Source organism: Pinus tabuliformis, chromosome 6, assembly GCF_031772625.1.
Source record: "Pinus tabuliformis cultivar Carrire ecotype Pingquan chromosome 6, CPIR1, whole genome shotgun sequence".
Taxonomy (NCBI): domain Eukaryota; kingdom Viridiplantae; phylum Streptophyta; class Pinopsida; order Pinales; family Pinaceae; genus Pinus; species Pinus tabuliformis.
In genome coordinates this window covers 920,782,407-920,926,585 of record NC_142292.1, presented here as the reverse complement: position 1 = coordinate 920,926,585, position 144,179 = coordinate 920,782,407, and the positions used below count along the sequence as shown (strand labels likewise).

At 38.5% G+C, this 144,179-nt stretch overlaps 1 pseudogene across 2 annotated transcripts; it reads right to left on the bottom strand.

Moving 5' to 3' along the window:
- Window positions 1-96,602: 96,602 nt before the first annotated feature.
- On the bottom strand, window positions 96,603-141,856 carry LOC149261946 (protein PLANT CADMIUM RESISTANCE 7 pseudogene; annotated as a pseudogene). Of its 2 annotated transcripts, none has more exons than XR_016258648.1 (2): window positions 140,923-141,856; window positions 96,603-96,993 (listed from the first exon to the last, which is right to left on the bottom strand). The product of XR_016258648.1 is annotated as a protein PLANT CADMIUM RESISTANCE 7 pseudogene, transcript variant X2 (transcript). The 2 variants fall into 2 exon arrangements; XR_016258643.1 differs by having other exon boundaries at window positions 96,603-96,977.
- Between the last annotated feature and the right edge of the window lie 2,323 nt (window positions 141,857-144,179).

The following is a 144,179-nucleotide window of genomic DNA, read 5'->3' as shown; positions in this document are numbered from 1 at the left end:
ACAACTTATTTGACACGGTCAAAAGCAAAGGGTTTTTGGTTTCACTCACGAGTTCACTCAATGATGAAAATGTATGGATTATTGATAGTGGAGCATCAAGAAACATGATAGGAGATAGCAAAAAACTTCACACTCTATCAAAGGAACAATCTTCTCATGCAGTGGAATTGGGAGACAACAAAATCTATGTTGTTAAAGGCCTGGAATCAACTTCTTTGAAGTTGGACAATGGAGCAAAGTGACATCTCAACAATATACTTTATGTTCGAGGTTTGAAAAAGAATTTACCTTCAATTTCTTGCTTAGAAGATAAAGGTGATAGAATTTCTTTTGTATATGGAAAAGTTTTGTCTTGGGGTAAAGATTCAAGCATTGATAAAGCTAGGTTATTGGAATTCGAGAAGAAAGTCTATATAGAGTAATAACACCATCTCCTCAAGCCCTAGTTCACATGGAAATTAATCCCATTGAACTATGGCATAAAAGATATGTACTTTTACATTACAAGTTTATTCCCTCTCTCAATGAATTGGTATATGGAATTCCCAATATTAAAGAAGATCGTGAAGGAATATGCAAGGGATGTGCCTTAGGAAATAATACAAGGAAACCATTCACAAGTAGTGAAACAAGGTCTAAATAAATATTGGACCTCATTCATTCAAATGTGTGTGTTTCTATGTCTGACAAATCACTTGGAGGTCATATTTATTATGTAACCTTAATTTATGATCACTCTAAAAAGACATGGCTCTATCTACTCAAAAAAAAGGACGAAGTATTTGAAAAATTCAAGGAATTTAGGTCTGAAGTAGAGACCTGTTAGGATATTCTGACACATAGGAAATAGTTAATTATAACTTGGTCTAGTGTAGAGTTAGGTAAAGTGTGTTTCTTTACTATGTACTTTTGTAACTTACAATCCGACAGTTATGATATGTAGTGATCCGACAGTTCATTCTCTCCTCGGTATTACCGACACTTGATCCGTGGCTTAACACCCGATTGGTCCATGATCTCTATTTAAAGAGCATGCAGCGTCATTTTTAAGGTAACCGTTCATGAGAGAATCTTATGTAAATTTTCATTCTTTTATTAATAAATTGCCTGAAGTGGCCGCGTTGGCTCAGGCCGTGGACTGTTTCCCTCTTTGAGGGTTTTAACCATGTCAACAATATTGTTGTATTGATTTGTGATATGTTTGTGAGCAGTGTCCTTTGGTGTTCTGTCTGAGGAACTTACCCTGTAAATTCCGACATGGTATCAAAGCTATTTGAGGACTGCATCCGTTGGTGATCCAAATCTAAAGCCAGTAAAACTGCATCCGACTGTCGTTTCCTAGATCTACTGTTACTGATTACTTTCGGGCCAAGAGGACTAGTCTATTGTGTTAGGAGCATTTGTTCCAGTGAGGAACCCCTTTCGTTTGACACGAAAATGTTTTTGGTAGCCCTAGCTACGTCATTTTTAAGATCTGGAGTTATATAGTGTTTATTTGTAGTTTTTAGTTATTTTCTCTCTGTTTATTTCGGTTTATTTAACTCTTTGTTTTTTTTATTACCAGATCAATACCTTTCATTTCTATGTATGCTCTTTGCTTCGCGACTGTGTGCGACCTGGGCAAATCAGAAATAGAAAGGAAGGATTTTTCTCATGCGTATGCTCTTTTCCGCTGCGCCTTAGTGTGATCTCGGAAATTGAGAAAAATATTTAGTTTCTGGCTAAAGCTAACTTGAAGCCGTGAGTTTTTTTTTTTTTTTGTATGTCCTTGTTGGGTTTTTTTTTTTTTTTTTTGTAGGAAAAAAGAGGTTTCTCAAGTAAGCACGCACCCCAAAGCTTCAGTGACTAAAACAAAACAAAAAAAAACAAAACCCCCCTTCCTCTTTTCCAAAAATTACTAACCTTTTAATCTAGCTCACTTGGTCCAAACCTATTTTATGAGAATAGAGGTCTTGAGTTCAAGTCTTTCTTTTTGTTTAGCTAATTAGATTAAGTTTGGAAAGGGGGTAGATTTTTTTTTAAATATAACATTATCATTCATTCCTGCACTTCGTCGGCATCTTCAACAACTTTTCTTCAAAAAGCCATAACTTCTTCATCTAGAAGCCGTTTTCAGAGCCATTTTTTTTTTAATTAGCCTAATTTTTTGAGATATTTCCATTGGAACACTTAGTTTCAGCATCTATAGCTTCAGTTTATGTTAAAATGGAAATTCCATGCTAAGTTATTCTTGACAGCACCAACTACTTCTAATGGTGGTCCTACATTGTGGATTTACTTAGAAGTAAAGGTAATTACAAAATAGCCTCAGGCCAAGAAACCAAATCAAAAGATGAAGATAAGGCAGCCAAATGGGGAAATAGGCAAGATCAAGCACGTGGGTTGATAGGGATGTCTATTTCTCCAGACCTTAGATTCCATATCGTAGAACTTGATACTCCTAATGAAGCAATGAAATAGATCACTAAAGTTTTTGGAATTAAAAATGAACTTAGAGCCCATCAACTTGAAAATGAGTTGCTTACATTAGACCCCAATATTTTTTCTTCCATTGAAGATTTTTTGTTCAAGTTCAAGACCCTTAGACTTCTCTTAGAAGATGTTAAGGTTAAGAAAGAAGATGGTAACCTTATCTATTCCATTCTTACTAAGTTGGGACCAACCTACTCTGTGTTTGTTTCCACTTTCCATTCTATAAGAGAAGCCTTCATTTCTCAAGGAAAAGACTACAAGTCCCCTTCCTTTGATGCCTTTTGTGATTCTTTAATAAGAGAACAAGAAAAAATCTTACATCTTAGTCTTCTTAATCTTGGAAACTCTTCTGAGAAAGCCTTAGCCACCCAGCAGCAACCAACTTCAAAGAATCCTAAGAAGTTGTATCCTAAAAAGAATGGTCATAAACCAAACAAGGATCCTAAGCCATTTTTGTCTCAAAATGAAAAATCATTTCAACAAAATGATTAGGAAAATAAAAACAAAAGGAAGAAGACTGATAGACATTGCCACTTTTGTAATCAAGATGGCCACTTAGAATCCAAATGCTTTAAAAAAATGCAAGCCTTGGAAGCAGCAATGAAGAATCATAACATCCATTTGGAGCACTCAACAACTTCAACTTCATCTTCAGGAATAGCACTTTATGCATGTGGTTGTCAAGCATCTCAGTCTGGATATGCACTAAATGTATCTTCTTCTTCTCATTCTCATAAGTGGCTCATTGATTCTAGAGCTTCTTATCACATGGCCAAAAACAAATCCATGTTTTCTTTTTTAAATGATTGTAACACCAAAAATATATATGTTGGTGATGATAGATCTCTTAGTGTTGTAAGGACTAGAACTATTCATATAGACAATGCTCAATTCAATGATGTATTATGTGTTCCAACCTTATCCTGCAACTTTCTATCTGTATATCAGATAACTCATTCAGGTGAAGGTAAAATCGTTGAATTTTCACCTCATGATGTTGTAATTAAGGACCTAAGAGATCCTAGACAGATTTTAGCTACTGAGATTGGTGATGATTCTACAAGGTTGTATAAGTTTAACAACTTTGGGTCATCAAATCATAATGATGAAGTGAGCAAAATTTGGCATGAGCGATTTGGTCACTTAAACTATCGCTCCCTTCAGAATCTATGTAAAGAAAATATGGTGACAGGTCTTCCAATGGTATCTTGTAAAGATGGTGTTTGTTTTGAATGTGTACTCGGAAAACATCATCAGGATAGTTTTGAAAAACGTACCTCTTGGTACGCCTCAGCCCCTTTACAACTTGTGCATAGTGATTTATGTGGTCCACTTCCAGTTGTTTCATTCTCTGGCTACAAGTATTTCTTAACTTTCATTGATGATTTCTCCATACACACTTGGGTATACTTCTTAAAACTCAAGAGTGAAGTATTTAACATGTTCTTGGCCTTTAAGGCCTTCGTTGAAAAACAATCTGGACATCAAATTCTTAAGCTAAGATCCAATAATGGCGGAGAATATGTTAACAACAAATTCATCAACTTTTGCACTGAGAATGGAATTCAAATGCAACATATTGTTCCATATACTCCACAAAAAAATGGTGTAGCTGAAAGGAAGAATCACACCTTAAAGGAAATGGCTAATTGTATGCTTCAATCTATAGGACTTAGTCTTAATTTTTGGGGAGAAGCAATTAACTGTGCAAATTACATAATAAATCGCACTCCTACTAAGGTTTTAAAGAATATCACTCCAGAAGAAGCATGGATCTCAATTAAACCAGATGTAAGTAACTTTTGTGTTTTTGGAAGTGAAGCATGGGCCCATATTCCAAATGAGAAACATAAAGCTTTAGAACCTAAGAGTGGAAAATGTATTTTTGTTGGATATTCTAAAGATGTCAAAGGATACAAACTCATTCCACTTAAGTCCAAAAATGTTATCATTAGAAGAGATTTAAAGTTTGCTGAAAATATATCGGCCTACGAGCCTAATTCCGTAGATGTGCCACCTCTCTCTATCCCTTCTACTTCTAAAAATATTTCTTCTTCAGATGATGACAATGAGGATGACAATCCTCCCTCGAGATCACACTGAGGCGCAGCGGAAAAGAGCATATGCATGAGAAAAATCCTTCCTTTCTATTTCTAATTTGCCCAGATCGCACACAGTCGCGAGGCAAAGAGCATACGCAGAAATGAAAGGTATTGATTCGGTAATAAAAAAAAAAAAAAAAAAAAGATCTAAATAAATCGAAATAAACAGAGAGAAAATAACTAAAAACTGCAAATAAGCATTATATACCTCCAGATCTTAAAAATGACGTAGCTAGGGCTACCGGAAACCTTTTCGCGTCAAATGAAAGGGGTTCCTCACTGGAACAGATGCTCCTAACACAATAGAGTAGTCCTCTCAGCCCGAAAGCAGTCAGTAACAGTAGATCAACCATACAACCTCCTTTCCTACTTCACATATGATTTCAACGCTACTTAAAGCAACGAGATCTTGCTTTCTACTCATCCATGAAATCATCACAAATCCCAAACTAAAACATCCACCACTAGTGCTTATTTTTCCCTAGAATCCTGAAGAGAATGGAGTTGCAGAAAGGAAAAATAGAACACTTGAAGAATATATACAAACAATGATTTTTTATCAGGATATACCAAAATTTATATAGGGAGAAGCAGCAATGACCATTGTATATATACAAAATAGAAGTCCTCATAGAATCCTTGATAATATGACACCTGAAGAAGCATTCACAGGAAGGAATCTATGTGTGGACCATATCCAAATCTTTGGATATCCTACCTATATCCACGTTCCAAAGGACAAACGAAAGAAGCTAGATTCTACAAGATTTAAAGGGATTTTCATTGGCTACAGTCTTTCTTCAAAGACATATAGAATCTACATCAAGGAAGGAAGACATATTGAAGTAAGCAAGGATGTTATATTTGATAAAAATCATGCCTACAAAAGATCCAAAGGTATTCCTATAGATTATGATAATGAAGACATACCACTATTCAAAGAATAAGAGAATCACGACAATCTGTGATCATACCCAACACAAGGAAGAGGCCAAATTAGTTAAAAGCTACTCTTGAAGATGTCGAAGGACAAGGTGTTGTGAAAGGAAATTTTAGAGAAAGAAAAATATCAAAAAGATATTCTGGATATGTTGCATACATGACAAAACTAATAGAAGTTGAACCAACTACATTTTAGGAAGTTTCTCATCAATAAGTATGGAAGAAGGCTATGTAGGAAGAATATCAATCCATCATGAAGAATGGGGTTTGGGAAATCGTTCCTAGACCAAGCGACAAATTATTTGTCACTTCTAAATGGATCTACAAGATTAAGCACATTGTTGATGGAAACAAAGATGAGTACAAAGCTAGATTAGTTGCAATGCGTTACTCTCAAAAGGAAGGCATAAACTATGAAGAAACCTTTGCACCTACCGCAAGATACACTACTATAAGATCTTTGGTTCTGTTGGCTGCAACAATGGGATGGAATATCCATCACATGGATGCAAAAACAACATTTCTGAATAAAACCATCGATGAAGAAGTATACTTTGAAAAACCTAAATGCTTTGAAATAAATGGCAAAGAAACTCATGTTTGTAGACTCAAGAAGGTCGTACATGGTTTGAAGTAAGCTCCTAGGGAATGCTATGCAAGAATGGATGCATACCTTCTAAGAATTGGGTTTGTCAAAAGTTCTATTGATCCAAATCTCTATATCAAGGTTGTGGATAATGAGCCAATCATTATTATACTATATGTGGATGATCTATTTATTTCATGTGTAGAGTGAAGGATACAAGAATATAAGAAGATGTTGGCAGCCAAGTTTGAGATGAAGGATTTGGGACTAATGCATTATTACCTAGGTTTGGAAGTGTGGAAGAAACCTGGGGAGATATATTTGGGGCAAGTAAAGTATATAATTAAGTTGTTGTAGAAATTTGGTATGATGGATTCCAAGCCCATGACTACTCCCATAATCACCAATCTCAAGAGGTTGAGAAGCTCTAACTCAAGTCTCATAGATCCTACCACCTATTGAAAGTTGGTGGGTTCTTTGATGTAACTTGTAAACAATAAAACGGATATATGTTTTGTTGTGAACATTCTTAGTCAATTTCAGTTGGAGCCTCATCATGATCATTGGATAGCTTCCAATAATATATTAATATATCTACGTGGTAATATTTATCACTGCCTAAAGTTTGATAGCAAGGAATTCAAGATGACAGGTTTTACATATTCTGATTAGGGTGATAGTGAGATTGATGGAAGAAGCACTAGTGATGGATGTTTTAGTTTGGGATCTGCGATGATTTCATGGATGAGTAGAAAGCAAGATCTCATTGCTTTAAGCAGCGTTGAAGTTGAGTATGTGATTGTATGTGAAGTAGGAAAGGAGGTTGTATGGTTGATGAAACTTCTATCAAATTTGTTTGAGAAAACTCTAAGTCCTACTGTGATAAATTGTGATAATCAAACCAGCGTTAATATATCTGAAGATCCTGTGTTCCATGAGATGATGAAGCATATCAAAAATAAGTACCACTATATTAGACGTTTGGTACAAGATGGGATCGTGAAGCTACAGTATGTTCCGACCAACGAATAGGTATTTGATGTGTTAACAAAGTCTCTTCCTAATAAGAATTTTGAATATTTGAGAAGAATCTTGGTTTGGTTGATATCAATGATTTCGTTAACAAAAAGTGTTTGGAAGAGACATGAGGATGCATCTTGTGTGATACAAAATGCATGGGAGGACATATGATCGGCATATGTGTTGATTTCTATAGTCCCAAAGTAGGGAGGGTGGCGTTGGTCATAGATATCCGACCTTGCATTATCACCTAGTTCCCTGGGTTGATGGTTAGCAAGTAAGCATAATGGTACCTAGAGAGGTTGAAAACTTTAGTCCATATTAGTCCCACCTGTATAGATTTCCCTGGTCAGGAATCTAGTCTTTGGCACCGTGTGTGCCTAAGTTCTTCATAGTTCTTGTGTTTTGATATCCTCTTTGTACTTGTATATACATGTGTAAATCATGAATACTTCCCTAGTTAAGAGGGAGTGTTGAATGATGTAACTAGGTTCGGTCTTCATATTTATATTTGAGTCAAAGAATGAAAAATATTTTTCGATTATTATTAGAATGACTTATTAAAGCATAGGTTTCATGCTTGAGTCATCATTTTATAAGTCAAAGTCCCCATTGAGGACTTCTATGTTTTATACTGAGTCAGAGAGTCATTGTCCATTTAATGAGACCCTTCTTGGACTTTTGAATCATGTAAAAAGAATTATTATTGAGTCAAAAATCTAATTTGTCACTTCCACACCAAGTCTGACCTAGCCTAATGAAGTTAGCCTACAAGAGGAAAATTCAACTCACATAAGAGGTTATATATACAAGAGTAGTTTGATCTATTTGGACATCAACTCAATAAGTTCGACACACATCAATGAAGTGTAGAAAAAGTGTGAGGTTCAAGGAGAAGAAGGAAGAATTACAAGTCAAAGTTTTTGGGCTATCTCTCTCACTCTTTTATGCAAAGTTACTGGGCTATTTGCTTGGTCGAAGTTTTTTTGTTGGGAAGGTTGAAATTCTGAACGGCTAGGTCAAAGTTCTAATGTTGGGATGGAAGAAATTTTGGATTTGCTAATTCAAAGTGTTGTTGATGCAAGGTCGAAGATCTAGATCGAAGTTGCTGGAAGGAAGGGATGACTTGGTGGTTGGAGGAAGTCTGTGTCTAGGTTGAAGAGTCTTGGATTATCTTGTCTTAACTACTGAAGGAAGAATTTTGACTGGACTTTCCCCTAGAAAGGGTTTTTTCCCGGGCAAAGTGCCTACATCTTGTGTCTCTTGTTCTTGTGATCTTCATACACACATAATTTAGTAATTGCTTGATGAAAGATAATATAATCAAGAAATAAAAGAAACTGGCATAATTCACAAAGTAACTATCAAGGAAGAGAAATCTAACCCTAATTCTACTAGCAATGATTTCTCAATAGAAATAGCTCCAAAGAAGAAGTGTGAATCATCTACATACATCGCAATGCATTCCAAAGAGTCTCCAATAGCCAAAGAAACAAGTGTGATGATTATCAATACAAATGAAGTTATGTCTATTTATATGTCTCCTACTAGGTCAAATTATGCCTACTAGCCCCTTAACATTATAAAAATGGGCAAGATACATCCTTTGGTCACAAGTCGACCAAGTAGCTTTACAAAATTATGAATTAGCCATCCAAATGCAAGCTGAAATGATGATGTCATGTTGGTGTAGGGTTGTTGGAGGGCCACGTTGAGTCCTCTTGGTGCCAAAATGTGTGAGTGGGCTCCATAAATCTCAAACTATGGGATAGCCCCTAACTCTCCAAGTAAATCAACATGTGGGGCCCCAATTTGTATGGGGCACAAAAACTGATCTCATGGGTCTCTAGATGTTAGAATAGCCTATAATGCTCCAATATTGAGGGCTCTAGTGATGAAGCTTTCCCTCCCATGTCTCAAGGGATGATACAAACCTCTTCTAGGCCTTGGATTAGCTGCCACACCATGTGGTAAATGCTAAGCCAGTTGGGGCACATTGGTCCAAGTGCATCATCTCATGAATAATCTGGGGCAATGAGCATATTGTTGAGGGTGCTGAAGGTGCCCATGGTGTGAAATGATGCTCTGCATATGATGGGAGTCCATGGCTATCAACGCTTCACCAGAAGGTGTCAATATGATCCTTTTGTGGACTTAGGCCTTAATTAAATTTCCCAACCCATGATGAAACCACCTGCCAATTACATATAATGTCCAATGTTGCATCCTCACCATTAGGTATAATAATTCATTAATGCATCTAAGTGAACCAATCTTGTTAATCAAGGGAAAATTGAGACTTCATATGGCACTTCCCTTCCAAATTTGGGGCTTTGATCTTGAAGTAGTGTTACCTTCCTAGGTAGGATTGGTTAATAAATAACTCTATTAGGTTTTCCCAGCCCATAAGAGGAAACAGAAGTCCCTGGTACATCCTTCAATTGATAGGTGTCATGTGAATGGTGATGGATGGATAGGGACATGGGGGTTTCAAGTCCAAATGCCATGGGTTCAAGGGTGGCAATGATAAGGTGTAGGGTTCTAAATTCAAGAAATTAGGAAATTAATTCTAACAATACAAACAACAAAATTTAGTAGTATAATTTACCAATTGAATTCACTATGCATACCTGGCTTTTGCTTTTGACATCGATCCCAGGATGTCGTCGCTCCAAATTCGCTCATGATACCAAATGACCGAATTCTCCCTACCAAACTGGGCACAATCCTTGGTACCCAACTCCAAAATACTTCGTAATTGAAGCACTCTGGCCCCCGTGCCCAAAATATTCAAGAACAATTTCTCAAATCTCCAGTTCTAAATTCTAATTTTTTAGTTCTGAATTCCAATTTTTCGGTTTTGAATTCTAATCTTTAGTTCAGAATTTCTCCACTCCCCCCTCCTATTCGATATTTGTCTGCTCGGATAAATACCTCTTCTTAGGAAGTCACCACCCTCATCCGATTTTATATATTATTCATATGATTTACGCGTAGCTTCAAGGTGAGGTACGCATATGTTAATATATTAGTGGTTGATTGTTTATGTTAAATTAATAAGTTTAACTTTTAACTTTTAATTATAATATTTAAATAAAATGAATATTTATACATATTTACATTAACATAATTGAAAGTGTTAATTTTATTTAATAACCTTATAATTACAAAATATTTAATATGTATATTTTGAGAGTGTCAAATTTTAGGTAATACTTCCCTTCTTAATAATTTAGGTACTTAAACATCTTTCATGATTATTTAATAAGTATGTTAGTGCAAGGCATGTGATGTATGCAAATGTAACTATCATATGCATACATCATATACATGCTAATATCTGTTTGCCTATAAATTAAAATGGGTCAATACATACTCCCTTCCTTCAGAAAACTTCGTCCTAAAGTTAGGGTTTATATAATATATCAATAATTGCTTTAGTGACTAGTGTGATCATGTAAGGATTGTGTTCTGTGATTGGGTTTTCATTTATAATTGTGAGGACACTTTAAAATTTATATTTTGAAAAACTATTGGTTTATAATTTTAATAGTCAATCCCTACCCCAGTCAGCTTCCAAGCTATTAGAAAATCATCCTATCCTTCCTAATCTCTTCTGCTCCCATCATATCTTTCCTCTATTGGAATATGCCATGGCGTCAATTATATTGATCTAACCATTCATAAACCTTAAGGGTGTCATTGTCGATTATATCGACCTAATTGTCCAGTAGGCATCTGACAGTCATCATCACACATCTAGGGGAGCGTGATTCACATAGTCCTCCCATGTCTCCAGGTTTTGGAGGATAAACAGTGGGTAATACCTACACCCCTTCTAGTAGGACTAGTATCAATGTTTTATCATGGGATATTATTGAGTCTCAATTGTTCTTGGATTTTTTTTCATCACAGGTTATTTGGTAATGATGTTATCTGCAATGTAAACACTTGTCCATACATTATAACATATGCATTAATATATTCAAAACAAACAATTTCTGTATAATTCATATATGTGGCTATCTACAATATAACATACTTGGCCATATCCAGCCCATATATCAATAAGTTGGCTTTCATATTAAAATGTAGTCAATCTTTTATTTCTATCTCATCAATCATGTCAATATGCAGAAATGAAACAAAATTATAGATATCTTCATCCATAACATAATTCATGATTTAGATTCATATCAAGGTTAATCAAATACTAAACTTCATATTGGTATGTTTATTCCAACAATGTTAATTAAATAACATATTTCATATTGGTATCCATGTACCAACAGAGTTAAGAAAATAGAATATATCAAGTATCAGTAGAGTTAAGTAAACAACATATTCTTAAGGATATCCATGTACCAACAAAATAAAATTCATTTTCACATGTGATAGTTCAAAATGATAGTTTTGAGTATCTAACTAAAATAAGTAGTCATATACAAAATAAGGTTTTAAGTTCGTCAAAATCAACACAAGTTGGGATATCTTCGACATATGGTCTTTGTATCTTCTCAAGTAATCGATCCAAGGATGTGCTTATCCCACTGTACTTTAACTTGATCTACTAGGTGATTCCTCAACTGTTGAACCCTACGTTCCATTATACATAATGGTTTGACCGAAATGGTTCATTCCCCTCATATCTGAAATTCCTTCCATTGAAGGTTATGAGATTTGTCATCTATGTAATTTCTTAATACAAATACATGAAACACATTATAAACTTTATGCAAGGGGGGTGGCAGTGCAAGACGATAGGCAACAGGTCCAACTTTTTCCATAACTTTGAATGTCCCAATAAATCGAGTCAATAACTTTGTTACTTTTCAAAATCGGATGGTGATTTTGTTGGGTCTGATGAGGATGAAAACTTGATCTCCTACTTCATAATTCCATCTGTCCTATGAGCATCAGCATAACTCTTTTGTCTATCGTGTGCCTCTCTCAATCGTTGCCTTTTTTTTTACTTGTTCCTCCATCTCTTGAATTAATTATGGCCCCACTATCACCTAATATTCTAACCTGTCCCAACTTAACTGTGTCTTGCAAGTTTTGTCGTACAATGCTTCAAATGGAGGTATCCTAACTAAACTGTGGTAAATTTTTATTGCATGCAAATTCAACTAAGGAAAATTATTTTTCCCAATGTGTTTTTTGGTCCATAACGTATATCCTTAACATATCTTCTAGTACTTGGTTCACCCTTTCTGTTTTAGCATCAACCTCAAGATGATAAGTCGTGCTTAAATTTAGATGAGTTCCCAAGGTTGATTGCATACAAGTCCGGAATCTTGAAGTGAATTGTGATTCCCTATCCGATGTGATCTTATTGGGTACTCCATGAAATCTAGTAATTTCATTTATAAATATCCAAGCTACATCAACAACTTCATAAGTATCTCTTACGGGAATAAAATGTGCATTTTTTGTTAATTTATCCACCACAACCAGAATGGAATTATGCTTTTTTGGAGTAAGAGGTAGTCCGACGATAAAATCAAAAGAAATTATCTCCCATTTGGTCATAGGAATGAGATGAGGTTGTAAGAGACCTCCTGGATAACAATGGTCACCCTTTACTTGCAGACATTTAGCAACAAATTGGATATATCATGTTTCATGCATGTCCAAAAGAAAATTTTCTTTGTATCAGCATACATTTTCTATACACCAGGATGTGCACAATACAATGCTTTGTGGGCTTCCTTAAGGATGATGTTTCGGACATCCCCACTATCAAGAATGTACATCCTTCCATGGAATCGCAAAATTCCATCGTCTTCTAGTTCATATCCTTCAAACTTAGGTTCTTTTGAATTTTTACTATCGAGCTCGGATCTCACCTTTAAATACCTTCTATCCCTTAAGAAATGTTCTAATACTTGCTTCCTCAAATATGCCTTGATAGGCATGAGAGAAAATATGTGTGGTCTTCTACTTAAAACATCTGCTACTACATTTTATTTTCCTTTAATGTATGAAATTCCAAAGTCATACTCACTTAAGAATTCACTCCATCGTCTTTGTTTAGCATTCAAGTCCCATTGGGTAAACAAATATTGTAAAAGTTGATGGTCTCTTTTGAGCATAAAGATTCTCCCTACTAGATAGTGTCTCCATATCTTTAAAGCTAACACGACAACACCTAACTCTAAATCATGCGTGGCATAGAGTTCTTCATGGGGATTTAACTTCCTAGAGGCATACACTATTACACCTTTAACCTACATTAATATTGCACCTAATCCTTGCTTGGATGAATCAGTACACATAGTAAACTCTTTGTCCATATCAGGTACTCGCAAGATTGGTGCAGTGTCAACAATCTTTTAAGTTCAAAGAATGCTCTATGACATTCCTCATACCATTCATACCTAACTCTTTTATGCTAGAGGGTTGTGATAGGCTTTGCAATTTTGGAGAATCCTTCTACAAATCTTCGATAGTAGCCAGCGAAATCCATAAAGCTTTGCACTTCATGTGCATTTTTCGGTATCAACCATTCCATGATTGCCTTTACCTTCTTAAGATGTACTGAGATTCCTTCACCCAATATGATGTGACCCAAGTAATGAATCTTCTTCTAAAAGAAATAACACTTTGATAACTTTCCATATAAATGGTGTTCTCTAAGGCAAGATAATACTATCTGCAAATGTTCTTCATGCTCTTTCTCATTTTCGGAGTATATGAGAATATCATCTAAGAATACTTGTACAAAGTGATTGATATATTTGCAGAAAATGTTGTTCATGAGGTTCATGAATAATGTTGGTGCATTGGTCAACCCAAATGGTACAACAATGAACTCATAGTGCCTAAAATGTGTTCAGAATGCAACCTTAGAGATATCACTTTCCTTAATTCTTAGTTGATGATAACCTAACCATAGATCGATCTTTGAAAAGACTGCAACTCCTTTCATTTGGTCAAAGAGCTCATCAATTCGAGGCATTGGATATCGATTCTTTATTGTAGCTTGACTTAAGTCTCGATAACCTATGCATAACTGCAAGGAACCATCCTTCTTCTTGACAAAAATTACAGGAGCACCCCAAGGTGAAATACTGGGTCGAATGTGTCATATATCCAATAATTCCTTCAACTAAATTTGTAATTCTTGAAGTTCTAGAGCTGTCATTTTGTAAGGTGTTTTAGAGATTGGTTATGTACGAGGTTTCAATTCTATTGTGAAATCTAGCTCTCTTTCAGGAGGTAATCATGGTAGTTCCTTTGGAAAAACATCCGGAATTTTAGATAACACTGAATATTGTTCTAAGGACGGTCCTTTCTCTTTGCTTACTTCTTGAACTGCATATACCTGACAACCTTTTCTTCATGCAACTCTTTAGTTGCATTGCTGATATGAAGCATAAAGATACTTTCCTCTTAATACCTTAGATTTGGATCGTCTCCCCTTCATCATTTATACAAAGAATGTTTTTCATGTAACAATCTACCCATGCTTGATGAGGTTATAACCAATCCATCATATGATGAGTTCGTAAGTTCCTAGGGTTGTGACATAAACTTGTAACTTAGTCGAGCAGATCCCTAGATCAACTCTGCATTCCTCAACACTTAAATCTACGGATTGAAGTTCTCCTGAAACCATTTCTACCTATCTAAAATCGTTTGCTTGCGCGCTACCAACCCACATTTATTTAATACATATGATGAAATAAAACTATCAGTTGCACTAGTATCAAATAAGATTTTGATTTTTATGCCATTAATAGTACCTGAGGATTCCACTACAATGGACTGATGTTCTGCTTGATTATTGTTGACTACTGCATGGATTCTATGATTGCCTTGGGTATTTGATGATGGTTATTTTCCTACTCGATGCATTACATTTGATGAGGCTTCTGGACAATCACGCTGAAAGTGCGGTCCTCCACATCTCCAACAATTCACCTAGGATGGTCCCCTTGAGTCAAATTGTGAGTTTCTAGACAAAGAACTTCATCCTCTTGTGCTACTTCCTCTCGCGTTTCTTCCTCTATTAGTAGCTCCTCGAGATTTCCATGGATTTGTGTTTGATGATTCCAGCAGCTATAGTATTAACGGTAATGGGAGCTCTTTCTCCTACTACTCTTGGGGTAAAACTATTACCATAAGGAGGTGGTCTCGAGCTACTTCCCTTAAGAAGTTTTGGGGAGCCTTCCCTGGAAATCATGGATGTGAGGGTCTTGTCTGTCTGACATCCCTTTTTAACCCCAGATGCTCTTTTGCATAACGTCCACATTCAACTGCCTCGGCTACTAGTTATGGTTTCCACATCCTAACCATAGCCTCGATTTGAGGGTTTAATCCATATATGAAGCGCTCAACTTGATGTTCATTAGTATCTAGATAAGGAACATATTTCACAAGCACCATAAACCTTATCTCATGTTCCTCCACTATTTTGTTACCTTAGACTAGCATATGAAAGGCCTCGACTTGTTGCTCTTGAAATTAAGGTGGCAAGTATTTAGCATGGTATCATTTCTCGAACAACTCCTAGGGAACATTATTTGTTGTGAGTTGTAATTTTTTTTCTATATTTCCCCACCAAATCAAGGCACTTTCCCTTAACTAAAATATGTAATTCTTCGTCTTGGAGATAGAAGAGTACTCTCTTAGCGCGAAACATCTGTCCATTCCTTCCAGCCATGCTTTGGCATGTTCTCTAGCTTGTCCTTCTGAAAATTCTGGGAGTTTGATATTTTGCAGCTCCCTAGAAATATCTTCCTTTGGTTGTCTATAATCAAAACCCTCAAGCTCCCCTGGGTTTCTTTCCTCAAGTTGAGGTTTCTCTTCCTTGTTATTAGTTATTTGTGTCCCTTTTAATGTTTCCAAGATGGCTTCCAATGAGCGCATTATAACGATTAACGCATGTGCTAAAGCGGTTGTCATTGATGATGGTCTCAATGGTGGCCATGGTGATGATGGCAGTGGTGGTGTTAGCGATGGAAATGCTACCCGAAGGCATCATCGTCATTGGTATGTATTTACCATCACATCTTTTCCTAGAGATATATTAAGATTATGCAAATCTAAGGTATAATTTAGATTTAATATATATAATTTCGTGAATTCAAGCTCACATACGGGTATAGTTTTTTTTGCTATTATTACCTGCAGGCAAGTCTTACTGGTACTGAGGTCAAGGAGGGTGGTATTGCTACCTCCTTGTCCTAATGCATGGTGATCTATCTTGATGTGTAATAATTTTTAGTCAAATGCATGCGTCTTCATAAACCATAGTATTAATATTTTCCTAGCATTTCTTGTCCTAATATGCAGTTATGGAAGGGGTTACTGACCTTTTTAGTTTTAATTTATTGGGTGACTAGATGTCTAGATAAATTTAATTAAATTTATTTATTTATTTATTTTTACTTTTTTTTTATTACTTAACTTTAAGAAAAATTATTCATAACCCATAACATAAAATTATTTGGTTGATATATATATATATATATATATAGATACTCTCTTACAAACCCATAATAAAGTATTTTAAATAAATATGATTGAAAATTATATATATCTAACCATATAATAAAGTATTTAAAGTATCCAATATTTTAAATAAATGTCATTGAACATTATATATATCAAAGTATTTAAAGCTTGGTTGCGCGAAGTGTCAAAACCAATACAATTCATTCTTGATGTAGCAGTAAGGGGATTTGGACCATGAGGAGCTATGTGTTAGGGTAAGAGTTGAATAGATTACATTAACACAAAACAATTCACCTTCACCAGCTTTTAGTCAATTCTTGAGCATAAAATAAAATGACTATGCACAAGTTGTCTCTAGGAATGAAGTCAAGTCGGCCCTCTTGAGGAGAAATTTGCATGCCCAAAACTTGTATAAAGACACACTCCACCACCTCATTCTTGGAACCAACTCGGTGATCTAAGGAAGAAATTAGTGAAGCAAGGAACACAAGAGAACTCGACCAAATTAATTATAAAAAAAGTGGCGTGCAACATAAATTTAAAGTATCCAATAATAAAATATTTTAAATAAATATCATTGAACATTATATATATCTAACCATATATATATTTAAATTTATCTAAGATTTATGTAGTATGTACACTATTAACCATGATCCAACAATCTAAAAAGTGCACAGTTAAATTGAGCTTTTCCTAAAGTCGCGCCCTCTACTTCCATTCGATTTTTCTGATGCAAAGCACACACCTACTAACTATAGGAGAATAGCAATAATACGTCATACTAAATACCAAACCCTAATCATGCATATAAGATAAAATTATAAATAGTTATCTATTACAAAATGAATAGATAATAATGATGGCACGAAGGTTCAAGGCACAATACAATTCATTCTTGACGTAGCAGTAAGGGGGTTTGGACCATGAGGAGCTATGCGGCAGGGTAAGAGGTAAATAGATTACATTAACACAAAACAATTCACCAGCTTTTAGTCAATTCCTAAGAGTAAAATAAAATGACTATGCACAAGTTGGCTCCGGGAATGAAGTCAAGTCGGCCCTCTTGAGGAGAAATTCGCATGCCCAAAACTTGTATAAATACACACTCCACCACCTCAATCTAGGAACCAGCTCGGTGATCTTCGGAAGAAAATTGGCGAAGCAAGGAACACAAGAGAAATCGACCACATTAATTAAAAAAAAACTCAGAGATAACTGAAGATGACCGAGGAAAAGGCTACAGGAAATTTGAGCTGACTAAGGTGGAAACGAAACTTCTGAAGTGAAACATCGGAAATGATATGATTATTTAAGGTAGAGAGTGATGGTTCTATTTTATTTGGCGTTGCTGAATTAATCTATGAATGGGCTAATGACACACCTCTGATCGAAGGCTCAATAGTACACACCATATTTTACCTTGTTGAGACCAACAATCGAACATCGGATCTAGCGTGCACACATCGATAATTTCTCTCTTGAATTCATCAAGAATTAACAGGAATATATATATAAAAAATAAAGAATTAAATATTATATGGCTACCATCTCCTAAATTTTTAATCTCTACTCTTTAAAAAATTATCTCGGCTTTATAAGAAAAATAATATAATATATGGAAAAAAATTTATATAAAACTCAATAAATTTAAAATCAAGTTTACCAGAGATTTTTCGTCGTAAATCACGAAATCTATCATTTGTTGATGCGTTTCAAACCAACTAGTGTGGTTCATCTTCAGGACAAGTTGAAGAATCAGATCCAGCGTTGCATGTTAAATAGTTTGAGCAGAGTCTCCAACGGCTAAATTTGACTAGACACCAGGGTCAAAAAAACCAGTTATTTAATAATTAAAAGAAAGTTAATTAAAATAAAGGACATTACCTCTAAATAAATAAATAAATTATATGTATAAAAAAAATTAATTTAATTGGTTGTTAATTTAATAGTTAGTTAAAAGGTATTAAATATCAATACATAGAAAATATAAATATTAGAATAAATCGTATAACTAACTATTTATAGAGTTATAACTAACCAATTATAAATATATATAAAAATTATAAAATTGGTTGTTAAGTTAAAAAAAAAAAAATATATATATATATATATATATAATCAAATAAATAAATAAAAATAAAACAACTTAACAAAAAAAAAAAATATATATATATATATAATCAAATAAATAAATAAAAATAAAACAACAACATATATATATTAGAATAAAAAAAATAAAAATAAAAAATACAACTATATATATTAGAATAAAATAATATTAAAAAAAATAGATAAATAAATAAATAAATATTAGAAAAAATACTATTAAGTTAAAAAATAAATAAATAAATATTAGAAAAAATACTATTAAAATAAATAAATAAATTTTAATTATCCAGATTTAAATTAACTGTATAAATGAATATACATGCCTTATAAAATCAAATTTATATATATATGTATATATATAAAATAAATTAATTAAGCTAGATATAAGGGCATTAATAGTAAAAATATTAATAACCAAGGGGGGACAGAATAAAATATTTTAACTAATCAGATAAAATAATTGTAAATATTAACTTATTATTATAATCATTTAAGAAATCAAAAAAAAAAATGAGACAAGAAACGAGGGGAGGGGGAGCGACAGAACGGAAGAAAGCGACTAGGAAGAGAGAGCTGGGACCCAACACCTACTGATTTTCCAGCCATCCTCTCTATTGAGATTGCTCGGCCTCTTTTCAATCTCAAGAGCTTCCCTATATTTCCGATGATGGAACTGCGAAACTCTAGCAATGAAACTAGCATCCTCAATGCAAACATGAGGATTGGTTTTTTCTGCATGCTCAGCTAAAGCAGAAGACTTTGATCTCCTATGCTTAAGGTCAACTGCGTGTTCACTAATCCTTTGATTGATGGAGCGCCCCGTCTCACCAATATAGGGGTTCCCATAGGAACAAGGGATAATATATACCCCTTTCATATCGTTAGGGTCAATAGGATCCTTTGCTGATCTGAGGGACATACAAATGGTGTTAAGGGGCCTAAAAGTTATAGGGACACTATGCATCTTGAGAATCCTTGCAATCTTATCAGTGGTCCCCTAAACAAACGAAAGATGGACACCTGGAATCTGCTCCTTCGGTTCCCTTTTAGCAAGAGAATTCTTGGCAGCTTTTAGGAAAGCCTTCTATCCCATGTATCTACTATAACCATTCTCAACAAAGACATCAAGGAGATGGGATTTTTCTTTCTCAAAAATCTTTTCATTTGAGATCCTTAGGGCACGAGTAGCAAGGGTATTAAGAACCCCCATCTTCTGAGTTGGGAAATGGTGGGAACTGGCATGAAGATACTGCTCTGTATGCATTTTCTTTCGAAAAACTTGGTGGGAGAGGGAACCATCACTATTCTTAGAAATAAAAATATCAAGGAAAGGGAGGCATCCATCAACTTCCTGCTATTTATTGAAACTTAATGGCCGAGGATTGATTGTTGAGATGATCGAAGAAGAGATTTAATTCCTCTTGGCCATGAGACCAGATAACATTGGTGTCATCCACATACCTTTTCCAAATCTTGGGCAGGAGACGGGATGAGTTAAGAGCCTTGGACTCAAAATCTTCCATAAAAAGATTAGCAACGATAGGGGGTAGGGGTGAGCGCGACTTTAGGAAAAGCTCAATTTAACTGTGCACTTTTTAGACTATTGGATCATGGTTAATAGTGTACATACTACATAAATCTTAGATAAATTTATATATATATATATATATATATATATATATATATATATATATGGTTAGATATATATAATGTTCAATGATATTTATTTAAAATATTTTATTATTGGATACTTTAAATTTATGTTGCACGACACTTTTTTTATAATTAATTTGGTCGAGTTCTCTTGTGTTCCTTGCAAGGATTTTCAAGATGCATAGTGTCCCTGTAACCTTTAGGCCCCTTAACACCATTCATATGTCCTCGGATCAACAAAGGATCCTATCAACCCTAAAGATATGAAAGGGGTATATATTATCCCTTGTTCCTGTGGGACCCCCTATATTGGTGAGACAGGGCGCTCCATCAATCAAAGGATTAGTGAACACGCATCTGACCTTAAGCATAGGAGATCAAAGTCTTCTGCTTTAGCTGAGCATGCGGAAAAAACCAATCATCATGTTTGCATTGAGGAGGCTAGTGTCATTGCTAGAGTTTCGCAGTTCCATCATCAGAAATTTAGGGAAGCTCTTGAGATTGAAAAGAGGCCGAGCAATCTCAATAGAGAGGATGGCTGGAAAATCAGTAGGTGTTGGGTCCCAGCTCTCTCTTCCTAGTCGCTTTCTTCCGTTCCGCCCCTCCCCCTCCCCTCGTTTCTTGTCTCATTTTTTTTTTTGATCTGTTAAATGATTATAATAATAAGTTAATATTTACAATTATTTTATCTGATTAGTTAAAATATTTTATTCTGTCCCCCTTGGTTTTTAATATTTTTACTATTAATGCCCTTATATCTAGCTTATATTATATATATATATATATATATATATTTGATTTTATAAGGCAGGTATATTCATTTATACATTTGATTTAAATCTGGATAAATAAAATTTATTTATTTATTTATCTATTTTTATTTTTATTTTTAATATTATTTTATAATTCTTTATATTTATATATACATATAATTTTATATATATTTATAATTAGTTAGTTATACGATTTATTCTAATATTTATATTTTCTATGTATTGATATTTAATACCTTTTAACTAACTATTAAATTAACAACCAATTAAATTAAAAAAATTTATACATATAATTTATTTATTTATTTAGAGGTAAGGTCCCTTATTTTAATTAACTTCCTTTTAATTATTAAATAACTAGTTTTTTTGACCCTGGTCTCTAGTCAAATTTAGCCGTTGGTCTAGTTAGCCATTGGAGGCTCTGCTCAAACTATTTAACATGCAAAGTTGGATCTGATTCTTCAACTTGTCCTGAAGATGAACCACACTAGTTGGTTCGAAACGCGTCAACAAATGATAGATCTTGTGATTTACGCCGAAAAATCTCTCGTAAACCTGATATGGATCACAGAAGCCTCAATTCAATAAATTTAAAATCGTCATCCAGATTTGACACATAATCTTTGGCAGATAAAATGAACATTTAGTAAGGTAGGCGAAAGCTCAAGGTTTTTTTTATATATATTGCCTCTCTAGAGTAGCCAAAAAAAACTTTAACCAAAAGAACGAAATAATAAATCAAAGAAACCCTTCAAACTTCAATCTTTCTCCTTAAGATTTGCTCGATAGAAATTAGACCAAATTTCATAATTATTTAATAGGTACTTAAACATCTTTCATAATTATTTAATAAAATATGCTAGTGCAAGGCATGCGATGTATGCATATGTAGTTATCATATACATACATCATATAATATCATTTTTCCTATAAATTGAAATGGGTCATTGCATAAGGAATGTCCACGTATAGGGTGTATAGATGTAGGGCGTAGTAATCATGGATACATGAGTTACTCCGACCTTTGTTTTTATACCCTTCTTTATTTTCATTTTTCTTTTTCTTGATATTTTTTTTGTATTACTGCTCGTGGCTCCAGGAAATGAGAGTATGTTGTGTATGATGTAAAGTAGTTATTACCCCCTTAAGGTGAGGCAGTTCATTGCCCACCAGGGGTTGGTATGTGCATGGGTTCCTTAATTATGTGGGGGCACTCATGGGCCCTAGGAACCAAGGTGACAACCATAATGATAAGGGGTAGAGCTCATGTTTGGCTTTTTCCCACGTGCTATATTAAATGTCTTGACCATCTTTTGCATTTTATAATATTATTTTTCTTTGTTTCTTGCTTATGTCCATGATATGCTTTTAACTTTCTTTTACTTGCATCAACCTCCAAGGCAATGTTTCCAGGCCCAACCCAAATATATGGACAAGGGGATGGGGTGTGCTAGTGCCTTGTGGACCTAGAAGGAAAATGATGAAATAGGGCATGTAATGTGCGAAGGGGAGTGAAAAATGTGGAATGGGGCTACCAAAATTGAGGTTTCCTAAGTAGTACCCTTCCTAAATCCATAGGCCAATAGGAGAGATCCCACAGGACTAGGATTGAGGATTAGCCCCCAATTTAAGGTGACGGAACAAAACCACAGTTAAAACCCTTCCTTCTTCTAAGTCACCCAATAATCCATGCCCAAGATGTCTAAGAAAAGAAATCATAAGCACCTGATTACACAATGAAAAGAATTACTTTTGGGTTGATTTCCCACCTTCTAGCATATGCTCTCGACAGGTGGGCGAGGGGACATATAACTGATGTAGGGAGTGGAGATCAAATAGCACAATATATAGGCTACATCGTTGGTTCCTGGCTGTTAGTTGAAGAGATATCCAAGAGAAAAATTCTCCTATGGGGTCACCCACTTTTGGTGGGTAACAGGGCCTTATGCAAACTGACAAAAGTATTGGGAACACCTCTTCTCAAAGTCTTGGTTCCAGGAAAGGAGTGATAATAATGGGAGGATATTTGAATTTTACACTTGGCTTCTCTAGGATTTGGAGGCCAATGGCCCATCAAAATTCTCTTTCAAAAGTTAGAGCATATTGGACTGCCATAAAGTGAATCAGCCAAACTCACCCCCACTTGGACTGACCAAAGGACAAGGAAGGCTCAAATAGCCAAACGAATTGACAAATTCCTAGTATTGGAAGATGTTCTAGATGACTCACCCAGAATCAAGCAATGGGTTTCAACAAGAGGGGACTCTAACCACAACCCAATTCTGCTAGAATTGGTCCCTGTTAATGGTAGAACCCCTAGTCCTTTTAATTTAAACCTTGAATGGCTCAAAAATTAGGATTTTATCCAAATTCTCAAGAATGCATAGATCTTGTACAAATATTCACTTCAGGAATCTGCAGCCACTTAATTCTAAGAAAACCTATGAAAAGATAAACAATTGGCTATTAAATAGTCTAAAGATAAATGGGAAAAATATGAAAGGCTTCCTCGAAGAGAAGAGGATTCCAGCAGTTCTAGTCTCTTTAGAAGGATTTGGATTTCTTTCATATGCATAGAAGGAGGAACTTTGCTAGATAGAAAATAAAATAAGGAAGTTATTGATAGACAAAGAAAAGGAATGGTGCCTTAAAAAGAAAAGTGTTATGGCTAGAATTCAGGGATGAAAACATGAAATTCATTCATAGATATGAAAATTGTAGGAAATTTTCCAACTATGTTGGGAAAATACATAGAGGAGATGGGTCATGGACCAAAAATCTTAGGGATGTTGCTTTAAATGGGTCTCCCACTTCCATAACCTTATCAAAGAAGAAAATAGAGCCACAATCAATGTCATACTTAGAATTTTCAATTATTTTTCCATATTAGTTGATCAAGAAGATAATCAATAGCTCATGTCACAGGTGGAGAAAGAGGAGTTGTTGAGAACCCTTCATGACTTCTATAAGGACAAGAACCCAGTGTTGATAAATCAAGTGTAGTGCTTGATTTATCTTCTTGATAATTACTTGTGAATGTAAAGTGTCTTCTTATTATTTTTTATGTCTTCTTCATCAAGAATTATACAAATGCTCAAAACATAAAGATCACAATGAGACAAAGGACATCAGAAATTAGGCCAAAGGCCAAGGCAAAACGCAACAATCCTTCTCTTATAGAATAAAATCAAAATGAGAGATATCCAAGACCAAGATCTAGACCAAACTACCACAAAGAGTCCAAGTCAAACCCTCCTCCAAGTCTCCTCCACCAATTCAAAGTCAACATTGGTCAAATTCCTTCAAATTTGGTCAAACTTAGAATTTCAGCCTCACAGTAAAGGTCAAATTTCAGCCCTACAATTACCTCAAAAATGCCTCAGAAATTTTACACGTGCAAGCTAAAATAGGATGGAAAACTTTGATTTCCTCTTATCCTTTGACTTCCTTCTCTCACCTTTGACATTGGCCTTTCTTCTTCTTGTCTAAGTGCAGAAAATGATAGGTGATGTGATGAATTTGTTGGTTCTCCATGAGGTCGAATTGTCTCTTATATATAGTTGTCTAGGAGGGTTGGATAGGTGCCACTAGGAAGACTTGTCCAAGGAGGGTCGACTTGGCCTTCTTGTGGGTTTATGGCTCAAGAATAAAATTCAAATCCTTTTTCTTACAAAAGTCCAAATGCGACATGACTCAAATAAATTTTCTTTTGACTCATAATAAATTTCTTTTTACTATTTTTTACACTCTAATCATGAAGAACATGCTTTGACAAAAATATAATAAATATAAATATGATAAATACATCAATGATAAATGTATATTATGAAGACTGAATTTAGTTGCAACTTCAACACTCCCTCTTAACTAGGGAGGTATTCATAATGACTCAACATGATAATATCAAGTTGAAATATTCATATAAGAAAGAATCTAGATTGATAAGCATCAATGATGATAGCATCATCATAACCAACATTGTCAAAATACCAAGGCCTTGACAAGTAATCTCTATCTCTCCACTAGATCAGAGCACAATGCTAGGAGGCATTTAATAGGAAACCACCGCCTCTTGAGGCACATACCCCACCGAGGTTCACTAAGGTATGTCTTCCCAGAACCATTTCCTCTTAATCCCAAGGAAAATTTTGTCCACTGGACCATTCTTTAACCAAGTCCTTGTACTTGACTTACAGTTCTTAATCTCAATCATAGTACATGACTCAAGAATGTATGTCCATGATGCTTATTTAATCCACCATTCTCCATATTCATGTTCATGTATTAGAGTTGTGGTTGTTAGTCTTGGCCATAGTACATGACATATGGAGAACATGTTGTCCATTATCACTCCCTCTCAATTTGGCAGGAGATATCCACAATCCCAATCTTATCTTGAAAATACTTATGCTTCCTATTAGGAAGTGACTTTGTCAATACACCAGACACTTGTTCATCAGTGGATATATATTGTAGCTTCACGGCTCCATCCTGCACCAATATTTGAATGTAGCGACACTTATTCATGATGTTCTTTGACCTTACATGAAATACTGGGTTCTCTACTTTATGCAGCTTTTATTATCACAAAATATTATGGTCGAATCCAATAATCCTTCAAGCAGATCACTAAGAAATTTACGAAGCCAAAATACTTCACGACTAACTTTATTGGCTGCCATATATTCAACTTCAGCAGTACTTAGTGCAATTGAATCTTGTTTTCTTCTCATCTAAGAAACCATAGTAGATCCCAAACAAAAACAACCACCATTAGCACTTTTCCCATCATCAGTATTGCTTGCCCAATCAGATTCTATACAGCCTAATAATTGAATCTCATTTCCTACAACATATCTTAAACAATGATATATGGTTCCAAGAAGATATCTCAAGATGTGTTTTGTTGCTATCTAATGATCATGTCTAGGCTCCATTTGAAACTGGCTTAGAGTATTCGTAGAAAATCATATATTTGGTGAGGTGTTCACTAGATACATCAAAGAAACAATCAGTTGCATGTATAATGATGAATCACCGAAATTCAAATCTGAACTTCTACACTTCTTCAAATTGGTTATCATTGGTGCTGACATGTGTTTACTATCCATCATCCCAAATTTTTGTAGAATCTTGATCACATATTTTCCTTAACCAAGAAAAATTTCACCAAATTTCTGCCAAACTTCATGTCCTAGGTAATAGTGCATTAGACCAAGATCCTTCATATCAAATTTAGCTGCTAGTTCATTCTTGCATTGACAAATAAGATGCTCGACACTTTTTATCAATAATTCATAAACAAATATCAATATGATCATGGGATCGTTCTTTACTACCTTGATGTAGAGGTTCAAATCTGCAATACTTTCGATGAAACCAAGCCTTATTAAATAAGCATCCATTCGGGCATACCATGCTCTAAGGGCTTGTTTTAAGCCATATAGAGTGTTTGTTAACCTGCAAACATGGGTTTCCTTCCCATGGACTTCAAAGCCTTAAGGTTGTTCAATGTAAACTTCTTCATCAATTGTGCCATTAAGAAAATTTGTCTTCATATCCATTTGATGTATATTCCATCCCATAGTTACAGCCGCAATAGAAATGAGGGTTCTAATTGTTGTGTACCTGGTTGTAGGAGAAAAAGTTTCATCATAATCAATTCCTTCTTGTTGAGAAAATCCTCTCGCCACAAATCTTGCCTTATATTTGTTGATGCTCTCATCAGTTGCATGCTTGATCTTATACACCCATTTGGAAGTCACAACATATTTATCCTTTGGTCTAGGAACGATATCCAAAACATTATTCTTCATTATTGATTGGTATTTTTCCATCATTGCATTCTTCCATACTTGATGTCCAACTAATTTTTCGTAAGTATAAGATTTTTCTTCAATGAATTTGGTCATATATGTTACATAACCGTAATATCTTTTGGATCTCTTGCACTCTCTGAATTCTCCTCTTGTGGTTGCATGTCCTTTAGCTTCTTCTTAAGTTGTTCTAACTCAAGCATGTCTCTTTTTGTTTTATGGAATGATGACATGTTCTATAGGTTTGACTGCTCCTACTGGTTCTTCATGATGATCAACTTCGGGTTTTGGGGAAAGGGTTTGTCTTGGACTATCTTCATTAGGAAAGACAAGTCCTTTTTCTTCATCAGAGTTAATGGAGATATCTTTGGACTTCTTGTATGCAACACCTTCATTAAAGGTGACATCTCTACTTACTTCAATACATCATTTTTCTTTGATGTAGATTCTATATGCTTTGGATGAGTTGTTATAGCCAACGAAAATTCTTCAAATACCTACAGGATCCAACTTCTTTCTCTTGTCCTTGGGAATATGAAAGTAGATTGAACATCCAAAGATTCTGATATGATCAACATTAGGCTTCTTTCCAGTAAAGGCTTCTTCCAAATTTATGTTGCCAAGAATTATGTGAGGGCTTCTATTTTGAATTTAGACTGCAGTCATAGAGACTTCTCGCCATGAGAATTTGGGAAGATCTTGATCATGTAACTGTTAGAAAATCAGAAAGGCAGAAAGATTCTCTTGTACTGATAATTACTTGTGATATTCTTGTAGTCTTATTAACTTTCTTTAGGTTTTTCATTTATCTTATTTTCATCAATCAATCATCAAATCAAACATGAAGATCAACGACACCAGATATAGGCACTCAGCCAGGGCTAAAACCCCTCTATAGGGGAAAACCCAGTCAAACTCTTCCACTGATAGATTCAAATCAAATTGAGACCAACCAAGACCTTAGACCAAACCAAAGGACCTTCGTCCACCAAATCTAATTTCCAAGATGATTCTACAAACTTCAGTGGTCTCCTCTTGCCTCCCAGCTTCAACCCAGCAATAACATAGAATTTTCAGGCCCCAGCTTTCGGAATTTTGGCCCTACTACAGATTTGAAATTTCAACCTTCCTAGCAGCTTCATAATTTCACATGTGTGAGACAAAGAGAGATAAAAAGGTCTCCAAACTTCTTTGCTAGGATTTCTTCTTTTTCACTAGGGTTTTCTCCTTCTTCCTTGAATTTTGCACCATTTTTCGTTCACCAGCAACTGCAAATCGAACTTGCTTTTGTTGTGCTCCAAATGAGGTCAAGTTGTTGCCTTTATATGGTGTATTATGCCTCTTAATTAGGCTGATTTGTCCAAGTTGAGGCCAACTTGGTGGAGGAGACCTAAAAGACCTAGTTTACATCAAAATAAATTTCTTCTTTAATAGATAAAGACCAAGAAGGGTATTTTACATTATAGCAAGGACAAGGACTCTTGACACAAACCCTAGAAGCCTACAATGGAGTATTTGACCTAAAAATCATTGACCCAAACATGAAACCCATGCTTTAATAAGTCAATTTATTTTACAATAAAATTTCTTTTTCTTTCTTTTGAAAAATACATGACATTATAACTCTGTTGATGGTTTAACATGTCAGGGGATCTACCTAATAAGAAGCCCCAACTAGACCTCAGACCGTTTGGAGTAGGAGTCCCAACAATGGGTAGTAAAGATATTCCTTGACTGCGATAGCGTGCAGAGGTAAGCGTGATATCTTTGTCGAAAGAAAATGTGTGACCTTGCAACGAGTCAAGAGAGATGCATGGGGAGGTTATGACACACGAAGGGGAAAAGGAAGTGTGTCCCTTAGAAGCATGTAATAGTACATAGCCTGAAAGGAACACACGAGCAGAATTACATCAGGCAATGGGAGAGGAATAGTCCACAATCCAAGGTGACAAGGTAAACCAAAAACATGATTCCAACAAGATACATACAATCATATACAAAGTAGTTCATACATGAATGTGTAAGTTAAATAACATACATTGTTAAAGCAACCAGAATATTCCAAATACAATAAAACATATGCATGAAAATGTTTCGACTCTATTATATTATATAAAGTGAAAGTCCCATCCATACATACAACCATGACAACTACTAGCCCCAATAGTGGAATGTTACAATCAACACCTCTTTCTCCTCCAAAGAGATGTACTTGCTCTACATTTCGGAGAATCCAAGGCTCATCACAATACTCTCCAAGCCCTCTCTGAGCAATGCCTAGCAAAAGCTTGGCTCCCAAAATCATGTTCTATGAGTTATGAGGTTCTATTTATAACAAAGGGTGGGGTGACCCTTGACATTCCCCATTGTGACTCTTGGACTACAACTCTTCAACTTCATTACATAACCCGTTACATTATATACGATTGTTTGGATTTCACTAATGACACTTGGAATTTCACTTTACATCATGTTTACAAAATAAATTTTCCACATATACCCATGTGGGACAAAAATAGGCTTGAGTCAGCTAGACAATACAACACTAAGACTTGGAAAACTATGAAAATACCAGCTCATCAACATCCTCTCTGTGATCCTCGATGACAAACTAATGCCATGCTTGGTAGTGTGCAATGGTGTCTACATAATCTTTGATGATGTTTTCTTGGGAACGAACTCTTGCCTCCATTGCTTCCGGGTATACTGATTTGGAACCTATGTCCAACTCATCATGTAACATGCGCAGCTTAGTCCTGAACAAGGTTGGACTAGTGATATAAATCCGCATGCTATTTGCGCTGACTTGCAAATATGCATTTGTGGCCATGAGCATCAACTGATCAAAGTACGCATCGAGCTCCAGTCAGACTTGGTTCTTCTCTTTGGCCTCAGTGATCATTCCAATTGATAGGGTGATATACTTTCTCACCACGACATCCAAACTCTTGTACAACCATGGATACGAAGCCTCAATATTGGTGATGAGCAGTGGGAGTTCCTCATAATTCTGGATTAGGCTTCGGATGCATGCTTTGTCCAACTCTACCTACAGTGTCATCATCTTGTGCAAGTAAAGCAAGGCTCCTTTGTACCTCATTGTCCATGTATGTACATAATCAACAGTGACATGTATATCTGTGAGTGTTCGTGCTATCTTGGTGCAGCGCTGCTAATGACCATGTAGATGGACAACCACCTTGTGCATGGTGACGAACCTATCATACAGTCTCCACATGACTGTCTCAAGAGATGATACTTCAGCCAGTATTGCTTTCTTCATCTATGCTCTGGTGAATCCGTTTGATTTTTCCTCTCTCTTCTTGGCTACCTGCAATTCCTTAGCCATGCGCTTGTTTTCTGCTATCAATAACTTAACACTCGAGCTCGTGGCTTCGACATAAGCCTTTGTAGCATCATCCAACACAGTTGGATTTCTTCACACATCTGACACAATCACCCGTTCTTCAAAGTGCGTAGATGATGCATGCTCATCCCGAGAGTGCGCTCTACATGCTTGTACAACTCTGTGCTGTGACTCATCAAAGGATATGTTGTACACATTTGTTCCCGGATTATCCTCAAGGATAACAGTATCCCCCTGCTCACTTGGGACTTGATCTGTTGATGGAGATGGTGAAGCATGTGGGGTGACATCAGTTTCTTTTGCCACTAGATCGTTGTCCTGATCCTATTCTGACTGCTCCACGTTTGTGTCCATCTGTTCTACTATCAGTTCATCCTACTAAGCAAGTTTCTTTTCCTACAGATTCTCACCCCGTTCCTCATCTATTGTTGGTTATGAGTCTTCAACTTGTATCGGTGTAGTTTGTGTTGTCTATGCGCCTTACACTTCCCCCTGTTCTTGTTCATGTTGCACTTCCTTCTCTCTTCTGCGTAGCTCTTATTCTTCTTTGAGCCTTTGCTCTACTTCCTTCAACTTCCTCTCCATCTCTTCTAGCCTTTTCTTATCTCTCATTTTTTGTGCTCATCTCCTGTCAGAATGTCACCTCTTTGCTTCTATCTCCAATGCTACCCTCTCGACAAGTGGATCTTCCTTGAACTTGTATCTTTGCTCCGTCTTAGTGCTTTCGGCAATCTTCCTCTTGCCTTTGTCTTGTGTAGGTTTGTTGCTTGTTGTTGTTGTTGTTGTTACTCCTTGTGGTGCTACTACCTTGAGTGCTGCTAGCCACTTTACTGATATGTTGATCGGTTCATTGAGCCTGGAGGAATTATAGAAATATCTCCATGGCTCTTCCTCTAGCCAATGACACGCCCCGTGGATCAAAGAATAGTACACTCTCACTCAATGGTCCCTGCAAAATCCATGTGGATCATACAGATTGAAACTCTTGGTGCCGAAATTAAACTTCTTGAAGTCCTTGACCTTGGCATCCACTTCTTTCAAACTCTAGATCACGTACAATCCAATTCGCAAAGGAAGCATAGGCCATGGTACCTTCTTCTTCCTATGAAATCTAGCTAATAACCCTGTCGAGATGTGGTATGCAACCTCCTGCATGACCATCTTATCCGTGGAAAACCTCAGAAACACATGTGGATCCTTCTTCGCATTGTACATCCTGATGAAGGTGCCATCTGGTGAGGCGTACCAATTTTCAATGTTCAGCAACGCCTCCATTACTGCCTGGGACATGAAAGGCGGATCTTGTTAAAAGATCATCGTGTACAGAGGGGAAATGAAGTGTTCAGATAGTCTAGCCATGACCCCTCGATAGATGCATTCTGAGAGTGACTTGCAATATGCGTTCACAATATTCTCTAAAGGTATCCATGCCTAATCCATGCTAGGAACTGTTGACGAGCACAGATTGCATCAAGCAGATAGGCAGACATGAATAATCTTGCTTATTGATCGTTGGGTAGACTCCAAGCATTGGATATATGCACTTTCAGCTGGAGAGCCAACATGTCGGACCAATTGAAGGGTTTTCCTTCACTTTTCAGCTGATCCAACAAAACAACCCAACTCCGTGGGAAGGTCTCTATACTACCTTGGCCATAAAAGAAACATGCAAAGATGACCAAGAATTGGTAAGTCTTCTTGAGTTTCTTCGTCTTGTATATCTGGTTGGGTGTCATCCTAAACTTTGATGGCCCCCATACCCAATGTTTCAAGATGTCTCTTGCGTTCACATTGTTGTTCGGAGTGTATAATGGTGCATCCATCATGTTCACCAGTTGTGGCAAATGGTACATTTGCTAATAATATTTTGTCCTGAAGGAATAAATCTCTACTCAACTTACACTGCTCAGTATCATCGTCTCAGGATCAGTGTGTGAGACAATCCAGTGGATCACATTCGCACATTGGAAGGTGGGATGTCTGTATGCAACATTTAATAATCTTGATTTATGAATATTTACATAGACTTGTCAATCCTCCAGATTCTCATCAAAGTTGCCTATGAAAATAGTGTTGATGTCTTGCCATGTGATCTTGATGTCTTTCTTAATGAACAGGTGTGTGTCTGTGTACATGGGCAAGCTCGTAGACCCCTGCTCAACCACACCTCCAGTAACGTTTTCAACTGTGTCTTTTGATCCATCTCTCTTGGAAGCCATGATACATGTACTGCTAAGAAGCTGCTCAAAAACCTGTGGTACCTAGAGACAGAGAATATATTCACGGAAATACAATGTCATCTAAAAAACATAAAGCAACTCGAGAATCAATTGAGCAACAAAATGGTGACTGTTGGGAAAGATTGTGCAACATTGACTCTGGGAGGCTAGGAGACTGTCAACTGGAACTGCACATTACTTAGTCTCAGTTGCCATTAAGGCTCACTGCTGACTGGAACTGTGCAATGCGCAGTCCAGAGAGGCTAACTGCTGACTGAAACTACACAGTCCAGAGAGGCTGACTGCTAACCAAAACTGTGCAATGCACAAATCAGTTAGGCTAGGTTACTGGCTGGAACTGCGTATTGCACAATTCCAGTGGAAGGACTGGGGAACTTCCTCCCAGGATTGTGTAGAGCACAACTAGGAGCGAGTCTGGGCAGCCTCTTCGTAATTCCTAGAGGCAAGGAAGAGCCTTGACTACCAGGAATGCGCAATGCATGCTGGGAGAAGCAAAATCTGAGCCAAGGCAGCCTAGATCTGCCCAAGGGCAACCTGAAAATGTGAAGGACTGAATGTGTGTGCAAATCTGGTACATATCTGAGTGAATAGACATGCATGCAGTTAAGGTAAGCGCAGAAATCAATCTCATGAAGAGAGTCGTCGCAACAATGACCATCAGTGCAGAAACAGTATTATGTGTGCAACACTAAGGGAATGCAATGAAACACTCAAAACAAAAATTCTGCAAAAACACATTAAACTATTAGTGATTGTTCAATAAAATAAGGAAAACATCACTCATACAAGCTAAGAAATAAAAAGCAACAGAAAAAGCAGAACAAGACATGAAAAGCAAAACTTACCCGGAAAAGTTATGCCGACTGTGTCGATGGTTCGTAGATGCCTCAGGAATACCAGAGCTCTGAGATCGAATGTGAAGAATGAGCTATGAGGCATCGTTTAAATAGATTTAGTGAACTTAGGGCTTATGATGTGCATGCCACAAATTTATGAAAAAGCGACACTTGGCGAGAAGTTTCTAAATTCGACTTTGCCTGTAACTCCCTCTGCTAAAAATAGATCCATAAAATCTAGGGATGATTTTTTGCTTTTTGCTTTTCACTTTTTTCAGGAAAAGTTGTCTGGAATGTAAGGAAGGATTGTGTTGTTCTGGAGGGAACCAGGCAACCTACCGGCACATGCAATGGACATTCACTGTGGAAAAATCTTTTGCGTTGTTTCTGGATTGAATAGCCTTGGCTGGATGGACATCTCTGCATAAATTTCCAAAGCAATGTTGCTAGCATGCTTTGTTCATTTCCAGAGAGTAGTACCGACTAGCCTGCTCTACATATTTCTAGAGACCAGTGTCGGCTAGCCTGCTCTGTGGAATTTTCCACAGCAAGGCTGGCTGGCCTGCTTTGCACAATTTCTGAGTGCAGGGTAGCTGCTAGGCTGCTCAACACAATTCTTGAGGGGAAGACAGACTGCCCTCCAGGATTGCGTAATTTTGTCTGATATCCCAATGACCTTATGTGAATCGAGTGCTAGATTAGCTTGTGGTTAGTCGATGGGTCAAGTAAGTGGATGCAAGATGTTAAGGGACAGATAAAATCAAATAAACACAAGTACCTAATCAGTGCAGGATAGTTGCTATGATTTTAGGAAGGTGTAGGAATTTACAGGGTAAGTTCCCTAGACAGAACACCAAAGGACACCACTCACAAACAGATCACAGATCAATACACCAGTATTCTTGATGTGGTTAAAACCCTCGAAGAGGGAAACAGTCCACGGTCTAAGCTAATGCGGCCACTTCAAGCAATTTATTAATAAAAGAATGAAAATTTACATAAGCTTCTCTCATGAACGGTTACCCTACAAATGGCCCTCCATGCTCTTTAAATAGAGATCATGGACCAATTGGGTGTTAAGCCACAGATCAAGTGTTGGTAATACCGAGAGAATGAATCGTCGGATCACTACATATCATGACCATCGGATTGTAAGTTACAAAAGTACATAGTAAAGAAACACACTTTACCTAACTATACACTAGACCAAGTTATACTTAACTATTTCCTATGTGTCGGAATATCCTAACATCCCCCCTTAAGAAAAACTTGGGATAGGATTGAAGGATGTACAAATATGACACAATAAGAGAAGGAAGGAGGCATTAGAGCCTATCCCCCCTTAGTGACAACTTCCTGAACTCCAACCATAAATCGAAGTTTAGTAAACTTCGCCTCTGTGAGAGCCTTTGTAAAGATGTTTGCAACTTGATCATCTGTTGAACAATATTGCACTTCAAGAACATGGTTGTGAATGAGCTTTCTAATGAAGTGCATGTGCAGTTCAATGTGTTTTCTGCCCTAATGTTGGACTGGATCTTTGCATAGTTGAATGGCACTTTGATTATCACACCAAAGTGTAGTCGGATGCTGCTGCTGAAAGCCAAACTCTGACAGGATCTGACGAAGCCATAGGGCTTCCTTACTAGCTTCTACAGCACCACGATACTCTACTTCTACTGAAGAAAGTGAAATGGCACTTTGTTTCTTGCAAGCCCATGTGATAGGTCCTGAACCAAGAGTGAACACATAACCTACAGTGGACTTCCGATCATCAGGGTCACCAACCAAATCAAAATCAGTGAAACCAACCAATAGAGGAGATGCTTCTACACTGTAATGAATCCCAAATTGAACTGTACCTCAAACATAACGAAGTATTCTTTTAGCTACTTTCCAATGACTTTCATGTGGGTTTTGCATAAACCGAGCAATAAGGCCAACAGCAAAGGAAAGGTTAAGACGAGTATGGGTCAGATACAAAAGTTTTCCTACAAGTTGACGGTATAAGGTAGCATCAACCTCAGGGGAAGTACAAGTGACTGAAAGTTTGGTTGCAAACTGAAAGGGAGAAGGGGCTAGCTTACAGTCTTCCATGTGAAAATGGCATAGAAGATCACATGCATATTGGGAAAGGGAAATACCTTCCTTGGATTGCAAGACTTGAAGACCAAGAAAATAATGCAAGTGTCCTAAGTCTATCATTTCAAACTTCTTTTTAAGGTTGGACTTCACATGGTTTATAAGGTTGGGATCACTACCAGTAAGGATAAGATCATCAACATAAAGAACAAGAATGATAAGACACTTGCCCACTTTCTTGGTGTAGACAGTATTGTCAGAATGACACCTAGAAAATCCAGTTTCTAAAAGAAAGCTATCCATTTTGGCATACCAAGCCTAAGGGGCTTGCTTGAGACCATAAAAGGATTTCTTAAGCCGACATACAAGGTTGGAGTCTGTTTGTATAAAGCCAGTATCTTGATCCATATAGATTTCTTCATGCAAGTCCCCATGCAAGAAGGCAGATTTAACATCCATCTGATGGACTTCCCATTTGAAAGAGGCAGCAAGGGAAAGAACAAGGTGGATAGAGTTAATTTTGGCAACATGGGAGAAGGTTTCAGAATAGTCAATGCCTTCAACTTGTGAAAAAGACCTTAGCAACAAGACGAGCTTTATGTTTATCAACTTTTACATCTGGTCCATACTTGGTTCTGTAAACCCATTTGTATCTAACAAGTTTTCATCCCTTTGGAAGGGGAACAAGATCCCATGTATCATTTGCCAATAATTAATGATATTCTTCATTCATAGTTGCATCCCAATCTGGATGGCTTGAAGCTTCTACAAAGGTGTCAGGATCATAATTAGCTGAAGCTTGAGCTAGTAAAGAAGAGGCTCTATCAAACTGAGAACGTGTACGTCACTGATCTGTAGGATCACTGGCAAAAGTGCCTGCTGCATCCCGAGTAGCATGGGCCCATTTTAGAAGCTGAGGAGATGAAGGAGGATCCTGAGAAGGTGGGGGAGGATTGTCATCCTCGCTGTCATCATCTAAAGAAGAAATATTTTTAGAAGTAGAAGGGATAGAGAGAGGTGGCATATCCTCTGAACTAGGCTTGTAGGCCAATATATTTTTAGAAAACTTTACATCTCTTCTAATGATAACATTTTTGGACTTAAGTGGAATAAGTCTGTATCCTTTGACATCTTCAGAATATCCAACACAAATACATTTTTCACTCTTAGGTTCTAAAGCTTTATGTTTCTCATCTAGAATATGGGCCCATGCTTCACTTCCAAAAACATGAAAGTGACTTACATCTGGTTTAATTGAGCTCCATGCTTCTTCTGGAGTGATATTCTTTAAAACCTTAGTAGGAGTGCGATTTATTATGTAATTTGCACAGTTAATTGCTTCTACCCAAAAATTAAGACTAAGTCATTTAGATTAAAGCATACAATTAGCCATTTCCTTTAAGGTGTGATTCTTCCTTTCAGCTACACCATTTTGTTGTGGAGTATATGGAATAGTATGTTGCATTTGAATTCCATTCTCAGTGCAAAAGTTGATGAATTTGTTGTTAACATATTCTCCGCCATTATTGGATCTTAGCTTAAGAATTTGATGTCCAGATTTTTTTTCAACAAAGGCCTTAAAGGCCAAGAACATGTTAAATACTTCAATCTTGAGTTTTAAGAAGTATACCCAAGTGCATCTGGAGAAATCATCAATGAAAGTTAAGAAATACTTGTAGCCAGAGAATGAAACAACTGGGAGTGGACCACATAAATCACTATGCACAAGCTATAAAGGGGCTGAGGCGTGCCAACAGGCACGTTTTTCAAAACTATCCCAATGATTTTTTCCGAGTACACATCCAGAACAAACACCATCTCTGCAAGATACCATTGGAAGACCTGTCACCATATTTTCTTTACATAGAATCTGAAGGGAGCGATAGTTTAAGTGACCAAATCGCTCATGCCAAATTTTTCTCATTTCATCATTATGAGCAACAAATACCGAGGGAAGATTTGATGACCCAAAGTTGTTAAACTTATACAACCTTGTAGAATTATCAGCAATGCCAATAGCTAAAATCTGTCTAGGATCTCTTAGGTCCTTAATTACAATATCGTGAGGTGAAAATTCAACGATTTTACCTTCACCTAAATGAGTTGTTTGATATACAGATAGAAGGTTGCGGGATAAGGTTGGAACACATAATGCATCATTAAATTGACCATTGTCGATATGAATAGTTCCAGTCCCTACAACACTAAGAGATCTATCATCACCAACATATATATTTTTGGTGTTACAATCATTTAAAGAAGAAAACATGGCTTTGTTTTTTGCCATGTGATAAAAAGCTCCAGAATCAATGAGCCACTCATGAGAATTAGAAGAAGAAGATACATTTAGTGCATATCCAGACCGAGATGTTTGACAACCACATGCAGAAAGTGCTATTCCTGAAGATGAAGTTGAAGTTGAAGAGTGCTCCAAATGGATGTTATGCTTCTTCATTGTTGCTTCCAAGGCTTCCATATTCTTAATGCATTTGGATTCTAAGTGGCCATCTCAATTACAAAAGTGGCAATTTCGATCAGTATTCTTCCCTTTGTTTTTATTTGCCTTATCATTTTGTTGAAATGATTTTTCATTTTGAGATTGAAATTGCTTAGGACCCTTGTTTGGTTTAGGACCATTCTTTTTAGGATACGGCTTCTTAGGATTCTTTGAATTTGGTTGTTGCTGGGTGGCTAAGGCTTTCTTAGAAGAGTTTCCAATATTAAGAAGACCAAGGTGTAAGAGTTTTTCTTATTCTCTTATTAAAGAATCACAAAAGGCATCAAAGGAAGGGGACTTGTAGTCTTTTCCTTGAGAAATGAAGGCTTCTCTTATAGAATGGAAGGTGGAAACGAACACAGAGTAGGTTGGTCCCAACTTAGTAAGAATGGAATAAATAAGGTTACCATCTTCTTTCTTAACCTTAACAACTTCCAAGAGAAGTCTAAGGGTCTTGAACTTGGACAAAAAATCTTCAATGGAAGAAAAATTATTGGGGTCTAATGTAAGCAACTCATTTTTGAGTTGATGGGATCTAAGTTCATTTTTAATTCCAAAAACTTTAGTGATCTATTTCATTGCTTCATTAGGAGTATCAAGTTCTACGATATGGAATCTAAGGTCTAGAGAAATAGACATCCCTATCAACCCACATGCTTGATCTTGCCTATTTTCCCATTTGGATGCCTTATCTTCATCTTTCGGTTTGGTTTTTTGGCCTGAGGCTATTCTGTAAAGACCTTTACTTCTAAGTAAATCCACAATGTAGGACCACCATTGGAAGTAGTTGGTGTTGTCAAGAATAACTTGGCATGGACTTTCCATTTTAACAGAAACTAAAGCTATAGATGCTGAAACTAAGTGTTACAATGGAAAGATCTCAAAAAATTAGGCTGATTCAAAAAAAATGGCTTCCGGATAAAGAAGTTATGGCTTTTTGAAGAAAAGTTGTTGAAGATGCCGACGAAGTGCAGGAATGTGTGGAAATGAATGATTATGTTATAGTTGAAAAAAAAAAAAATCTGCCCCCTTTCCAAACTTAATCTAATTATCTCACTTTTAAAAAAAAATTATATGACTCACTTTTATAAATAAGTGAGAGTCACTTTTATAAATAAGTGAAAGTCACTTTTACAATGGTACTTTATGAGCTACCCACTAAATTGTAACTTAAATAAAAGATAAAGAGACTTTAGAATTATAAGTGACTAACTTTTTATAATGGGTGAGAACACTTTTACATAAAGTAACTTTAAAACATAAATTACATGTTCTTTTTGAAAAAGTAACTCAATAAAAAGAAAGACTTGAACTCAAGACATCTATTCTCATAAAATAACTTTGGACCAAGTGAGCTAGCTTAAAAGGTTAATAATTTTTTGAAAAGAGGAAGGGGTTTGTTTGTTTGGGTTTTTTTTTTTTGGTCACCGAAGCTTTGGGGTGCGTGCTTACTTGAGAAAGCTCTTTTTTTCCTACAAAACAAAAACCACAAAACCCAAAATGGACATACAAAAAAAAACAAATGTTATGGTTTGAAGTTAGCTTTACCCGGAAACCAACAATTTTCGTCAATGTTTCTGATTTTCCGAGATCACACTAAGGCGTGGTGGAAAAGAGCATACACGTGAGAAAAAGAACTTCCTTTCTATTTCTGATTTGACCAGATCGCACAGAGTCGTGGGGCAAAGAGCATACACAGAAATGAAAGGTGTAGATCCGGTAATAAAAAACAAAGAGATAAATAAACTGAAATAAACAGAGAGAAAATAACTAGAAACTGCAAATAAACATTGTATACCTCCAGATCTTAAAAATGATGTAGCTAGGGCTACCGGAAACCTTTTCACGTGAAACGAAAGGGGTTCCTCATTGGAACAGATGCTCCTAACACAACAGAGTAGTCCTCTCAGCCCGAAAGTAGTCAAAAACAGTAGATCTAGGAAATGATAGTCGGATGCAATTCTACCGGCTTCAGATTTGGATCACCAACGGATGCAGCCCTCAACTTGGCTCTAATACCATGTAGGAATTTACAGGGTAAGTTCCTCAGATAGAACACCAAAGGACACCGCTCACAAATAGATCATAGATCAATACACCAGTATTCTTGACGTGGTTAAAACCCTCAAAGAGGGAAACAGTCCATGGCCTGAGCCAACGCGGCCACTTCAGACAATTTATTAATAAAAGAATGAAAATTTACATAAGCTTCTCTCATGAACGGTTACCCTACAAATGACCCTCCATGCTCTTTAAATAGAGATCATGGACCAATCAGGTGTTAAGCCACGGATCAAGTGTCGGTAATACCGAGGAGAGAATGAACTGTCGGATCACTACATATCGTGACCGTCGGATTGTAAGTTACAAAAGTACATAGTAAAGAAACACACTTTACCTAACTCTACACTAGACCAAGTTATACTTAACTATTTCCTATGTGTCAGAACATCCTAACAGGAGAGAGACTCCAAAATGAAGCGAAGGCAAAATTTTGGAAGGTGGTTGTAACCGCTACAATGTTGGCGACACACTGATAGAACTCCAACTCTCTATATGGACCTTGTTCATGAAAAGCGAGTCTAACTCCTCCAGAAGTATTATCTAATTCTTTGATCGTCATGGATTTAACACTAAGCTTGAGTTAAAGATATAGACCCTACCATTCTCTTGATCGATGAGCACACATACCAAGCCAAGTCAACTGAGTTTTTTCAATTGGGGGATGAGGGGTATATTTGTGCACAAGTAATATAGATGTTAGAGTCTTAGTTTCATCTCTGGTGTTGCTCTGCTGTCAGCAAGCCTAGACAGTACCTTGGCGGAGTCACATAAGAACATAAGCATCACTTCGTTACCAATGAGCCTAGTCAGTAGCCTAGCGGATTTACTTGCATCATCTCTCTGCATAGGAAACCTTTCTCTTCTTTCACCTTATTTAGTTTTTCATTTTTCAATTTTTTCATTTTTTTCAATTTTTTCATTTTTCAAAGAACTATGCATAGGCACTTATTTATTTTAGAGGCAAAAGAGGGATCCTGACTTATTGAGAGCAGAAGAGGTTGTCCCTTAAGAGAAGTATGTTATATATACCTATGACAATACTTGTTAAGGCTTTCCCCCTCACCTTACTCTACTTGACTGAGCTCACAAGGGTTAACCCAAAAGAACCGAATAGAGTAGGCAGTACTAATTAAAGTGCAAGCGTTGTGTTTGTTACATAGTATTTTATCATGTCTCTTGTTCACTTCCCTTGCCATACCTCAGAGTGCCAAAACATTGACTACTATGAACAATATCCATCATGATATAAAGACCAAAACCTCCCTGAAGAATCAAAGGAAACCTGCCCTGAAACCATTCTAGAGAAAGTTACCTTAAAACCTAATTTTTGGCATCATCGCGTTTTGCTCCACTACATGCCCATGCTGATGGAAGGTTACTTAGTTAGACACTCGCGCTACCAGTGCAGATTTTCATAGGAAAACTTGTGCTGAACTCCTTATGGCAAGCTTTCCCAAACTGGAGAAGCTTCACTCGCTAGAACTGTCAAGAACAATGACATGGATATTGGTTGTTGTTGATATGGTCGAGCTCTCTCATTTGGGCCTCTTGATCTTATCATCATGGGCTTTCCCCTTTAGATGTCGACCTTCCTCCCTCTTCTGTGGATCCCTAACTCCCTCTCCCTTCCTATAGATTCACCCCCTTCCATTCCCAAATGGTTGGTCATTGATTGTTGCATCCCTATGCTGAGATTATGCTTACATGCTTCCCATTCTAGCTTGGAGGAGTGCTTAAAGAGTTTTTTCTTGGACTTGGACATCCACCCAAAGGAAGGCCTCAACATCAAGCCATAGGTTGTATGCTTCCCTTTTAGTTTCTTCGTATATACATTTGATGTTCACTTTCCATAATTGTATAAATATTTATGTCATTAGCTTAATGTTCCTTGATCTGTTGAGTAGTTAATGCTTGATACATGTTATATATTCTCTCATGTCTTGTATAGTACTTTGATCTTCCTTGAAGGTTTCCGGATGTGAAGAAAGAATTAGGAGCGAGGCCTGGAGAAAAAGATTCAAATCCATCTCTGAAGAACGAGAAATTAGCATCAGAATGAGGTGAATTTTTCAAGCATAATCTAGGAAAGTGAGTATTAGATTGTTTGGTTTGTTGATAGACCGTCTCATTGGGCTAGAGGGATCACATATGTCCACAGAGGGGATTTTCCTTCACAACAAAATGGTGACTCCGTCGGGGAAGCTATAGCATGTTCATCCTCCTTTCTCAACTGATCTCTTGGTAAGTTTGACCGACCATTGTGTTCTTAGTTAGTTTGGGTTGATATAGGTCTGCACAACCACTATTTAATGTCTTGGAGTGCTCAGTCTAGAAACGTTTGTGAAATTATTTTTATTTTTTGCTTGTTTCCTTGACCAGTGCGCTTTTTTTAAAACAGTTGCGTGTATCCCCTATTTAGCGCCTGTTTGGCCTTGAAAGTCGCGTTGATCCCTAAGATTGGAAAATTTTAGGGTTTCTCTGTCAACCCCTAGTGTGTCTGAGCCCCTGAGATCTTATTCGTTCCTATGTGACTGTTGTTTCTTGATGTTTTAGTTGATTACCTTGTTTTATTAGCAAATCCTTACTACTTTGGAATTTCAAGTATATGAGTGCAATTTGATTGATTTTAGGGTTTGTAGGTCGATTGGTTGCCTCTTGTCACTTGTAAGGGTTTTTGGGTCTCTAATTTGCTGATGATTAAGTCTGTTCATTTGGTAAAATCGCTTGAAACATTGACTTGCATTGATTTCGGTTTGTCTTGTGCAAACTTGTTTTTCATGTGTATTAGGTCATCTTGTATTTGAAATCCATATTTGTTGCTTATCAAGCATATATTACATTGTTTGGTTTACAAATTGGAATGAACATATTTGATTATCTATTTGAAAAAAAAAAGTGAAAGACATTTTTGTTGGCATTATGAGACAAGTGTTGTCCTTGATGGCAAATCACACTGATGACAAATCATAGTGCAGAAGCATAGCAGCAAGGAATTGATGATCAGTCTACAAGTATGAAGAAAAACATACACGCTGGTTCACTATATACCAAGTCGTGTATACAAGCAGGTTCACTATATACCAAGTCGCGTATACGCAGGTTCGCTATATACCAAGTCGCGTGTACACACTGGTTGGCTTCAGTAAAAGCGCGTGTATGTGGAAAACTTATCGTTGGTCCATGGCGGTTATTCCTTGGAAGTTGTGCCTATGGTTTTGGACCTTGGTGTCTCGACGGACGTGTTGATCCCTAGTTTTGAAGATGATGGTATTGGATTTCTATGGTTTTGGCCCTTGGTATTGAACAAGGCCTAAGGCTATATAAGGAGAAGGAAATCATTAGGCAATTGTATCTGAAATGTCTTGAATATCTGAAGAAGTATGAGATCCAGTATGCAGGTTATGGGTTGATGATGCATTGCTTGATTTGAGCTAAGGAGGGATCTCATCGGCTGATTGAGAACAAGATCTAAGGAGAGATCGGGATCAAATGGTTTGAAATGAACTATCTTTATGATGCTCATTCTAGATCTACATACTGACGCATGTATTGTTCTATAAGTGTTATGAGTATGACTGATGTCTGGTACAGCTGAAAGTTATGAGAAATTATTTTTAGATCTGTACGCGGGTTGTCTTTGGCAAAAGCGCGTATACACGCGGGTTTGATTCATCGAAGTAGCGTATACATTGTAAAGCTTGATATTTGAAGTTGCAGATGGGTCTGATGGTTATTACAGAGTTCTGTGTCTGCTCTGTGTTCTGGTAACGGTGTTGTTAACAGGGTTTCAGTGATTCAGAGTTTGATGATTGTTTTGAGCTTCAATGATAGTTATGGGTCCAGTATGAAAATTGGATGAAAAGTGGCCTTTCAGATTATGTGTTGTGCTTCAGTGTATCCAGTCTGAAAATTGATGAAACGTGGTACCTGGAGGAGAGAAGATTGTAGGCAAGCACCTATGTATTAGTATCTAAGCTAGTACAAAAGCTAAGGGAGATCTTTGGAGCATTGTAGCAGGTAGCAGCCTGTGTACTAGTAAATGGATCGGCTAGTACAAGAACAAAAGGGGTTGTAGCTCCCGACTGGTATAAGACTGCATCAATACAAATATTGTAAAAGGATTTTCTTATTAAGAAGAAGATTGAGATGACTTGCAGCAGGTGGTTTTCACCCACATTGGGTTTCCACCTTATATCTTGGTGTTCATGTGTGTGGCTTTTGTGTGATGATCTGTTCTGTTATACTGCACCTGTTTACTGTTAATATGGTTAATAATGTTCTGATGCATTTACTAAAGATAAGCTAACTAAATCATAAGATCTCTGGATATACGCTAGTTGCTTTAGACACAGTAGCGTGTACACGCGGGTTCACTTAACTGAAGTAGCATATATGTTTCTGAGTATGAAATTGGAAAGTTTTTACTGATCTAATAATACTGATTCACCCCCCCCTCTCAGTGTTATTTCCAATAATTGGTATCAGCGCAGGTCCTTTGGTAGAAGCTTGATCGCTTGAAGGAGATCCGTGGAACAATGGGAAAGAAGCTTAAGAAGAAAGCTCATAAGAAGAAGAAGACATCTCAGAAGATCTATGACAGTGGGAGAGTCGATTGGGGATTAGGTATAAAAAGCTCTTCAGATTCAGAATCAGATTCAGAATCATTATCAGGTATGAATGTGTTATCCTCTGATGTTCCAGCTATATTTCCTTGTGAAAGAGATGAAAGTGATAGTGAGACTACTGAACTTGCTCTTATGGGTGAGCAAGAAAGATGTCAAATAGAGGCAGAATTTAACAAGCTGACAAACAAAATTATTGAACAAGAAAAACGTTTTGACGTAAAGAGTGGTGCCCTCAAGTTATGCAAGGAAAGGTATCAAAAGTTGCAGGATGAAGCAACATCTCTAAGAAATGAAGTCATTGAAAAGAATACAACAATCAAGGAGCTCAGAGATCGATCCAGTTATTATGAAAGTCTTGAAGCCACAATCCTCTCACTAAAGGAAGAACTTGAAGAATCAAAGAAGCAGAATGAAGATCTACATCAAGCAATTGAAAAACAAGAAAATGAAGTCATCAGCTTAAAATCCCAGCTGGAATGCGCCTTCCGAGTTCGTCAAATGCAGCAGGATCTGAATGAAGAACAAGAAAAGGAGATTCTCAAACTAAGGGAACAAATGGAAGAAGGAAGGAAAGATGGAGAAGACATGAAGAAGCAATGTCTAGAAAAGGAGGAACAATTTCAAGTTGAGGTAAATATCTTGAAAGGTAAATTAGAAGAAAAGGATAAACTTTTGAGATTTCAAGATAGTACTAAAGCCTTGGATGATATTCTTAGTAGTCAAAGGTCTCCTGCTATCAAGACTGGTCTTGGTTTTCATGAATCTGTTGAAGGTGAATCTAGTTCACAAGGTGAGGCAAGGAACTCTAAAGAGAAATCTAAAATGATCAACAAGGAGATGAAAGGTCAACCCCATCAACAATCAAGGAAAGAGACTCCTCAAAGAAGATCTTTTACTCCTCCTATGAATAATGTTGAATGTTATGTATGTCATAATCTTGGACATGTTGCAGCTAGATGTAGAAGAAGAAGGGTTCAAGACCATCATGCAGAAAGATCATCACACTCAAGGTACTTTAATGGATATTGCTTTGCTTGCAATATGTTTGGTCACAAAGCTGTTGATTGCTACAGGAGGAATATGAAACATGTAAGATGTTGTGCATGTAACAAGCTTGGACATATAGCAAAGGAATGCAGGAACAAATGATGGACATCACACCAAAAGGAGAAAACCTCATCACACTTGAAGATATGGAGGAAGAAGGAAGTACAGTCAGCACAATGTACTGAGAAACAGCACAGCACAGACATATCAGACTCAGGGGAAGCTGAAAGTGTAAAACTTCAGCGTTCTGAATCTCATACGCAAGTTTCTTAAAGGGAAGTCGCGTACATACGCGAGTTAGACACTACACAGTCGTGTATATGTCAGTCTGAGGAAAAGCAGTGGGGATAGGATCAGAAAAAGGATCTGATATGATTCAGTCTATTATTTGCTCTATTGGTTACAGTCTGCTGAGGATGTGTGGAAATGTTTTGTTACTTGTATGATGTCTAGAAGTGTTTTGATCCTAACTTGAGGATGATGATGTTTTGATGCTTATTGCTGATATATGCATGATCAGATCTAACAGATGGCACTGGTTGAGGGGGAGCATATGCCTTTAGTAATTCATTGTTGGCATTATGGTCAATAATCCTTGGTGATGATTCTTATATGGCTAAATGATATATCTTGCTATGATGTTGTGAGTTGTCTATGATAAACTCTCATATGATTCTTGAAGTTACATAGTAGATGTTCAGATCAGATTTATGGTTGATCCTTTGATGATGCTTACATGGTGATCTTCATAAGGGCACTCTTGTGGATAAGGATTGTTGGTTTGAGCTCAAGTGCTGATACATGGATGACTGCTCAAAGTTGCTTTGTTGGAGACATGGTGATGAGTTCTTATCTATATGATGATAGGTTGATACTTACATATGTTGATTGATGCAGATGTTCCCAAGTAATGATACTTGGATCATGTAGATCTTGACGTTGATGTAATGGCTATGGTGGTTTCACATGTAATGTGAATGATTTCATGATGATGTTTAAAAGGAGTAGTTGACATCTATGTTCAGACATACCTTGCTGCAAGACATTTACAGGTTGCTGATATGAAAATGGTTATACGCGAGTTTCATAAGACCTATCCGCGTATATACGCTTGTTTATGTGGATGCAGACGCGTATATGGAGTTTTTGAAGGAAATCAGCAGGGACAGATGTTTGTTGCAGAAAGTCTGATATGGGTCCGACAGAGATCATCTGGCACAGGTTCAGGGGGAGCAGATAATCTTCCAATGATGCATTGTTGGCATTATCTTAAAGCTTTTGGTTCTAGTTCACATTTGTTGTTGGTTTCAAGTGGAAAAAAGGCGAAAGGAGAACAGAAGGATCTCTTGGTTGCTGATCTGAATGGTGATTATCGGATGTTATTGGTGACTTTCATAAGTCTTGGTCTAGATTTGTTGTCTCTATGTCATGTATCTCTTTTATCTCTTTTATGGTGTCAAGGTCATGTAACGGCCTATGTTGGTTTTCCCACTATGCCTGGGATGAAAATGTAATGCTCTTGCCTTATCATGTGTAAACTTTTGATGTATCCCCACTTGGTTGGGTGGATGAGTCAATTCTAGTATGTCCCCACATGGTTGGGAAATGGATGTATGTATGAGTCTTTGGTGATAGGAAGGTCTTTTATGATGTATAGAGTCATGTTCTTCTTGAAGAACATCTTTTGCAGATCTTGCCTACAGTCAGGAAGAGCATGAACAGCACACTTCAGCAGTACAGAGATTCAGCATGTACTCAGAGGGAGCATGGACAGATTGGTACACCTTGGCATATACAAAGGGGGAGATTATTCAGAGATTTCAGCAGGTACTCAGGGGGAGTATGGACAGTGGAATGTTTCAGCAAAGGAAGAGAATATCTTGGTCCACCCTTTGTCCTTGATGTCAAAGGGGGAGAGTGATTTGGTGTTGTTGCCATCAAGTCCAAAGGGGGAGATTGTTGGCATTATGATGCATATGTTGTACTTGATGGCAACCCACTCATAGAAGAACATCTCACTTACATACAACTAGATCAATCTACAGATGTGACTAAATGCATGGGATGTAGGACAGCTCAAAGGAACAAGAAGACCAAGTTCTAAGTGTGACAAGTTAGCTTTGCCATCAAGTCCAAAGGGGGAGATTGTTGGCATTATGAGACAAGTGTTGTCCTTGATGGCAAATCACACTGATGACAAATCATAGTGCAGAAGGATAGCAGCAAGGAATTGATGATCAGTCTACAAGTATGAAGAAAAATATACACGCTGATTCACTATATACCAAGTCGTGTATACAAGCAGGTTCACTATATACCAAGTCGCGTATACGCAGGTTCGCTATATACCAAGTCGCATGTACACGCTGGTTGGCTTCAGTAAAAGCGCGTGTATGTGGAAAACTTATCTTTCGTCCATGGCGGTTATTCCTTGGAAGTTGTGTCTATGGTTTTGGACCTTGGTGTCTCGACGGACGTGTTGATCCCTAGTTTTGAAGATGATGGTATTGGATTTCTATGGTTTTGGCCCTTGGTATTGAACAAGGCCTAAGGCTATATAAGGAGAAGGAAATCATTAGGGAATTGTATCTGAAATGTCTTGAATATCTGAAGAAGTATGAGATCCAGTATGCAGGTTATGGGTTGATGATGCATTGCTTGATTTGAGCTAAGGAGGGATCTCACCGGCTGATTGAGAACAAGATCTAAGGAGAGATCGGGATCAAATGGTTTGAAATGAACTATCTTTATGATGCTCATTCTAGATCTACATACTGACGCATGTATTGTTTTATAAGTGTTATGAGTATGACTGATGTCTGGTACAGCTGCAAGTTATGAGAAATTATTTTTAGATCTGTACGCGGGTTGTCTTTGGCAAAAGCGCGTATACACGCGGGTTTGATTCATCGAAGTAGCGTATACATTGTAAAGCTTGATATTTGAAGTTGCAGATGGGTCTGATGGTTATTACAGAGTTCTGTGTCTGCTCTGTGTTCTGGTAACGGTGTTGTTAACAGGGTTTCAGTGATTCAGAGTTTGATGATTGTTTTGAGCTTCAATGATAGTTATGGGTCCAGTATGAAAATTGGATGAAAAGTGGCCTTTCAGATTATGTGTTGTGCTTCAGTGTATCCAGTCTGAAAATTGATGAAACGTGGTACCTGGAGGAGAGAAGATTGTAGGCAAGCACCTACGTACTAGTATCTAAGCTAGTACAAAAGCTAAGGGAGATCTTTGGAGCATTGTAGCAGGTAGCAGCCTGTGTACTAGTAAATGGATCGGCTAGTACAAGAGCAAAGGGGGTTGTAGCTCCCATACTGGTATAAGACTGCACCAGTACAAATATTGTAAAAGGATTTTCTTATTAAGAAGAAGATTGAGATGACTTGCAGCAGGTGGTTTTCGCCCACATTGGGTTTCCACCTTATATCTTGGTGTTCATGTGTGTGGCTTTTGTGTGATGATCTGTTCTGTTATACTGCACCTGTTTACTGTTAATATGGTTAATAATGTTCTGATGCATTTACTGAAGATAAGCTAACTAAATCATAAGATCTCTAGATATACGCTAGTTGCTTTAGACACAGTAGCGTGTACACGCGGGTTCACTTAACTGAAGTAGCGTATATGTTTCTGAGTATGAAATTGGAAAGTTTTTACTGATCTGATAATACTGATTCACCCCCCCCCTCTCAGTATTATTTCCAACAATTGGTATCAGAGCAGGTCCTTTGGTAGAAGCTTGATCGCTTGAAGGAGATCCGTGGAACAATGGGAAAGAAGCTTAAGAAGAAAGCTCATAAGAAGAAGAAGACATCTCAGAAGATCTATGACAGTGGGAGAGTCGATTGGGGATTAGGTATAAGAAGCTCTTCAGATTCAGAATCAGATTCAGAATCATTATTAGGTATGAATGTGTTATCCTCTGATGTTCCAGCTATATTTCCTTGTGAAAGAGATGAAAGTGATAGTGAGACTACTGAACTTGCTCTTATGGGTGAGCAAGAAAGATGTCAAATAGAGGCAGAATTTAACAAGCTGACAAACAAAATTATTGAACAAGAAAAACGTTTTGACGTAAAGAGTGGTGCCCTCAAGTTATGCAAGGAAAGGTATCAAAAGTTGCAGGATGAAGCAACATCTCTAAGAAATGAAGTCATTGAAAAGAATACAACAATCAAGGAGCTCAGAGATCGATCCAGTTATTATGAAAGTCTTGAAGCCACAATCCTCTCACTAAAGGAAGAACTTGAAGAATCAAAGAAGCAGAATGAAGATCTACATCAAGCAATTGAAAAACAAGAAAATGAAGTCATCAGCTTAAAATCCCAGCTGGAATGTGCCTTCCGAGTTCGTCAAATGCAGCAGGATCTGAATGAAGAACAAGAAAAGGAGATTCTCAAACTAAGGGAACAAATGGAAGAAGGAAGGAAAGATGGAGAAGACATGAAGAAGCAATGTCTAGAAAAGGAGGAACAACTTCAAGTTGAGGTAAATATCTTGAAAGGTAAATTAGAAGAAAAGGATAAACTTTTGAGATTTCAAGATAGTACTAAAGCCTTGGATGATATTCTTAGTAGTCAAAGGTCTCCTGCTATCAAGACTGGTCTTGGTTTTCATGAATCTGTTGAAGGTGAATCTAGTTCACAAGGTGAGGCAAGGAACTCTAAAGAGAAATCTAAAATGATCAACAAGGAGATGAAAGGTCAACCCCATCAACAATCAAGGAAAGAGACTCCTCAAAGAAGATCTTTTACTCCTCCTATGAATAATGTTGAATGTTATGTATGTCATAATCTTGGACATGTTGCAGCTAGATGTAGAAGAAGAAGGGTTCAAGACCATCATGCAGAAAGATCATCACACTCAAGGTACTTTAATGGATATTGCTTTGCTTGCAATATGTTTGGTCACAAAGCTGCTAATTGCTACAGGAGGAATATGAAACATGTAAGATGTTATGCATGTAACAAGCTTGGACATATAGCAAAGGAATGCAGGAACAAAGGATGGACATCACACCAAAAGGAGAAAACCTCATCACACTTGAAGATATGGAGGAAGAAGGAAGTACAGTCAGCACAATGTACTGAGAAACAGCACAGCACAGACATATCAGACTCAGGGGGAGCTGAAAGTGTAAAACTTCAGCGTTCTGAATCTCATACGCAAGTTTCTTAAAGGGAAGTCGCGTACATACGCGAGTTAGACACTGCAAAGTCGCGTATATGTCAGTCTGAGGAAAAGCAGTGGGGACAGGATCAGAAAAAGGATCTGATATGATTCAGTCTATTATTTGCTCTATTGGTTACAGTCTGCTGAGGATGTGTGGAAATGTTTTGTTACTTGTATGATGTCTAGAAGTGTTTTGATCCTAACTTGAGGATGATGATGTTTTGATGCTTATTGCTGATATATGCATGATCAGATCTAACAGATGGCACTGGTTGAGGGGGAGCATATGCCTTTAGTAATTCATTGTTGGCATTATGGTCAATAATCCTTGGTGATGATTCTTATATGGCTAAATGATATATCTTGCTATGATGTTGTGAGTTGTCTAAGATAAACTCTCATATGATTCTTGAAGTTACATAGTAGATGTTCAGATCAAATTTATGGTTGATCCTTTGATGATGCTTACATGGTGATCTTCATAAGGGCACTCTTGTGGATAAGGATTGTTGCTTTGAGCTCGAGTGCTGATACATGGATAACTGCTCAAAGTTGCTTTGTTGGAGACATGGTGATGAGTTCTTATCTATATGATGATAGGTTGATACTTACATATGTTGATTGATGCAGATGTTCCCAAGTAATGATACTTGGATCATGTAGATCTTGACATTGATGTAATGGCTATGGTGGTTTCACATGTAATGTGAATGATTTCATGATGATGTTTAAAAGGAGGAGTTGACATCTATGTTCAGACATACCTTGCTGTAAGACATTTACAGGTTGCTGATATGAAAATGGTTATACGCGAGTTTCATAAGACCTATCCGCGTATATACGCTTGTTTATGTGGATGCAGACGCGTATATGGAGTTTTTGAAGGAAATCAGTAGGGACAGATGTTTGTTGCAGAAAGTCTGATATGGGTCCGACAGAGATCATCTGGCACAGGTTCAGGGGGAGCAGATAATCTTCCAATGATGCATTGTTGGCATTATCTTAAAGCTTTTGGTTCTAGTTCACATTTGTTGTTGGTTTCAAGTGGAACAAAGGCGAAAGGAGAACAGAAGGATCTCTTGGTTGCTAATCTGAATGGTGATTATCAGATGTTATTGGTGACTTTCATAAGTCTTGGTCTAGATTTGTTGTCTCTATGTCATGTATCTCTTTTATCTCTTTTATGGTGTCAAGGTCATGTAACGTCCTATGTTGGTTTCCCACTATGCCTGGGATGAAAATGTAATGCTCTTGCCTTATCATGTGTAAACTTTTGATGTATCCCCACTTGGTTGGGTGGATGAGTCAATACTAGTATGTCCCCACATGGTTGGGAAATGGATGTATGTATGAGTCTTTGGTGATAGGAAGGTCTTTTATGATGTATAGAGTCATGTTCTTCTTGAAGAACATCTTTTGCAGATCTTGCCTACAGTCAGGAAGAGCATGAAAAGCACACTTCAGCAGTACAGAGATTCAGCATGTACTCAGAGGGAGCATGGACAGATTGGTACACCTTGGCATATACAAAGGGGGAGATTATTCAGAGATTTCAGCAGGTACTCAGGGGGAGTATGGACAGTGGAATGTTTCAGCAAAGGAAGAGAATATCTTGGTCCACCCTTTGTCCTTGATGTCAAAGGGGGAGAGTGATTTGGTGTTGTTGCCATCAAGTCCAAAGGGGGAGATTGTTGGCATTATGATGCATATGTTGTACTTGATGGCAACCCACTCATAGAAGAACATCTCACTTACATACAACTAGATCAATCTACAGATGTGACTAAATGCATGGGATGTAGGACAGCTCAAAGGAACAAGAAGACCAAGTTCTAAGTGTGACAAGTTAGCTTTGCCATCAAGTCCAAAGGGGGAGATTGTTGGCATTATGAGACAAGTGTTGTCCTTGATGGCAAATCACACTGATGACAAATCATAGTGCAGAAGGATAGCAGCAAGGAATTGATGATCAGTCTACAAGTATGAAGAAAAATATACACGCTGGTTCACTATATACCAAGTCGTGTATACAAGCAGGTTCACTATATACCAAGTCGCGTATACGCAGGTTCGCTATATACCAAGTCGCATGTACACACTGGTTGGCTTCAGTAAAAGCGCGTGTATGTGGAAAACTTATCTTTGGTCCATGGCGGTTATTCCTTGGAAGTTGTGCCTATGGTTTTGGACCTTGGTGTCTCGACGGACGTGTTGATCCCTAGTTTTGAAAATGATGGTATTGGATTTCTATGGTTTTGGCCCTTGGTATTGAACAAGGCCTAAGGCTATATAAGGAGAAGGAAATCATTAGGCAATTGTATCTGAAATCTCTTGAATATCTGAAGAAGTATGAGATCCAGTATGCAGGTTATGGGTTGATGATGCATTGCTTGATTTGAGCTAAGGAGGGATCTCACCGGCTGATTGAGAACAAGATCTAAGGAGAGATCGGGATCAAATGGTTTGAAATGAACTATCTTTATGATGCTCATTCTAGATCTACATACTGACGCATGTATTGTTCTATAAGTGTTATGAGTATGACTGATGTCTGGTACAGCTGCAAGTTATGAGAAATTATTTTTAGATCTGTACGCGGGTTGTCTTTGGCAAAAGCGCGTATACACGCGGGTTTGATTCATCGAAGTAGCGTATACATTGTAAAGCTTGATATTTGAAGTTGCAGATGGGTCTGATGGTTATTACAGAGTTCTGTGTCTGCTCTGTGTTCTGGTAACGGTGTTGTTAACAGGGTTTCAGTGATTCAGAGTTTGATGATTGTTTTGAGCTTCAATGATAGTTATGGGTCCAGTATGAAAATTGGATGAAAAGTGGCCTTTCAGATTATGTGTTGTGCTTCAGTGTATCCAGTCTGAAAATTGATGAAACGTGGTACCTGGAGGAGAGAAGATTGTAGGCAAGCACCTACGTACTAGTATCTAAGCTAGTACAAAAGCTAAGGGAGATCTTTGGAGCATTGTAGCAGGTAGCAGCCTGTGTACTAGTAAATGGATCGGCTAGTACAAGAGCAAAGGGGGTTGTAGCTCCCGTATTGGTATAAGACTGCACCAGTACAAATATTGTAAAAGGATTTTCTTATTAAGAAGAAGATTGAGATGACTTGCAGCAGGTGGTTTTCACCCACATTGGGTTTCCACCTTATATCTTGGTGTTCATGTGTGTGGCTTTTGTGTGATGATCTGTTCTGTTATACTGCACCTATTTACTGTTAATATGGTTAATAATGTTCTGATGCATTTACTGAAGATAAGCTAACTAAATCATAAGATCTCTAGATATACGCTAGTTGCTTTAGACACAGTAGCGGGTTCACTTAACTGAAGTAGCGTATATGTTTCTGAGTATGAAATTGGAAAGTTTTTACTGATCTGATAATACTGATTCACCCCCCCCCCCTCTCAGTGTTATTTCCAACAATTGGTATCAGAGCAGGTCCTTTGGTAGAAGCTTGATCGCTTGAAGGAGATCCGTGGAACAATGAGAAAGAAGCTTAAGAAGAAAGCTCATAAGAAGAAGAAGACATCTCAGAAGATCTATGACAGTGGGAGAGTCGATTGGGGATTAGGTATAAGAAGCTCTTCAGATTCAGAATCATTATCAGGTATGAATGTGTTATCCTCTGATGTTCCAGCTATATTTCCTTGTGAAAGAGATGAAAGTGATAGTGAGACTACTGAACTTGCTCTTATGGGTGAGCAAGAAAGATGTCAAATAGAGGCAGAATTTAACAAGCTGACAAACAAAATTATTGAACAAGAAAAACGTTTTGACGTAAAGAGTGGTGCCCTCAAGTTATGCAAGGAAAGGTATCAAAAGTTGCAGGATGAAGCAACATCTCTAAGAAATGAAGTCATTGAAAAGAATACAACAATCAAGGAGCTCAGAGATCGATCCAGTTATTATGAAAGTCTTGAAGCCACAATCCTCTCACTAAAGGAAGAACTTGAAGATTTAAAGAAGCAGAATGAAGATCTACATCAAGCAATTGAAAAACAAGAAAATGAAGTCATCAGCTTAAAATCCCAGCTGGAATGTGCCTTCCGAGTTCGTCAAATGCAGCAGGATCTGAATGAAGAACAAGAAAAGGAGATTCTCAAACTAAGGGAACAAATGGAAGAAGGAAGGAAAGATGGAGAAGACATGAAGAAGCAATGTCTAGAAAAGGAGGAACAACTTCAAGTTGAGGTAAATATCTTGAAAGGTAAATTAGAAGAAAAGGATAAACTTTTGAGATTTCAAGATAGTACTAAAGCCTTGGATGATATTCTTAGTAGTCAAAGGTCTCCTGCTATCAAGACTGGTCTTGGTTTTCATGAATCTGTTGAAGGTGAATCTAGTTCACAAGGTGAGGCAAGGAACTCTAAAGAGAAATCTAAAATGATCAACAAGGAGATGAAAGGTCAACCCCATCAACAATCAAGGAAAGAGACTCCTCAAAGAAGATCTTTTACTCCTCCTATGAATAATGTTGAATGTTATGTATGTCATAATCTTGGACATGTTGCAGCTAGATGTAGAAGAAGAAGGGTTCAAGACCATCATGCAGAAAGATCATCACACTCAAGGTACTTTAATGGATATTGCTTTGCTTGCAATATGTTTGGTCACAAAGCTGCTGATTGCTACAGGAGGAATATGAAACATGTAAGATGTTATGCATGTAACAAGCTTGGACATATAGCAAAGGAATGCAGGAACAAAGGATGGACATCACACCAAAAGGAGAAAACCTCATCACACTTGAAGATATGGAGGAAGAAGGAAGTACAGTCAGCACAATGTACTGAGAAACAGCACAGCACAGAGATATCAGACTCAGGGGGAGCTGAAAGTGTAAAACTTCAGCGTTCTGAATCTCATACGCAAGTTTCTTAAAGGGAAGTCGCGTACATACGCGAGTTAGACACTGCAAAGTCGCGTATATGTCAGTCTGAGGAAAAGCAGTGGGGACAGGATCACAAAAAGGATCTGATATGATTCAGTCTATTATTTGCTCTATTGGTTACAGTCTGCTGAGGATGTGTGGAAATGTTTTGTTACTTGTATGATGTCTAGAAGTGTTTTGATCTTAACTTGAGGATGATGATGTTTTGATGCTTATTGCTGATATATGCATGATCAGATCTTATAGATGGCACTGGTTGAGGGGGAGCATATGCCTTTAGTAATTCATTGTTGGCATTATGGTCAATAATCCTTGGTGATGATTCTTATATGGCTAAATGATATATCTTGCTATGATGTTGTGAGTTGTCTATGATAAACTCTCATATGATTCTTGAAGTTACATAGTAGATGTTCAGATCAGATTTATGGTTGATCCTTTGATGATGCTTACATGGTGATCTTCATAAGGGCACTCTTGTGGATAAGGATTGTTGCTTTGAGCTCAAGTACTGATACATGGATGACTGCTCAAAGTTGCTTTGTTGGAGACATGGTGATGAGTTCTTATCTATATGATGATAGGTTGATACTTACATATGTTGATTGATGCAGATGTTCCCAAGTAATGATACTTGGATCATGTAGATCTTGACGTTGATGTAATGGCTATGGTGGTTTCACATGTAATGTGAATGATTTCATGATGATGTTTAAAAGGAGGAGTTGACATCTATGTTCAGACATACCTTGCTGCAAGACATTTACAGGTCGCTGATATGAAAATGGTTATACGCGAGTTTCATAAGACCTATCCGCGTATATACGCTTGTTTATGTGGATGCAGACGCGTATATGGAGTTTTTGAAGGAAATCAGCAGGGACAGATGTTTGTTGCAGAAAGTTTGATATGGGTCCGACAGAGATCATCTGGCACAAGTTCAAGGGGAGCAGATAATCTTCCAATGATGCATTGTTGGCATTATCTTAAAGCTTTTGGTTCTAGTTCACATTTGTTGTTGGTTTCAAGTGGAACAAAGGCGAAAAGAGAACAGAAGGATCTCTTGGTTGCTGATCTGAATGGTGATTATCGGATGTTATTGGTGACTTTCATAAGTCTTGGTCTAGATTTGTTGTCTCTATGTCATGTATCTCTTTTATCTCTTTTATGGTGTCAAGGTCATGTAACGGCCTATGTTGGTTTTCCCACTATGCCTGGGATGAAAATGTAATGCTCTTGCCTTATCATGTGTAAACTTTTGATGTATCCCCACTTGGTTGGGTGGATGAGTCAATACTAGTATGTCCCCACATGGTTGGGAAATGGATGTATGTATGAGTCTTTGGTGATAGGAAGGTCTTTTATGATGTATAGAGTCATGTTCTTCTTGAAGAACATCTTTTGCAGATCTTGCCTACAGTCAGGAAGAGCATGAAAAGCACACTTCAGCAGTACAGAGATTCAGCATGTACTCAGAGGGAGCATGGACAGATTGGTACACCTTGGCATATACAAAGGGGGAGATTATTCAGAGATTTCAGCAGGTACTCAGGGGGAGTATGGACAGTGGAATGTTTCAGCAAAGGAAGAGAATATCTTGGTCCACCCTTTGTCCTTGATGTCAAAGGGGGAGAGTGATTTGGTGTTGTTGCCATCAAGTCCAAAGGGGGAGATTGTTGGCATTATGATGCATATGTTGTACTTGATGGCAACCCACTCATAAAAGAACATCTCACTTACATACAACTAGATCAATCTACAGATGTGACTAAATGCATGGGATGTAGGACAGCTCAAAGGAACAAGAAGACCAAGTTCTAAGTGTGACAAGTTAGCTTTGCCATCAAGTCCAAAGGGGGAGATTGTTGGCATTATGAAACAAGTGTTGTCCTTGATGGCAAATCACACTGATGACAAATCATAGTGCAGAAGGATAGCAGCAAGGAATTGATGATCAGTCTACAAGTATGAAGAAAAATATACACGCTGGTTCACTATATACCAAGTCGTGTATACAAGCAGGTTCACTATATACCAAGTCGCGTATACGCAGGTTCGCTATATACCAAGTTGCGTGTACACGCTGGTTGGCTTCAGTAAAAGCGCGTGTATGTGGAAAACTTATCTTTGGTCCATGGCGGTTATTCCTTGGAAGTTGTGCCTATGGTTTTGGACCTTGGTGTCTCGACGGACGTGTTGATCCCTAGTTTTGAAGATGATGGTATTGGATTTCTATGGTTTTGGCCCTTGGTATTGAACAAGGCCTAAGGCTATATAAGGAGAAGGAAATCATTAGGCAATTGTATCTGAAATCTCTTGAATATCTGAAGAAGTATGAGATCCAGTATGCAGGTTATGGGTTGATGATGCATTGCTTGATTTGAGCTAAGGAGGGATCTCACCGGCTGATTGAGAATAAGATCTAAGGAGAGATCGGGATCAAATGGTTTGAAATGAACTATCTTTATGATGCTCATTCTAGATCTACATACTGACGCATGTATTGTTCTATAAGTGTTATGAGTATGACTGATGTCTGGTACAGCTGCAAGTTATGAGAAATTATTTTTAGATCTGTACGCGGGTTGTCTTTGGCAAAAGCGCGTATACACGCGGGTTTGATTCATCGAAGTAGCGTATACATTGTAAAGCTTGATATTTGAAGTTGCAGATGGGTCTGATGGTTATTACAGAGTTCTGTGTCTGCTCTGTGTTCTGGTAACGGTGTTGTTAACAGGGTTTCAGTGATTCAGAGTTTGATGATTGTTTTGAGCTTCAATGATAGTTATGGGTCCAGTATGAAAATTGGATGAAAAGTGGCCTTTCAGATTATGTGTTGTGCTTCAGTGTATCCAGTCTGAAAATTGATGAAACGTGGTACCTGGAGGAGAGAAGATTGTAGGCAAGCACCTACGTACTAGTATCTAAGCTAGTACAAAAGCTAAAGGAGATCTTTGGAGCATTGTAGCAGGTAGCAGCCTGTGTACTAGTAAATGGATCGGCTAGTACAAGAGCAAAGAGGGTTGTAGCTCCCGTACTGGTATAAGACTGCACCAGTACAAATATTGTAAAATGATTTTCTTATTAAGAAGAAGATTGAGATGACTTGCAGCAGGTGGTTTTCACCCACATTGGGTTTCCACCTTATATCTTGGTGTTCATGTGTGTGGCTTTTGTGTGATGATCTGTTCTGTTATACTGCACCTGTTTACTGTTAATATGGTTAATAATGTTCTGATGCATTTACTGAAGATAAGCTAACTAAATCATAAGATCTCTGGATATACGCTAGTTGCTTTAGACACAGTAGCGTGTACACGCGGGTTCACTTAACTGAAGTAGCGTATATGTTTCTGAGTATGAAATTGGAAAGTTTTTACTGATCTGATAATACTGATTCACCCCCCCCTCTCAGTATTATTTCCAACAATTTTTTTTGAAGTGCTTTGAGTTTGATGTTATTTTGATTGATGCCGTATTGCATTTAGAAGCATTTTGGAATAAAATCTTCATTTTTGCTTTAGTTGAAACTTAGTTGCATATAGACATCTGAAAATCAAAGAGCATCATATAAGTAAAAGTGCATCTTAGTGAAATGCATATCATTTTTTCTTTCAATAGATTGCATTTTCATTAGTGAAAGTGAAGTTTAGTTTCGCTATTGCATTTTGCATTTGGAAAGTTAGTGGAGGCATATTTTTTTGTGCATTATCTTGTTTGATGCATTAATTTCTCGTACTCTCTTCCCTCACTAGCATAGAATTCATTGAAATAAAAGGTTTCCTTTTTGTCATATAGTTGCATACTAGGATTTAGGTGACATCGTTTGAGCCCAAAATTGAAACCTAATTCAATAAAAACTTCAAAATTTACTGTATTAAGCTAAATAGAATTTGGAACTTAATGCAAATATTTAGAAGTCTCGGCTAGAGATGTGTTCCAGCGTCTATAAACCTAGTAGTTGTCATTAACTACCTACATTGTATCTCGGGGGTGAAATCTCATTCCAGTACGGAAGTATATCGGAGGTTCTCCGATACTCTATGGTATATCGGAGGCACTCTAGTATGGAAAGTATATGGGAATGCTCTCACTGAACTGTTATGCATTAGACATTGCTAACACAAACTTGTGCTCCCTGTACCGTCGAGTATATATTGGGAGACCCCATTAGGTTGTTATCCTTTAGCCACAGGGAATCAAGTCAGATGCCTTGTAAATGTGATACACCGAACACAGCATTCGGGGAGATCGATCATCATACGTTAAGTCCTTGGTTTCGGCTAAGGTGTATATAATGATTCAAGGATACTTGGTAAACCCTCTTTCCTAATAGACATTTTTTAATTTATTTCTTGTTTTAAGTTCTAAAATTTAACTACCCACGATAACATGACTTACCCATGCAGTTATCCTTGGCCTCATATTGCCTAATTAATAGTAAATTTTAAATTGTAGGCTCAAATCAACCACCCCTTTTATTGTTTTTCAAAAAAGGTCATCGTGGTTGAACCACTGGGTTCACCTTACATTTCCCCCTCATCATCTAACACTGAAGGGTCATCACAAGGAGTTCAGCCTAAGTTGAGTTCTCACAGTCAATTGAAGCCCAAGGTCATGAACTTGGAATTATCCCAAGCATCCAACCCCTTGCTTCTCGTCCTCCACCTTGAGACTCATCATCATCTCAGGAATCTGATCCAGAAACTCCTAAGAGTCCACAGAGGTTTGTTTTATTTCCTCTAAATCTGCTTTTTGATATGTTGGTTATATCTCCTCAACAACCTTATAGTCCATACAAAAATCCTGATGTTCCTTTGGAGTTATCTCCACGACCATCTTGGATTCCTCCTCGCCAATTGTTTCCACTCATGGCTTCAGAAGGTGAGTTTCCAGCCTCTTCTCAAGGTCCTCCATAAGTCTCAGCTACTCACTGTTATAGAAATATTTGGGCACTACAACCCCAAACACATATGTCCATAAAACCAAGGGCTTCCAAGTCCCTAAACGTGTTGTTTCATACCCTAAAGGAGCAAGGTCAGCTGATTACATCATCTCCCAGAAGTTCTCCATGAAAAACTACTCAGAACTGGTCAAAACTAGACCATACAGACTGCTCAGTGCTAAGGGTGCGATGCATCTCACCTACCACATGCAAAAAGTGCAATGAATACTGGAAAGCCCTTCTGTAGGGTGCGATGAGCGAGAGCAGACAAATGACAGAAGCAGTTTGCTAGGTGGAAACCCAGAGAATCTTCTAGACGCTGCTCATTCGACACTTGCCTCTCTGAATTCGCCCAGGGATGAGTAAGAGATCATGAAATCTCCAAGTGGAACCAAGAACTATCAAAGAGATGACACTAATAAAAATCCCAGAAGCTGACTCACCCCCCCGCAAACATCTATATATGGATCCCTCATCCTAGAGATCCAAAGGTTGGAATCTTGTATTTTGTAAGGAAGTTGTTTAGTCAATTTAGTGTTGTCTAAATTGCTATCATAAATTGTCAACCAGGGGCTCGTAAGCTGATGAAGTGAAGGTGTACTATATTTCCTTAAGCAACCTCTTAGATCTTTTTGTCGTTTGGGGGTGTTGTTTGTGGTCAATTTAACTTCCTAAGATGGAATGATGATTTTATAAACAGATGAGTGATAGTGTGTGTAAGGTGATTTCTAAATGAGTGAGTGTGTGCAACTGGTGTTTTCTAACTACCTTCTAAACTTTGCAAAGAAAGAGATTGAAAGAAATAAACTTGAAATGAAACTGAAAGCAAAGAACCACTTTCTAATGGCACTAGTCACTACTCATGCTGCTGCAAATAAAAAGGTAAGAAAAACCACTTTAAAGACCAATGATAATGTTCATCTCTTCCTAACACTCTGCTTCCAACATATAGTACTATGTAAAACACGATTAAGAAGTAGTTAGAGATAAGTTTAAAAAGTGATAAAGCTCTAAATGACAAATTATAACACCACTGTGCCTTTCTCCAGCATTCTTCTTCCAACATACATTGTTATGTGTAACAAGTGAAGAAAGAGTTAGTGATATAAGTCAAAACTACTCAAAGCAAGCTGTAATTTATTAGTATTCTGATCTCTTAAAGATGAACAACTTATGATAAGGAGACCATCAATATGTTAGCATACAGCTTGAGAAACTAAACTAGAAATTAAGCTAGAAAAACAGAGTAAAGGCAGCAACTATGAATATGACAACTGAAAATACCATCAGAGATAAAGCAAATACACAAAGACACACAATCCCGAGCTAACACCTGCAGAAAACAATCCTGATCAGTCAAAGTAAATGCTGGAAATGAAATGACAGCGAAAATAAGTCAAAACTGTACATGTTTTAAAGAAAAGGAAAATTGTTGAATTCGAAAGAAGGAAATGGCAAGAACATGAAGATAGAGTTACTGTACAAATGCTGTTATGAATGGGGGCCCTCCATCCACAAAACCCAAGGAAAGATCAGCTACTTGAAGTCAAAACAGCACAGTCTTCTATTAACTCATATGCAGAAATTACAGTAAAAAGTGCTGAAACAGCAGCTTCAAAACAGAGTTTCTGGATACGCTAAAATTGCAGCAATTACATAAACAAAGTAACTAAAAAGACTAATCCTTAAGCGTACGCAGATGCTGGATTTATAGGCGTATGAACAACTGCCTACTGCGTAAAACATGAAACGAGAAATTAACTAACAGTCATGCTGATTAAATGGTTCGGCAACACGTAAACAGGTCCGTGTGCGTTCTGGAGGGTACGGTCGTCATGGAGGTTGAATCCAAGGTTGGATCCTGTCTCCCATAACCTGCGTAGCGTGGAGGAATCGCCATCTGGAATGACGTGACCTTTCAGCTTACGCAGCACCGTTTGAGCTGGCTCTGTTGACCGAAGTTTGATCCACGTTGACCGGAGGTATGCGTGGCGTTGCTGACTGAACCAATAGCATAGGGACCTTTAACACCTTCATTCCCACGTGCCCATGTGATTCGTTTTGCAAAATGACACGTGGAACATAGAGATCAATGAAAAGGCTGCGGAATGACCAGATAGCTGCGGAATTGCTGAATGGCTGCGGAATTGCCAGACAGCTGCGGAATCTCTGTGCATATGTCAAAAATCTAGACAAACAGCCAAACATTAGCAAAGTTAACCAATCATGCTTAAAGACATCAAATGTAATGATCTGGGTAGGTTTATGAGGAAAATAGGGCAAAAGAGAGGGATAAGTGAGGAAAAGCTGTAGGTAATGATGGATAATTAGCTGCAAGTTAGAGGCTCTACATACCCCCACTACGAGGGTGTTGCATGTCCTCATGCAACGAAAACATTGTTTAATCTACCTGCTGAGATGCCTCTGCTAAGACATCTAGTCTTCTCCTCTTCCTCTGTGTAGCCACATTGACTCTTGGTTTCCTCACCAAGCATCTGAATTTTAGATTGACCAAAGCTCCGCTTAGCTTCCTGCATTTCTTCTTTAGCTTTCTGTTTTTCCTTTGCCAAAGGCCTAGATGAAGCATGGTATTATCGTGGATCATCTTGTCCACTTTAGTTTGCTCCTTCAATTTTTCATTCTCTTGTATGATGTGGCGATTTAAAACTTCAAGCTCAAAAATTTCTTGTTTGAGTGAGTGAACTTGCTGCTCAAGAGGTAGAACAGTGCTTGGACCAGCAGCAGCTTGTTCTAACGTCTCCAGGTAGTTATAAACTTTTTGCTGATCTGGGTCAATCTCTGGTGACCTCTTTGGACTAGGCTCATGCTCAAATTCAGGTTCATGCTCAAACGGACTTTCCTCACGTGGAGGACTAGTCTCAACATGCTCAACATGTGGAGGGCTTTTCTCAAAGTCAAGTCTTGTAGCAACCTTTTCAGGTGTGCTCAAGTCAATAATGAGTGACTCTTTATCCTTTGTGGCCCCCACTTTGTTTTGTATCCTGCTGCTCCTCCTCACGGTGGTGATGCTCTGTTTTTCCTTTTGTTGCTTTTGCTTTTGTTTTTGCATCTTCTTGGAAAGGGCAGCCTCATGAAGTTGGGCCAATCTATGTGCCAATGGCTGAGTGTCCTCTTCACTGAAATTTTCAGGAGTAAGGTAGGTTTCTTGGGCTATAGCTTTTCCTTTATCTTTCTTTTGTCTCTTCCTACTCTCCTCTTTCTTTTGAGCAGCCTCTTGGACAATTTCTTGCAGGGTTTCTGTAATGATTTCTTGGGCTGTTTGGTCAATGTCTACAGCAGGCTCAGGGTCATTTTCTTCTTCAGAATGATGTGCAGCAATTTCTTCTTCAACAAAGTCTTGGACAGTTTCTTCTTGGACAACAGTTTCTGGGATAATTTCCTCTGTTCTTTTCCTTCTACTCTTTTTAGGCACTTGAGGTGAACTACCAGAGGCTTCCCCTATCTCTTGGAAATGATTCCTTACAAGAAACCTTTCCCATGTGTCTCTTTTTGCTTTCAATTGTTCTTCAACCAGTATCTTGACAAGCCCATGATGGTACAAATGTGGCTCAATGTTTCTTGGGTTTCTTTGGACTATTGAGCACATTTTTCTAAGGCTTGAGAGTAAAAAGTATGGAAGGTTAATGTCATGCTCTCCTAAGAAATGCATCATAACTTTGGCATGATAGACATACAAAACTCCAAATCTTCCTTCACATGTAAAGAATTTTTGTATTAACAGAAGCAAAGTTGTCCATTCTTCTTTGACAAGACTAACAGGGATTCCCTTTGTAAAAATGCTAGTGTCCATACCTGGATTTTTCAGAATTTGCTTCCATTGCTGGTCTTGTACTGATCGGTTTTTGAACCATCTCTCCCCAGTTTGTGGTAGTGAAGTGGCCTGTGCCAAACTGCTTTCAGTGACTGTAAATTTCAGATCTCCTATCTCCACTTGGTTGTCTTTGTCTCTAAAAGAACGTGCAAAAGCCTTCGTGACCTCTCTATGATAACCCTTGAATTTTTGGATGCACTGGAGCCAATTTTCCTTCTGCAAAGCGTCTTTGACTTGGGGATATCCTTCCAGAAATTTAGAGCCCTCTGGCTCTGCCCTCAAAAGTTTACCCATCAGCTCTCTCACAGCTCTGTTTTAATTCTTTTGGAAAAAGGGTTATACGGCTTCAATAGTGGCTTCAACACAATAGATTTACGGCTTCAACACAACAGCCGTAATGCACTCACAACAGTGGTCAAAGTTTAGCAGAGGGGAAAACAGAGTTTGGTTACGGTGGCAGAGTAGTGAATAAGGCAGAGCAGTGGAAAACAAGGGAAATGCGGAAGTGAATCAACAGCGTGAATGAGACTATGCGTAGGAGGGTTATGAATAATGGGAAGAAACGGTTAAGTCCCTTAGACATCGGTCATGAGTGTACATTTGGCTGCGGAATCATAACGCAGAGAGCCGTAGTACAATTGTCTACGTCACTCAGGTACAAGAATTTAAATGGAAGAGCAGTCGTGCTTGAGTTTTAAAAATCGTGATGAATAGGGACTATCAAGGTTGAGGGATACGTGGATTTCCGGTCGAGTAATGGAAAGGACTGGTAATCATTACATTAAATGGCTGAAAACACAATCCGTAAACCATGCAAAATGTTATAACCGTAAGTTTAGAAATTAGCTCATACCTCATGTATCCGCGCTTTGATTCCTTTTGCTCATCTGTGCTAACCTTTCATTGCTTATTGCTGCTACATGACCTTTTTTCAATTTTTGCTGATGACTTTTGGACTGCAGATTCCTTCCTAAACAGACTGTGTTTTTTTTTATACAGGTGCAGAAAGTGTATCAGCTGCGGAATTGGGATGTTGGCTGCGGAATTGCTCCTCAGCTGCGGAAACTGCAGTGATACCCTTCTGTCTGCACAAAACAACTTTAGCTGTGTGAAATAAATATGACAATGACTTTATTGGTGAGATGGAATGTAATGGATGGATGGATGGAAAGAAATGAGGTGGAGTGAGAATGATTGGATGAATGAGATGGTGAATGAAATGGATGAAATAATGAAATGAGATGGAACAAGGAAAAGAGGGATTTTTTTTTTTTTGGAAAATGTGAGGTGTCAGGTGACCCAGATTTTCACCTCAGATTTTCTGCATAGGACTGCCAATCAGAGACTGGTTTTCAGGCCTATACTTTTATTTATTTTTTTTCTCTTTTTTTTTCTTTTTTTTTTTTTTTTTTTCAAAAACCAAAGATTAGGCTGATGGAGGAGAAGAATCCTTCTCCACCAACCTGATTGCAGAATCTTCTTTAAACAACTTGACAAATTCCTCTTTTGAGAGTGGCTTCTGGTAGATCTTCAAGCAATGGCCATTTACAATAAGAGGAGTATGAAATTCATCAATAGTTTTCACTCGAACTGCTCCATTACTAAAGACTTCATCAACCTCATATGGCCCAAGCCAATGAGTTTGAAATTTTCCTTTGAAGTCTTTAAACTTTGAATCAAACAATAGAGCCCAATCTCCTTTCTGAAACTTTCTTTCTTTGATGTGACGATCATGCCATTTAGTTCTTTGGTGCTGAACTAGATCGGTCCTTAGAATTGCATCTTGTCTTATTTCATCTAGCTCATTTAGCTGGTCCATTCTGTGTTTTTGGGCTTCCGAGAGGCTCATCCCCAATTGGACTGCCATCTTGAAGGTCTTGATTTGGAACTCAATGGGGAGCAGGACTTCCTTCCCATAAACAAGTTCATAGGGAGAATGTCCTGTTGTGTTCCTCCATGTAGTTCTATAGGCCCATAAGGCTTCAGGAAGCCTTTCCGCCCAATCTCTTCTATGAAGATGAACAGTCTTGGTGATAATGCCTTCAAGAACTTTATTGGTAGATTCCACTTGGCCATTTGATTGCGGATGGTATGGAGTAGATGTTCTGTGCTTGATCTTATATTCCTCCATCAGCTTCTCCATCAATTTAGATGTAAATTGGCTTCCCTGATATATCACAATTTCCCTTGGGACACCAAAACGAGTAAAAATATCCTCAAAAAGAAATTGAACAACTGAATTTTCGGTGGCAGAAGGCAAAGATTTGGCTTCTACCCACTTAGTAACATAATCAGTACAAACCAGTATATACTTCTTTTGCTTTGATGGTGGATTAATTGGTCCAACGAAATCTAGAGCCCATTTCTCAAAGGGTTCGATGCATACCTGAGGCTATAGTGGCATTTCATTTGAAGGAGTTGGTCTCCCAACTCTTTGGCAGCTGTCACACCTTCTAACATACTGCTTTGCATCTTTAAAGAGAGAAGGCCAATAATATCCTAGAGAAAGGATTTTATAGGCTGTCCTCTTGTCAGCAAAGTGCCCGCCGCATGGTTCATCATGACATGCCTTAAGGATGTCAGGCATTTCATCTTCCCGAACACACCTTCTGATTATACAATCTGGCCCTGTTTTGAACAATTCATTAGAAATCCAAGAATAATGTGAACTCTCCTGAATGATTTTCCTTTTCTCATTAGGAAATAAGTGTAGAGGTAGCTTCCCCGTAACTAGATAATTAGCCATATCTGCATACCAAGGAGTCTTGGTAGTTACTGCAAACAAGTATTCATCTGGAAACTTATCTTCTACTGGAGAATCTTCATTAGTGTTTTGGATTCTAGACAAGAAATCAGCTACTGTGTTTTGTTTTCCAGGTCTATCTAACACAGTAATGTTGAATTCTTGTAAAAGTAAAAGCCATCTTGTAACTCTGCCATTAGTAACAGGTTTGTTCATTAAATATCTTATGGCAGAGTGATCAGTATGGACAAAGGTTTCATAGCCGGTTATGTAGTGTCTAAACTTGTTGATCGCATGTACTACAGCTAAGAACTCTTTTTCTGTAACAGTATAATTTAACTCAATGGGAGTCAAATTTTTACTGGTATAATAAATGGCGTAAGGGATCAAATCCTTTTGTCCTAAAACAGCTCCTAGAGCTGTATCTGAAGCATCAGTAGAAATGTGGAAAGGGAGTTTCCAATTTGGTCCCCTTAAGATGGGTGCTTCAGATATTCTAGTCTTTAAAGCTTCAAAGGCAGATTGACATTCAGGATCCCACTTGAACTCACAGTCTTTGGTAAGCAATTTGAAAAGAGGAGATGCTATCTTAGTGAAGTTTTCAATAAACCTTCTGTAATATCCAGTAAACCCAAGAAAACTTCTAACATCTTTCTGGCAATTTGGAACAGGTAACTTAGAGATGACTTCAACTTTGGATCTATCAACCTTAATCCCATCTCCTGAAATATGATGTCCTAAAACAATCCCTTCAGTAAACATCATAAAACACTTTTCATGACTTAAAGAAAGATTTGTTTCCTTACATCTTATCAGTACTTTTTCCAAATTTTCCAAAGCTTCTTCAAATGTATTACCGTAAACTGTAAAATCATCCATATAGACCTCTACACAATCATGGATTAGATCTGAAAAGATACCTAATACAGCCCTTTGGAAAGTAGCAGTGCATTGCATAATCCAAAAGGGAGTACTCGGTAGGCAAAAGTTCCCCATGGACAGGTGAATGTGGTCTTATCTTGATCTTCAGGTGCTACCTGAATTTGATTATACCCACTAAAACCATCCAAGAATGAGAAATACTTTTTACCTGCTAAAGTGTCTAGTACCTGATCAATAAAAGGTAGAGGGAAATGATCCTTTAAGGTTGCCTTGTTCAATTCTCGATAATCAATGCAAACTCTCCATTTACCATTCTTTTTGGGTACTATAACCAAGGGAGAAACCCATTGGCTATCTGAAATGGGGTAAATGAAGTTTACCTTGAGTAATTTCTGGAGTTCTTCTTTCACGATTTCCCTAAGGTTTGGATTCATCCTTCTCTGTGGTTGCCTAATAGGTCTGCTGTTTTCTTCAATATAGATGTGATGAATACAAGTCTTAGGATCGATTCCTTTCATGTCAGTGTATTCCCATGCAAATGCAGTGGAATGTTTTTGCAAAAGTTTGATTAATTCTTCTTGTTGTGGTCTTTCCAAGTTTCTGTTAATGTTCAATGTTTTTCCTGGAAGGATTTCAACTGTAGAACTACCAAACTCTTCCATTGAGAAGAGAGACATCTGTCTAGAGGAGAGATATTCAATGTCTGCATCTAACTGAAACTGTGTAGAGTCATATTCTAAAGGTATTTCAAAATTTTCTAATGTATTTAGAATTTGACTGTCTTCACTGATCTCAGAGATGGTTAGAACAGGTTGTATAGTATCCTCATCATCGACCCACTCATCTTCTCCTATTTCTGTTATTGCCTTTGCTGGAGGATACAAGTTGAATTTCTTGGTGGAATTACTATCTGATATATACATGTCTCCAGACCTACAACTGATAAAAGCATCAGCTGTTGCTAGCCAAGGTCTTCCTAAGATAAGAGGATGTCCTCCTAGATTATTCTTGGGAGTTAAAATCATAAAATCAACTGGATATTCCCAAGAGTCTAGGGAGACTGGAATGTCTTCCAATACACCATCAGGTTTGATGATTGATCGATCTGCAAGTTGCAATAAAGTAGGTGTAAAGAGAAGGTTAGGAAGCTTTAACTGATCCATGGTCTGTCTACTCATGATGTTGATAGCGGCCCCTAAGTCAATCAAAGTATTTGGGATTTCAACCCCATTAATATGAGTTTTGACAATAGGGCTACCGGGATCCACATACTTTTGCATGGTAATCTTACCCATCATAATGTCTGCAATTTTTCCAACTAGATGTATCCTTTTGGTATCTCTGGTTCTCTTTCCTGTTTTCTTCAAACTCAACTCCTTTATTGTCTTTGCTAGAATGGGAATTTCCTTAATGGCTTGTAACAAGGGGATCTTGATACAGACATTCTTCAATTCATCTAGAAAACTATAGTCAGGCACCCAAATTTGCTTTTCCACTCCTTTGTCAATTTGTAATCTTTCAGGAAAAGGAGGTGTAGCTAAAGATGTAGGTTGCTCAACTATGGGAGTTGTGGGGGTTGATTCTTTTTCTTTTTCTTTTTGGATATTTTGGTTTTGAAGTGATACTTCAGAACCCTTATTGACTTTGAGAGATTCTTCCTCAGAAATGCTTGGTTGTTGAACACTTGTAGAAGGTTGATCTAGGATTCTACCTGATCTGAGTTGTACTTCATTGAGAGGAACAACCATATAGGTAGGGAATGGTTGACCTTCCATCATGTAAGCATTTTGAGGGTTCTTATTATTTGGATTTGGTAATGGCTGAGAGGGAAGTTGATTTGACTTCTGTTGGGATTGAAGCAAGAGTTGAGAATTTTGATTTTGTGGAGGAGGTTGTTGTTGTTGAGGGTATGGCAATGATAATTGTTGACCTTGATTTGGAAGTTGTGGAGCTTGCTGATTCTGAAAAGATGGAGGATATTGATAGAATTGAGCAAATCTCCCAGAAGGATTTTGCATGCTTTGCATCCATGCTTGAAAAGCATTTTGAGGTTGAGGCCAAGGTTGTTGCCAAGGATTCCAATTTGGTTGGGATTGAAAATTCATAGAGTTGTTAAACCCTTGATTCTGTTGCCCTTGCCAAGGTCTCCTTGCAACAAAACAGAGAGATTCAAGTGTATTTGGATCCTCTTGAAAGACTGCTTTGAGGCCAGGTATTGAAGGACAATCCTTAGTCTCATGAGTTTCTGAGCAAATTACGCATGTTTCTACAACGTGTGCATCCAAGGGACATTCCCTTAAAGCATGTTTCTTTCTACATTTCGGGCAAAAAATGGCCAAAGCCTCAGCTTCTGCTTTTTGTTTATTGTGAATCTTAAGGGTATCTAATTGTTCACTAAGACTCCCTAAGATGTCAGTTTTGAATTCATCAAGCATATTGCCGATTTCAGCCCTACTTACTGATCCTGTTGCAGATTTATTTGCTCTAAGGAGAGAAGGATCTCTAGGCCCTTTTTGAGTTTTTGATTTGCCCCTTGAGAGATGGATACATAGTTCTGCTATATCATTGAGTGAAAGTTGAGATATATCCCCTTTCCCCATCATATTCAAGATATCTATCCATTCATCCCTAATGGCTTTTAATAGGAGGGCTTTTAAGGTCTCTTCATCCAAATTACTCATTTTTGCTCGTTTCAAGTTATATTGAAATCTTTCAAGTAAATCTTCTAAGCTCTCATCTTCTCTTTGTATCATTTTAAATACCTCGTCCTTGTGATTAGTAGGCATACAATAGTCCAAATACCTATCCAAAAATGTTTGTTTCATTTCATCCCAAGACCTAATGGATTGAGTGAGTAACCCCATGAACCATTTCAAAGCTTGATCTTTCAGTGTTGAAGGGAACAATTTGAGTTTCTGAGAGTCATCCAGATAGTCATAAGTTCGACACACAACTTCAAACTCAAATAAAAATGTTTCAGGGTCCTCAATCCTTAACCCATGGAAATTTGGGAGGACAGATGGCGATATGTTTTTCATAGTGGCTCGGGAATCCTCATTAACAATGGGAAACCCAAATGAATTATCCCCATCTCTATTTCCTCCTCCAAGGGGACCTCTACCTCCTCCATTATTGTTGTTGTTTCCTCCTCCTCCTCTACCTCTACCTCTACCACCTCCTTCTTCCTCTGCCATGATGGTTCTCCTATGGATTTCAAAATCTTCTTGTTCCTCTACAAAGGGTGAATGAGAAGAGATTTCTCCTTCTTCAGGTGATTCTACTTCCTCAATTACAATTGGTCTTTCTGTAGGAGAAAGAGAAGAGTCTCTTCCTGGTTCAAATTCAATAGAAGGTGTGGGAGAGTCAATTCTTGGCTCTTGAATTCCAGGAATTCTAGGGCTAGGAGTGTCGGTTGGAGATAAGGGAGGTGTCTCTTGTCTATCTCTTGAAGCAGATGGACTTGTAAAAATTGAACTTCGAGCTCTAGCTAAAAACCTTCCCCTAGAATCTCTAGCTCTATGCATGTCATTTTTTTTTTTTTTCTTCAAGTCAAGTTAATAGTTCTTTTTCTGATCTTCCAGGTCACTCTAGGTGCAAGAAGAGAGCATACTCAAGAAACTACTAAATCAATAACTTTCTCTTTTTTGATCCTCCAGATCACTTTGAAGTGCAAGAGGAGAGCATACTTTAATAGGTTATCAACTTCTTTCCTTGAAATTTTATGTTTTTTTTTCTCTAAGAATATGGCTACTTAATTTCACTTCCCCGGCAACGGCGCCAAAATGTTTAGTCAATTTAGTGTTGTCTAAATTGCTATCATAAATTGTCAACCAGGGTCTCGTAAGCTGATGAAGTGAAGGTGTACTATATGTACTTAAGCAACCTCTTAGATCTTTTTGTCGTTTGGGGGTGTTGTTTGTGGTCAATTTAACTTCCTAAGATGGAGTGATGATTTTATAAACAGATGAGTGATAGTGTGTGTAAAGTGATTTCTAAATGAGTGAGTGTGTGCAACTGGTGTTTTCTAACTACCTTCTAAACTTTGCAAAGAAAGAGATTGAAAGAAATAAACTTGAAATGAAACTGAAAGCAAAGAACCACTTTCTAATGGCACTAGTCACTACTCATGCTGCTGCAAATAAAAAGGTAAGAAAAACCACTTTAAAGACCAATGATAATGTTCATCTATTCCTAACACTCTGCTTCCAACATATAGTACTATGTAAAACACGATTAAGAAGTAGTTAGAGATAAGTCTAAAAAGTGATAAAGCTCTAAATGACAAATTATAACACCACTGTGCCTTTCTCCAGCATTCTGCTTCCAACATACATTGTTATGTGTAACAAGTGAAGAAAGAGTTAGTGATATAAGTCAAAACTACTCAAAGCAAGCTGTAATTTATTAGTATTCTGATCTCTTAAAGATGAACAACTTATGATAAGGAGACCATCAATATGTTAGCATACAGCTTGAGAAACTAAACTAGAAATTAAGCTAGAAAAACAGAGTAAAGGCAGCAACTATGAATATGACAACTGAAAATACCATCAGAGATAAAGCAAATACACAAAGACACACAATCCTGGGCTAACACCTGCAGAAAACAATCCTTATCAGTCAAAGTAAATGCTGGAAATGAAATGACAGCGAAAATAAGTCAAAACTGTACATGTTTTAAAGAAAAGGAAAATTGCTGAATTCGAAAGAAGGAAATGGCAAGAACATGAAGATAGAGTTACTGTACAAAGGCTATTATGAATGGGGGCCCTCCATCCACAAAACCCAAGGAAAGATCAGCTACTTGAAGTCAAAACAGCACAGTCTTCTATTAACTCATATGCAGAAATTACAGTAAAAAGTGCTGAAACAGCAGCTTCAAAACAGAGTTTCTGGATACGCTAAAATTGCAGCAATTACATAAACAAAGTAACTAAAAAGACTAATCCTTAAGCGTACGCAAACGCTGGATTTATAGGCGTATGAACAACTGCCTACTGCGTAAAACATGAAACGAGAAATTAACTAACAGTCATGCTGATTAAATGGTTCAGCAACACGTAAACAGGTCCGTGTGCGTTCTGGAGGGTACGGTCGTCATGGAGGTTGAATCCAAGGTTGGATCCTGTCTCCCATAACCTGCGTAGCGTGGAGGAATCGCCATCTGGAGTGACGTGACCTTTCAGCTTACGCAGCACCGTTTGAGCTGGCTCTGTTGACCGAAGTTTGATCCACGTTGACCGGAGGTATGCGTGGCGTTGCTGACCGAACCAATAGCATAGGGACCTTTAACACCTTCATTCCCACGTGCCCATGTGATTCGTTTTGCAAAATGACACGTGGAACATAGAGATCAATGAAAAGGCTGCGGAATGACCAGATAGCTGCGGAATTGCTGAATGGCTGCGGAATTGCCAGACAGCTGCGGAATCTATGTGCATATGTCAAAAATCTAGGCAAACCGCCAAACATTAGCAAAGTTAACCAATCATGCTTAAAGACATCAAATGTAATAATCTGGGTAGGTTTATGAGGAAAATAGGGCAAAAGAGAGGGATAAGTGAGGAAAAGCTGTAGGTAATGATGGATAATTAGCTGCAAGTTAGAGGCTCTACAGAAGTGCTGTTGGTTTCTCTGTGCAACATTGTATTGTTGGGTGATCTAAGATTTTCATGAGGTGAAGAGGGCTTTCATGCTGGGAGGATGGCACTGGGTTAGACCAATGGGTTGTAATCCTCTCTTCTACTACATCTATCAATAAAGCTATTTGAGTTTTCCTCCATATTCTTCTATATCTCTGAATCTTGTATTGATATATGCATTTGTATGGTTAATATACATCTGATCCTATATTGTTTATGGTTATAGATCTCTATGATTTGATGGTATTATGCTGCTTTGACTTTACAGGTGCTCTTTGAAGCAGGACAAATAAGGAAGGAATGGCGAAGTTCTGTCAAAGGGAAAGGAAACAAGCAAGGAGCCAAGCGAAAGACTGAGGTTGGTACTCTCTGCTTCTTTCTCATCTATCTCTCATAAAGGAAAACATAAGTGACTTTAGTTTGTTTGTTTCTAAGATAGCTACCCGTCTTAGTGGGACTAATAGCTCTGAATGGACACTAGTTTTCCCGATAACAAAATGGCGACTCCGCTGGGGAGCAAATAGTTTGATTGCTTGTTTATATTTGTTTGCTTTATAAACTATAGATGGAGCCTGAAGTTAAGCCAGCTAGCCTTCGAACTGCATTTGCTATGCAAGTGCAAAGTAGATCAATGCTGCTTCAGTCCATCTCCAGGTTTTGTTTATAAACTAAACAACTGACTTGCAAACATCCTAAGTGCCCTGGTGGTAGCTCAAGTAACCTCATTAGATCAGCCCCTATACTTTGTGTTTACTGCCTATCATTAGCTCAGCCTAAATCCCTGAACTAAGCTGCAAACTGTGACCAAAGACCAAGTGAAAGTCTTGTCCCTGGATCATCGCACTGTCTCCTTTTGACATTCTGGATGCATCGCACCTCCCGTGTGCAGTAGGTGGGATGCATCCCTGTTTCCCTATGTTACAGGTGCGATGATTAGATAACACTGTTTTTGCCTCCAGATTTTGGTTTTTTTCTTCATTGTCTTCAGCTTTCTTCAGGAGTTTTGTTGTCTGTGATCAGTATACCACTATTGAAACTCCCTTCCTTTGCATTATTCAGCCTCCATTGTACAAAGAATTGGGAATTTTTTTATGTATTTTTCACCATTTACAATTCTCCTTTACAAAAAAGTAGCTTAATCGAACTGTCTTCTTTTGATTTGAAAGTGTCGCAAGTGTCGTTTTCAGTCAAAGAAAAGAATCCTACTCTTTTTTATGGTCGATTACACTGTTACTCTTGTATTTGATTTGAATTAATAGTATTTCAAGTGTCGAAAGAAATTTTCAAATTTAAGTTGAAAGTGTCGCTCTTAGCCTTCCTTTCGGTTTTTAAATTCGAAATCGCAAAGAGTCGTCTTAGCCTTCCTTTTGTTTTTTGAATTCGAAATCGCAAAGTAGTCTTTCTTTCATTTTTTGAATTCGAAATCGCAAAGTGTTGTCTTAGTCTTCCTTTCATTTTTTGAATTTGAAATCACAAAGTGTCGTTTTGTCTTCCTTTCATCTTTTGAAGAGAAAACTGTTAGTACTGTCGCTTTTAGAGAAAAGATAGTTTAGATTTGTACTTAGCATTCTTTTTTTCACTCACACATTAAGAAAGCGGAAAACAAATACATGCATGTGCATTTTCTTTTAGACTGCTTGTTGATTGTGATTTAGGATAGTGCATCTAGTGTGTTCTCTCTACTCTATGTTGAAAGAATTTAGCTTCTCTTTCCTTAGTAGCTAGGATTTTCATTGCCAAAAGAAGAGTAAACGACTGTTTATCATCTTAGATTGCATATTTAGGAATTGTATATCTACATCACGCGGTGAACTTTAAAGGCAAACTTCTTAATAAAGATCAATTGTAAAATAAATTCAATGAACATAAAAACACTTTGGAACCTAACGCACAACATTTAGAAGTCTAGGATAGAGACGTATTCCAGCGTCGTAAAGCCTGGTAACTATCATTTTCATCGTAGGTTGGGTGATTCCTCCTCTTTGAGACGACAAGTGCCATAACAGACTTGTGCTCCCACATACCATCGAGTATATATTGGGAGACCACAATAGGCTATATCCTTTATCCTTAGGAAGCCATGTCTGCCGCCCTATCGATCGCAATGCACTAAACACAGCATTCGGGAAGATTGACTATCGTACCATAAAAAGTATTATGTAGTTTTGCGATTGGTTTGGTAATCCCTCTGTCTAGATTTCCAGAGTAGTCTCTTTCGTTATTTTTCAGACTCCTTAAAACAAAAGGTCCATCTGAGAACTTTTCACTTCAGGCTCATTAAAAATCGAAGGCGACTAGAGTCATCTTTAGCTTTTTCTCGACTCTTAAAAATTGAAAAAGCAAGTTGTGTCAAAGCGTCATAAAATTTATTTTAATCGAAATAACGTCACTGTTCCCTCGTTGATCATAGGTAGAGAAAATGGAGTCCACCAACCAAGGATTTCCCCTTGGGGGAAATCCTAGTCCTTTCTCCTCTTGGGGAGAAGTTGGTGCACCTCATATGGCCACATTGTTACTTCAAGGACTGACAATTGGCCTGCCAGTGTGGCTCTTCTCGACCTCTGTCGTTCAAAGCATCATGATTCCTGAGCAATCAAATCAGCAACTAGATGATACTAAAGTTACCCCCCAACCTTCTACTTCATTTGTTTCTCCCTCTCCTTCTTCCTCTTCGCTTGGTGAAGCTAGTAAAACTAAAAACCAAGTAATTGAGAAGAAGAAGAAAGGGAAGGAGAAGAAGAAGAAGGAGCCAACAGCAAAAAGGGGCAACCATACATCGTCTAGCGAAAATCCACACACTGCACCATCCAAACCTAAATCTCCATGTGTCATCTGCAAAGGGGACCACTATCATCGAGATTGTCCTTGCATCCCACGGATCTTAAGGGACTGGTCTCCTCGTTTGCACAATCCGGTGTTGTCAACCTCTGACGATCATGTTGAGAGTACACCGTCAACTAGTGAAAACGAAGTCAATGGACAGAAAGGAAGATATAAATTTCCTTGTAGACTGTGTGAAGGCGATCATGCCATCCACCGTTGTCCCTTCCTAGACGAAGCTAAAAGAGTCTTGGATAACCGTCGTGCTTCACTGCTACGGCTTCCTCTTGGATACAAGAAACTCTTGCCGAGTCCGTCACTAGTTGAAAATCCGACTGACACACCTTTGTGGTCGGTCAAAGCATCTATCACTGAAGAAAAACCTCTGAGTCCACACCGGACCAAAGTCAATAGGTCGAGACAGTAGTTGACTCAGTGTTGTCTTCAGAAGGTTTACCTTCAAATGATACAGTCACCAAAGAGAATGAGAACGACACCATTCAAATTATTTTCGTAAACACAGACTCCGATGAACATGGGGGAAATCTACCCGTTCCTTTACCGCAGGAAGGAAGTTCATCGGAGATGTATCCGACCGTTTTTATGGTCAGAATTCCTCTCAATGGGGGCAATATAAAGCTCCTTATGGTCAAAATCCACCACTTTGGGGGAAAAACCCATACCAACAAAGATGGAATATGCAAGTTGGGCCTTATCAAAGACCTTCCATGCCTTTCAACCCGCAATTTTCGTTTCTAGAAATGTTGGAACTTTTGGATGTGTCAAGGCTCACTAATGATCCCATACTTCATTCACCTTATTGGCCTCCAGTTCCCACTAAGATTCTTGGCAATCGTCCGAAGTTCGAAAGAAATTCTGGAGAAGACCCCCGGGCCCATGTTATGACTTACCACTTGTGGTGTTCATCTAATTCCTGGGTTGAAGACTTTGTTCATCTACGTCTTTTTCAGTGAACCTTGATAGGTGCTACCATGAAATGGTACATCGAGTTACCTCGAGGTTCCTATCAAGATTTCAATTCTTTAGTAACAGTCTTACTTACTTCCAGTCACTGGTTCATTATGAAACTGTTACCCATCTGCTTACGTCTCTGAAACATAATACTGCTACCCATATCTCCGATCACATCCATGAATGCAGACATCGGAATCGCCTTATCATAGTAGACTCAAATGGTAGAACGACCACAATCTTCTGCATCTTCAAGTTCTCAGGTTTACATGAGTGGAACAGTACTTATTTTTGTTGCCACCGAATCAAAATATTATGAAACTCCTCAAAAGAAGACAGTGGAGAAAGAATCTACTAATACACCTTCTACTTCTACTCCACCCAGTTCTAGTCCTCTTCATAAATTTGAGAAACTCAGTTATAACTTTGTTATCCAACCACTTCCCAAAGGTGTTCTTCAAAAATCATCTTACAATCCGAATACGCGAGCTGCCCAGTATTACAATATTGTTGAAGACTTGGCTCAAGAATCTTCGGTGATGTCTGCCTTGGAAGTTATTCAAACTTGTCCAATCCAGCGGAAAGCAATACTATCTACTATAGGAGGGATTGACCCTATAGATTCGAATTTTATCACTTTTGACCTGGAAAATCATGTTCCTTGTCTTCCCCATCAAATTGTGTTTTTAATCCAAGTCATTATTAAAGGAAAGATGATTCATCGGATTGTGATTGATGAGGGTGTCTCCACTTGCATCATGTTTGTTTCATGTAGGAAATCCATCATCTCTCCGCCCCTCAACCAATCTCCAAACACCTTAGAAGCCTTTGACGGCAGAGGATCTCGTCCTTATGGTATTCTCACGAGTTTGTCCATCACGTTGTGAGGGAAAACTGTGGAATTGGAAGTAGAAGTCCTGGATGTGAATTTGAATTATAACCTTGTGCTTGGACGAAGTGGACTCATGCTATGTTTTGTGTGGTTTCTTCTTTATTCTGCATGCTTTGTTTTCCTCATGAAGGGAAAATAGTTATTGTTGATCAATTGGCCTTTTTCTCTTCCGATTCTTTGAATGGAAACGTACCATATGTGGGAAATACTGACATTCCTTATGAGAGCGTCGAGGTGGGTATTTTTAAATATTCTACTCTTATAGGAACTTTTTCCATCCCACCTCCTCATATCACTTCTATCAACATGATATCTACTACTTATGATCCTTGGATTGTTCCATCTCCCGATCAGGTTGATTCTTTTGGCAATGTTATGCCTCTCAGCCCTATAGAACAAGCTTACCAAGATGTTGTTTTGGCTTCCACTTATGAAAGTCATACTACTCTTAGTATGCATCTAGATGTGTATTCACAGTCTCCTTGGCTTGGTTCTTGGGATTGCTCAAATCCTTTGAACGAGACATTTCCTACTGACAAGAGTATCATCGAAGTTATCTCTCATGAGGAAACGCATTGGAATGATGCACATCATCGTTCCTCGTTTCTTCCAAGTCTTGGTGAGATTTCATCGTATCTGGATACCTTTGTTTCCTGCACACTTACCCATCCACTTCAAACTCCCATCTTGGTGCATGAACTTTTGTCTGAGGGAAACATGGGAAACAGCACTGCTACCATGCCTATCAACATTTTTGTTAAGCAAGGAATTGTCGAGAACATTCATGTCGGGGTTTCTTGTTCTCCTGATGAGATCAAGATTTACACTGCCCTTTTTAAGGAATTTCATGATGTCTTTTCCTATTCATATGAAGAAATTCCTGACATTGATCAGAGTATAGTTGTACACAAAATTCCTATTTATCCAGATGTGGAGCATGTTCGTCAATGACTTCATCCAGTGCACCCTAGAAAGTCAGTCGTTATTAAGGGAGAGGTTGAAAAACTTCTTAAGTCTGGTTTCATCTACCCCATTCCATTGACAGATTAGGTTTCAAACATTGTCTCAGTGACTAAAAAACAAGGGACTGTCTGCGTTTGTGTTGATTACTGTGATATCAATCGGGCGTGTCCCAAATACAATTATCCAACTCCTTTTATCGATCAAATCATTGATGAATGTGTTGGGAGTGAGATCTTTTCGTTTATGGACGATTTTTCTGGCTAAAACCAAATTAAAATTCTTCTCGTTGATCAACATAAAACTGCCTTTATTTGTCCATGGGGGACCTTTGCCTTTAAAAAACTCCCTTTCGGTCTTAAAAACGTTGGTGCTACCTTCCAACGAGTGATGTCTTATGCTTTTCATGACATCAAACACATCATTCAACCATATCTTGATGACTTTCTAACTCATTCTGCTAAGCATCAAGATCATCCTGACCACCTACGAGTGATTTTTCTTCGTTGCAGACATTACAATATAAATTTAAATCCGCATAAGTGTGTATTTTGCGTTGAATGTAGTCATCTCCTAGGGTTTGTAGTATCAAAGGAAGGAATCTGAATTGATCCCCTCAAAGTTGAGGCCATTGTAAACTTACCCCCTCCGTCATCTTTGCATTAGTTGCAAAGTTTGCAAGGGAAAGCTAATTTCCTTCGTCGTTTTGTACCTAATTACGCTAAGTTTGCCAAGGGATTTAATAGTTTATTAAAAAAGGGGATCCCATTTATTTGGGATGAAATTAATCAAAAATCCTTTGATGCATTAAACACTCTCATTAGTGCTCCTTTGTTGCATCCCCCCGACTATCACCGTGATTACTTCTTGTACTTGGCCGCAACCGATAGTACTATTGCCATGGTACTAGTGCAAGACGATAATGATGGAAATGAACACGTGATCTACTACTTAAGCCAAAATCTGATTGATACCGAGACTTGATATGCCCATGTTGAGAAGCTTTCTTTAGCTTTCATTCACGTTGTTCAGCGCTTTCACCACTATATTATTTTACGAAAAGCCATTGTGATTTCTGATTGCAACCCTATGACCTACATTCTGACTCGTCAGTTGCTGGGGGGAAAATACTCTAGGTGGATCTTTATCCTTCAAGATTTTGATTTGGAGTTTGTTATAGCCAAATCAAAGAAATCGTTGGTTTTCACTTAATTGATTTGTGACCTTCCCTCTGCAACCATGTCTACTGATTTGATGAGTACATTCCTGACGAGACTCTCTTTCTCATCAGCACTCTTGACCCATGGTACGGGGATATTATCGTCTATCTCCAGACCCAAATTTTTCGATCAGATCTATCTAATTCTGACCGTCTTCACATTCGACATCATTCCCAACCCTATTGAATCATAGGCGATATTATGTACCCTGTTGGTGTCGATTCTATGCTTCATCTATGTTTGACACTCGAAGAAGCTGAGACAGTTCTCAATGATAGCCACTCTAGGGCTTGTGGTGGTCATATGTCCACTTATGTTATTTCTCATAAAATCCTTCGTGTTGGTTATTTCTGGTCATTCATATTTAAAGATTGCATCTTAGCAGTACAAAAATGTCACGTTTGCCAGATTTACAATCGTAAACAGCGCGCCCCACCCACACCCCTCTACCCAACTATTATCGTCAGCCCCTTTTCTAAATGGGGGATTGATTTCATGACATGTACCCCTCGCTCGGCCGAGGGGCATGGTTATATCATCATCGTTGTTGACTATTTTACTAAATGGGCCAAGGTAATTCCCACACGTGACGCTGACGGTAAAACTACTGCTCAATTTCTTTTTAACCATGTCATAGCTCGATTGGGTGTCCCTCAAGCCAATGTTACTGATCATGGATCTCATTTTTGAAACCACATGATGGCAGAGCTTACTGCTCGGTTAGGTTTGCGTCAAGACAACTCAACCCCTTATTATCCACAGGCCAATGGCCATGTTGAGGAAGTCAACAAATTCCTGGTTATTATGCTTCAATGCACCATTGGGATGCATAAATCGAATTGGAATCTTATTTTATTTTCAGCTCTTTGGGATTACCAAACTCTAGCTAAGATTTCCATTAGATTCACACCCTTTCAGTTAGTGCATGATCTGGAGGCATCTCTTCCAATTGAGTGTGAAATTCCTTCATTGAAACTAGTAGTCGAATTACTCTCGGATACCTCAACTGAAGAGGAATGTTTACCTTACCTCGAAAGGCTCGATGAAACCCACCACTTCGCAACATTAGTAATTGAAGCCCAGAAAAAATGACTTAAGGCTCAATACGATAAAACCGTTTCTCCTTGTGTTTTTGCTGAAGGTGACTTGGTCTTACTTTATGATCAAGCCAATGACAAATTGGGAGTTGGGAAATTCAAACCAATGTGGCATGGGCCTTACATTGTCAAGCGAGTTCTACAAAAATGTGCATACGAGTTAGTGGATTATGAAGGAAATTCTTTGGTTGAGCCCCAAAACAAGCTTTACCTAAAGAAGTATTATGCGTGATTATCCGTGTAAATACTTATGTACATTAGTGTGTGTTTTCATTAGTGTGCAGTGTGATTTTGGTGTGTTAGTTTTCTTTTTCAAACCTTTTCCTCTGCTTACCTCATGTTCTACTTGGTTTGCAGATTTCATCCAACTATTACGTCGGTTTTGTTGATCGTGCTTTTCGTAGTACATGGAATCTATCTTCCGCTGCATGGGCAATCTATGACCCTAATGGTGAGTTAGTGAATTTGTAAGGTATATGTTTAGGTCGGACAACTAATAACATTTCCAAATATAGTGCAGTCATCAAACTTTTGTTAGAAGCCATCACTCTTGGCATTAGAGAGTTAATCGTAAAACTTGATTCACAACTCATTGTACTACATCTTAATGGACAATATTCAGTTAGAAACCCTCAAATTTTGAGAATGTATTTGTGAGTTCGTTTATTGGAACACATTAACAGATGCATTGGCTAACTATGTGTTAGATAGACATTTGTGAAACTTGTAAATCATAAAACATCATACATCAAATATGGTAAACAAGAAAACATGTATATATATATATATATATATAGCGAGTGTTTGCAAAAGAGTTTGCTACATCAAAATAACAAAATTTGTGTTCTGAGACACATGGCTTTACAAGCCTACATAGTGAAGAAAGTAAACTAGAAGTTGGCTATTCGCCCAAATGGTGCTCATGATAGCACGAGACAACCCTAATCACTCAGCCCAGTAGTCAATGCAATCTGGAGGATACTCCTACTGTGTGCCTCTGATAGTGCAATGGCACCTCATTGATTGAGGCATACTCTAGAATCCCCTTGGTTAAGCTTTCTAGGTTTCACTCTACCTCGACGATGGGATCTGCTGCCTCTACATATAGGAGAGCATCCTTGATTTGGAATGCCACTCATCTAGCTATTGGAGAAACCCCTGGTGGTCTCTCTAGTCCCATATATGTACAGCATTATAAATCGAATCTCAACACACATAAAAAAAAAATATAAACTTCAAAAAACTTCAAAAATAGTTTTTCACTAAATCAGTCCACTCTTCCCCTAGAGGAAGTGGAAGATCTGTATCTCCTTGGAAATCCATCCCTGCATATTCCAAATCATCGACCATGATTAGTTGTTGATGCAGCCATTTGAAGAATGCTGGAGGGAATGGCATATGTTGACTGCCTCCATGTCGTGGCATCAACTCTCCCCATATGAGCAAACATGGATCTCTGGGTGTTTCCGGATCCACTTCTAGGGACTAATAACGAAATAATGACACACATTCCAAGATGAACATCCCTAGAATAGATTAGAAACCAAATTGTTTCAGATTTCCCCTTTTGCAGTTGGTTAATTGGTGCTTCATGCGTGCCAATAAACCTTCACACTAGTTGAATACCATGGGATTTAGGCATTCAATCACGTATTGGAAGTGAGACTTTGACGCCTCATGCAATTCTTGCACCCCTATTATTCGGGCCATAGCGTCTAGTATGGTTCACAGTGTAATATTGGTGATTGTTTTTATGTCAATCTTCCCACTATTACCCTTTTTGGTTCCCGGACAATGCCTCGCAATGAGCATGTCTGTGCTCTCTCCTCTAGAATGTGATCTGGATAACTGCACTATTATCCCTTTTTGGACAACCCAGTAATGAAGTAGATGTCAGTGACCTCTATTTCAAGCTTTTTATCCCCAAACATCAACAGTTTGTGATCTACATCCACCAGCTAATTAAATGCTGCAATAATTCGAGTTTTTCTCTGATCCTGGAAATCATGAATAATTTGAGCAGTCCACATGCTCGAAGGGAATCAATATAGTCTTCATCCTGCATTGCTTGATGGTCTTTGGCTTCATGACCCCTCTCCTTCCATTTGATCACCATTTTGGACTGGTTTTTCTGCAAAACAAACCAACATTTTATCAGCATACATGGAGAGAAAAATCAAGATTAACTATTTTTCATGGAAGATTTCACTTCAATTTTTTTACCTCGACGACAGCACATCTGTTTTGCCAACACAAGTACCTAACTGGCCTCAGGGTGAGCAGCACGACCCCGATGGGTGAAACCTGCGCTGGTCACCCACGATGTAATTTTTTGAAAAATATTCCTACCCTATGGATGAAAATGCTTTAAATGACTACTAAACTGAAGAGGAATGACAGATCTATTACCTGTAACAAGTGGCTCGACAAATGGTGTCTCGGATTTCTCGTGCTCCTTGCCTGAAAATCGTGTTAAAATGAGGTAAAAACGCTCCCACAGTTGCAAATTGGTAAAATGGTAGGAATGACTTACTTTTTGCCTTATTTATAGTTTTTAAATAATATTTTTACCAAATTAAGGGCATATTTCACTCATTTTTTAATATTTTTCCTCGAAATTGATAATGTGTGTTTCCTTGTGTAGCAACATGTCATATCTTCTTGATAACGATGGTTTACTTTGACTGATTCAACGATTTTTATTTTATCACTTTTTCGGACTCATCAAAAATAAACAAAAAAGCGACCCCCTGGAGTCATCTCTAAGCTCTTTTCTAACTCTCAAAAAATGGAAATATTGTCGAGTACTTGTCATTTCGAACTCGTAAAAGTAAATGAAATGATGTCTACTTAGTATAAGTTTAACCATTTTTCTAGACTAAGATAGACTATTGTACAAAAAAAGAACACTGTAGTCGAACATGGCTAGGAGGTTCTCTTGAATATTGTTTTCTACCTTTTCAGGTTGAAGAGACGATTTACGAAAAGGGACCTTTTGAGTTTTCTTTTCCTCTTCTTTTTCAAACTCTCTAAACATGAAAAAGATGTTAAGTTTCACCATCGTCGGACTCATAAAAATTAAACGACGCAAGACTTGTCACCATGATGAGACCAAGTTCCTCCTTCCTAGGGCTCGTAAAACTTACTAGGATGGATTCATCCGAAGGGTGAACTTATATGGCAAGCATATGCTATCCCCTTCAAGCTTGCGATAAAAATATATGGGGTACTCGCCAGAAATGGTGGGGGAAAAGTGAAAGTGTCCATCTTTTGTATCTTGTAAAGGTAGCATGTCGTTCTTGATCATGACACTCATATGTTATCTGTGTCGGGTTTGGGATATCCTCACTTCATCACTTGCCTTCCTAGGTTTGGGAAATCCATTTTGTCTCTCATCCAATCATACCACTCTGTCATCATGACCTATGATACTATGTTGATTTCAATGCTACCAAAATTCGGAGTCGTGTCCCCGATATGTTCAAGAGAAGTCTTATCTGCAGTTCTTTTCTGCCTGTACAATGTCTGACTTTCTGCCACAGTCTTGAATCATACTTGTTCACTCTACTAAATCCTTTGTTTCATGTCGATGATGTGGGATTCATTATGGCCCTCCTTCGACGAATCACTTCCTGTCGACTTCAGCTCATTATTCGAGAAGATGATCTAGAAACTCCCTTATAGTACCTTAGAGCTTGCATGCCTCAATGGCATGTTCTTCGCATTCGACGACAATTTTACATCATTAACCTTCGATCGGATGACTTCACAAGTGTTCGACTTCAGTTCTATTATTCACATTCATGGATTGTATTGATTGTACCTTGAGAGCCATTGTCATTACTGGTGGTTTCTCTCGTGCCTGTTAATGGTTTACATCATTGACTAGTAATCAGGTGGTTTCCTATCATGTTCGACTTCAACACATCTATTCACATGCTAGAATTCATACATTGATCGGGTCGAGACGGAACGCAAAACCCTAAATTTTGTCTCATAGAATCCAGGTTGCGTGGAGTTATGAGTCATTCATGATTGTATACATGTTTCCTCTTGATGGATGGCTGCAACCATACTGTGGGTCCATATTCATGATCCTTTTCATTCAGATGGTTGCGGCCATATAGAGGATCTTTGCACATGATCCCTCCTATTCGGATTGTTGTGTCCATACCGCAGATTCATGTATTGTTAGATGCTTATTCCTGTATTGTTAGGCATGAGCATCAGATATTTCATATATGTATATGTATATGCTTGATTTGCAGGTCTCCTGATGGTGTTGTTATCGTCCTTTCACTGATTTGTAAAACATCTCAACCATCACTCCCTATTTTGTCTTCATGCTTTAGGGGGCATCTGTTACATAGTATTTTGTCATGTCTCGTGTTCACTTCCCGTGCCATATCCCGAGGTGCCAAAACCTCCCTGAAGAATCAAAGGAAAGCTGCCCTAAAATCATTCTAGAGAAAGTTGCCATAAAACCTAATTTTTGGCATTAGCACATTTTGCTCCACTGCCTGCCCATGCTGATGGAAGGTTGCTCAGCTAGACAGTCATGTTGCCAGCATGGGTTTTCATAGGAAAACCCATGTAGAACTCTTTCTGGAAGGCTTTCCCAAACTGGAGGAGAAGCTTCGCCCACTAGAACCTTTGAGAACAGTGAGATGGATATTGGTTGTTTTGATATGGTCGAGATCTCTCATTTGGGCCTCTTGATCTTATCATCATGGGATTTCCCCTTGATATGTGGACCTTCCTCCCTCTTCTGTTGATCCCCAACTCCCTCTCACATCCTATAAATTCACCCCCTTCCATTCCTAAATGGTTGGTCATTGATTACCGCATCCCTATGCCGAGATTATGCTTACATGCTTCCCATTCTAGCTTGGATAAGGAGTGCTTGAAGAGTCTTTGCTTGGACTTGGACATCCACCCAAAGGAACGCCTCAACATTAAGGAATAGGTTTTATGCTTCCTTTTTAGTTTCTTAATATATACATCTAATGTTCACTTTCCATAATTGTATAAATATTTATGTGATTATCTTAATGTTCCTTGATATGTTGAGTAGTTAATTCTTGATACATGTTATATATGCTCTTGTGTCTTGTATAGTACTTTGATCTTCCTTTCAGGTTTCTAGACGTGAAGAACGACTTAAGAGTGAGGCCTGGAGCAAAAGATTCAAAGTCATCTCTGAAGAACGAGCGATTAGCATCAGAACGAGGTAGGTTCCTCTTTTGTATTGCATTTGTCAAGCATAGGCTAGGAAAGTGAGTATTATATTGTTTGGTTTGTTACTAGACCCACTCATTGAGCTAGAGGGATCACCTCTGTTCGCAGAGGGAATTTGCCTTCACAACAATAGTTTCACCAAGATTCACTTTGAACAGAACATATTTTCCATCAAGGTATCATCGAATGAAAACAACAAGCTCTTCAAAAAGAAAGAGGACAACAGATAACCAGGTGTTGATATATGTACAAGTCTTCTCATACTTTACCTAAATTGTCTCAAGAGCCACACACAATTTCATGCAAAACTAAACCTATGGGTGTAAAAAAAATGAACAACAAGAAAGAAAGGGACAGAAGTAAATGAAAGCAAATCAAGAAAGAAAATAAAACAAACAAGCAACGCAAACAAAGTAAACAAAGCAAGCATGCAAACAAATAAAAAAAAGAAAGCAAACACTACTCCTACTCCTAAACTAAATAGTGCATGGGCCTGCTCATGTAAAGTGATATTTCCAATGCAGCCATTGGTGCATTGGTTGACCCATGTTGGTGAAGATGGGGTTTACGAGAAAGGTAAGTGTGTAAAACAGTAAACAAGAAAAATATAACAGTGAAGACCAACACGCTCTGAGTTTAAAAGCGTCCACGGAAAAGAAAAGAGTAAAAGTGCAAGATAAACATTTTGTGACCTATTATGGTTATGCAACACACTACGCGCAGAGAATAAGCTACACGTACACTCTTTTGACTATGACAAACAAGAAAACATAAGAAAGAAATACAACTCACGTTTGGCAAGAGTTCTCATTGTGTATGATTCCTTCAATGCATGAGCAATAGGATCATGTGATTCAACTGGAGGATGTGAATTCTATGAATTAAACTGATCTTCAATGTAAACAGGAGAGTGATGAGGAGCCTTGGGTGTTTCAACAGATTTCTGATTAGGAGTGGAACTAACCTCAAGACAGCGAGGACATGACATAACCATCAGCTCGGGTTGAAGTGCTTTGACAGCTTGTGGGGTTTCCACTTCATCAACAGATAGATTATTCTATGAATTAAACTGATCTTCAATGTAAACAGGAGAGTGATGAGGAGCCTTGGGTGTTTCAACAGATTTCTGATTAGGAGTGGAACTAACCTCAAGACAGCGAGGACATGACATAACCATCAGCTCGGGTTGAAGTGCTTTGACAGCTTGTGGGGTTTCCACTTCATCAACAGATTGATTATTCAACCTCTTGGGAGGCTTGTTATTTTGTTTATGAGCTAGTTTGTTGGGCTTGTCACCAAAAGATAGTTATTTGCACATTATTTTAGTTGATGGGCTAATGTAGGTTCAAATTAGGTAATTTGAACTCCTGATGAATATATAAATAGGATAGACATGAATTCATTTTGTATCATCACTTGGATTGGATCTTTCTCTCTCTTGAGAATTCCTCATTTCCTTCTTGGTGTACGAAATTGAAGGAGGGATGAATTTTGATGTTTAGATTGCATTTTCTTATCTTGGAGCTTCTTAATTGGAAAATATATTGATGGTTGGATATATTCTCTTACATGTAAGTACAACTTTGATGTCATTTTCTTTTACTTTGTCACATACATTGATCATGGGATTTTCGTTATTTTAGGGGTAATTGTTGCATGCATTTACTGCTTCATTGTGGAATTACTTTTCTATATAGCATATCTCTATGTATGGACCATGTTTGTTGAACAAATTTTCATAGAGAGCAAAGTTATCTTGATAATCCATCTCGATTTGCAAATAAAGTATAAACGCTTTAAGGTTACTCTCTTTCATTTCCCTAACGATAAACGAAGTTGCCCTTAAAGCCTCCTTAAACTAGAAATGAGATACATTCTCACTATTCTTCTTGACTCCTTATCACCAAAGGAATTAGCCACAGATCCACCATAAGTTGATCACCTTAAGACCTCTTTTCTTCACCTTTCTTCTCTTTCATGTCTAGCCACGTTGGGCCACCTAGGGCATCATTTTCCCGACAAAGCAGCCATAAAAAAAGTTCGATCTCCTGGGCTCTACTACGTTGGTGTGTCTTGAAGGTCTCCTCCAAATTTGAAGATATTTCGACAGAGGGATTGCGAAATATCGCAAGCCCTAACCCTGAGACCAAACTTTGCCTTGGTGTTCCCTAAGCTAGTACCTCATAGGATCAATTTGGCACCTCTAAGTGAAAAATTTTGTTTTGATCATTTCCCCTTCCTTGTTTAGGTTAAGATCATCATTGATTGCTAAACTCCCTCCCCTTAACCTAGGGTGGGTCCACTTGGCTCGTGTGGTCCCATTTATCACCAAAGACAATTCATCCAAGACAACTCGGGAATCCAAGTTTTGCAAGGATTTTAGGGATTGGGAAAATCCTTTACAAATCATATTCCCTTAACCTAGCCCTTATATCCTCACATCCTTCTCCTAGAGAGCTTTGAACCTTGCTTGAAGAGCAAGCAAGCTCCATTCTTAACCTCCTTCTAAGAAAAGGATCATCACTTCACATCCATTTGTTGATTCATTCTTCACAAGTGACTTTCTATATATCGAGTCTCCTCCCTCGGTGAAGGTCTGTAAAGAGTAGGGAGTCTTAGCTCAGGTGACAGTGGGCCAAGTCTCCATCGTTTCCCTTTATCTAGCGGTTGTCCCTTTAGGAGTCCCTATTAGGTCCCCTGCTAGTTTGAGCGATAACAAATCCAACAATTGTTAATATTCCAACCATTGTGTCTATTCAATGTATAAGACCACCTCTCAATTTCGATGGCCTCCCTAAATTTATGGTGATGGAAATGGTCGATCTTGGCAAAGACCTGAGACTCTTCTATACATATATGGTGTTTTGTCTTCTCAGCATGCTCAAAACAGGGTCCTTCACTGATCTTAGGGAGCTTTGGATGGTGTTAAAAGCCCTGAAGGTGGAAGAGACCGTGCGCTTCTTAATGTTGAATTTCTACGACCTTGGGTCTAGGTTAGAGTCTTAAAATCACCGACGCTACCAAACCAAGAATATCAACCATAAACTACTTTACATAGCGGAAATATAAAGTAGTAAATCACATGTACACAAGTATATACAATTTTAACAAATATTGTCCAATAATGTACAACCTAATCTTCGTTATATTAAACAAAATCTGAATAATACAACAGTCTATGGTATACAAGATACAATGACAAACTTCGTTGCAACTTTTATGTCGTATCTTGTCCTGTTGGTACTTTGCTTTTGTACTGCTCACTAGCTGCCCCTTAGTCCTTCAAAGGACAACACATCAAGACTCCAGGAGGGTTGCCATCAAATATTGTTGCACATCACTTCTGTAGCATGTACACGAGTTAATCCACTCTACTCTCTGGTTTGGCAAATTCTCGAGCCCCAAACTACCAACCTAGCAGTCACCTTTGTCCATCAACGTGCTGCACTTCGGCACCAATCTTCACCCAACCTTCAACTCCTCTTTGTCACTTCAAGATAGCTCGTCTAGGGCTACTTTGGACTATCGACACACTGCCCTCCACCAGACCAATGATGCCCAATACTACATTGTAGGTTCTGCCCCTAGGATGGACTCTTCACCACCACAAAAGGTCCTCCACATGGCACCAACAAGCTGCTCCAATAAATGATCCAAAACTGACCCAAAAACGCAGATCCAACACACATTCAATGTTGTTGCAATAATGTTGTACAGTTGTCCCTGGTTAGGGTAAGTGCGTGTTGCAACAACCCTTCATAAACCCACACAACAGCCTCCAAATAACCACAGCCCAGTCAAGGTAAAGTGTTGTCTCTATGTGTTGTTGTTTTGGGCATATGGCAGCCCCTCAAGCCTCCACACAACCCTATTTTGGAGTGCCTAGGCCTGCGGCCTACCACAGGTATCTGCAGCACCCTAACAGCGCTCCAAAACATTGATCCTTTACCTCTTTCTGCCCACAAACAGTCCGCAAGAAGACCCTTGAAGCTTCGTCCCTCCAGCAAGGGTAACTCGACCCTCCTTCTAGCTCTCGGATTCATGAACTAGGCTTGAATTGGCCCTCTCCTCCTTCGTTGTCATGCCTCTCCTAATTGCGGCCCAAAACAGAGATATTCACCTCTCTTCTATGAGCTTCTCTCTTGTGTGTGTTGCACAAAATGGATGAGGAAAAAATCCCCCACTTCACCTCTATATATACACATAAATAGGGCTCCACGAATTCATTTGAAGAGACACGTCTCTTAGACCAAGCTTACATGACTTGTCTGTCCATAATTAATTGTCAACTTCAACAATTCATAACTTCGTTTCTAGAGCTCTGATTTGAATGATCTTTGGAGCATTAGAATCGGCACGCCAAGCTCTATCACCTCAAATTTTTTCATGCTCAAATTCTTCATGATTTTGGCCCAAATCATGATGGGTGAAAAACCCCTACCTTGGGTTCAAAACCCGCCCACAAGTGACCCTTGTGGTGCTTTTCCCTCCAAACGCCAAACCCTAGGGCTTGGAGTACCTCCCAAGCTACACAAATCAACACTCCCTCTTAGCGAGAGAGGTACTTCCAAGACTAGGAAGTAACTCATCATCATCATCATTGCTCGCAACACTTGCCCAACTCCTAGCACTCATAATCGCAACAATCCCTGTACAGTGAACTATGCCCTTCTGGGAAGTGTCACTATCACTATTGTAAGCACCTTGCTTCTTCTTCTTATCTTGTAACGTCTTCCACTCTCTCCATGATTCCTTCTTGGTAATTGTAGGAGCACCCTTGCTCCCCATTGACCACGCACTTTTCTTGGACTGCAAAGTCTCCCTCTGAACCTACGGAGTCCCCCTTTCTTCTTGAACTACAGAGTCTCCCTCTCGAACTCGACTCCCTCTGAGTCTCTAGAACCTGGACTTTCTTCTCTGGAAAGTGTACCTTCTTCTCGGGAACCTGTACCTACTCCTCTGAAGCCTACAACTGCACCTACACCTGCTCCACTTGCTTCTTTCCATGATCCAGAGGCTTTCCCATCAACTTGTAGAGATCGTGCTCTCTAACTCCAAGTACAATCCCTTCGAACTTAGAGCCTTTGGGCCTAAGTCTTGCCTTCCCATCCTGGACCAAGACCTCAAACCCTTTCCTCTCAATCATCGAGATGTAAATCATGCTATATCTGAGTCTTAGTACAAACTATACATCTTGGGACCCGCATCACACGTCCTATCTCCATCCTGAATGTCACAGTACCTGATCCTCGGATCTCCAACTGACTCTTGTCGCCCAACACCATGTGCAGCTTCAAGTCCCATCCAGCGACAGTGTCAAAAACCTCATGTGACCCTATCATATGCTTTGTCGCACCATTGTCCACATACCATCCATCTTCATTGACAGTACCTTGCGAGAAATTAGAGATCATAGCAAAGTCCTCCTCTTCCAATCTTCTGGTGAAATCATTTATCTCAGCTGAAGTGGCAACACCGACGACTTGCTTTCCTTTCCTCTTCTTGTCATCTCCCTTCTTCTTCATTGGGCATCTTGACGAATAATGACCCATCTCGCCACAATTGAAACACTTGACCTTACTCAAGTCCTCCTTCTGCTTACCCTTCATTTGAGTTGCAAGTGCCACATCATCATCGAAAGACTTCTTCTTTGGATGAAGATCCTTGTCTCTCAACTCTTCCTGAATGAAGTCATCCCACAGCCTATCCGAGTATGGCAACTTCTCTCAAGCAATGATCCCTTTGATGAAGGGCTTCCATTCCTCGATGAACCCTTTCAAGTCAATCCTTACCATATCTCCATCTGAGATAGCCACACCGATGGCAACAAGCTCATCTTTGCCCTGAGTCAATCTTGTCAGATACAAGGTCACACTTTCACCCTTTATCATCTTGGTGGACTTCAACTTATCCTCCAATACCAATACTTGGTTCTCGTTCTTATTCTGGAACAAATTTTGAAGAGCCATCCACATCTCATGTGCATTGTTCTTCCGGACAAATGAGGTATTAGGGCATCCTTCACACCATCTAGGATGATCAATCTTGCCCTCGCATCCAAATCTTCATATATTTCCAGCTCCTTAAGGTCGGTTGGCTTCTTGATCTCTTTCTCACTCCCAGATCTTGTTGACCTGCAAGACCAACTTGATCCCTTCCTTCCAAGGACTATAGTTGGACAACCCCTCCAACTTGTCCTCATACCGGAGACCTGTCTGCAAATTCAACATTGTAGTGAACCCTTCCCTTACAATGTGACCAACTCCCTCTCACGGTGTACTTCGTTGTGCACAATTTTGATTCACTAACTTCCAAAGTAGCTAAAACACACTCTGAAACCATGTTGAATTTCCATGACCTTGGGTCTAGGTTAGAGTCTTAAAATCATTGACGCTACCAAACCAAGAATATCAACCATAAACTACTTTGCACAATGGAAATATAAAGCAATAAATCACATGTACACAACTATACACAATTTTTAACAAATATTGTACAATAATGTACAACCCAATCTTCGATATAATAAACCAAATCTGAATAATACGACAGTCTATGGTATACAAGATACAATGACAAACTTTGTTGCAGCGTTTATGTCGTATCTTGTCCTACCAGTCCTTCGCTTCCGTACGGCTCACTCGCTGCCCCTTAGTCCTTCGAAGGACAACACATCGAGACTCCAAGAGGGCTACCACCTAACACTATTGCACGTCACTTTTGTAGCATGTACACGGGCTAATCCAATCTGCTCTCTGGGTTGGCCAATTCCCGAGCTCCAAACTCTCAGGCTAGTAGTCACCTTTGTCCATCAAGGTGTTGCACTTTGGCACCAATTTTCACCCAACCTTCAACTCCTCTTCATCACTTCAAGATAGCTCGCTTTGGGCTATCAACACGTTGCCCTCCACCAAACCAATGACGCCCAATACTACACTGTAGGTTCTACTCCTAGGATGGACTCTTCACCACCACGGAAGGTCCTCCACATGGCACCAACAGACTGCTCCAATAAATGATCCAAAACTGACCCAAAAACGCAGATCCAACACACATTCAATGTTGTTGCAATATTGTTGTCCCTAGTTAGAGCAAGTGCATGTTGCGAAAGCCTTTCATAAACCCACACAACAGCCTCCAAATAATTGTGACCTAGTTAAGGTAAAGTGTTGCCTCTATGTGTTGTTGTTCTAGGCATATGGCAACCCCTCAAGCCTCCACGCAGCCCTATTTTGGAGTGGCTAGGCCTACGACACCCTAACAACTCTCCAAAACAATAATCTTGTACCTCTTTTTGCCCACAAACAGCCTGTAAACAGACCCTTGAAACTTCGGCCCTCCTTCCAGCTCTCGGATTCCTGAACTAGCCCTGAATTGGCCCTCTCCTCCTTCGTTGTCCTGCCTCTCCTAATTGTGGCCCAAAACAGAGATATTCGCCTCTCTTCTACAAGCTTCTCTCTTGTGTGTGTTGCACAAAATGGATGAGGAATTAGTCCTCCACTTCACCTCTATATATACACATAAAGAGGGCTCCACGAATTCATTTGAAGAGACATGTCTCTTGGACCAAGCCTACATGACTTGACTGTCCATAATTAATTGTCAACTTCAAAAATTCATAACTTTGTTTCTAGAGCTCTGATTTGAGTGATTTTTGGAGCGTTGGAATTGGCACGCCAAGCTCTATCACCTCAAATTTTCTCATGCTCAAATTCTTCATGGTTTTGGCCCAAATCATAATGGGTGCAAAACCCCTACTTTGGGTTCTAAGCCCACAAGTGACCCTTGTGGTTCTTTGCTCTCCAAACCCTGAACCCTAGGGCTTGAAGTACCTCCCAAGCTACACAAATCAACACTTAAGAATCTGAGCAATCTTATCGGTGGTCCCTTGGATAAAGGGAAGTTGAACACTAGTGACCAAATCACTGGGTTCTTTCCTTATCCTCGGACATTTGCTCACCTTTGAGAAAGCCTTGAGACCTTGATGTTTATTATAGCCATTATTTTTTAACACCTTCTAAAGATGGGATTTCTCCTTATCCAAGTGACTCTCATCCGAAACCCTTAAAGCACAAGTAGCTAAGGTATTGAGAACTCTAAGTAATGATGAGAACTGTCATAATGATATTGCTAAGTGTGAGTCTTCTTACGGAAGGCTTGGTGAGAGAAATAATCATCATCTTTCTTAGAAACAAGAACATCAAGGAATGACAAACTACCATTGACTTTTGACTCCACTGTGAATGGGATGGAGTTGGAAAGGTTGTTAAGGTGCTAAAGAACAGATCTAACTTTTCATGACCATGACGCCAAACGATGAAGGTATCATCAACAAACCTCTCCCAGAGTTTAGGCCGGAATTGAGCTGACACTAATGCCTTGGATTCAAATCCTCCATGAAGAGGTTAGCTACAACAGGGGAAAGGGGAGAACCCATGGAAATCTCTTTAAGTATGTTCATAGGATTCACCTTCAACGCTAAAGAAGGTTGAGGTAAGGCAAATCTCAACCAACCTAGCTGTATCTGGATCAATGATGTGATGGATCACCTCCATCACTTCATTGAAAGGGATATTGGTGTAAAGGAAAACCACGTCAAAGCTAACAAGAATATCATCAGGCTCAAGCTTAATACCCTTTAACTCATTGACAAAAAATGAGGAGTCCATAACAAAGGATTCTATAAGGCCAACAAGTGGCTTGAGTTTAAGGGCTAAATATTTCGCTAGATAGGTTGGCCCACCTATTGTATTGACAATGGGTTTAAGGATCTTGGGAAGCCCATAGATCCTAGTAGTAAGAAGGCTGCTCTCAATAAGCTTATGGCTTATGGAGCTCACTGTGCTACTAGATTTTATAGTTACAGCCACAACATTCAAAATTTTCTTTATAGGATTCATACTCAGTGTCTTGTAATTACATTGTTACAAAGCTGATCCAACATTTTTCTGTGGTAATCATCCCTATCTAAGATAACCACAGCCCCAACTTTGTCGGCTTTGAGAACAACAATGTCATGGTTATTGTTCAAGGCCTTTAGGGCTTTGAATTCACACTCGTTGATGTTGCTCTTAGGAGGCTTAGCTTTCATAAGAATAACCACACAATCTTGCCTAATGATGTCTTTTATCTTATCAGGCAAGTCCCTAAAACCATATTCAACATCACAAATAATTTCTTCAACCAGAATTTTTCTCAAAGCAAGGGCAAAGTTTAACCCTTTTTCTAAAAGACAATAAATGGAAGGATCAAAAGAAAAGCTAGAAAAATTAACCACCCTCTTAAAAAGAAAGAGTATTAATCTCTATCATAAATCCAATAGAACAGTGTTCATACTTAGCTGATCTTAAAAATACAAGGCAATAATATTGCAAAGTTTTAGTCAGAAGTTTGAACGAATATGAAAGCTCAACTGTCTTGAGGTCAGAGGTAGCAAAAGAACATAAATTTTGTAAATGGAGCTCTATTATAGTGACTGTCAAATATGTATTTGGAGTTAAAGCTTATCTGAGATTAATCTTATGTTTTGCCAAAAATTAGAACAAAATACAGTAATGTATCAAGGACAAGGTATCATCATAAAGCTTTAATCAATTCATGTAACATTCACAAATTAATTATTAAACACAAATCCTTTAAGCAATAGAACCATGTAATAGTAGCAAATGTAGATATCAAATAGCTCTCATCCTAACATTGCACAATCTCCCTATAGATATGAATTACAAAACTCAATACTTACATAAAACCAGCTTAATAGAATATCAACCTAAGCTTATGACCAGAATGACCATCACTCCTCTTAAAGCATCAGCTCCATCAATTCTTTCAATTCTATCCATTCTCAGATGATAGGTGAAGAAACTGTTTATGCCTTCATGAACATCTAGGGCATTGCTGCTCAACTAAATAAATTAGAAAGTCTGAAGATCCCGATCAGATTCTATTATGTTCCTACAATAAGCAGAAACTGTCCACAAAAGTCAGCAATAGAAAACATAGAGAAAGTCCAGCAAAGAAATGGTACTGGAAAGTACAATTTTTGGCTGTCAACCATCATTAGCCATATTTAGTGCCAATGTATTAGTAATGAGCATAATTTCTTTCAGGGAAAAATTATATAACAACTGTGCACTTTACTTTACAGAGATGATTTTATACAACTATGTTTAAAGCCAAGCTGTTGGACTAATTGATCTGTAAACTGCCATGGACACTCCACTGAAAAGTTGGTACAACAGATCTTAAAAGTTACCGCAAAAATTGCTTCAAGGTTGTCCTCTGTTATGCAGTGTTTATTTATGATTAAAAAATTAATATTATAAGAATAGAAATCAAAATACTGAAATAAACTGAGAATATAAAAAGAGAAACTATCACAATAAAATGACCACACTATGAATACATTTCACAATTAACACAAAATGTACCCCATAAAACCCAAGCAAGAACGTGAGAACTATGCAAGATAAAATAAAATGGACATAAACCCTTTTCTTGTCAAACAAAATGCAAGGTAAAAAAGAATGGACTCACTATGGAATTATAACAGATACTATGGCCTAAGTGGCTGCTACAAGGTCTTCTACTTCTGTTCTGCGTAAAATATTTCAATCCTTTTCTCTGCTCATCTAAAGAACCATAAATCAATAGGAAAAGGAAAACCTTCCACTGCTTGAAACTCAATACTAACATGCCCTAGTAGCCATCTAGGGTTAGGGCTAGGGATTTTGCATGCCTCAACTCCCAATTAGAGTTAGGGTTTTGGACCCTCCAAAATCTTCTTGAAATTCTGCTTGTGACATCCACGTGAGACTCAAGAGTAATGGGAGATGGTGCAGAATCCACTTGGTGCTGTCATGGTCAAAGCATAGGTCAACTTATGGGAGTCATAACTTCCTCATATGGACTCCAATTGAGGTGATCTCTGGACTGTTGGAAAGCTCTCAGCAAGTAGAATCTAGGAATCTATTCACTCACTTTTGACCTGAAAAATGGTTGTCTAATACTTGGAATGGGCTCCTAATGTTTCGAGACCCCAAATCACCAAAATAGGATCCACCCTTAAAATGGTTCTACAAGCCCATGGCACCCATTTTCCACTCAAAAAATAACAAAATCACTGAGAAATTATATAGCGATCCATTTTGGATCAATTATTGTCAACTCCAACTAATAAGACGAAAGATATATCACCCTTGAGAACTTCGTGTCATTTTCACTTTCCCAAGGCAGGAAGCCTCAGGGTGTTCAACATGATGGTCCAACAAAGGGTTCTCAGCCACAGATTGAGTTTAGAAGTCAGCAGGAAACAACGGGACCCAGAGTGATAGTGTCTCCACATTATACATATTTTTCAATCATTATTAAAAAGAGATTTTTGAAAATAATCTTACACTATATTACTACCACTATAATTTCTAGCTCGCTGTGTAAAAGTGACTCCTGACCTAAGTCACAAGACACGTCCCCTAGAGTCCCGTATTTTACGTATTGGACACGAAAACGGCCCTAATACGTGTCCAATACGATTTTTAACATGTCATAAAAATCGAATACGTATTCGACGTTTTCCATTCGTGTCATAAATTTTGAATACGCATATTTTGTACATAGCATACGTTGCCCTAACGTATTTCGATGTTTTGAATACGTATTGAAAAAAAAAACATGGTTTATAGCGTAAGCGTTGGTCTATTCCGGCCCCCGAGTTATTTTCGGTTGTCTGGAGTTGTCGTGTGGAGCTGCGGGAGTGTTCGTTCGATGGATTTGGTCATAAGTTTTGACATATTGTTATATAAGGTGATGTGTAGGTCGCATAAATCGGAGCTAAGAACCATATAATTTCGGAGCTCTTTTTAATTGAACCTCCGATATCACTTAACCTCGATGCTTGATCTACCTTGGGATTTCGTTGACCTTGGAACCTTTTTCATAAAAAATACGATTTCTAATCCCTTCAACGGCTCGATGTTTAATATCTAAGATGGTTTAATTTTTTATTCGTTGGTGTAATATCAACATTATTGTATATACGATATTCTATTCATTGTTATAAAAGGTTTGGTATTATATTTTTTGTATTTTATATTGAATGAATTAAATAGAATTTTCTTTTAATATTAAATCATTTTTAATAAATTACATTTAATTAAATTTTAATAAAATAATTATATATATAATTTATTTATTTTAATATGATTTGTTTAATATTTGTTTTAATTCAATTTAATTAAAATCTAATTAATTTCTTTTATATATAATTTAATTTTTTACATAATTTAATTTATTAACTTGTAGTTAGTTAATTATATCTATATCTATCTATCTATATATATATATATATATAATTTTTTAATCAAATTTTTTGAATTTTAGCCTAGGCATGCATTTTACTACAATTCTGTATTTTTGGCACCTCAACTTCGGAGAGGCATATCTCAAATTTCACTCAACCAAATCAATCTTGAAATAACTAGTTGAAAATCTAATTGCTATCAAGTTAAATTATGAGTTCAAATAGATAAGCACGACATACTTGTTAATTATTTATCAAATTCATGTCAAGTTTCTCTTGGTTTTAATAATGATTTTTTATCATGACTAGTTTCTTATGTGCTTGTAAGTTGTAAATTTTGATTCTATTTATTTTTTTAAAGTGAACTATGAACTTTGAGAAGTAATTATATTTTAATTTGATTAGATAAGCTGCAACCTGCAATTTAATATGGATAAAAAACTATATTTCTGTATATATATATATATATATATATATATATATATATATATTTATTAAAAATATATAAAACGTGTCCCCCGTGTCCTGTTTCCAGGTCGCTGCGTTTTGTATTGAATACCTCGTATTTACGTGTCCTCCGTGTCTCGTGTCCTCGTGTCATGTGACTTAGCTCCTGACCAATATCCACTAATGGTTGGATTACAATAGTCAGATTTCGATGAATGCTGACTCTAAGTTGTGTAACAATTATTCGTAAGCTTTTCTTGGCAATTATTTGAACGTGGTGAAAAAGGTTGTCTTTGTACACATATAAGAAAATTATTTTCTGCAAGGACATTATATGAGTTGCTCCAAAACATGTCAAAAGAATCTTCAATTTCAGAGTTCAGAGACTGAAAAAATTGTTCAAGGCTTCAAGCCCCAATCTCAAAAGCAATAACTTTTTGGTAAACTTTATCAAAGACTCAAGACATAATGGAGTGTTTCCTCCAGCAGATCTTATGCCATTGTACTATGCAGACATGCTCTTGGCAAAGCTTTACTTTTCTGAAACATTTGTGAGAAAGCCATTTCAAAATTTTGAATAAGCATACAACCACCTGTGACTTTTACATCATTATAACTCTGATAGAAAATAGATTCCCTTCAAGATATAGAAATCTTCTAACTCATGGTAAACAGATTCTGCACTGTACCACAATTCCTACAGAAAATTAAAAAAGCAAAACTAAGAACCTATCAAAACAGCTCTGTAATAAACACTAGAATTTATATACACATGCTATAGAAAGCAATGCACAGAATTCAATAAATGACTGTCAAAACCTGTCACTGCTTTCTTTTATAGTAATTCTGAAAATGAAAAAAAATCTGCTACAGGAAAATACCCTTAAACTGCTAACTGTTACTCAAGACTCAATGAATGAACCCGTACCTCTGTCCTCTCTCTTATAGATCTCAGAAAGGTGCACAAGGGTTTACAAAAAGAGGTTTGCAGGTGGCTCAAACTCAGAAATAAAATTTTCTTTACCCTAAGTCAAACTCATAAATAGAATTTGCTAAAAACAAAGCCAGACTGAATTTTATTTTTATTTTGACTCCTAGTCTATCTTTAACTGGTGGTGCATGCCTTATCTAAGGCTAGCTGGCAGGCACATGCATGCGAGCATCCTCTCTCTCTATAACTCAAGAGTAATGTGCATCCTCGAGAATTTTGATCTACCCTCAGTAGCCTTTACAGGACACAATTCAGTGAACAGGTGCACAGATCTAGTGTTCTGGAAGGCTGTCCAAGGTACATTCACTAACACTCCCTCTTCCCATGGAAAGAGTTCCCCAATACATCAAGTTTCTCTCCAAACATCTCAAATTTTCCTTTTACAAGTGGCTTAGTCAAGATATTAGTGAATTGTTGATTTGTTGGAAAGTTGGAATGTAAGTATTGAAGGGTTTTCACAGTGCATTATATTAGATATCATTTTTTGGGATTCAACTGCGTTAAGTAAGTCATTCATCTATGACCATTTCCATGAGAGGTAGTCATAACTGACTATTTTCTCATGATTTTTGAATAGTCCACTTAGCACTCATTGCATCGGGTGAAACTTGGAATGTATTACAAAAGCACAGGTCACTTCTGAACACTCTCTCCTGAAGTGGTACCTGATCTCAATATGCTTGGATTGATCATGAAATATCATAATTTTGTAGATTTCGATACAAGTCTGATTATCACAGTAGTGTCCAAAGTTTGATATGACACCTCTTGTAGTAACTTGTGAAGCCAGATGACTTCACAACTAGAGGAACAGCCCGCCATATATTCTGTCTCTACTGCACTAAGTGCTACAAAAGTTTATTTCATGCAGAACCAGGAAACCATACCCAATCCTAAACTGAAACAACACCCTATAGTGCTCAACCTGTCACGAGTACCATCTGCCCAAATAGAATCTGAAGAACCTTGCAGCACAACCTGCCCAATCAGAATTTGAAAAACCTTGCAGCACCACCTCTCCATCACCAACTGTAATATCCCTTATCAAGAATATTCCTCAAACACAAGCAAACTCCAACCAGAGATGAACTGGGAGGGCATTTACCAGATATGTCGCCTCTGAAAAGAGAACGAGATCTGGAGGCTACCTGGCCCTTTCTAGACTCTGTCTAAGAGTATAGGAGAAAACACACAAGTGGTATAGTAGCTAGGAAGCTCAAAGAGATAAAAATAACAATGGTGCAACATATAACAATATAACCATAAGCAGATACTCAAGAAATGCAGAGAAAAATGCTAAGCCATTTTATTATACTGAGTAATAGAATGAGTACAGGAGGTGATCAGAAAGATGGCACCTCAACTTGCACAAGGCAAGTGAAGAAATACACTCAGAATAGCAAAGGAATGGCCCCTCTGAACTGCATCCAAGCCGCTGGAGAACTGACGTGTTGCTACTGCTGCTAGAAATCAAATGAGGATTTGGGGTTGTTCCCCTCCTCAGAAAATGCTGAAACTCTAGAATCGGATTCTACTCAGAAAACCTGGGAAAACCCAAAAAGCTTTTCTGAAATGGCCGACCCCCGGAAATCGCCCCCTTGAGGACCCACGCAATCCCTCAAGGCTCTGCGCTGCTGCTAAAATGAACCCACCACAACTCTGCCTGAAACTCAACCAAAATTCTCCAATATGCAAGGGCTGATCCCCTGCTCAACCTCCCAGCACAAATCCCCCTCCAAAACCTCAATCCAAAACTCCTGCCAAAAAGAACTGCGTCATCCCTCTCAAGACTGCGCAGTCATCCAAGATGCTCAATCCTCCTGCCAAAATGCTGATGAAACTACTGCAAAAATACTGATGGAAATACCTTGCCCGAGCAGGCACTCGAAGTCCCCCGGGGCTAAGGGTGAGATCTCCGAACGGAGACACTCAATGCACTAAATAGTGCTGCAGACTAGCTAAACAGCCAGCATGCTCTAAGTCGAAGTGACTAGCTCAAATGCACATAATCGAATGCCAAAATGAGGAGGCTCCTCTCTCCTTTATAGCGTTGGCCTCTCTCAATCCGAAGGCTCACCTCCTCCAACGTAGCTTTCCTCTTGCCACGTGTTTCTCACCACTTGCGTAGTCACTCCAAGTCTCTACGTGGGCCCCCCCCCTCTACGTGATTCTTTGGCCCCCTTTGGCTCACCTTTTAAGTTACAATGTTGTGCTACTAGGGATTGTCTTTATTCATGAAGTGATTATGTCCCCTTCTCCTCACCTCTTTATTTATAAATAGCTATAGAAGGCAAAATTGAGCAAAATCGAATATTCCAATTAGCCATGGCTAATTAGGAATATTACACCAACATATCTTAGTTAAAAATGTTGTGCCCTTCAAGTGACAAGTACTGGAGCACATGTTTTGCAACAACCCAATGAACCTGCCTGAGCTGTATGCTGACTACAAAACAAATGTCAGGCCTCATGTTTACTAAGTACATAAGGGAACCTATCAATTGCGTATACATAGATGGATCAACCAAATCTAAATCTGAATCAACAAAGGAATTCAAATTTGCTATCATAGGAGTAGACATGGGCTTGCAATCCATTCTCTAAAATCTTTTCAGAATCTTGACTGCATACTTACCCTGTCCAAGGAAAACTTCACCTGGACTTTCCACGCCTCTATCCCAGAAAGTAGTGCATCCAGCCAATGTCTTTCATGTTGAATTCTCTTGCCAACTCTACCTTGTACCATTCTATTAGTTTCTTTGAACTTCCTATACATATAAAATCATCTACATATAGGGCTCAAACAAGCAGACTGGAATGATCAACCAGATGGTAAAGATTAAAATCTGCATCTGTCTTAGCGAAACCCAAACCTGAAAGATACTCATCAATCATGGAGTACCATGCATATGGTACCTGTTTCAGCCCATAAACGCTCTTGTTCAACTTGCAAATATGAGTCTCATGCACATGCACCTCAGCCTCTTAATTGGTTTATGTATGCTTCCTCAAGAATCAACCAATTAAGAATTGTTGTCTTTACATCCATTTGATATGAACCCCTACCAAAGACTCTTGCTAAAGACATAGTAAATCTGACAGAGGTATACCTGGCAGCAGAAACAAAAGTCCCTCATAGTCAACTCCCTATTTTTAGGAGAACCCTCTAGCGCAATGTGAGCTTTGTATTTATCTATGCTGCCTTCTGTTGCATGGTTAACCTTGTACAACTACCTAGAGTCAATCACTTACTTCCCCTCTGGTTTAGGCAGTATTTTTCACACATCATTCTTCATGATGAGTTGTACTACTCCATCATGCCATTTTTCCATACTTGCTTCCCTATTTCCTCCTCATAACTGCAAGGTTTTGTATCAATAATGGAAGACACCAATGCAACATAACTACGGATTTTTTTAGGAAGATGGCTTACTCAAAGAATGTAGATGGAGCACCAACTGACAACTTGCTCTATTGCCTCCTGCAGTGTCTAAGTGAACCATCTATGCTTTCTCGTTGAACTGTAGGATAAAGAGGCACCCCTACACCTCCAAAAGCTTGCTGATTTGGATCTGTTTTTTTCTAATTCTTCTGATTTTGGTAAATCTATTCTTTGGGACAGCAAGCTCTTCTACCTCCATGGTCACTACTGGAGGTTCCTAAGACATAGAGAACCATGCATCCTTGTCAAACTTGACATCTCTTCTCACAACTACCTTCCATTGAGAAGGAATATACACATTGTAAACTTTTGGGGCCTCACTATAACCTACAAAGATGCCCTTCAAACTAAAAGGTTCCAACTTGGTCCTTTTCTCATAAGGAATATGAATGTAGACAAGACAACTGAAAACATGAAGATGTGATACCTAAGGCTTCTTACCTATGAATGTCTCCTCTAGTGTCTTGTCCTTCAAACCTCTGATGACAATTATTTAGAATATAGACAATTGTAGGACATGCTTCTTCCTAGAGACACTTGAACAGATCTGAATCATGAATCATGGATTTGGTTGTTTCTATGATATATCTATCATTCCTCTCCGCAACCCCATTATGTTGAGAGTTGTAAGAAACTGCAATCTGCTTCTAGATTCCTGCTTCCCTACAAAAGGTATCAAACTCCTTCGAGGTATACTCCCCTCCATTGTCATACCTTAATACCTTAACCATTTTACTTGACTGATTTTCTACAAGAACTTTAAACTCTTGCAACTTCCCCATAACTTCATCCTTGGTCTTCATGAAGTAAATCCCGGACTTCTTACAAGAATCATCAATAAAATATGCACAGTAAATATTACCTAATAAGGAAGCTACCAGGAAAACAACATTTGCATGCTTTCCAAGTGCACAACCTTTGCACAAGCTTTTCTTCTCAATCTTGAAGTCTGGCAATCCCTACACCATGTTCTTCAAGATTGGAAACACTCCATAGTGTAAGTGACCTAGTCTCTTGTGCCAAAGATCACACAAGTTATCATTGTCATGCACTAGAGCTCTCACAAAACCCCCCTTGCAATCTCTATAGACCACCCTCATAAGCACCTCCGACCAACACACAACCAAGATCCCAGGATCTGTTTTGCATGAGGACTTGTTGATCATCAAACTCAGACACGTATATAAGATCTATAATCACTAAAACTGAAAGGAGAATTTTAGTTAAGTCAAGTACATAAAAACATCAGTAATCTCTAGGATACCACCTGATGGCGTCTAGAATATGATGGATCCCACTCCTACAACTAGATAAGTGGCATCATCATGAAGTTCCCCTTGTATGCTTGCCTCTCACTCCTAAACTTTGTTGAAGACCCTCTTGTTAGGTCATATATTTGGAGGCTCCATTGTCCACATACCAATCAATAACAAACATGGTGTTAGATGATAGGCATCAAACCATAGAGAAGTGTGTCTCAAGCTTGGATGAAAGCTCATCCACTTAGCTGATGCGTATGCACTCCTTGCAAAATGTTTTTGCTACTACTACTTTCCCCTCCCTCTCTTCTAATGACATAGAGAAGCAAAGTGCCCAAACTTTTGACATTTGAAGCACTTGATGTGGCTCAGGTCCGCCTTTCCATGGTTACAGGAACCTAAATCCTCTTTGTCCCTTTCTAACCCTTCCTCAATCCTCCTTTCTTGTTGCTCATCTTCATCTTGCTACCGAAGGCAAGATTCTACTATTATTCCATACTTGAAATAGTGTCCAAACTCGTCTTCTCCTAGATGAAGTCAACCCATAGCCTCTCAAAAGTGGGAAGCTTTTTTTGGGCACGTACCCCATAGAAAAAAGGTTGCCAAGAAGAAGAGAACCCCATTTGATATGATGGGTACTAGTTCTTCACCCTTGACCTCCTCTCCACCTACTACAAGTTGACCATGGAGTACAGTAATCTTCATCAAGTAGGTAACTACGACTTACTCATCTACTTGGCTCTAAGCTTATTCTTCAACAACATCTTCCAATTGACATTCTCACTGATAGAGAATGATGAGCATCAAACATGTCATTTTAGGTGGCTTCTAAACAATATGAGGGATCAATTGATCCTTCACAAAATCTAGGATGACTTGATTGACCTTGAACATTTTTTATAATATGTTAACAACACAAAATCAGTGAGTTCTACAACTAGTTTCTCAACACCATCTCACAAATCGTGCTCCTCCAACAACATCTTTACTTGACACATCCACGGAACAAAGTTAGAGAGACCTTCCTGTTACAACTTACATTGTATGAAGTTACACTATGTGATTTTTATCACATTAATAAAATTTGTTGTTGGTTCCTTGGAGCTATTAAATTGACATGGGGTAATTCATCTTCATGGCATCATATCATTTGATGGAGGCCTTTGTTTGGGGTAGTCTCACTTCTCCCTGGTTGGATGATTGTGCTTTCTACTAGGTGGCCTTCGCACATGTTCTTGCCTTATTGATCACCCCTAGGTTGCACTTTTAATGAATGTGGAGCATATTCTCTCATTATGGCAGTTTCATATAAATGTTTATCTTGGGCATGAATGATGGTTTTAACCCTGCAGGGGGTAAGTGAAGATAGTGGTAGGAGATAGATGTTTCATGACATTATTGTTGATATTTCCTCGTGACTTGGTGGGTTGGACCGTTGGTGTATGATGATGGTGTCACTAGGATGGGATATTGTTCTACATGGTCCTTGTTACCCACGAAAAGTTGGTGACCCCATAGGAGACAGTGTCTCCTAGTTATCACTTTAGTCGACAATCAGCAACCCTTAGCAGTGGCCGATATATCCTATTATTGTGCCATTTGATCTCTGCTCCTTGCATCAGTCATATGTCCCCACGTCCATCTGTCAAGAACATATGTTAGAAGGTGGGCAATCCAACCTGAAAGGTACGTTTTTCATTATGCAATCAGGTGTTTATGCTTGTTTTTCTTAGGCATCTTGGGCATGAATTATTTGGTGACTCAGAAGAAGGAAGGGCTTTGACCATGGTTTTGTTCCCTTACCTTAAATGGGGGGTTAATCCTCAATCCTAGTCTTGTGGGATCTCCCCTATTGGCCTTTGGTTTTAGGAAGGGCATTATTTTTTAAACCCCGATCTTAGTTGTGTGGTCCTGTTTTCCCGTTCCACATTTTTCACTCCCCTCCGCACATTCCAATCTCTATTCCATCATTTTCCTTCTCCAGGTCCACATGACCACTGGGTCCACAAGGCACTGGCACACCCCCTCCCCTTGTCCACATGTTTGAGTCAGGCCTGGAAATGTTGCCCCGGAGGTTGAAGCAACTAAACGAACGTTAAAAGCATATCATGGCCACAAGCAAAAAACAAAAGAAAAGAATACTATAAAGTGCAAAAGATGGCAGAGACATTTAATAAAGCACATGGGCAAAATCCAAACATGAGCTCTACCCCTTTATCATAGCCATCACCCTGGTTCCTAGGGCCCATGAGTGCCCCCACATCAGTAAAGAATCCATGCATGTCCCAACCCCTGGCGGGCGATGAACTACCCCACCTTAAGGGGTTAATAACTGCTTCATGTGATACACAACATGCTCTAATTTCCCCAAAGCCCCAAGCAGTAATAAAAAGAAAAATTAAGAAAAGGCAAGAGGCAAATAAGGGGTGGATAAAACAAAGGTCAAGGTAACTCATGTATCCACAATTGCTCCCTCCTACATCTATACACCCAATATGTGGACATCCCTCATTATTGCTATCCTTGTACCCATGGCATTTGGCCTGGAGACCCCTATGACCCAATCCATTTCATCATCAATCATTTGCCACCTATCAATTGCAAGGTGTACCAGGGACCTGTCTTTCCCTTTAGGGGCTGGGAACACCTAATAGGGTTGTTTATTAACCACTCCTACCTTGGGAAGGTAACACTATTATGAGATTAAAGCCCCAAATTTGAAAGGGAACCCCAATATGAAGTCTCAATGTGCCCTTGATTAACAAGCTTGGTTCATTTAGATGCATTAATGAATTATTGTACCTGATGGTGATGATGCAGCACTAGGCATTATATGTAACTAGCAAGTGCTTTCATCATGGGCTAGGAAACTTAATTGGGACCCATGTCTACCAGAGGATCATATTGACAACCCCAGGTGAAGCGTTGAGAGCCATGGGACTCCCATCATGTGCAAAGCATCATTTCACACCATGGGAACCATCAACACCTTCAGCACTCTGCTCATTGCCCCACTTTATTCACGAGATAATGCACTTGGACTAGTGTGCCCCGGCTATCTTAGCAGTGATCACATGGTTTGGCAACTAATCCAAGGCCCAGAGGAGGTTTGTCTCAACCCTTGAGAGATGGGAGGGCAAGCACCATCGTCACAACCCTTAGTATTGAAGCATTATAGGCATGAGACCAATTTTTTGTGCCCCAAACTCACTTCGAGGCCCCACACGATGACTTGCATGGAGAGTTATAGGCCATCCCCTAGTTCATGATTTATGGAGCCCTCTCACACATTTTGGCCCTACATCAGCATGACGTCATCAATTCGGCTTCTGACTTCTAACCAACGGATGTATCTTGCCCATTTTTTATGAGGTTGAGGGGCTTAGGCTAATAATTCAACCTAGTAGGACTCATATAAATAGAACATAACTTCATTTGTATTAGATCATCATCACACTTGGAAAAGTTCTCTTGTAAAGAACTCACACTTGTTTCTTTGGCTATTGAAGGCTCTTTGGATGCATTTTGATGTATGGAGATGATTCGCACTTCTTCTTTGGAGCTATTTTCTTGAGTAATGGATTGATATATTGCATGCCTTCTTGTAATTGTCTAATGTTAATGAAAATTTTCTCTTGAATTTGTTTAATGTATGGAATTGCTGCTCTAGAATATGCTAAATTTGTGCCCTAATTGTCAAAGATTGATTTTGGAAAGCTTTCTAGTAGAGTATTGAATATGTTATCCAATGTAAGACATGTAATGAATGTTCCTAGTGGAAGAATATCGTTGAATTTTCCATCAAACTCCATTATTTCTTGAAGTAGGTAAATGTTCAAAATTGGTATCTGGGGCATCAATTTTGAGCCTCCTTAGGGATGTTTTATCTCATCTTGAACATCCCAAGACTCCATATGCCCAAAGGACAAGGCACTAGTCCAAGTCCTACGTGGTCAAACCTCCACTTTCTCCATAATTTTTCATCTTAAAACTCAGTCCTTTAAGGCTATGGCGAAAATCTAGGGCTTGAAGCGAAACTTTAGAGAAGAGCTTTTTTTGGAATTCGAGAACCTAAACATCAAGCTTAGTGTCTAGGCTACCTATGCTCCAAGTTTGGTGGGCATCCACTCCAGTTTAATCCATAAAATCTCTTGCCCTAGGTGCTACTCCAATAGGGAATCCCTAAGTTCTTCTCCTTCAACTTGAGGACATCCTTGAAGGATGTATGAGCTTAGTACTTGTTCGAGTAAAACACAAGAAGCCTTTTCTCTCGGGCCTTGACCTTGTGAATACCTATTACCATCGAAAAACCTCAAAATCCTAGGTCTTGTGCCTTCTTTTCTAGGGATTTGCTTCTTTGAAGCTTTGTAGCTTTATTGAGTCTCTCTTTCGAATGAGCTCTAGCTTGATCACTTTGTGCCCTATACCTTGCATATCTATTCTAGGTGATCAAAATCATACCAAGACTCCTCCCATCAGTGAAATCCCATAAAGAGCAAGGGACTTTGGTTGTGGTGACAGTGAGCCATTGTCCCATTGTTAGCACTTAGTCTAGCTCTTTGTCCCATAGCTTTCCTTCCATAGGGCCTGCTAGATTTTGTGGTCACAATCCTCATGTGTTATGTGTGATGGGGAACATACTTGATGATTAGATGGGTTGGCACTTCTTTATGTCCCCTTCTCTTATGGTGTTTCTATGGCAAGATGATTCATGTTGCCTTTGTGGGGTTTTCCTAAGTGATTTAATTTTATGGTGTAACATTTGCTAGACATCACCTAGGGGAAATGTATTTAATGATGTCAATACCTTCATTGATCTACTATTTCCTAAGTTTGAGTTATAGAGGAGTACTACATATGATTTTTTTAATTTATAAATTCCATATCTAATTTTAATTCCTATTAATTTGTATAACCAGGAAATACTTTTGCAATTATGGAATACAAAATACATTGGAATTTTTAAGTAAGAAAATTCAAATAGCAGAAGCGAAATATAGGAAATAGGAAATCAAACACAGAGAAAATTTTCCTCCAAATGATCTTCACTTTTAAACATCTAAATAGTGAGGCTCCCTTATTGGGAAATTGGCCCACAAAGAAAATTACAAAAGATATTACAACAAATAAACATGGAAAATCTTCCCTTGAGAAATCTAATATGCACCCCATGCGCTATAAGGCCCACACAAAGCCTTCCTTCCAGACGTGTGGCCCTGTTGAAGCACCCTCGAGACACATGCGACCCATCTGATCTACCTACATGGCATGTGTGAGCTACAATTCCTACAAATTTTGCTCAAAATTTGGTACAACCTCCTTGTTGAAAAGCCTCCACTCGATCTCCTCAGAATTTTTTCCTCTCGCTACTAGACACTTATTTTTCTCTTCAGCCCTTCAGAAAATCACTCTCAAATCTCTGTCAATTGTTGTGTCTTTCTCCTCTCCTTAGGGTTGCTTTTATAATTTCTCATTGAGCTAAATCCCTAACCCTAATCTCCAAAGTGATGGGTGGGTAAGATTAAATCCTAATCCAACTTGAGATCAATGGTTGAGATTAAAACAAATTCACTAATGTAGCTAAAATTACATTTCTTTAATTTTCCTAACTCAATAGCCAACATTAATTAATTAACTTAATTAATGTGTTTTTCCTAAGTTAGACTTAGGCTAAATCATAAAAACAACTTAATAAATTGAGCAAGTTTCCTAAGGAATCTTTGGACAATTCCTGCATACTTGACACCTAGCCTATGTAGAAATACCTATTCGTTGCTATGAACGTTAACACTACCTCACAGCAAGGAAGGTATTTTGCATCACTCGTAGCTTATCTCTATATAAGACAAACTTCCCCTTCACCAAGGGTTTGGATATATATTGAACCTTCCACTGCAACCTGTTTGTGGAGATATATTGAAGCTTCATTGCTCCTTTCTGGACCCTATATCTAATGAAGTGATATGATCTCAATATGCTTGGACTTGTCATGGAACACTGGATTTTCCAAGAGTTTTATGCAACTCTGATTATCCCAGTGTATCACATTAGGCTCCAACTCTTGACCAATAAACTTATGAGCAACTTGTGAAGCCAAATAGCCTCACAACTCACTAAACTCGTTGCCATATACTCTACCTTTGTTGAAGTAAGTGCTATGAAAGCTTGCTTCCTACTGAACCATGAAATCACTAGTGATCTTAAGTTGAGGACGCTCCCTGAGCTGCTTTTCTTATCCCCACTCCACTCCTTGCCCAATTTGAAGATGTATACCCTTTCAACTTCACTCCATCACTCCTAACATATCTCAATTCATACTCCATTATACCACGTAAGTACTTGAGCACATGCTTTGTTGCAATCCAATGCACCCACCTCACTTCTACCATGAGCTAGCTCAAGGTATTTACAACAAAGTATATATACACCCTAGTGTTGACCAAATACATCAAAGAAAAATGTAGTTGCCTATACAACATGGGACCCACCAACTCTGAATCTAAAACACTCAACTTCTTTAGGTTGGTGATCATAGGTGTAGCCATAGATCTACAATCCACCAGTTCCAAGCCTTCGCATAATATCAACTTCATACTTCCCTTGTCCAAGGAAGTTCTCCCCTGGTTGTTGCCACACCTCCAAGCCCAAGAAGTAATGTATCAAGCCAATATCCTTCATCTCAAACTCCAAAGAAAAATTGTGTTTGCACATAGGAATGAGCTTCTCCATTCCCGAAAGAAACAAGTAATCAACATACAACACTAATATGAGTGTATCATCTCCAACAATTACAAGTCAGGATCCACCTCACTCTTGGTGAAGCCCATGCTCAACAAGTACCCATCAATCCTCAAGTACAATGCCCTCGGTGCCTTCTATAGTCTGTACAATGCTTTTGCTAAGCCTACAGACATGAGAATCCCTTCCATGAATCTTAAATCCCTAAGGCTGCTTAACGTACACCTCCTCCTCAGTAACTCCATTAAGGATTGTCATCTTCACATCCATTTGATGTATCTTCCACCGAATTACTAAGGCAATAGATATGATAGCCCAAATGGAAGTATAACTAGTGACTGGAGCAAAACTCTACTCATAATCCAATCCCTCTTTTTGGGAGAACCCTCTCCCCATAAACATTGCCTCGTACTTCTCTATGTTGTCATTCGCAAGATGCTTGATCTTAAATATCCACCTGGAGCTCACCATCGATTTCCCCTTTGATCTCGAAACTATGTCGCACATATCATTCTTCGTAATGGAATGATATTCCTCCATCATGGCATCCCTCCAAACCTACTAGTTTGTTGCCTCCTCAAAACTAGTAGGCTCAAAATTAATGATACTACTCATGAGAGCCATATAACTAGGAAATTCTCTTGCCAGTCTACTCTCCCTGAATGTGCTCCTAGGAGCCTCCACATTCTCCTAAGCATCTCTTAGTGTCTTCTCTAGCCATCGAGGCCTCCTCTTAACAGAACCAGAAGGAGCCTCTAACTCCTCCTCTGACCTGAAGACTGAGTCCTAACTATGGGTGGCAATGAACTCGTTTCAATCTTCAAAGCCTATACTACTCCTTGTCTTTTGTCTCTGCTGGAAGGGGTTCATGAGACTTCCTGAATGCCTTTTCCTTATTAGTTTTCTTAAACCCACGTCAAATTTTATGTTCAATAAAATATATACTCGAAACCTTAAAAAAAGTACTTTCAAATCAAAAATTTATAACACAAATACTCTGGGTACCTAACTTAGCATGCACAATAGAAGTAAATCAATCATAAAACTAAGCACATAAATTGTTTGACACAGTTTTACCCTCGAAATCCCAGTGTGTGGAAAACGAGCAAACTTTGGACCTTATTCAGCTTTAGAAAATCTTGATTACAGCAAGAGTATTCACCCAAAAAATTATAGCAGCAATTTCTCAGCCTTTACGCTATTACATTTTGGCCTATGCAGCCTGTACGACCCAACAAACACAACATGTGTGACCTACCAAATTTCGACCTGTACAGCCCAACACCCTACGGCTTGTACAGCCTAGTCTTCACATCCTTCTTGCTGCCTTGAAATCGACCTATTGCCTTCCTATTCGTTCATACTCCCTTTATGTCAGTTCTTCCTCCTATTCTTCAGTTGAATGACCAATCTTTAGTGCCAATCAAACAGCGTCTCCAACAACCCATTCCCCTTTATAATTTTTGACCTAATCTCTAGAGTGATGGAGGGCTAAGATTGCATCTCCACACTTGAGATCTACGGTCAAGATGTAATCTTTCGTTGACCTTTTAACTTTATAAAAATTGACCAATAAAGTCAAAAATTTAATTAATAACTTTATGCCTAAAGGTCCAAACTTAGGAAATAATTAAATAATTATTGTGAGAGAATTTTTGTTTATTTTTTTGCATGTCATGGGACTTGACCAATGCAAAATCAACTTCCAAGCTACATTTTCAACATTCCCACTTAGCGAGGAAGGTGTTCTGCACCACCCCCAACTTATCTCTAAAGAATACAAATTTTCCCTTCATCAAACCCTTGGTCAGGATGTCTACTACCTGCACATCCATCGATACATACTATAGTTTTATTGTCCCCTTCTACACACAAACTCGAATGAAGTGGTATCTTATCTGAATGTGTTTCAACTTGTCATGAAACATCGGATTCTCCGAGAGCTTGATATAGCTTTGATTGTCACAGTGAATCATAGTCAGCTCCATTTCCCGATCAAATAGCCCCACGAGAAGCTTCTGAAGCTAGATTGCCTCACAAGTTACCAAGCTGGCAGCGATGTACTCAGCCTCAGCAGAACTCAAAGCAAATAATGGGTGCTTCCTATTGAACTAGGAAACTACTCCCAATCCCAAGTTGAAACAACACCCAAAAGTGTTTTTCCTATCAGCTATATTGCCTACCCAATCAGCTTCGTTGTACCCCTCTAACTTCACTCCATCCACTTGAGTATATCTCCATCCATACTCAATGGTCCCTCGAAGGTATCTCAACACATGCTTTGCAGTCACTCAATTAACTTGTTTTGGCTCTACCATGAGTTGACTAAGTGTATTAACTGCAAAACAAATAGTTGGCCTACTGTTGACCATATACATGAGAAAGCCAATCAGTTATCTATATAATGTAGGGTCCACTGCTTCTAATATGGAAGCATCAATCTTCCTCCAAATAGTCACTAGTGGTGTTGACATGGGCTTGCAGTCCTGCATTCTAAATCACTTTAGGATCTCAACTATGTACTTTCCCTTTATGAGAAGAGCACTCTACCCCTCATCCTATTCCTCCTGCTTAGACTGATCATTTTGCTCACCACTCTATGTTACAGTATCTTGAGGTGTCTGCACTTTGCGCTGCTTTATCTTCGATGTCTCCTGCTCCTAAACCTCTTCTATGGAAGGACCTGTTGACCCTGCCGCCTACACCTACCTGCAAATCAATGAGAAAAGCCTTCAACCCCACAAGGTGTGGTTCGTGGCAGGGAACTCAGAGAAGGGGTTGTCACACTAATCCCGACTCTCTCTGTTTGAGCTATCTCTGAGGTTAGCTAAGAGGGGTGGTCCCTAATGAAAAGTTAATTTAAAAAAGGATGTGAGTTTCTAGGAGAATTGTTAGAGTTAAATAGATTATCTCTTCAAGATTTATAAGCAAAAAATTGATATGAGCAATAACCATCATAAGATAAGCATGAAATACATAAACAACCAGTGCCTTCCAAGTATTTGCTCTTTAAGAAATGAAAATGTATTTTGCTTAAAATGAAGTGAAATGCTTTCAAATGGAAATCCAAAATAACCCTAAAAAGTGAAACACTAAATTGTTAGCACAAGATATTATAAATGCTTTCAAGATGAATAAGTCTACAAATCAAAGCATGGAAACTATCTTGCTCAAAAGGATACAAAAATAACTCAAATGTTAGACCAAGATGACAACAAAGTATGTTACAAAAATAATCTACAAGAGGCTAGGCCAAAGAGTATGAGCAAACTCTCCTCTTTGACTAGCCATGACTTAGCTCTTTGAAATAGCCAGATATTGATAAATGAAGTACAATACGTAAAAAATAAATTTTTCCAAGTTTGATATTTTGATGCAAGAAATAAAAGCTTTAAGAAACTTGAAAGAATCCCTGCAAGACACAAATAAGATATAGATGAGACTTTGGAATTCAAAACATGCGGGTTCTCCTTGAATATTTTTCAAGAATGGGTTGATTCCTCCAAGAATTTCCCCTCATGCTTGAAAAGCTTGACCAAATAATGATTCATCTACAAAACTTCACCACAAATCATTAAATCGACATGAAATTAAATAAGTGCAGTGGAAAGAATTCCTAGAGATACATCTATTATCCACTAGAAGATTTCTTTTCCTAAAGCAAATAATTAATTCTTATGCTAATATGAGATAATTGCATACTAACATAACTTGAAACAAGCATGAAAGAAATAATGATATGAAGAAATAAATAGAAGCATAACAACAAGTCAAGAATTTACCACACATGCAAGGAAAAGAACACCATCACACTTTACCCCAAAGACTATTGTATTATATTGCAAATAGTAAATACAACCCCATAGAGTCTCCTCAAGCACAATAGCTCGTATTACATGATACAATGTGAGAGCCCATGGCTCTATTATATAGAGAGTTTGGAGCAAATCCTAATGAAGAATGACAATGACAAATGGCATTGGAGTCAATCCCAATGTAGAAGTGATTAAACAAGTGGCACGAGGTGACAATCCCAAAAAGAAATTCGAATTTGTTGAATGCAGCTCCAATGCCAAGTGTAAAAATCGAATTCTGACAAGTGGACATCATTTTCTTCTTCCCTTATGTGCCAAATTCGAATTTTATGATAGAAGTGTATATGGGTGGTAACCCATGTGGGGACAATTTCCCACAAAAATCTCCACCAAATATTCTCCCAAATCCTCCCAAATGTGCATTAACTTCACAAATTCGAATTTCCATGTGAGCAACTTTCTTCTTTAATGCCAGAAATTCGGTTTTATTTGAGCACGTGTCATTTCCTTGATTTTAGGAGTCCACATCACCTTGGGACTTCACTTTAACTCTCCCATAATTTTCCACCTCATTTCCACAACATTTAGCATGAGTGGATATTTATTTTTCTCCATTTATTTAATTTCTCACTTAATTAATTGCCAGATTTCCCACTAAACTTAGGGAAAGTGGGTTTTGAGAGTTCAAAACACATGTTTAACCCATCAAAGTGTGTCATAGTAGAAAGTTGAGGGTGACAGGTGTAAATTTCATTACTCATACTCCATATAACTTCTCTAGACATCACTTATTACATTACAAGTACAATTTTATTTGCAATTTTTTACCAGTGTTGCACACATCGCGATAAAATCGCGATAAAATCGTAAAATCGCGATTTTTTAATTTTGCCGATTCAAAGCGCGATTTTTATCGAAAAAATCGCCCTTTTTTTATAGCGATTTTTATCGAAAAAATCGCGATTTTTTGAAAAAATCGGGAAAAAATCGGAAAAATCGGGAAAAAATCGGAAAAATCGGGAAAAAATCGGAAAAAAGCGGGAAAAAATCGTTTGGCACAAAAATATTCATTTTTTTTCAATTTTTTTTCAATTTGTGCCAAACGATTTTTTCCCGCTTTTTTCCGATTTTTTCCCGATTTTAACGATTTTTTCCGCTTTTTTCCCGGCGCCGATTAAATCCCGATCGCGATGTGTGCAACACTGTTTTTTACCTGTGGGAAATCTAAAAAATTAAAAAATGACTACTTAGACCTAACCAAATTCCACGAAATTTTTTGTGTGATCTAGTATGGTAATATACATCGACTCTAGACACTAAGATGTGTTAGGGGCTCAACCTTCAAACCGCCACCCCAGATTTGAGGTAAAAAGTGAGTGAAAAAACCCAAAAAATTATCCGCCTCTGAAAAAGAAAGGATAATTAACCAGATAAAAAAAAAATTCCAAGGTGTACTCATTTGTTGATCGAGTCCCAACATCCTAGGCCTATTACATACTCAAAACTCATCATTACTAGTATCACTTATTACAATTCCCCGTGGGGTGTGGAATCTGGATACAAGAAAGATGATGAGAAAATAGAAGTAGAATTAAAAAACTCTGTTGACTGATGATATATGATGGTACAAGTGTCCTCTGGATCATCCTTGGGCATGGAGTCTTCATATAATCATCAGGTGTCACTCCAGTGGTCAACAGAACCTATGTTGCAAAGACCTCCTAAGAGCTCTCTCCTCCTGAAATCTCACATCCAGCGTAGCATGACTCTTATAAGACCCACGAGTACCCACGGGTCTTGATGAGTTCTATAGCGAGACGGGTCACTTGCATAGTACCCCCAGTCTCTACCCATACTCGTCCAAACCCACATAGAACTCGTCTACTCGTATTGAACCAGTGAAGACCCACATGTGACCCGAATAGGACCTGTGGACCCACTCAAAATTCATATTTTTTAAATATTTTTTTTGGAGATCATATTTTTTTAAGTTTTTTATGTATTTTGCCGAGTCTTATACAAGTCGTTCCCGAGTCTTATACAAGTCGTCAAGTCAATAGCCAGACGAGTCTTATACGAGTATGAGTTGTGCAACATTGCTCACATCCATGTGTATCATTGTTTTCCTAAGTGTGGGAATGTAAACCCTATAGGATTTTGAGGTCTCGCTATACCCCACAAGAATCCCCTTCTCTGCATTACGTTCTAACTTTGTTTTCTTTTCTGATGGAACATGGCAGTATACCAAACACCCAAAGATGCGGATGTGTGCCAAATCTAGTTTCTTTCCTATGAAAGCTTCCATGGGTGTCAATCTTCCCAACAGCTTATGTGGACTCCGATTTTGCAAGTAAATAACAGTGTTGCAAGCTACTGTCCATAAAAAACATAGACAGCTCCTAGTCATGTAACATAGCCTTGTTGCTCCAATAATAGCCCTATTCTTTCGCTCCACAATCCCATTCAGCTCTTTTTTAATACCCTCACGCGCATAGAGGTCCTTAAAGGCATTCAAGGTGTACTCGCCTCCATTGTCAAGCCCGAGTGTCTTGATCTTTCTCCCTATCTGGTTTTCTATAAGGGCTTTGAACTCCTTAAACTGACAGAAAACCTCATCCTTATTCTTCATGAAGTATATCCAAGTCACACTAGAGAAGTCATCTATGAAGGTCAAATAATAATGGTATCCACTTACGGATATTGCTAACATGGACCAAAACACATCTAAGTGAGGGCCAAAATGCCCTTGGCCCTAGTATCGCTGCTCGAAAAGGTGGTCTTGGCATACTTTCCCGATACGCGGCCCTTAACACACATCATGTTGCTTGACTCTGAACTCTGGTAGCTTGTTGAGACATCTGTGCTAAAATAGAAGAGAAGGTTGTTTGTTGATGATTGTCAGTAAGAGGAATCTTTCAAGTTCTCTTTTGATTGACATTAAAATGAGATATGATGCTTGTGCTTACATGGTAAAATATATTAAAAGGAAATCTGTACATCTTATGGATAACTTGCAGCAATAGGTGATGTATTTGCTGAAGAACATATAGCAACACCAAATGTAGACAACATTGGTCAGAAGTTTCCACCTCATTTTCACATGAAGACAAGAATAATGCAACTGGTAATTCTTTTCAAAATTTAAATTTTAATGATGTAATGGTTAATTTGGAGAATATAGCTTTTGAAGAGAAGTCCTTGTAGGATGATAAAATGTTAGATGTATGTAATTCTTCTTGTGAGAGGAATGAGGGCAACCAAGTTATTGAAGTTAGTAAGGAAAAATTTTCAGTTTGATATCCATAGTTCCAGGATGGATTATTGAACATGCTTTGGGGATCACATCTATGAAATTGATAGAAATATTTCTAGGGAGAGAAGTGTTTAGTAGGTGCATGTGTAAAAATTCATTATGGTGATTTACAACTATGTTTGCCCACATCTAATTCAGAAAATTTTCACTTTATTGAGTATGTTAATGGCTGTGAAAGTGCTAGAAAATTCCAGCCAATTTCTTCTTCAAGTTTTTGTGAAAGTGTATGTGATTTTCCAGTGAAAATTCATGTTTTTAGCGTTGGAAATTGTATGGAACAGTGAGATATTCAGTGTACATATTATGACAACATTTACAGACATCCAATTGCGAGCAGAAATTTATTTCAGATCTAAAATTTCACCTCATACTTCATCCTCATGCTTAGTTGAAGACATTTCCATATTGGAGCAACCCACATCCTCTTTGCTTGAGGATATTGATGATGTTTTTATTTTGGGTGGTGTACTATTGAGGCATTATTTTACTATTTAATGGATCACTTGACATGGTCAACCACTCATTTAGAGGAGGCACCCCACCTTCTTGTGCTATTTTTAGAGGATGTTGCTTAGCTACTCCATTTTTTATTATTGTTTGACTTGCAATGGAGTGAATTAGCAAATCTTGTATTTTATTGCCAGAGAGATGAATTTGCCCATATATAAAGAGAAGTTTATCTTCATTTTGGCGAATTGGCTTTCGGAGAATTAAGAGTTAGAGAAGTGACAAAGTATTGGAGTTTAGGAATTGAAGAATGATAGAACCCGCTTGTACTATCAAAATTGATGACTAATGAAGACATTAGGTATGGTTTTCAATTTTTGTGTAATGTTTAATGTTTTCACTGCTGTAAAATTATATAGAAAAAAAAACAAAACAAAACAAAAAATGTGAGTTAGCAAATCTTGTATTTTATTGCTAGAGAGATGAATTTCCCTATATATAAAGAGAAGTTTATCTTCATTTTGGCGAATTGGCTTTTGGAGAATTAAGAGTTAGAGACGTGACAAAGTAATGGAGTTTAGGAATTGAAGAATGATAGAACCCGCTTGTACTATCAAAATTGATGACTAATGAAGACATTAGGTATGGTTTTCAATTTTCGTGTAATGTTTAATGCTTTAACAGTTGTACAAAAAAAAATTGTTTTTCAATTTAATATAAAATCTAAGTATTATTTAGGAGTAAACCAATGTGAGGAGGTTTTCCCCTCTTGATTTTATTGTTGTTTTATTTTTTGTTTATTGCCATTCTTCTAATAAATTAATTGCAGATTTGAAATATTTATTCAGAAATAATACAACACTTGTATATTTTGTTGATAGGGTATCTTTTAGGCCCCATCCAAGATTGATTTCGTATATCCAGCTAGCACTCTAGGGTAAATGCAACAAGCACCAGTTTTCCTTTTGTTTATATAATTTAAAAGGTGAATGTATCAAATAATTTTTCACCATTAGGTGGTTGAAGGTGGAAAACAACCCATTCATCACTAGTGGCCCTCATTGATATAGTTGTGAGTATTACCGATCAAGTCCTTCCATGTGTGCAATACTTTATGACTCTATTTGATCTAAAAATCACTCTTGAATGATCTCAATTAATTAATGAAGGTATTACAAACCCATGTTCTGGGGGTGTGCCTATGTTATTTTAAGCAACGGATCAATAAGATTGCGAAATACACAAGCACTTGAAACAGTGAGAGAAACACAATAAGCAAATACAAAAACACAACAAATTTAATAAGGAGGATTGGGGGCTACGTCTCCTGGTCCAGCCTTCAGTGGTGGCCTTTTCTATTGTGTCTTAAAGCAGAGTTTTACAATAAGGAGCTCAATTTGAGTCTCACTTAACAGATGATGATCAGTAGGGTGGTACTTGGATTCCCCAAGCCTCTAGAGTACACAGACTCCCCCTTACCGAATCTTGACCTCAACTGGTCTCAGTGGTATGAGTCCAATTTGGTACTCAATACCTGACAGGTATACACAGAGGAGTTGCTTGAACCTCTCAAGCCTTCTCTGGAGTTCACAGACTCTCGGACTCTCTCTGTTCTGTCTGCTCGATGCTGCCTTTGCTCTGCAGGTCAGCTCGACTTCTCTGTTCTCTGCAATTCACTTCTTTCTCTACTTCTGTTCCCTCTGCTCTTTGTCTGTTCGTGGCTTAAAGCCAATCTGCTCCCTGACTGTTCGTTTCCGCTTCCCGGCTCTCTGGATCGCCTACCTCTGTCTGCTGGAATTCCCCTGCTCTGCGTCATCATCGTTGTGTAACGCTTCACAGAGAGGTGGCCACCTGTTTCCTCACGAACTGAGTGTCAGTTCTCTTTGAACAGTTGTTATTTCCGTTGCTCCAAGATCGCCCATGAAACTGATTCCTCTGCCAACTCATCGGTCATGTCGGACCTCAAATCTCATGTACCTCAGTCTATTTCCCCGTCAAATCTGGTCTTCCATCGGGTTGATTCTCCGCCGTTGATCTGGAGCCTCCAGATCCTACGGTCTCCGTCTATATCGTGCGAGTAAGTTGCTCGACCATTACTCACGCGATGTAAGTGGTTTTCTCTCTCATCCACTGGACGCGTGTCACCCAGTGTGTGGCATCGCGCTAAACTCGGCCAAACCCGCTTACCGCTCGAAGTGCACGCAATATCCTGCTGGTTTTGGGCGCGGGACCCGCCTTCTAACGGTTTCCGCACGGTTTCCTGTTTTCCTCGTGACCGAGCGCTCGGGGCTTTCCTTTACTGAGAGTTTTGCCCTGCGATACGCGATTAGCGCTAATCACGTATCAGAAACTGCCTTTGTTTTTGGATTTGGGCTTCCGATTGCCAATTTGCGTCCATGCATGGTCTCCATGGGCCAACGGTCAGCACGCTTTGACCGAGGGTCCTCGTTGTTCCGTGCTAGCCACAAATTGCCATTGTCCAGAGGTCATTTCTGATAAGCTCGTTATTCATAAGATTTTGAAGCCTGACATAATTTGAAACAGTCATGGAAATGTTTAAGGATCCAATTCAGATCACTATTAGCCCATGATTGATAGGCATTAGTTGCCCTTCATATCTTTTCATTCCTTGTTCTTTTTCTTCATTTTCGTATCTAGTCCTTATCCCATTTCTATTTTCATCCCATCTCATATACTACAACAACCATACATTTTGTTAAAGCTTACTCTTCCTACATCACCGAAGACACCCACTCCATAGCCTTAGCACTCTTATTTAGGGATACCCCTTGACGTGGAGGAGAGCCAACCTAAAGACAGAAGAAGAATTGCCAATGTAATAATGGGTATCCTTCCTAATTTGCACCAGTGACGATACTAACAACTTGGTGATTGGGAATGTTACCGCTCAAACTAGCAGGGGTCCTAAAGGGAATCCTAAAGGGGCAACTGCTAGGACAAGGGCAACAATGGAGACTTAGCCCACTGTCACCTCAACTAAGGCTCCCTACTCTTTACGAACTTTCACCGATGGGAGGAGACCCGGTATGAGGACTCACTTACAAAGAATATATCAATGCAATGGATAAGAAGTGATTCCAATCACCATTTCCAAGGAGAAACTCAAAATTAGGGCTTGTTTGCTTTGTACGCAAGATGTAGGGTTTTTCTAGGAAAGGTTGTTGAGGATTTGAGGGTTAGGTTTAGGGAGTGTGTCATGCAATGGAGCTTCCTATTCCTCAAAATCCTTATGGAACTTGGATTCCTAACTTATCCTTGAAAAGTTAGCTTTGATAGGAAACGGGACCAAATGGACCCCAAGTTAGGTCCGTCAAGGGGGGAGGACTTAGCAACCAATGATGAGCTTGACCTAATCAGGGAAGAGAAGGGGATCAAACAAAAAAAATTCAATGAAAGGTGGCACAATGATCCCTATGAGGTAACTAGCTTAATGAAAACCAAGGGCTGGAACTGGTCTTCGAGCTAGGGCTTGTGATATCTTAAGATCCCACCGTTGAATATGATGAAATTTGGAGGGCTTCTTAAAGACACACCAGCGCAATTGTGGACCAAAAATCGAAGTATTTGGATGGCTAGATTGTGAGATATTCAATGCCCTAGGTGACGTATGGGGCTAGACCTAGAAAGAAGAGGAGAAGGTGAAGAAAAATAAGTTTTAGGGTGATCTCCTATGGTAGACTAGTGCCTAATCCTTTGGGGAGATTGGGGCCAAGAATGATTATGAATTTGGATTTGATTTTCTTGGTCAAGGAGGCCTTAAAGACAACTTCACTTAGCACTAGGGCAAAGGAGAGCAGCTTCAAAGACTTTATACTTCGTTTTGCAAAATAGATGGCTTATCAAGATAAATTTCAACCATGAAATATCCCTAGGAACATTCATTCATCATACATGGCCCATACATAAAGCATCACTATCTAGCAACAAAATTTCCACAACTTCGCAATAATATATGCAGCAAATTAGCCCTAGAATAGCGAAATCCCAACAACAATGTATGTGACAAAAATAGAGCAAAGAATAGCATTAAAATTGCACTTACATGTATTAGAGTATATCCAACCATCAAAAATTTGCCAAACAAGAAGCTCCAAGACAAGAGAAAATGATCCAAACATAAAAATTCATTCCATGCTCCAAAATTTCGTCCACCAAGGATAGTGAAGTTCTCTAAAGAGATACAAGTCCAACAAAGTGATGATGAGTAAATGAGATCATCTCACTTGTATTATACACAACTTAGGAGTTCAAATTAGCCTCCTTGGCCTACATAAGCCCCAAAAATAAAATAATGTTCTAATAATTCAACTTTTGGTGACATACCCACCAAACTAGTTCATAAATGAAAAAGTAAGCCTCTCAAGAGATCAAATAATAATCTATGCATGTCGTAGAGCCCTCTAAGAGTCCTAATAAAGTCCATGGGTGCCACACAATGAAGAATAGGACCCTCAAAAGCAGTGGACAAGGGGTTGGACCCTTATAATAACCTGTGGTGCTCCAAATGACATGTGGGGGCACACAAGTATCCTCATGGGTCTCCAAACAAATCAAAGATGCTTGTAGATCGCCTGCAAGGGCTAGGATGATGGTGTAGGTGATGCCACATCATCGTGCAAATCCTGGATCATCTACCAAGTGTATGTTGTAAGTCTGAGGCTAGCTAGGCATGATGGATCAAGTGCATCCTCCTCATCCAATAAGTGAACCACGAGCAATCTCTGAATGGTTGTGGGGATCCATGGAGTGCAATCCGCTGTTGTGGAGACCCATGGCTCTCAACGCTCACCCTACATGTGCCAATGTAACCTTATGGAGAATTAGGACCCTATATAGGGAGACCAAACCCAAGATGGAAACCATCTGAAGATCCAATGTGTCCCCTAGCCTTCCAGTACAACAAGTCATTAGAGAAATCGAGTAAATGAGCTTACCTAATCATGGACCATAGGTGGGGACTTCATAATGGCCTACCCTTCCATAATGGGCTTCGGGATGTGTCAGTGACTCCTAAACTCCAAATGGGGTTAACCAATAATATTATTAGGTGGTTTCTACTTCTAAAGGGGATAATATAGTCAAGGTACATCCTTCAAAAAGTGGTGGCATGTGGCAGATAGGTGAATGAAGTAGGGAATGAGAAGGGGCATCCACGGGTCACATGCTAGGGTACAAGGGTAGCTAATAAGCGGGAAGCCCACACTTGGGTTTATAATGCATAGGAGGTAGCAATCGTGGTAAATGAGGTGCCCCGGCCTTGATTTTTCGACCCTTCTTTACATGCATTTTGCCATTTCATGATTTTCTTTGATTCACTGCTCGGGGCTCAAGGGGTAAGAGCATGATGTATAAGATATAGCAGTGAATACCCCCTTTTAAGGTGGGGCGGTTCATTTCCCACCAAGGGTTGGGAGAATCATGGGTTCCTATATGTTGAAGGAGGTTCATAGAACCTATAAGAACCAGGGTGATGGCCATGATGATGGAGTAGAGCTCATGTATTGGCTTTTGCCGACATGCTAAATGTATTTGTCTTGGCCATCTTTTGCATTTTGTGGTAAATTTTCCTGTTGAATGTAGCCATATATGCTTTATCTTTTTTTTTCAACTGCATCAACCTTCGGAGTTCATTCCAGGCCATGACCCAAGTTGTTGGCAAGGGGAAGGGGCAAGCTAACCCTATGTGGACCCAGGCAAGAGAAATGATGAATGGGGTAATAATGAATGAAAAGGGGGGGTAATATAAGAAGATAAGGGAGCGTGACCATGCAAACAAAATCAGGGTTTTCCGTGAAATACCATCCCTAGAACCAAATGGTCAATAAAAGAGATTCCATGGGACTAGAATCCAAGGTTAATTCCTAAACGGGGTGTAGGGGACAAAAGCACAGACTTAGCCCATTCTTTCTATCAAATCCCCCCATTAATCCATGCCCAGAAGTGTCCATGATAAGCAAACTACAATACTCAATTTCCAAATGACAAGGCATACCTTTAGATTCAAGAGGCCCACCCAACGTTGCACGAAGCGGGGACGTTTTTTTGGAAGCGGGGTCACAGAAGCGTCATTTCCCCAAAAACTAGGAAGCGAAGCGTCCCGGAAACGTCTACTATATATATTATATTTTTTTGCATTTATATTAAAAAAACATCCAAAATACCAAATTAGTTGTAGAAGACATGAAAACATGCATTTTTTACATAAATCAAGATAGATATGGCATCCATTGTACATCAATGATTAATTATTCCAGCATCAACCATCTAGAGTCTAGATTCCTCTTCTCTTGTCTAGCCTTTGCCTCTACTTCAATTCTATAGGGATATTAGTCAACATTGCCTAATTTTGATCAAACAGCTTAGTCCAAGCCTTATAATATGGTAGAGAAGGCTTAACATGCATGATCAATGATTTTAACTTGAATGAAGGGTACACAAGTGTTAAGGCCATGACAAAGGAGTTCAACAATGAACAACACCAACACTGGGGTACATATAGGGCTTGGTGCTCTTGATTAAATGCCAATCACATGCCCTCATACATGATACAATCCAATGAAATGCCACAATCCCATTGATCCTGAAAACTGTTAAGTCTACTGAATTTTGAATGGGATATGAAATTCTATTTTCTCCATATGAAATCTGACAAGGTTGGAACCACTCTCAAACATCCCGAGTCATTTCAAGGTAATGTTAAAAATTTAAGTTAAAGGATGGACATGAAAGATAAAGGAGAAGTCACTTTTACTTCAAGAATTTAACATTACCATTAGGGGGCATCTAACAAGCGTCTAGGGAGCATCAAGGGACACCTTGGGAGTATTTGGAAAGTTTAGTTCCTCACATAACAGATCGAAATTTCCAAAAACAAAAAACAAATAAAGGCCTGCGGAACCGTGTGAACCGTCCACCTTCTCTCGGATCCGCTCGCGATCTATTGTGGATACACGCCCGAACCTCCACAGATCCGCACCTGATGCTTTCCAGATCTGTGGATCGGGCCCCCACGGATCCAATTTTCCAGGAATTGCCAAAAAAAGGCAAAACTGCAGATTCGATTTTTGGATCCGCGCTTCCGCCAAAGGATCGGTGGCAGATCCGTAAGGGACACAATTTTGTTTCCATATCCTTGGGGGGGACGGTTCCTGCAACACTAGGCCCACCTTCAAACATACAATCATCGAAGATGGGCGAGGGACCACATGGCTGGCTCAGTGAAGGAGAAATGGCACAATGAGCTCGCTAATGGTTGCAAGGGGTTGTTGGTTGCTAGTTGAGGACCATCTTGGAGAAAAAAAAATCTCCTAGGGATATCACTTACAAAATGGTGGGTAACATCTGGCTCCAACTAGGACATGATCTCTTGAAGAAGTGGGCGTAGCTACTCGAACAGGAGGCCACGAGAACTCCAGCAATCTCTTGGTTACCATAAACCTGTCACCTGCACATATAATAGATGGAAAAACACATAGCAGCATGCTTTCGCGACGTTTCATGATCGCACATGCTAAAATGTTAGGCCATCAAATCAACAGAAACAAAATATGCTAATATGCATCTTTCTATCACGAGAAATATCATATGATGTTATTCCTAATGCAAAAATGAGCATGCAATGCATCCTACCCTAACATGCATATGACGATGTTATTATTAAGTGTAATCATAAAGCCAGTGCAACCAACATATCATCAAGTCAATATAAATATGCTTGCCTATACGATTACTCATGCAGCAAATCCCAAAGCGAATGCAAACCCAAACACATGGAGAACATTGTGGGCGGGATGTGGGAAGATATGATGCCCACACATGGATGATTATGTGAGAGGGGGTAAGAAAAGGATGTAATCTAGTCCGTGAGATCTTCTCTTGCAACCAAAATATAGAGACAACCAAGCTCATAAAATTTTGATGGATGGCAACCTCTGGCATATCACTTCCACCATTGTCCTTATTATTTATGTCATGGCTTATGGCCTTCATTGGGTTATGGTTAGGAAGCCGATGAGATGGAGAAACACAAGTAGGTTGCACATGATGATTACACTAGAGAGGGGAGACTATGGAGTGATCAAAACCCTGAGGGTGCGTACAAGGAGGATAAGTATAATCGATGAAGGGCTTTTCCTTGACACTATCCTCGAGCGGGGGCAAGGGCTCACAATTACTTAACATCATATGACCAAGGGTGACGGAATCACTTTACGAAGACTCAAAATGATGACTAATAGGAAAAAGGGAGAAAGAAATATTGCATTCAACGAATTGTGCTTTACTTGAATCATAATCTAAAGGCTCAAGTGATTTGAACATAGAATCATACTCAGAAGAAGTGGGAGCCTTATCAATTTCCTTAGTATCAAAGATCGGGTCTCTCCTAAAAGGAAAATTGATTACTTCCCAGGGGTATCAATGGGTATGTCATCATAAATAGTGCCTGAGGGGAAGGGAAGACCAATATCATCCTCATCCTCCTTGTCAGTGTCGTAAATGGGAGCGCAATCAAATCGAGGACCAATAATTTCCCATTTCTCCTTTTCAATGTGGAAATAATCTTCAATGTCATCTTTCAAGGGGCTAATGGGATCATCTCTCTCAAGGTTTTTAAAAGAGGATTCATCAGGAGTAATATCCTTGAGAAAGGTAGGGTTGTTCTCAATTTCATTTTCCATAAATTCATCCTTCCCAGCACATGTATCCTCAAAATTATCATTTTCATCATGTGGAGCCAAGGAGGACTCATATTCTTATTCATTACCTAGATTCTTAATTTCTTGATGGTGCTCGATGAAAGGTTCCTCTTGGATGCTTAATGCAGGGTGTACTTGAAAATGTCTAAGAAAACCCTAAATGAACTCTTCAATAGATGAGATGCTCCTAGGTTCACGATCATGTAGCCATGAGTTATGACCACCGAGAGATCCCATGAACAATAACATAAGAACATCTTGGTGGACAACCTTCTCTCTTGAAGCATGTGCATTAAATCTTTCTACGTGGTCAATTGTGGAGAGTCGATCATTATCAAACATGAGCACCCCATGTACCATCCTTCCCGCGACATGATTAGGATGTCCAGGGATGCTAGCAATGTCCAAAGCTGGAAATTTACGAAAGACTGACAACTTATTTGAGGTATACATGAAACATATGTAGGAATCGCCAGAGAGAAATTAAAGATGCCTAAAAAAATGCTTGATTCACCCTACAAGCATCGACCTTAAAGTTCAATGAAGAACTACGGCTTCGTTCTTCCAATAGAGTCGCCAATAACGATATGTCAATATGTCATATGGGGAACAAAACACATGTTTCATGTCCCCTGCAACGGCGCCAAAAATGTTACCACTCAAACTAACAAGGGTCCTAAATGGAATCCTAAAGGGGCAACTACTAGGATAAGGGCAACAATGGAGACTTAGTCCATTGTCACCTCAACTAAGGCTCCCTACTCTTAACGGACTTTCACTGATGGGAGGAGACCCGATATGAGGACTCACTTACAAAGAATATATCAATGCAACGGATAAGAAGTGATTCCAATCACCATTTACAAGGAGAAACTCAAAATTAGGGCTTGTTTGCTTTGTACACAAGGTGTAGGGCTTTTCTAGGAAAGGATGTTGAGGATCCGAGGGTTAGGTTTAGGGAGTATGTCATGCAATGGAGCTTCCTATTCCTCAAAATCCCTTATGGAACTTGGATTCCTAAGTGATCCTTGAATAGTTAGCTTTGATAGGAAACAATACCACACAGGACCAAATGGACCCCAGGTTAGGTCAAGGGGGAAGGGTTTAGCAACCAATGATGAGTTTTACCTAATCAGGGAAGAGAAGGGGATCAAAGAAAAAAATTCAATGAAAGGTGGCACAATGATCCCTATGAGGTAAATAGCTTAAGGAAAACCAAGGGCAAGAATTGGTCTTTGAGCTAGGGCTTACAATATCTCAAGATCCCACCCCATCGGAATCTCATGAAATTTGGGGGGCTTCTTGAGGACACACCAGCACAATTGTGGACCAAAAATCGAAGTATTTGGATGGCTGGATTGTAAGATATTCGATGCCCTACGTGACCTATTGGGCTAGATGTTCATTTTAGATAACAATGGTATGTTCTATGATTTAAAGCAATTTACTTCAATTTTTCTTATTAGCCCAATATCAATTTCCAAATTAGCAATCACATTAACATTGATAGTAAATGCAGATAGAACATAAACAATAAGCAGAAAACAAGCCAAGACAAGAGGACACAATATTTGGCGGATGCCAGGTAACCCCAATGTGGGAAAAACCCTTTGATCAAATCTTCTTATTATTCTTCAAAAGTTCAGCACAAAGAGAGTACATCATACAAAATTTACTTGCCCAAACATTGTCAAAGCAGTCCAATCAAACTGCAGCGAACAAGATGCCCTAACTAGAAAGTCAATGCTAGTCAAACCAGCAAAAATTTCCTCCAAATAAGCTCGATCAAACCCAATAAACTTGGCCTCCAGAGATAGTCTGAATCAGCCCAAAACAGTCCTGAAATTCTTGGTCAAACTTGGTCAAAGCAGAGTCAACACTGCAGCCAAAGGCCTCGTGGTCAACACTAGTCAAACAGCTGTAAATTCCTTGATTTCTGCGCCGAGAGCTGCAGCCTAAAGAAATCAAATTTCCTGCCTGAAAAACGCAATCAAAGGAGGAGGTTTGACCCTTGGTCAACGTCCCTGTAATTTGCCCAAAACATATCTGAAATTTTCGGCCTGTAATTTTAGTCAACCCAAGTCAATGCATGAAGAAGAAGATGCTCATGTTTGTTGTATGAACCAATGCGAAGAAGAGAGAGAAAGATGTGTTGATGGTGTGTCCAAATGAGGAAAATGCCTCTTCTATTTATACACAACGTTGAGGATGAAGAGACATGTATGTTGGGCTTCATGAGCCTACATTAGACTTATGGCTGACCTTGACAATTTGTCCATAGAAGAAATAAATTCATAATTCCATTTCTACTTGTAAGAATGAGATGATCTTTAGATCAATCTTGCACCTCTCGGAAAGAGGAATCCAACAAAAATATTATCTCCTTCATATGAGTTGTCCAAGATGGAGTTTGGCCCTAGTTGCCAATTTTAACACTCCCTCTCAACTAGGGAAAATCCACCTGCCAAACCATCTGTCAATCTGTACCATCTCTGACATCCCTGCTATGCTCTACTCTGCTCTGCTGAACCATGAAGAAATAATGAAGAAAAAATGATCGGTGTATCATACCACTCTCCACTGACCCGAAGTCAGTCTCCTTTGATCTCAGATCAATATCAAACATCCTAGCATAGGCAGTACGGTAGTACACGATGCGTCCATCGTTAGTACTATGGTCCCTATCCTCATTTCCCAACTCATTGGCCAGATGAGAGGTACTTCCCATAAGTCCCAGACTACATGGGTAGGATGTATCGGCAGGAGAAGCTGAACCATGCATCCTACTCATATGCCATAGGAGAAGGTGAACCACGAATCCTGTTCATATGCCATAGGAGAAGGTGAACCACAAATCCTATGCATATATGAACCATCACGGGGTATCACACGGGAAGGTGAACCACTCACCCTGTACACAGCGCACCACTAGGGGAAGGTGAACCACTCACCCTATGGTCGCTCAAAACTCCAAGAAGTACCCCAAGCCCCTCGGAGCTCCCAAAGCTCAATATCCAACTCAAATAGGACCCTCATAAGAGGGTCCTTACACGACTCCAAGTCATTCACAGAAGGTTAAAAATTTGACCTTCCCCAAGGGCTTCATAAGAATATCTGCAACCTGTTCATCAATTCCAATGTGATGGAATCTTATTGCTCCTCGTTGTACCATATCTCGGATAAAGTGGTACCCGATATCAATATGCTTGAAGCAGTCATGAAACACGAGATTCTCATAAAGACGAATCCCACTTTGGTTGTCGCAGTAAATCACGGTGGTATCCATCACATGCCCAAACAGCTCACTAAAGAGCTTCCTCAACCAAACAAGCTTCACAGGAGGCCATACTAGTAGCAATATATTCGTCCTCGATGGTGCTGAAAGCAACCGATTTCTGCTTCTTTCTCATCCAAGATATCGAAGCAAAACCTAGTGAGAAGCAACATCCCAATGTGCTCTTACGATCCACCACACTGCCAGCCCAGTCAACATCAGAATAACCATGGAGCCTTAAATTCCTGGCAGTGTATCTCAATCCATAGGTGATTGTGCCCCGGAGACATCTCAAGAGATTCTTGGCAGCAATCCAATGTATGTGATGAGGCTCGACCATAAATTGACTCAATGTATTCACTGCAAATAATATGTCCAGACGGGAGTTCACCAAGAACATAAGGGCCCCAACGAGTTGATGATACTCGGAAGGATTTCCCAAATCGGGCCCAGCAGCACTTCTGCATAACTTCTTGAAGTTAAGTTCCATCAGAGTAGTCACGAACTTACAATCCACCATCCCAAATCTTTCAAGTAACTTCACAATGTATTTTCCTTGGGAAAGGAAAATCTCACCTGGCTTTTGCCAGACCTCCAAGCCTAGGAAGTAGTGCATCAATCCTAGGTCCTTCATCTCGAATTCGGAAGCCAACTCCCTCTTGCATTGATAAATAAGAGGGTCTACACCTGTCAAAAAGAGATCGTCCACATAAAGTACCAAGATGAGAGGTCTATCATTTTCAACCTTGAAGTAAAGGTTCGGATCAGCTTCACTTCTTGTAAAACCCAGCTTCATCAGATAGTTGTTGATCCTCTCATACCAAGCCTGGGGAGCTTGCTTCAACCCATAGAGGGCTTTCTTCAACCTGCATACATGTGTCTTTCGATCTAGAACTTCGAACCCCTCGGGTTGTTCTACATAGACTTCCTTCTTAAGTGAACCATGCAAGAAAGCGGTTTTGACATCCATTTGATGTAAACTCCATCGTTGAGAGGCAGCAAGGGCAATGATCGACCGAATGGTGGTATATCAGGCAACTAGTGCAAATATCTCATCATAGTCCACACCTTCCTTTTGAGAGAAGCCTTGTGCAACAAACTTGGCCTTGAACTTTTCAGCACTTCCATCAACTCCATGCTTGATCTTGTAGAGCCATTTCGAGGTGACAACAGATTTGTCCTTGGGTCTAGTGACCACATCCAGATATCATTCTTCATAATCGACTCATACTCTTCGTTCATAGCATCCTTCCAAACTTGGTGCTTCACAACTTCTTTGAATGTGCAAGGCTCAAATTGAACAATGGTGCTCATGTCAGCTAAGTACACTTAGTACCTATTCGGCTTCTTACTTTCACGAAATGTCCCCCTTGGTGCAATATGTCTCTCAGCGTCTTCGAGAGTGTCCCTAAGCCATGAGGGTCTCCTTTTTGAGGAGGACTCATGGGGAGGTGGATTAATGGGATCCATCGTCCTTCAGCATTGGGCATCAACTCATCCTGCGATTCTCCCTGCTTTCCTGTATCTTCTTCTTTGTCCTTCCTTGGAATAGGAAGGTTCCTAATCTTCCCATAAGCAGCGTCTTCATCGAAGGTGACATCATGACTTATTTCCACTTCTCTTTAACCAGGCACATAGATTCTATATGCCTTTGAAGTTTCACTGTACCCCAAAAATGTTCCTTTCTTCCCAGATGCATCTAATTTGCTTCTCTTTTCTTTCAACACATGAAAATACACGGGGCTACCAAAAATTCTAAAATGAGAAACATCAGGTTTCTTACCGGTGAAAACTTCTTCGGGAGTTTTGGAGTCCAATGCTTGATGAGGGCATCTATTTTGAACATACACGGCAGTGTTGGCAGCGTCTCCCCATAGGAACTTCGGAAGGCCTTGATCATGAAGCATGGCACGAGTGGCTTCTATAATAGAATGATTCTTCCTTTCAGCAACACCATTTTGCTCAGGAGTATATGCGATAGTAGTCTCCCTCTTAATGCCAGCTTCTCTACAATAGTCATTGAACTCATTTGATTCATATTTGGTTCCATTATCGGTCCTCAATATTTTGATCTTCTTCCTTGTTTGATTTTCGACCAAGGCTTTGAAAGAGCAAAACCATGTGAACACTTCGTCCTTTTTCTTCAAGAAATAAATCCAAGTTTTGCGAGAGAAGTCATCCACAAAGATAGCATAATATAAATATCCTCCCAAAGATGTCATGGGCAACATACCAGATAGATCAAAATGAACCAATTGCAAAATGTCGGTAGTCTTGCTATCACTTGATGGGAATGGTCCCCTTGTATGTTTTCCTTCTACATATGTTTTCCTTCTGCATATCCATGACAAACACCTTCGTGTTCTACTTTAAATTCAAGCATACCTGTCACCATCTTCCTTGCATCAGGTAGGGCTTTATAATGGAGATGAGCAAATCTTCAGTGCCATAATTCGGATTGAAGAGATGTGTTGCAAGACATAGCTCCCAATGGACTTCCTCCAACTTGATATAGGCTGTCAACCCTAAATCCAAGAGTGAATGCTTTTTTGAAATTTCTTTTCCAAACACATACCTTTCCATCAATGAATGCCACCTTGAATCCTTTGTCCTCCATCGCCGAACTTGATATAGGTTGTCAACCCTAAATCCAAGAGTAAATGCTTTTTTGAAATTTCTTTTCCAAACACGTACCTTTCCATCAATGAATGCCACCTTGAATCCTTTGTCCTCCATCGCCGAGATAGATACCAGGTTCTTCTTTAAATCGGGTACATATAGTACTTCTTGTAGATGAATGGTGTTACCTTGATTCAATTGAAGAGTAACATTCCCAACTCCTTTCACGAGATAGGTGGGAGTGTCTCTAAGAATGATTTCCAGATTTGTATCCTTTTCTATCAGATTTGAAAGGGCTTCCTTGTACCCAGTGAAGTGCCTTGAGGCACCACTATCAATCAACCAATTTCCCAAGGTATCCAGAGGAGAGGCAATAGAGAGGGAAGATATAAGATAAAATTATTTTTTCTTGTTATCTACAACATTAGATTCATCATACTTGGAGTTTCTCGATCTTTTGGGAGGTCGACCATTTCCATGTTGAGTAGCAGAAGCATTCATATTTCCTTAGTTGTTGAACCTGCCATTCCTTTGATTATTGTTGCCCCTGAAATTGTTTCGGTTGTTGTTGTCATTATCCCGAGGTGTATCCCTTTTATTAGGACACTCCCTAGCATAGTGGCCAAACCTATTACAAATGAAGCATCTAACCTTTCTTCCATCTTTGAATCTTTGTCTTCCTTGGCATTGCTTCTTTGAACCTGCATTGTTCTTCCTTTTAGCATGAGCAAAGAATGCGGTAGGATCATTCCTATTTGAAGGCATGTCTCTCTCTATCATCCTTGTTTCTTCTTGAGTACATCTAGTCAATAATTCACCAAAACCAGGAATCTGGTCATTGTTGAGAATAGTAGTGTTGAACACATCCCATTCACGAGGGAGACCTCCAAGGGCAATGAGAGTGAGCTCCCTATCAGCAATAACTTCTCTAATTGATAGAAGATCATTTATTATTTCAATGATCCTCGTGAAGTAGGATTGAATATCTTCTCCTCTTCCCTTCTTTATGTCCTTCAACTTGTTCTTGAGAAAGAGAACTTGGTTTGCATTGATAGCTTTAAACATGCTAACCAACTTGTAATACATCTCCTTAGATGTGCCCAAATCGGAGATGTAAGCAACTAAATTCTTATGAATAGAATCCCTAATAATCTTCTTAGCTTTGACTTCACCTTTCTTGTACTTTGTCTTATAGCTACAGCCAATGCATTTGAAGGAGGTTCAACAATCTTTCCCTGCACATACTCCATAGCATCATGCTCTTCCAAAGTCAAATCAAGAGACATCTTCCATGGATGATAATCAAACTTATCATTGAGCTTGTCCTTGTCCAACAAATCTCAGTGATTGTTCTTCTCACTCTTGCTTGGGCTTTGTCTTTACCTCACCTCTAATACCATGTTAATTTTAGATAACAATGGTATGTTCTATGCTTTAGAGCAATTTACTTCAATTTTTCTTATTAGCCCATTATCAATTTCCAGATTAGCAATCACATTAACATTGATATTAAATGCAAATAGAACATAAAAATAAGCATAAGACAAGCCAAGACAAGAGGATACAATATTTGATGGATGTCAAGGAAAAACCCCAATGTGGGGAAAACCCTTTGATCAAATCTTCTTATTATTCTTCAAAAGTTCAATAGAGAGAGAGTACATCATACAAAATTTATTTGCCCAAACACTAGCAAAACAATCCAGTCAAACTGCAATCAACAGGATGCCTTAACCAAAAAGTCAACGTTGGTCAAACCAACAAAAAGTTTCCTCCAAATAAGCTCGGTCAACCCCAGTCAACTCAGCCTCCAAAGACAATCTGAATCAACCCAAAATAGTCCTAAAATTCTCGATCAAACCTAGTCAACGCTGCGATCAAAGGCCCTGCGGTCAACATTGGTCATACAGCTACAAATTCCTTGATTTTTGTGCCAAGAGATGCGGCCTAAAGAAATCGAATTTCCTACTTGAAAAACGCAGTCAAAGGAGGAGGTTTGACCCTTGGTCAACTTTGGTCAAAGTCCCTGTAATTTTAGTCAACGCATGAAGAAGAAGATGCTCCTGTTTGTTGTACGAACCAATGAGAAGAAGAGAGAGAAAGATGTGTTGATGGTGTGTCCAAATGAGGAAAATGCCTCTTCTATTTATACACAACGCTGAGGATGAAAAGACATGTTTGTTAGTCTTCATGAACCTACATTAGACTTTTGGTCGATCTTGACAATTTGTCCATGAAAAAAATAAATTCATAATTCCATTTTTACTTGTCAGAATGAAATGATCTTAGATCAATCTTGCACCTCTAGGAAAGAGGAATCCAATAAAAATATTATCTCCATCATATGAGCTGTCTAAGGTGGAGTTTGGCCCTAGTTGCCATTTTCAACACTAACCTAAGAAAAAGAGGAGAAGGTGAAGAAAAATAAGTTTTAGGGTGATCAACTATGGTAGACCAGTCCCTAATCCTTTGGGGAGATTGGGGTCAAGAATGATTATAAACTCGGATTTGATTTTCTTGGTCAAGGAGGCCTTAAAGACAACTTCACTTAGCACTAGGGCAAAGGAGAGCAGCATCAAAAACTTATACTTCGTTTTGCAAAATAGATGGCTTATCAAAATAAATTTCAACCATGAAGTATCCCTCAGAACATTCACTCATCATACATGGCCCATACATGAAGCATTGCTATCTAGAAACAAAATTTCCACAACTTCGCAATAATAGATGCAGCGAATTAGCCCTAGAATAGAAAAATCCCAACAACAATTTATGTGACAAAAATAGAACAAAGAATAGCATTAAAATTGCACTTACATGTATTAGAGTATATCCAACCATAAAAAATTTGCCAAACAAGAAGCTCCAAGACAAGAGAAAATGATCCAAACATCAAAATTCATTCCATGCTCCAAAATTTCGTCCACCAAGAAGGATAGCGAAGTTCTCTAAAGAGATACAAGTCCAACCAATTGATGATGAGCAAATGAGCTCATCTCACTAGTATTTATACACAACTTAGGAGTGCGAATTAGCCTCTTTGGCCTACATAAGTCCCAAAAATAAAATAATGTTCTAATAATTCAACTTTTGGTGACAAGCCCACCAAACTAGCTCATAAATGAAAAAGTAAGCTTCTTAAGAGGTCAAATAATAATCTATGCATGTCATAGGTCCCTCTAAGAGGCCTAATGAGGTCCATGGGTGCCACAATGAAGAATAAGACCCTCAAAAGCAGTGGAAAAGGGGTTGGACCCTTGTAATAATCTATGGTGCTTCAAATGACAAGTGGGGGCACAAGTATCCTCATGGGTCTCCAAACAAATCAAAGATGTTTGTAGATCGTCTGCAAAGGCTAGGATGATGGCGTAGATGATTCCACACCATCGTGCAAGTCATGAATCATCTGCCAAGTGTATAGTGTAAGTCTGGGGCCAGCTGGGCATGATGGATCGGGTGCATCCTCCTCGTCCAATAAGTGAACCACGATCAATCTCTGAATGGTTATGGGGATCTATGGAGTGCAATATGCTGATGTGGAGGCCCATGGTTCTCAACGCTCACCCTACATGTACCAATGTAGCCCTCTGGAGGATTAGGACACCATATAGGGAGACCAAACCCAAGATGGAAACCATCTGCAATCCTGAATAAGATACAATGCGTCATTAGAGAAATCAAGTAAATGAGCTTACCTAATCATGTACCACAGGTGGGGACTTCATAATGGCCTAACCTTCCGTAATGGGCTTCAAGAAGTGCCAATGTCTCCTAAACTCCAAATGGGGTTAACCAATAATCATATTAGGTGGTTTCTACTTCTAAAGGGAATAATATAGTCAAGGTACATCCTTCAAAAGGTGGTGGCATGTCGCAGATAGGTGAATAAAGTAAGGAATGAAAAGGGGCATCCCTGAGTCTCATGTTGGGGTACAAGGGTAGCTAATAAGAGGAAAGCCCACACTTGGGTTTATAATGTATAGGAGGGAACAATCGTGGTACATGAGATGCCCCAGCCTTGATTTTTCGACCCTTTTTTACATGCATTTTGCCATTTCCTGATTTTCTTTGATTAACTGCTCGAGGCTCAAGGGGTAAGAGCATGATGTATAAAATATAGCAGTGAATTCCCCCTTTTAAAGTGGGGCGGTTCATTTCCAACCAAGGGTTGGGAGAATCATGGGTTCCTATATGTTGAAGGAGGTTCACAGAACCTATAAGAACTAGGGTGATGGCCATGATGATGGAGTAGAGCTCATGTATTGGCTTTTGCCCACGTGCTAAATGTATGTCTCGGCCATCTTTTGCATTTTGTGGTACATTTTCCTGTTGAATGTGGCCATATATGCTTTATCTTTTTTTTCAGCTGCATCAACCTTCGGGGTTCATACCAGGCCATGACCCAAGTTGTGGGCAAGGGGAAGGGGCAAGCTAACCCTATGTGGACCCAATGGAGGAATGTGGACCCGGGCAAGAGAAATGATGAATAGAGTAATAATGAATGAAAAGGGGGGTAATATAAGCAAATAAAGGAGCGGGACCACGCAACCAAAATCGGGGTTTCCTGTGAAATTCCATCCCTGGAACCAAATGGTCAATAAAAGAGATCTCACGAGACTAGAATCCAAGGTTAATTCCTAAACGGGGTCTAAGGGACAAAAGCTCAGACCTAGCCCATTCTTTCCACTGAATCCCCCCATTAATTCATGCCCAAAAGTGTCCATGATAAGCAAACTACAATACTCAATTTCCAAATGACAAGGCATACCTTTAGATTCGGGACGCCTACTTTCAAACATACGATCAGGGCAAATGAGCGAGGGACCACATGGCTGGCTCAGGTGGCGAAGAAATGGCACAATGAGCTAGCCAGTGGCTGCAAGGCGCTGTTGGCTGCCGGCTGAGGACCATCTTGGAGAAAAAAAATCTCCTAGGGATATTACCCACAAAATGGTGGGTAACAGGGACTATACACTTTTTGTGTGCCAAATTGTGTTGTAACACTTCTGGACTATCTTCAAATCTCAGACTATATGAATTCACACTGCTACACAGGAATATACTTCCAAAAAACTAAACCAGCAAATTAACAAACAAAAACAACCACCTGAAAAATCCCAACAGCTCTCTCCCGCAAATAGAAGCTCTACTATCCATTCAAGGATTCCTAGAAGGTTACAGCAAACCACTCTAATACCATGTTGAAATTTTCTAACGGATGGTAAACAGATTCTAAACTGTCCTACAATTTCTACAGGAAACTTGACAAACAGCAGACATGGGAACACCCATCAAAACAGCTCTGTAATTAGTGCTAAAATCTATAAACACATGCTGTAGAAAACAATGAAGGGAATTCAATAGATGACCGAAAACCCTGTCATTGCTTTTATAAAATCTGAAAATAAAAAAATAATAATAAAAATTGCTACAGAAATATACCCCTAAACTGCTAGTCCCAAGACTCGAGACTCAATGAATAAATCCATACCTCTGCCCTCTCTTATAGATCCGAGAAGGACATGCTAGGGTTTTACAAGAATAGGTTTGCATTTGCTTTATCCTAAGTCAAACTCATAAATAAAATGTACTAAAAATAAAATCAAGGTGAATTTCACTTTTATTTTGACTCCTAGTCTATCTTTTACGGGTGGTACATGACTCTAACTCTATATATCAAAAGTGATGCACACCCTCCAGAAATGTGATGCGCCCTCACTAGCTTCTATAAGATACAATTCATTGCTGCTGAACAGTTGCCTAGATCAGCTTCTGCAGAAGACTGTACGAGGTACGTTCACGAACACAAGACCGCTTTGTAATGTTTCAATATTCTCATTCTCAATACAATTTCCAATTTTCTAACAAAGCTCAAGGCTCAAACATAACTCTATACTTATTATGCAGTTATGCCCTCACCATTACTTGGGAACGCTGCACCAGCAGCTGATGAATTTTCAAGCGTCACGGTCTAGCCACTTATGATATCGTTCATTGCTGTCCAAGTGAAAGGAAAAAATTGGAAAAGACAGAATAAATGAATGTTAATTTACTCTTGCATCATGTCAAATTCAACAACCATTCAGGAACTAATATGCAAAAGTTACGTCTACTCATATGGGAAATATGTTCTAACTCTAGTTGTAAATGAACAAAAGCAAACTTATACCTCCTAAGCAGATCAGAAACCCAAGCAGTAACCATCAAAACTGATGTCATCACTTAATCTCAAAGAAAGGCCTCTTATTAATGAAATATAGGGCATTTACTGTTAAAGGTCTTACAGGCCAACTATTACTCACTTCCAATAACGTTTCCATTATTATGAGAACTATAAGAAATTCAGTACAAATTATACATAAAGTAACAAATCTTTGAATATAAATGTTTGCAGGCTGTACAGCAACTTCAACAAAACTGTCATCAAAACTACACAAACAGGATACCTTATTCGCACAATAATTCAGTAACATGGTGAATACATTCAATTATCTTCTTCAAATATATGAAATGCAATCATGCAATGATTTATCCCTTACTTTCAATAGTTCATTGATTGCTGCAGAGGAGGAGCCATGACTGTTATAGAAGCCCAAGCCTCTTCTCTGATCCTTCGAATTTGCAATTCTCTGTATTCTTGACAGAATGCACAGTGCCAGCACAAGTAATGCACAAGGCAATCAGGCAAGGGCCTCTCTGGAAGATTGTAAATTGCACGCAGCTTCCTCCTATACCCACATGAATAAATGCACCCACAAGACGTAAATTGCTGCAGAATATACCAAACGACTGCAGCTGTGAGGCAGTGAGTCGCAGGACTGTCCAACTTCTCTGCAATTTTTCCAAACAGAAAGCATGGACAAAAACACCCAAGGAGGCAGGTCGTCATGTCTGCTCCGCAGTGACAGAGCCCTGTACTCCATTGAGGCCTGCTCTCCTGTTGCTGCTGCTGCTGCCAAATGGGCACTCCATAGGCAGGAGATTGGGGTATGTATTGCTGATAAGATTCAGTCTGCCCATAGGGCACAGGGATACTGGATGGTCCGGATACTGCGTAATATCCGTGACCTTGTCCTTGAATCAGAGGTTGATTTTCAGGTGGCTGATCCGATCCTATCCAATTGGGATCGATTTCTGCGCCCGGAGGAAGTGGGGGTGCATTGGGTTCGAACTTGGACCCCATGCCTGCCTGGTTGATTGTAGCGAGAGAAAACTTCGCAATAGCTGTAATGGAGCCTTGTGGCTGTGTTGACAAGAGCGCAAGCGTCCAAGCGGAAGAGTTTGCATCTGCGCTTAGGGTTCAGTGTGGTCTAATCTTATACTTCCAAAGAATTTAGGACGCTTCAATTTTCCATCCCTTTGAATTCATGTCGGTGCACTACAAAGTAAACTAGCATACGCCTGAAGCAGGCCAGGAAAAGCCTACCTTGATAGGAGGTGGATATAATGTAAATGAAAAAGTAAAGTGCACGCAAGGAAACGCCTAAGTCAATAGGAGGTGGATATAATATAAAAGAAAAAGAGTGTGTGAATGTGTTTCATGGAAATTATAAAGTTGGTTAAAGATAATAAGAAAGATATTTATGTTAAATTAATAGTGTAGCATGAATTATAAGAAATATGGTTAAATATACTTAATTAAATTATTATAATAATATAATGAAATTGATGTGGGATGGGACTTCCAAATTTTAATATATTAATAGATCAAATTATCTAATAGTGAGAGGGGTTGTATTTGAGGGGGGTTGTACTTTAGGGGGCATTTTCTTTTTTAAGAATTATATAGATTGTGAAATGAAGAAGAAAATAGAATAGTACATGAAAACCAATCTTATTTATACAAAGTGTGTTTTTGAGTAGAAATATATGGATGCTCACATTGTTAGTGGAGTTTAAAGTGATCATACTAGGAAAAAAAAATTGATCACACTAGAAAAAAATTCTCTCCGAGGAAATATCTAGGTGAATCCACTCGAAGGGGTCACATCTCATCAACTTATTAGCAAACCCTAACCTTGAGGGTGTCGAGGAGGATTGACCCCATAACCTCCCATTAGCAATGTGCTTTAGCAACAAGAACTCAACCAATTGAGCTAACCCTCAAGGCTTGATCATAGTAGAAATTATAATCATGTGCTCTCTTGATTACCTTGTCAATTTATGATACTATATGAAAAGAGATGCATTTAGTTCAAATCACCTGCTCTCTTGATTACCTTGTCAATTTATGATGTTATATGAAAAGAGATGCATTGAATTCAAATTAGTGAATTCTAACATTTGCAAGTGACATATTGTCATGTCAAAAATGTCAATTGTTAAAGAGAATAAGTTGTGCACCAAATTTATATAAATGTATATTCTATATATGTGATAAGAATAATTATAATATGGAATTAGTCCTAATTCCATTAAATTTTATTTCAATATTCACATTTATTTTTGCTTAAATCATATCCAAAATATTTGTTTTCAATTAAATGATATTAAAGATAATAATTACGTAGAATTTTTTTTTAAATATAAATATAGTATAAATTTTAAATATGAACTAAATATATTATAATTCAATTTAATAATTAAACACTAATATTAATACTATGTTAAATAATAAAACAATATTATTGAAATATTTGTTCAATTTGCAATTAAAATAGACTTTTGATTCTATTTCATGTTTTCACATCTATAGGGAAAGATATGCTAATGCAAACTCTCTCTAAGGGAGATGCTAGGAAGGATTTGGAACAGACTTTTGATTCTATTTCATGTTTTCACATCTACAGGGAAAGATATGTTAATGCAAACTCTCTCTAAGGGAGATGCTAGGAAGGATTTGGGTTATTGAAAGGTCACGTAGCATCTAGATGGTGATGTACGGGATTATATCCATTAGTCCTTTTTGGTAGATTGATACAAGTCAATGTATAAGATTTTTTGCATACATTTTGGTCAGTATTTCTAGCTACTTTGACAGTTCATGACAGAGTTACACTTCTTGGCAGATATATATATGAAACTTTTTCTCGGCATCTTATGTATTTATATTGATTATGTTAACAGACTTCTTTATTGGGATAGGGTGGGCTCCCATGTGAGCTTAGTTTTTTGGGATTATGATTATGAGCATGATAACATGTACATTGTTGGCCATCAATAATAACAACTTTATTTCTAACACCAATCATTTAATGTTAAGATCATCCCATGACTCTCAATCCACGAAGCTATCCTTTATCACTATTTCTAAGAGGTAATCACTCTGAGAAAGTCAATTGAAAGTCCCACTGATAGGATTTGTTCATATGTTTTGGATTTCAAATTTAGGTAAACATACCAATAGGTATTATTTTATAATATGGAATGAATATACAAATCAGAGGAAATTACATTGATAATTTGTATTGATCATTCTTATATAATTATGTAATCTCCACAACTACATGTCATTGAGAGTTTGCATGAAAAACATAAATATAAGAGTTTCAAAAAAATGAAGCAAGCCAAACTACATGATCACAAAATTTGTTGAAATGGTCACAAATTGCAACCCAACCATTGTGGTAGTTACCCTATTTCCAACATGTGTGACTGCACTTGTTGTTGTGGCATTAGAAATTACCACCAATGTCATCACCTTTAGCACCACAATAATGAATCAACCATTCCAGACATAACGTAGATTAAAATGGATTTATACATAACATAGATTAAGATGATCAATAATAAAATCCATGGAGAATATAGAAGTACAAATTGTATGCTTAAATATGAGCATGATATTACAAAATCA